Source organism: Bufo bufo, chromosome 5, assembly GCF_905171765.1.
Source record: "Bufo bufo chromosome 5, aBufBuf1.1, whole genome shotgun sequence".
NCBI lineage: Eukaryota > Metazoa > Chordata > Amphibia > Anura > Bufonidae > Bufo > Bufo bufo.
Window position 1 is genome coordinate 542,600,153 of NC_053393.1, and position 144,179 is coordinate 542,744,331.

At 44.8% G+C, this 144,179-nt stretch overlaps 4 protein-coding genes across 14 annotated transcripts; 2 read left to right on the top strand and 2 right to left on the bottom strand.

The window, feature by feature from the left end:
- Window positions 1–15,518: 15,518 nt before the first annotated feature.
- NKTR (natural killer cell triggering receptor) lies at window positions 15,519–58,088 on the bottom strand. 7 transcript variants are annotated; one of them, XM_040431334.1, is made up of 17 exons: window positions 57,964–58,088; window positions 48,903–48,979; window positions 44,797–44,871; window positions 44,511–44,618; window positions 42,342–42,386; window positions 35,697–35,784; window positions 34,796–34,825; window positions 32,093–32,238; window positions 30,907–31,129; window positions 30,678–30,824; window positions 30,249–30,339; window positions 29,152–29,300; window positions 26,347–28,980; window positions 24,345–24,440; window positions 23,546–23,608; window positions 16,927–17,013; window positions 15,519–16,845 (listed from the first exon to the last, which is right to left on the bottom strand). In XM_040431334.1, exons 2-17 carry the CDS (start codon window positions 48,958–48,960, stop codon window positions 16,773–16,775), a joined length of 4,113 nt encoding a protein of 1,370 aa, XP_040287268.1. In that variant the 5' UTR covers window positions 48,961–48,979; window positions 57,964–58,088; the 3' UTR covers window positions 15,519–16,772. The 7 variants fall into 7 exon arrangements, with proteins under 7 accessions (XP_040287268.1, XP_040287271.1, XP_040287269.1 ...); XM_040431337.1 differs by lacking the exon at window positions 57,964–58,088 and adding an exon at window positions 52,477–52,540 and having other exon boundaries at window positions 16,933–17,013; window positions 23,546–23,605; XM_040431335.1 differs by lacking the exon at window positions 57,964–58,088 and adding an exon at window positions 52,477–52,540 and having other exon boundaries at window positions 23,546–23,605.
- Window positions 18,305–19,652, bottom strand: LOC121000726 (rRNA 2'-O-methyltransferase fibrillarin-like). The gene has a single exon (XM_040431341.1). The coding sequence runs from the start codon at window positions 19,288–19,290 to the stop codon at window positions 18,484–18,486; it is 807 nt and encodes a 268-aa protein (XP_040287275.1). The 5' UTR covers window positions 19,291–19,652; the 3' UTR covers window positions 18,305–18,483.
- Window positions 58,089–73,206: 15,118 nt separating the features above from the next.
- On the top strand, window positions 73,207–91,456 carry SEC22C (SEC22 homolog C, vesicle trafficking protein). 5 transcript variants are annotated; one of them, XM_040431343.1, is made up of 8 exons: window positions 73,226–73,341; window positions 80,186–80,297; window positions 82,620–82,831; window positions 83,303–83,466; window positions 85,387–85,542; window positions 88,078–88,193; window positions 88,733–88,798; window positions 90,915–91,451. In XM_040431343.1, the coding sequence occupies exons 3-8, from the start codon at window positions 82,656–82,658 to the stop codon at window positions 91,113–91,115; spliced, it is 879 nt and encodes a 292-aa protein (XP_040287277.1). In that variant the 5' UTR covers window positions 73,226–73,341; window positions 80,186–80,297; window positions 82,620–82,655; the 3' UTR covers window positions 91,116–91,451. The 5 variants fall into 5 exon arrangements, with proteins under 5 accessions (XP_040287280.1, XP_040287277.1, XP_040287279.1 ...); XM_040431342.1 differs by lacking the exon at window positions 73,226–73,341 and adding an exon at window positions 73,870–74,007; XM_040431346.1 differs by lacking the exon at window positions 82,620–82,831 and having other exon boundaries at window positions 73,207–73,341; window positions 90,915–91,456.
- Window positions 91,457–101,280: 9,824 nt separating this feature from the next.
- On the top strand, window positions 101,281–106,813 carry LOC121000728 (uridine 5'-monophosphate synthase-like). The gene is made up of 6 exons (XM_040431348.1): window positions 101,281–101,504; window positions 104,599–104,752; window positions 104,838–105,485; window positions 105,560–105,735; window positions 105,946–106,060; window positions 106,330–106,813. The coding sequence occupies exons 1-6, from the start codon at window positions 101,370–101,372 to the stop codon at window positions 106,500–106,502; spliced, it is 1,401 nt and encodes a 466-aa protein (XP_040287282.1). The 5' UTR covers window positions 101,281–101,369; the 3' UTR covers window positions 106,503–106,813.
- The last annotated feature ends 37,366 nt before the right edge of the window (window positions 106,814–144,179 follow it).

The window sequence follows — 144,179 nt, forward strand, 5'->3', positions numbered from 1 at the left end:
AAAGTGAAGTTTTAATATAAAAAGGACAGTGCGTACAAACAATGGGGTTATCATAGAAAATATAACATAAAATACACAGACCTATACATACAGTGCAAAATAACTGTGGAAAACAAAAAGGATAAAAACAGAACTTTATACGTGACGGTTCGGTTCGGTTGCCCGGTGAAGCAGAAATATCTGTCAGTCCATCACCTAGGGATCCCCGAAGAAATTACAGTTTTCTATCCTGCACATGTGTTAAAAAGGATCTGCAGACTCCCCCCCAAAACCCCCGGCCTGTGATGCGAGAGGAGGCCAGGGAGTATGGTAACGACCAGTGTTTACATCTTCTGTACAGCAGGTCTGCCTCAAAATCTTTGTCTTAAAATATTTTTCGGCCATGCATCCTGGCAACTTTGTATTACCTCCATCCATCCGTCCTAATGTCTGTACTAACCATGGCGGAGGTAATGGCAGGATGGCTGGAGTTATCTAATTGCTCCCTGTTACTGAGATGGGATCGATTTGACTTTGATACCATAGAAGCATATACATGGCCGGAGTTCTCAGGAGGAAGCACCTGGACCAAAGATGGATTAGGACACGTATTTCTTTGATGTATATCGCAAGGTAGGGGTTTCATGTGACCTCGGCTGAAGAGGACACTAGCCTTTTCCTGGTCCCTCTAACGGTTCTTGTCGATGAAAGATTTGTGTCGGACCCTAAGGCCCCATTCACACGAGCTTGACGAATTAGGTCCGGATGCGTTCAGGGAGCGTTCTGTGAAACTCGCACCATTTTGCGAGCAAGTTCAATCAGTTTTGACTGCGATTGCGTTCAGTTTTTTCAGCACGGGTGCAATGCGTTTTGATGCGTTTTTCACGCGCATGATAAAAAGCTGAAGGTTTACAAACAACATCTCTTAGCAACAGTCAGTGAAAAACGCATTGCATCCGCACTTGCTTGCGGATGCGATGCGTTTTTCACGCAGCCCCATTCACTTCTGTGGGGCCAGGGCTGCGTGAAAAACGCAGAATATAGAGCATGCTGCGATTTTCACGCAACGCATAAATAATGTGTGAAAAACAACGCTCATGTACACAGATCCATTGAAATAAATGGGTCAGGATTCAGTGCGGGTGTGGCAGGCGGAACACTATGAAGTGCCTTTTGCGCTGTGGCATTAGAAGAATTCTGATATCTCTGACTTTTTTAGTCTAACCAGACTGTCCATTACTCTGTAATATGGAAACAGTAGGTTTAAAGAGCACATCAAATGCTTGAAATAACTTGTTTATTAACTTCAACTTTTCTTCCTATATAACACTGCCGCCTCCGCAGCAGATAGTCCATGTACATAACACGTGTTAAAAAAATAACACAAAATGGCGGTATGCATAAGAAGGTGGTTCAACTGTTCAATCTTGTCATTCAACATAAAATGGTGGATATATTTCTCTCTTCAGTATCTGAATTCTCACTTTAAGTTATTTAAGCACTTTATGATCTCTCTGAGAGGTATATCTGGGGTTAACTAATAGTTCACTTGCTGAATTTGGTCGCAATTTGCAGTATGCAGTTAGCAGTAACTATTTGCAGATTGGTTGAGTATGATCTGGTAATTTGAATTTGGATTGTGACCTTTGTAGTTTGCAATTGGTGGAACTGTAAGTAAACACACATATAACTGGTTCAGTATACAGTTCTAATCATTATATTAACAGTAGGAACATTATATAACTGTTATAAATACCTATTTTGGCCTCTCTGCTTCCATAAAACACAGCTCTTAGCGGAGTGAATGTCTGTTCAGCTTCTCTCCTCTGGTGTAATGATTCTAGCAGCTCCTGCTAGGGGAATTTCCCACACAGACTGTGTGTGAGGCTGGCTGTAATTGGTCAAAACTCTTGCTGTGTGTGAGGCTGGCTGGGATTGGTCAAAACTCCTGCCCAGCAAAAACTGTTTAACTCTGTGCTTTCTGTTGTTTCAGCTGTGTCATTGAGCTTACCTTACATTATATAATAAATCTTAAAGGCATATTATCATTTCTGCTTCTGTAAACACAATATATAACAGTTTTATGACATCCAAACATAAAGTCACTGTAAATAACTCTGCTTTTGTCTTTAACACACAAACATAGGAACTGTATTAAGGTTATTGGCAGGTCTAACTGTATAAACATATAAGCTGTATTAGCAACGTAGGACAGGTCTTAGCTGGCGAGCTACATTCTATGCGTCCACGTCACGCATTGCACCTGCGCGGAAAACTCACTCGTGTGAAAGGGGCCTTACACTATCTTCAGGTTTTATGATAGGGGTCTCTGTGAAGTGGTTCCATCTTACTGATTTTATAGCTACAATATCCTGACCTGGATTTGGGAAGGGGACACAGAAGGTAATATTGTGTAAAACGTAACCCCTTTAGGACCCTGCCATTTTTCACCTTAAGGACCAGGCCATTTTTTGCAAATCTGACATGTGTCACTTTATGTGGTGATAACTTTAAAACGCTTTTACTTATCCAAGCCATTCTGAGACTGTTTTCTCGTCACATATTGTACTTCATGAGAGTGGTAAATTTGAGTCAAAATATTTCATTTTTATTTATAAAAAAAATACCCAAATTTACCAAAAATTTAGAAAAATTCACAATTTTCAAAATTTACATTTCTCTACTTTTAAAACAAGATAGTGATACCTCCTAAAATAGTTACTTTACATTTCCCATATGTCTACTTCATGTTTGGATCATTTTGTAAATGCCATTTAATTTTTTGGGGACGTTAGAAGGCTGAGAAGTTTAGAAGCAAATCTTGAAATATTTCAGAAAATTTCCAAAACCTACTTTTTAAGGACCAGTTCAGGTCTGAAGTCACTTTGTGAGGCTTACATAATAGAAACCACCCAAAAATGGCACCATTTTAGAAACTACACCCCCTCAAGGTATTCAAAACTGATTTTACAAACTTTCTTAACCCTTTAGGTGTTCCACAAGAATTAAAGGAAAATGTAGATGAAATTTCAGAATTTCACTGTTTTGGCAGATTTTCCATATTAATTCATTTTTTCCAGTAACAAAGCAAGGGTTCACAGCCAAACAAAACTCAATATTTATTGCCCTGATTCTGTAGTTTACAGAAACACTGCATATGTGGTTGTAAACTGCTGTACGGGCACATGGCAGGGGCGCAGAAGGAAATAAACGCCATATGGTTTTTGGAAGGCAGATTTCACTGGGATAAATAAGTTGCCATGTCACATTTGAAGATCCCCTGATGCACCCCTATAGTAGAAACTCCATAAAAAGACCCCATTTTGGAAACTACGGGATAAGTTGGCAGATTTGTTGGTACTATTTTAGGGTACATATGATTTTTGGTTGCTCTATATTACACTTTTTGTGAGGCAAGGTAAAAAATGTTTTGGCACCGTTTTTATTTTTTGTTATTTACAATGTTAATCTGACAGGTTAGATCATGTGCTATTTTTATAGAGCAGGTTGTTATGGACGAGACAATACCAATTTTTTTTGCTGGTTTGTTTCAGTTTTACATAATAAAGCATTTTTGAATTTTTTTTTTTTTTTGTGTCTCCATATTCCGAAAGCCATATTTTATGGGCGACTGTCTTATGTAGGGGTTCATTTGTGACGGTTTGATTGGTACTATTTTAGGGTGCATATGACTTTTTGATCGCTTGGTATTACACTTTTTGTGATGTAAGGTGACAAAAAAAATGGCTTGACACCGTTTTTATATATATATTTTTTTTACGGCGTTCACCTGAGGGGTTAGGTCATGTGATATCTTAATAGAGCCGGTCGTTACGGACACGGCGATACCTGATATGTCTACTTTTCTTTTTACAACTTTGTTTTTTTTACTTTATTTCGGAAAAAGGACGGCTTTTTTTTTTTTTTTTTTTTTTTACTTTAAACTTAATTTTTTTTGTAAAACTTACATTTTTGTAACTTTTTTTTTTACTTTATTTTTTGTCCCACTCTGGGGTCTGACCCCCTTTACAATGCATTACAATACTTCTGTATTGTGATGCATTGGCTGTAAGTGTATTACCAGTGTAATACAGGGGGCTGAATCTCACAGGCTATCATTGACTGCCGGACCTCTGCCGCTGATCCGGTGGGCGCAGCTCCAGCACCCGCCCGGTCAGCCCGCCGTACAAGTATGACACTGGTCCTTAAGTCACGTCCACCAGCGCCGTACATTTACGGCGCGGGTCCTTAACCGCCTCCGGACCGCTTAACGCAGGATCGCGTTCCGGAGGCGGCAGCTCCAGGCACAGTCACGCATATATGCGTCATCTCGCGAGACGCGAGATTTCCTGTGAACGCGCGCACACAGGCGCGCGCGCGTTCACAGGATCGGAAGGTAAGCGAGTGGATCTCCAGCCTGCCAGCGGCGATCGTTCGCTGGCAGGCTGGAGATGCGATTTTTGAAACCCCTAACAGGTATATTAGACGCTGTTTTGATAACAGCGTCTAATATACCTGCTACCTGGTCCTCTGGTGGTCCCTTTTGCTTGGATCGACCACCAGAGGACACAGGCAGCTCTGTGATAAGTAGCACCAAACACCACTACACTACACCCCCCCTGTCACTTATTAACCCCTTATTCACCCCTGATCACCCCATATAGACTCCCTGATCACCCCCCTGTCATTGATCACCCCCTTGTAAGGCTCCATTCAGACGACTGTATGTTTTTTACGGATCCACGGATACATGGATCGGATCCGCAAAACACATACGGACGTCTGAATAGAGCCTTACAGGGGGGTTATCAATGACAGGGGGGTGATCACCCCATATAGACTCCTTGATCACCCCCCTGTCATTGATCACCCCCCTGTAAGGCTCCATTCAGACATTTTTTTGGCCCAAGTTAGCGGAAATTTTTTTTTTTTTTTTTTTCTTACAAAGTCTCATATTCCACTAACTTGTGTCAAAAAATAAAATCTCACATGAACTCCCCATACCCCTCACGGAATCCAAATGCGTAATTTTTTTTAGACATTTATATTCCAGACTTCTTCTCACGCTTTAGGGCCCCTAAAATGCCAGGGCAGTATAAATACCCCACATGTGACCCCATTTCAGAAAGAAGACACCCCAAGGTATTCCGTGAGGGGCATATTGAGTCCATGAAAGATTGCAATTTTTGTCCCAAGTTAGCGGAAAGGGAGACTTTGTGAGAAAAAAATAAAATAAATCAATTTCCGCTAACTTGAGCCAAAAAAAAAAAAATATTCTATGAACTCGCCATGCCCCACATTGAATACCTTGGGGTGTCTTCTTTCCAAAATGGGGTCACATGTGGGGTATTTATACTGCCCTGGCATTTTAGGGGCCCTAAAGCGTGAGAAGAAGTCTGGGATCCAAATGTCTAAAAATGCCCTCATAAAAGGAATTTGGGCCCCTTTGCGCATCTAGGCTGCAAAAAAGTATCACACATCTGGTATTGCCGTACTCAGGAGAAGTTGGGCAATGTGTTTTGGGGTGTCATTTTACATATACCCATGCTGGGTGAGAAAAATATCTCGGTCAAATGCCAACTTTGTATAAAAAAAATGGGAAAAGTTGTCTTTTGCCGAGATATTTCTCTCACCCAGCATGGGTATATGTAAAATGACACCCCAAAACACATTGCCCTACTTCTCCTGAGTACGGCGATACCAGATGTGTGACACTTTTTTGCAGCCTAGGTGGGCAAAGGGGCCCACATTCCAAAGAGCACCTTTAGGATTTCACTGGTCATTTTTTACACATTTTGATTTCAAACTACTTACCACACATTAGGGCCCCTAGAATGCCAGGGCAGTATAACTACCCCACAAGTGACCCCATTTTGGAAAGAAGACACCCCAAGGTATTTCGTGATGGGCATAGTGAGTTAATGGAAGTTTTTATTTTTTGTCACAAGTTAGTGGAATATGAGACTTTGCAAGAAAAAAATAAAATAAAAATCATTTTCCGCTAACTTGTGACAAAAAATAAAAAGTTCTATGAACTCACTATGCCCATCAGCGAATACCTTAGGGTGTCTACTTTCCGAAATGGGGTCATTTGTGGGGTGTTTGTACTGTCTGGGCATTGTAGAACCTCAGGAAACATGACAGGTGCTCAGAAAGTCAGAGCTGCTTCAAAAAGCGGAAATTCACATTTTTGTACCATAGTTTGTAAACGCTATAACTTTTACCCAAACCATTTTTCTTTTTACCCAAGCATTTTTTTTTAATCAAAGACATGTAGAACAATAAATTTAGAGAAAAATTTATATATGAATGTCGTTTTTTTAAAAAAAATTTACAACTGAAAGTGAAAAATGTCATTTTTTTGCAAAAATTTTGTTAAATTTCAATTAATAACAAAAAAAGTTAAAATGTCAGCAGCAATGAAATACCACCAAATGAAAGATCTATTAGTGAGAAGAAAAGGAGGTAAAATTCATTTGGGTGGTAAGTTGCATGACCGAGCAATAAACGGTGAAAGTAGTGTAGGTCAGAAGTGTAAAAAGTGGTCTGGTCATTAAGGGTGTTTAACCACCTCCGGACCGCTGTACGCAGATTCGCGTTCCGGAGGTGGCAGCCCTGCGATCAGCGACGCATATACGCGTCATCTCGCGTGAGCCGGGATTTCCTGTGAACGCGCGCACACAGGCGCGCGCGCTCACAGGAACGGAAGGTAAGAGAGTTGATCTCCAGCCTGCCAGCGGCGATCGTTCGCTGGCAGGCTGGAGATGTGTTTTTTTTAACCCCTAACAGGTATACTAGACGCTGTTTTGATAACAGCGTCTAATATACCTGCTACCTGGTCCTCTGGTGGTCCCTTTTGCTTGGATCGACCACCAGAGGACACAGGCAGCTCTGTGATAAGTAGCACCAAACACCACTACACTACACCCCCCCTGTCACTTATTAACCCCTTATTCACCCCTGATCACCCCATATAGACTCCCTGATCACCCCCCTGTCATTGATCACCCCCTTGTAAGGCTCCATTCAGACGACTGTATGTTTTTTACGGATCCACGGATACATGGATCGGATCCGCAAAACACATACGGACGTCTGAATAGAGCCTTACAGGGGGGTTATCAATGACAGGGGGGTGATCACCCCATATAGACTCCTTGATCACCCCCCTGTCATTGATCACCCCCCTGTAAGGCTCCATTCAGACATTTTTTTGGCCCAAGTTAGCGGAAATTTTTTTTTTTTTTTTTTTTTCTTACAAAGTCTCATATTCCACTAACTTGTGTCAAAAAATAAAATCTCACATGAACTCCCCATACCCCTCACGGAATCCAAATGCGTAATTTTTTTTAGACATTTATATTCCAGACTTCTTCTCACGCTTTAGGGCCCCTAAAATGCCAGGGCAGTATAAATACCCCACATGTGACCCCATTTCAGAAAGAAGACACCCCAAGGTATTCCGTGAGGGGCATATTGAGTCCATGAAAGATTGCAATTTTTGTCCCAAGTTAGCGGAAAGGGAGACTTTGTGAGAAAAAAATAAAATAAATCAATTTCCGCTAACTTGAGCCAAAAAAAAAAATTATTCTATGAACTCGCCATGCCCCACATTGAATACCTTGGGGTGTCTTCTTTCCAAAATGGGGTCACATGTGGGGTATTTATACTGCCCTGGCATTTTAGGGGCCCTAAAGCGTGAGAAGAAGTCTGGGATCCAAATGTCTAAAAATGCCCTCATAAAAGGAATTTGGGCCCCTTTGCGCATCTAGGCTGCAAAAAAGTGTCACACATCTGGTATTGCCGTACTCAGGAGAAGTTGGGCAATGTGTTTTGGGGTGTCATTTTACATATACCCATGCTGGGTGAGAAAAATATCTCGGTCAAATGCCAACTTTGTATAAAAAAAATGGGAAAAGTTGTCTTTTGCCGAGATATTTCTCTCACCCAGCATGGGTATATGTAAAATGACACCCCAAAACACATTGCCCTACTTCTCCTGGTCCTCTGGTGGTCCCCTTTGTTTGGATCGACCACCAGAGGACACAGGTAGCTCAGTAAAGTAGCACCAAGCACCACTACACTACACTACACCCCCCCCCCCGTCACTTATTAACCCCTTATTAGCCCCTGATCACCCCTGATCACCCCATATAGACTCCCTGATCACCCCCCTTTCATTGATTACCCCCCCTGTCATTGATTACCCCCCTGTCATTGATCAACCCCCTGTAAAGCTCCATTCAGACGTCCGCATGATTTTTACGGATGCACTGATAGATGGATCGGATCCGCAAAACGCATCCGGACGTCTGAATGAAGCCTTACAGGGGCGTGATCAATGACTGTGGTGATCACCCCATATAGACTCCCTGATCACCCCCCTGTCATTGATCACCCCCCTGTCATTGATCAACCCCCTGTAAAGCTCCATTCAGACGTCCGCATGATTTTTACGGATCCACTGATAGATGGATCGGATCCGCAAAACGCATCCGGACGTCTGAATGAAGCCTTACAGGGGCATGATCAATGACTGTGGTGATCACCCCATATAGACTCCCTGATCAACCCCTGTAAAGCTCCATTCAGATGTCCGCATGATTTTTACGGATGCACTGATAGATGGATCGGATCCGCAAAACGCATCCGGACGTCTGAATGAAGCCTTACAGGGGCATGATCAATGACTGTGGTGATCACCCCATATAGACTCTCTGATCACCCCCCTGTCATTGATTACCCCCCTGTCATTGATCACCCCCCTGTAAAGCTCCATTCAGACGTCCGCATGATTTTACGGATCCACTGATAGATGGATCGGATCTGCAAAACGCATCCGGACGTCTGAATGAAGCCTTACAGGGGCATGATCAATGACTGTGGTGATCACCCCATATAGACTCCCTGATCACCCCCCTGTCATTGATTACCCCCCTGTCATTGATCACCCCCCTGTAAAGCTCCATTCAGACGTCCGCATGATTTTTACGGATCCACTGATAGATGGATCGGATCCGCAAAACGCATCCGGACGTCTGAATGAAGCCTTACAGGGGCATGATCAATGACTGTGGTGATCACCCCATATAGACTCCCTGATCACCCCCCTGTCATTGATTACCCCCCTGTCATTGATCACCCCCCTGTAAAGCTCCATTCAGACGTCCGCATGATTTTACGGATCCACTGATAGATGGATCGGATCTGCAAAACGCATCCGGACGTCTGAATGAAGCCTTACAGGGGCATGATCAATGACTGTGGTGATCACCCCATATAGACTCCCTGATCACCCCCCTGTCATTGATCACCCCCCTGTCATTGATCACCCCCCCTGTCATTGATCACCCCCCTGTCATTGATCACCCCCCTGTCATTGATCACCCCTCTGTAAGGCTCCATTCAGACATTTTTTTGGCCCAAGTTAGCGGAATTATTATTTTTTTTTCTTACAAAGTCTCATATTCCACTAACTTGTGACAAAAAATAAAATCTCACATGAACTCACCATACCCCTCACGGAATCCAAATGCGTAAAATTTTTTAGACATTTATATTCCAGACTTCTTCTCACGCTTTAGGGCCCCTAGAATGCCAGGGCAGTATAAATACCCCACATGTGACCCCATTTCGGAAAGAAGACACCCCAAGGTATTCCGTGAGGGGCATATTGAGTCCATGAAAGATTGAAATTTTTGTCCCAAGTTAGCGGAACGGGAGACTTTGTGAGAAAAAAATAAAAAATATCAATTTCCGCTAACTTGTGCCAAAAAAAAAATATTTCTATGAACTCGCCATGCCCCTCATTGAATACCTTGGGGTGTCTTCTTTCCAAAATGGGGTCACATGTGGGGTATTTATACTGCCCTGGCATTCTAGGGGCCCCAAAGCGTGAGAAGAAGTCTGGTATCCAAATGTCTAAAAATGCCCTCCTAAAAGGAATTTGGGCCCCTTTGCCCACCTAGGCTGCAAAAAAGTGTCACACATCTGGTATCTCCGTATTCAGCAGAAGTTGGGGAATATGTTTTGGGGTGTCATTTTACATTTACCCATGCTGGGTGAGATAAATATCTTGGTCAAATGCCAACTTTGTATAAAAAAATGGGAAAAGTTGTCTTTTGCCAAGATATTTCTCTCACCCAGCATGGGTATATGTAAAAAGACACCCCAAAACACATTCCCCAACTTCTGCTGAATACGGCGATACCACATGTGTGACACTTTTTTGCAGCCTAGGTGGGCAAAGGGGCCCACATTCCAAAGAGCACCTTTCGGATTTCACTGGTCATTTACCTACTTACCACACATTAGGGCCCCTGGAAAATGCCAGGGCAGTATAACTACCCCACAAGTGACCCCATTTTGGAAAGAAGACACCCCAAGGTATTCCGTGAGGGGCATGGCGAGTTCCTAGAATTTTTTATTTTTTGTCACAAGTTAGTGGAAAATGATGATTTTTTTTTTTTTTTTTTTTTCATACAAAGTCTCATATTCCACTAACTTGTGACAAAAAATAAAAACTTCCATGAACTCACTTTGCCCATCAGCGAATACCTTGGGGTCTCTTCTTTCCAAAATGGGGTCACTTGTGGGGTAGTTATACTGCCCTGGCATTCTAGGGGCCCAAATGTGTGGTAAGGAGTTTGAAATAAAATTCTGTAAAAAATGACGAGTGAAATCCGAAAGGTGCTCTTTGGAATATGGGCCCCTTTGCCCACCTAGGCTGCAAAAAAGTGTCACACATCTGGTATCTCCGTACTCAGGAGAAGTTGGGGAATGTGTTTTGGGGTGTCATTTTACATATACCCATGCTGGGTGAGAGAAATATCTTGGCAAAAGACAACTTTTCCCATTTTTTTATACAAAGTTGGCATTTGACCAAGATATTTATCTCACCCAGCATGGGTATATGTAAAATGACACCCCAAAACACATTCCCCAACTTCTACTGAATACGGAGATACCAGATGTGTGACACTTTTTTGCAGCCTAGGTGGGCAAAGGGGCCCATATTCCAAAGAGCACCTTTCGGATTTCACTCGTCATTTTTTACAGAATTTGATTTCAAACTCCTTACCACACATTTGGGCCCCTAGAATGCCAGGGCAGTATAACTACCCCACAAGTGACCCCATTTTGGAAAGAAGAGACCCCAAGGTATTCGCTGATGGACATAGTGAGTTCATGGAAGTTTTTATTTTTTGTCACAAGTTAGTGGAAAATGAGACTTTGTATGAAAAAAAAAAAAAAAAAAAAATCATCATTTTCCACTAACTTGCGACAAAAAATAAAAAATTCTAGGAACTCGCCATGCCCCTCACGGAATACCTTGGGGTGTCTTCTTTCCAAAATGGGGTCACTTGTGGGGTAGGTATAATGCCCTGGTATTTTAGGGGCCCAAATGTGTGGTAAGGAGTTTGAAATCAAATTCTGTAAAAAATGACGAGTGAAATCCGAAAGGTGCTCTTTGGAATATGGGCCCCTTTGCCCACCTAGGCTGCAAAAAAGTGTCACACATCTGGTATCTCCGTATTCAGGAGAAGTTGAGGAATGTGTTTTGGGGTGTCTTTTTACATATACCCATGCTGGGTGAGATAAATATCTTGGTCAAATGCCAACTTTGTATAAAAAAATGGGAAAAGTTGTCTTTTGCCAAGATATTTCTCTCACCCAGCATGGGTATATGTAAAATGACACCCCAAAACACATTCCCCACCTTCTCCTGAGTACGGAGATACCAGATGTGTGACACTTTTTTGCAGCCTAGGTGGGCAAAGGGGCCCATATTCCAAAGAGCACCTTTCGGATTTCACAGGTCATTTTTTACAGAATTTGATTTCAAACTCCTTACCACACATTAGGGCCCCTAGAATGCCAGGGCAGTATAACTACCCCACAAGTGACCCCATTTTGGAAAGAAGAGACCCCAAGGTATTTCGTGATGGGCATAGTGAGTTCATGGAAGTTTTTATTTTTTGTCACAAGTTAGTGGAATATGAGACTTTGTAAGAAAAAAAAAAAAAAAAAATCATAATTTTCCGCTAACTTGTGACAAAAAATAAAAAGTTCTATGAACTCACTATGCCCATCAGCGAATACCTTAGGGTGTGTACTTTCCGAAATGGGGTCATTTGTGGGGGTTTTCTACTGTCTGGGCATTGTAGAACCTCAGGAAACATGACAGGTGCTCAGAAAGTCAGAGCTGCTTCAAAAAGCGGAAATTCACATTTTTGTACCATAGTTTGTAAACGCTATAACTTTTACCCAAACCATTTTTTTTTTACCCAAACATTTTTTTTTTATCAAAGACATGTAGAACTATAAATTTAGAGCAAAATTTCTATATGGATCTCGTTTTTTTTGCAAAATTTTACAACTGAAAGTGAAAAATGTCATTTTTTTGCAAAAAAATCGTTAAATTTCGATTAATAACAAAAAAAGTAAAAATGTCAGCAGCAATGAAATACCACCAAATGAAAGCTCTATTAGTGAGAAGAAAAGGAGGTAAAATTCATTTGGGTGGTAAGTTGCATGACCGAGCAATAAACGGTGAAAGTAGTGTAGGTCAGAAGTGTAAAAAGTGGCCTGGTCTTTCAGGGTGTTTAAGCACTGGGGGCTGAAGTGGTTAAGGGGTTAAATAAATAAGGAAAAAGTATACATATTAGGTATTGCAACGTCCGTAACAACCTGCTCTATAAAAATATCACATGACCTAACCCCTCAGGTAAACGCCATAAAAATAAATAAAAACTGTGCCAAAAAAAACAATTTTTCGGTCACCTTACCCTATAAAGTGTAATAATGAATCATCTTACTGATTTTTTAGCTACAATCTCCTGGCCTAGCTTTGGGAAGGGGACACAGACAAGGCGATGACCTCCTACAGGAATGTCAAGGGAGGGGTGCCTACTCCTAACAATAATTTTAATAGCTGGATCCCTCTATCACCACACCTCCTTCTTTTAGACTTGGCATGGGATTATTGATACATCCATCAATACCCCAAGCCAGTTTCAATCATTTCTTCCTGGCGGAACAAGCCATTGGCATTGCCATGATTGCTCCCTTTCTTGTGCCGAGTTGTGAATTCATATTTTAGAGTTGCCAGATATTGTTCACAGTCTGGAGTCCAATTGACTGTTTGTGACAATTTCTTTTTCGTGAGGTTCGTTAGTGGTGTTGCAAGGGTGCTATAATTAGGAATTAACTTTCAAACGTCATAACCAACCACCCTTGGATCCACTGCTGGCATGTTGTGCTCAGGCCATCTACTACATCTTTTGCGATACACCTCTGGGGGGAGGTTATACTTCTGGGGTTTTGCCATCACAGACAATGGGGTCATATCACTAGGATATGCCCCTATTGTCTAATAGGTGCAGGTCCCACCTCTGGGACCCGCACCTACATGGAGAGCGGAGCAGGGAAAGTAGTGGAGGGCGCACATGTGCAGCCGCCCTCCATTCATTGCTATGGGGCCGCCGAAAATAGCCAAGTGTCGGCCCCATAGAAATAAATGAGAGCAGGGGCCGTGCATGCACGGTGCGCTCCCATTCACTTGTATGGGAACAGCGCTTGGTGGTGTCCAGACCCCGGGGTCCACCAACCACAACTCTCCCCACTCCGTTCTCATTGTAGGCACAGGTCCCAGAGGTGGGACCTGCACCTATCAGACAGGGGGGGCATATCCTAGCCATATGCCCCCATTGTCTGTGATGGGAATACCCCTTTAATGGCCTTGTAACCCCCCCATCTTTGTCTCGGGGAAGAGCTGTAAACACTTCCAGGGCTTTGCCTCTTAGCCCTGATGTTAAGTACCGCGCCCATTGCTCACAAGGCAGCTGCTACTGTCTGCAAATTTTCTCAAATCCTCTGAGAAAGGTGTCCACGTCCCCATCACCGGGAAGTGATCCAAACGGGGTTTAAAGGGCACTGTCTAACTGGACTCACGGTTTGATGGTGTCAAACTGGACATCTGGATTCGTGCCTGCTGCTCTGAAAATTCACGCTCAGCCTAGCGTTGTTTAAATACGAACTCCACATTCGCAGGTTAGGGTCACATCCGCCCGTCACAGTTAGAGAATCAACGGTAGAGGAGACTCCATACCATTCTAGAAACTGGACTCTCTGCTGAATCTGATGGCGGTGTGGTTACCAAAGACCATTATTGCTGGGCATCCTCTTCCACCAGTGCTTGGATCCGCTCCTCTTTCATTTGGCTCCCTCCATCAAGCTCTCTGAGCTCACATAGGCTGAGTAGCTCGGCTCTCTTTTGACTCCAGTATGCATCTGCCATCTGAGCAGGTGCTTGCCAAATAAAAAATTGAAAAGAAGAACAGAGAGGGGAACGGGACAAACTGTTTGCACATATTTATACACTATTCACTAAAAGTTAAGGATATTTGGCTTTTGGGTGAAAATGTCAGGATGAACCTAAAATGCCCTCTAACCTTTAGAGGTGAACTTAATGTGACCTTCTCTAAACTCTTGAATGCACATGTCCAGCTGTTCAGTGTTTCAGTACTTTTTGCACAACTTGCTGTTCTCTAACAAGGAACTTAACGGAAAAATTCACAACAGGCGTTTGGTCCATGAATCGCCCAATAAATTTCCAGGTTCAATAAGAATTGGTATTAAAAACAGTCCTCCTCATCATGCTGTTCACATTTTGACATCATGAGACCAAGACGACACCTAACAATTAATCAACAGTACCTTGCCATTGCGAGGCTTCAAGCAGGATGTTCCCAGACAGAAGTGGCCACTGAGCTTAGAGTGTCATCAGCAGGTTGTATCAGAGAGACTGGAAGAGTCACAGAAAGGCAGAGGAGTGGACGTCCTTTGGCCACATCCCACGCTGATGACCGCTTCATTGTGAACAATGCCCTGCAGAACCAGATGATGAAGCCACACAACTCCAGGCACATTGAAGGGAGGTGAGAAGCACCAAGTGTCAGGTCAGACTATTGGAAACCGATTACATCAATGTGGTCTGCTTGCTAGATGACCTGCAAGGGTACCTGACCACCTGTCATCGCCTTGCATGGGCCAGGGAGCATCTAGGCTGAATGAGGGACCAGTGGGCCACAGTGATTTTCACTGATGAAAGTCGATTCACGCTGAGCAGAAATAATGGCCACTAATGATGGTGGAGATGTCAAGGATAGCGCTATGCTTTAGGTGGTGGTGTTACAGTGCGGGCAGGTGTGTCTAGTCCATACAGAACTGCCCTACACTGTGTGAATGGTCCAGTGACAAGCCCATACTACCTGAAGAACATCATGAATCCAGTCATTGTGCCTCTGCAGGGACAACACAGGCGTGATGTCATCTTCATAGAGGACAATGTGCCGGCTCATCGAGGTCACATCATTAGGGAACGGCTGCTGGAGACTGGGGGACCTCAGATGGACTGCCATACTGTGTAAGTAAATGTCAAAACCCTTCATGGCACTGATGATTTTTATCTCTATACAATGAATATGAAACATAAGGGAGGGTGGACAACCCCTTTAAATAAAAACAAACCACTCAGCTCCGTCTTTAATACCATTTTAATTACAAGTATTTTTCCAACGCATAAAATTAATATAAAGATGAAAACGTATTTACAAGAAAGGTACAGTTTATATTTTTTTCCCTTCATATGGAGCCCAACTCGATAGCAGTAAAGGTCCCCTCCGCACGGGTATTTAAAACCATCGTCGCTCTTAACCAGTTTAACACTAAAGGAAGTTCAAAGAGATTTCCTGACAACACTTCACATGACACTGGGGACACATTATGGAGCTGGGGGTCCCCGCTGATCATGTAATTTATTGTGCGGCTGTAATACACCGTAAACCGCATGAAGTTCATCGCATGCTGCAAAGTGGACGTATAAAACCGCCGCTACTGACACGCGGTGAGAATACAGAGGGATGGACACATAGTAACCGAAAGGAATGAAAGGCAAAATGCTCAATGCTTTGGCACTTGTAACATGTGGTAAGTGAGGCGGCATTAAAGGGGCACTAACCCTGTGCGGTTTATAATAGTGCGGGAGCATTATGAAAAGGTTATATGACGAGTATATAAATGTCTCTGGGGATTCAATGCAGTGTACAATGGATAAACAACCTGAGGTGTCTGAATGTTGGGGGTCCGACCACTTACTATGAGATGGAGGGGGACACACCGAATGGAGCAGTGGTGCAGCACTCCAAACTCCATGAGAACTCTACTCCGTAGTCCCATAGACTCTGAATGGAGCAACACTACGCGTGCTCTACTGCTGCTCCATACAAAAGGGGGGCATGGGACCCCCACGTTCTCATGATGGTGTGGGGAAAAAAAAAAAGCAAAAGAAAGTCAATTATTTTTTAGGGCAGTTTTGCCGTTTCTACCTACTGCATGAAAATCTGTGCGTCACTACCCATTTCTTCATGGATCCGAGACGTATTTATAGGGTTAAATGTATAGCACACCCCACAAACTGGTATAATCTGCAAATTAAATATACCAAGCCCTTCTTGGCCAATCAGATGTGCCGGAGACATCATGTAACAGATCCCACCGCGCCTCATTCTGGCGAAGTGCTTAACACCGACCGGTAGACGAAATTATTGCTGCCAACGCGGTAAGTACTGTTACACGACCCCCCTCCAATACTGCCATGTACACTGCCCGCAGCTTTAAGTGATCCAGCCGCCATTTTCACAGTAAGGATGCTAAAAAAAAATAATAAAAAGATAGATGCCATTCCGGTGTAGGTGTCCTCCGATGCCGTAATAGGAAAAAAAATAAAAGTCTTAGCTCCTCCCACTGTGCCGCCGGCGATAACTGTAACTGCGATCGCTGCCGCTGTTTGAGGACCTCCGACTTCTGTAAAAGGCAGAATACAAGTTCTTGTCAGAAAAATAAGGATTTGTAACTACAGATAAACTTTATTATTACAGAATGTACCTGGACCTGCGGTTGTAGCTGCGTGATCTGTAGGGGCTCCTGCTGCGACTCCGACTGTTATAGCTGTCGTATGTGTGTGACCGGCTCCTGGAAAGAAAGCACAAGCTTTATACAGTACATGGATCCGAAAATGGGTTCCCCCCAGGACAACAACTTATCCTCATCCCCCCAATCACTAGAATGTTCCCCAGTTTTAAAGGAGCAGCAACTTGTACATAGGAGCAGTATTATAGTAGTTATATTCTTGTACATAGGAGCAGTATTATAGTAGTTATATTCTTGTACATAGGAGCAGTATTATAGTAGTTATATTCTTTTATATAGGAGCAGTATTATAGTAGTTATATTCTTGTACATAGGAGCAGTATTATAGTAGTTATATTCTTGTACATAGGAGGCAGTATTATAGTAGTTATATTCTTGTATATAGGAGCAGTATTATAGTAGTTATATTCTTGTACATAAGAGCAGTATTATAATAGTTATATTATTGTACATAGGGGCAGTATTATAGTAGTTATATTCTTGTACATAGGGGCAGTATTATAGTAGTTATATTCTTGTACATAGGAGGCAGTATTATAGTAGTTATATTCTTGTACATAGGAGCAGTATTATAGTAATTATATTCTTGTACATAGGAGGCAGTATTATAGCAGTTATATTCTTGTACATAGGAGCAGTATTATAGTAGTGATATTCTTGTACATAGGAGCAGTATTATAGTAGTTATATCCTTGTACATAGGAGGCAGTATTATAGTAGTTATATTCTTATACATAGGAGTTAGCATTACAGTAGTTATATTCTTGTACATAGGAGGCAGTATTATAGTAGTTATATTCTTGTACATAGGAGCAGTATTATAGTAGTTATATTCTTATACATAGGAGTTAGCATTACAGTAGTTATATTCTTGTACATTGGAGGCAGTATTATAGTAGTTATATTATTGTACATAGGAGCAGTATTATAGTAGTTATATTCTTGTACATGGGAGGCAGTATTATAGTAGTTATGTTCTTGTACATTGGAGGCAGTATTATAGTAGTTATATTCTTGTATATAGGAGCAGTATTATAGTAGTTATATTCTTGTATATAGGAGCAGTATTATAGTAGTCATATTCTTGTACATAGGAGCAGTATTATAGTAGTTATATTCTTGTACATAGGAGGAGTATTATAGTAGTTATATTCTTCTACATAGGAGGAGTATTATAGTAGTTATATTCTTGTACATAAGAGCAGTATTATAGTAGTTATATTCTTGTATAGAGGAGGCAGTATTATAGTAGTTATATTCTTTTTTTTTTTTTTGAAGATAAAAGGTTTATATCACTTCTCCCTAAAACGGTTCATTTATATCCAATGCAAAATACAGCAGAACTGGGGTAACAAAAAACAACAACCACCCCTTCCCCATACAAATCATTATAGGTCAATGTCTCCAGAGACCATTTAATAAAAGGAATGACAAATACTCGTCGTGATCAGGCTCCATCCCCTAGTTAGGGCAGTAGAGCCCTTAAAGGAACAACTATAAGAACATACAACATTAGTAGCGCCCCCTGCAGGTCACCACAGCAATCGAGTCAATGCTGTATGAAACGGGGAGTGCTATAAGCCCCCAATCCTGGCAGATCGGTCCCTCTGCAGGAGCTCCCATAGGGTTCTGCACTGGCAGTAGGGGGTGGTGTGGTTCGGTGGGATTCTTTATATATAAAAATAAAGTCTCAAAGAAAAAAAAAAAGTAAGCAGGAGGATCATTTCTTCTCATTGGCGGAGGTCTGTACACGCCGACCACCACCGCGTGGTCTCTCTCGTACGGCTCGAGCGTCAACTGTTCTTGAGGTTTCATGTTTTCTGGCTGCATTTTCTTTACTTCTGACGCAAACACGGCCTCGGGAGCTGCCGTGGAGTCAATACAATTGGCCTTTATAGATATGACAAAATGGCCTCCATTCTTCAGAAAGTTGTGGGCGTTGAGAGCAACAATTCTTGTCTGGTCAGGCTGAGCTACATCCGCGAAAATGACATCAACCATTCCTAGCAACATGCGGTACTTGTGCGGGTGCCTGGCGTCCTCGATCACAGGGATGATGTTCGTTCGTTTCTTGGCTACATTAATGAGATCCCGTCCGGAGCGGTGTGAGAACTCCACAGCGTAGACCAGTCCTTCCGGCCCGACCAAGTCAGACACATGGGACACGGTTGTCCCAGAGGCAGCACCGAGGTATAGGACTTTGGATCCAGGTTTTATGTAAATCTGGTCAACACCACCCAAAATGGCTGCCGCGAGCTTCGATCTGAAGGGGTTCCAGGCTCTGTATTCGGTTTTGATTTCTCCATCCTCCACAGACATCCTCTTCTCTCCATAGACAGATTCTCCAAAGACCAGGTTCTTGGTCACCAGCGCGTCCTCCTTGCCTCTGCAGATGAAGACTCCTTCATGTCTGTGCGGCTCCACAATCACCTTCCTTCCCGCTCCGAATCAACCTCTTCCCCCGCGACCTCCACCACCTCGAGACCTGAATCCACCTGTTCCTCCACGATCTCCGAATCCTCTTCCTCCGCGGTCACCAAATCCTCCTCTTCCTCCACGGTCACCGAATCCTCCTCTTCCTCGGCCTCCAAATCCTCCTCTGCCACCTCGGTCACCAAATCCTCCTCTGCCGCCACCGAATCCTCCTCTGCTGCCGAATCCGCCTCCTCTGGGACTGAACCGCAGATCTGGTGCAGCCGCCAAGACCACGAGGTACAGCGGCTCTCAGCTTCCTCCACGTCCTGCTGCCGCCTCTCCTCCCCGGTCCCCATAGTAGTTATATTCTTGTACATAGGAGCAGTATTATAGTAGTTATATTCTTGTACATAGGAGGCAGTATTATAGTAGTTATATTCTTGTACATAGGAGCAGTATTATAGTAGTTATATTCTTGTACATAGGAGCAGTATTATAGTAGTTATATTCTTGTACATGGAAGGCAGTATTATAGTAGTTATATTCTTGTACATAGGAGGCAGTATTATAGTAGTTATATTCCTGTACATAGGAGCAGTATTATAGTAGTTATATTCTTGTACATAGAAGCAGTATTATAGTAGTTATATTCTTGTACATAGGAGGCAGTATTATAGTAGTTATATTCTTGTACATAGGAGCAGTATTATAGTAGTTATATTCTTGTACATAGGAGCAGTAATATAGTAGTTATATTCTTGTACATAGGAGCAGTATTATAGTAGTTATATTCTTGTACATAGGAGGCAGTATTATAGTAGTTATATTCTTGTACATAGGAGCAGTATTATAGTAGTTATATTCTTGTACATAGGAGCAGTATTATAGTAGTTATATTCTTGTACATAGGAGCAGTATTATAGTAGTTATATTCTTGTACATAGGAGCAGTATTATAGTAGTTATATTCTTGTACATAGGAGGCAGTATTATAGTAGTTATACTCTTGTACATAGGAGGCAGTATTATAGTAGTTATATTCCTGTACATAGGAGGCAGTATTATAGTAGTTATATTCCTGTACATAGGAGGCAGTATTATAGTAGTTATATTCTTGTACATAGGAGCAGTATTATAGTAGTTATATTCTTGTACATAGGAGCAGTATTATAGTAGTTATATTCTTGTACATAGGAGCAGTATTATAGTAGTTATATTCTTGTACATAGGAGCAGTATTATAGTAGTTATATTCCTGTACATAGGAGGCAGTATTATAGAAGTTATATTCCTGTACATAGGAGGCAGTATTATAGTAGTTATATTCTTGTACATAGGAGCAGTATTATAGTAGTTATATTCTTGTACATAGGAGCAGTATTATAGTAGTTATATTCTTGTACATAGGAGCAGTATTATAGTAGTTATATTCTTGTACATAGGAGCAGTAATATAGTAGTTATATTCTTGTACATAGGAGGCAGTAATATAGTAGTTATATTCTTGTACATAGGAGCAGTATTATAGTAGTTATATTCTTGTACATAGGAGCAGTATTATAGTAGTTATATTCTTGTACATAGGGGCAGTATTATAGTTATATTCTTGTACATAGGAGGTATTATAGTAGTTATATTCTTGTACATAGAAGGCAGTATTATAGTAGTTATATTCTTGTACATAGGAGCAGTATTATAGTAGTTATATTCTTGTACATAGGAGCAGTATTATAGTAGTTATATTCTTGTACATAGGAGCAGTATTATAGTAGTTATATTCTTGTACATAGGAGCAGTATTATAGTAGTTATATTCTTGTACATAGGAGCAGTATTATAGTAGTTATATTCTTGTACATAGGATGCAGTATTATAGTAGTTATATTCTTGTACATAGGAGCAGTATTATAGTGGTTATATTCTTGTACATAGGGGCAGTATTATAGTAGTTATATTCTTGTACATAGGAGCAGTATTATAGTAGTTATATTCTTGTACATAGGAGGCAGTATTATAGTAGTTATATTCTTGTACATAGGAGCAGTATTATAGTAGTTATATTCTTGTACATAGGAGCAGTATTATAGTAGTTATATTCTTGTACATAGGAGCAGTATTATAGTAGTTATATTCTTGTACATAGGAGCAGTATTATAGTAGTTATATTCTTGTATATAGGAGCAGTATTATAGTAGTTATATTCTTGTATATAGGAGCAGTATTATAGTAGTTATATTCTTGTATATAGGAGCAGTATTATAGTAGTTATATTCCTGTACATAGGAGCAGTATTATAGTAGTAATATTCTTGTACATAGGAGGCAGTATTATAGTTTATATATTCTTGTACATAGGAGCAGTATTATAGTAGTTATATTCTTGTACATAGGAGCAGTATTATAGTAGTTATATTCTTGTACATAGGAGCAGTATTATAGTAGTTATATTCTTGTACATAGGAGGCAGTATTATAGTTTATATATTCTTGTACATAGGAGCAGTATTATAGTAGTTATATTCTTGTACATAGGAGCAGTATTATAGTAGTTATATTCTTGTACATAGGAGCAGTATTATAGTAGTTATATTCTTGTACATAGGAGCATTATTATAGTAGTTATATTCTTGTACATAGGAGCAGTATTATAGTAGTTATATTCTTGTACATAGGGGCAGTATTATAGTAGTTATATTCTTGTACACAGGAGTAGTATTATAATAGTTATATTCTTGTACATGGGGCAGTATTACAGTAGTTATATTCTTGTACATAGGGGCAGTATTATAGTAGTTATATTCTTGTACATAGGGGCAGTATTATAGTAGTTATATTCTTGTACACAGGAGTAGTATTATAATAGTTATATTCTTGTACATGGGGCAGTATTACAGTAGTTATATTCTTGTACATAGGGGCAGTATTATAGTAGTTATATTCTTGTACATAGGAGCAGTATTATAGTAGTTATATTCTTGTATATAGGAGCAGTATTATAGTAGTTATATTCTTGTATATAGGAGCAGTATTATAGTAGTTATATTCTTGTATATAGGAGCAGTATTATAGTAGTTATATTCTTGTATATAGGAGCAGTATTATAGTAGTTATATTCCTGTACATAGGAGCAGTATTATAGTAGTAATATTCTTGTAAATAGGAGGCAGTATTATAGTAGTTATATTCTTGTACATAGGAGCAGTATTATAGTAGTTATATTCTTGTACATAGGAGGCAGTATTATAGTAGTTATATTCTTGTACATAGGAGCAGTATTATTGTAGTTATATTCTTGTACATAGGAGGCAGTATTATAGTAGTTATATTCTTGTACATAGGAGCAGTATTATAGTAGTTATATTCTTGTACATAGGGGCAGTATTATAGTAGTTATATTCTTGTACATAGGTGGCAGTATTATAATAGTTATATTCTTGTACATAGGAGGCAGTATTATAGTAGTTATATTCTTGTACATAGGAGCAGTATTATAGTAGTTATATTCTTGTACATAGGAGCAGTATTATAGTAGTTATATTCTTGTACATAGGAGCAGTATTATAGTAGTTATATTCTTGTACATAGGAGCAGTATTATAGTAGTTATATTCTGGTATATAGGAGCAGTATTATAGTAGTTATATTCTTGTATATAGGAGCAGTATTATAGTAGTTATATTCTTGTATATAGGAGCAGTATTATAGTAGTTATATTCCTGTACATAGGAGCAGTATTATAGTAGTAATATTCTTGTACATAGGAGGCAGTATTATAGTTTATATATTCTTGTACATAGGAGCAGTATTATAGTAGTTATATTCTTGTACATAGGATGCAGTATTATAGTAGTTATATTCTTGTACATAGGAGCAGTATTATAGTGGTTATATTCTTGTACATAGGGGCAGTATTATAGTAGTTATATTCTTGTACATAGGAGCAGTATTATAGTAGTTATATTCTTGTACATAGGAGCAGTATTATAGTAGTTATATTCCTGTACATAGGAGCAGTATTATAGTAGTTATATTCTTGTACATAAGAGCAGTATTATAGTAGTTATATTCTTGTACATAAGAGCAATATTAAATGTGATGATGAGAGGGCACAATGAATTGCTAGAACCTCTCTGTATGTAAAAGACATATAAATCTAAGTAATTTACCTTGATCTTCTACGGTGACGTTCGTAAGAGACACTTCTAGAGCGGCTCCTGCTGTTTGTTCTGCTGTAATTAGTACAGATTAAATTAATTGAACTTTTGCATATTGACATAAAAACAACACAATGCTGCACTTACATTTTTACTATAAAATGACACAAATTTATTGGCAAAGAAACGAGCATAAAGGACTATAACTAGAAGCAAAGAAAAACTTAACACTTGTCTATTTGCCTTTCTGCAGGGGCTTCAAGCTCTGTAATGGGTGGGTTTTCAGAAAATTTAATAATTCTGCTTCTTTGTGCATCCTGGTTGTAGAAATGCTTGCAGCTCTGGTAAATACATGAAGCACAATGCCTTGCCGAAGCATCAACATAGGGATGTTTGGCACCTACAGTTATATAGATCTAAGGCACATGAGAGGCTGGAGACTGTGTCCTGTGCAGCAGCGTGCAGCATGCCACAGGCTGTGTGCACACCACAGTCCACTGCAGGGAGGGACAGAGATAACTGACCGGCTATAGCTTTATACTATCTACAGAAAGTAGAAGAGATTTGTTGACAACAGCTGAAAACACAGAGCTAATCAGATTCCCAGTTGTCACCCAGTGAATTCCTAGGCTGTCGGTATGCAATGGCTTGGGCGCAGACTGCAAGGGAGGCTCCGTACACTTAACAGTCTCATGTTTCAATAGACAGTGAGTCAATGGCATTTCACAATCCGCACCGCAGGTATTACCATTCAGTCACCGGTCCCTTTAGTCACGGTTATATTCTCGTCTAAAAGCCAAACGTATCTTACCTGTAACTTCGGTAACTGCCATATGATCTGCTCCGCGTCCGCGATCTGTAGTCCTTGTATCGTCTCCTGCTACGACTTCTGGTGTAACTTCTCGACCTGCAATAGAAGACGACACTTATTGAGTCCATCTCAGCCCCGCTCATCCAGGGACTACTACAATCAGGAGAAGACTTCCATCAATCCTATCTGCCCACAGCTTCTCCCTGTGCAAACCACGAGTGGCATGGGAATGCAGAGTGGAGGAGGGGTGCACATTATATAGCTGCACCCTATTCGGATTGCTGTATTATTCAATCTTGGATTTAAAGGGGACAATAAGATGATGACGTGGTGCTCCACTGCCATGGACTTCCTTGAGATACTATTAATAATAGTACTGTGACCATGGGATCATTTAACGCCTTTATAGCCAGGCTACTTTGGGCCTTTAAAGGGTTACTCCCAACTTAGACATTGGTAGCATTTTGCTAGGATATGCCATAAATGTTAGATAAGAGCGGATCTCAGAGGTGGGACCCGCACCTCTCTCCAGAACAGCGAACCTGAAGTGAAGGAGAGTACACTGCGCATGCGCAGCTTGCTCTCCGAGTTTTAAAAATAACCAAGCGAACGGGTATTTGTGGATGTCCCACCTCTCCATTCACTGCTATGGAAATAACCGACCCAGTGCCTGGCTACTTTCAGAACCCCCATAGCAGTGAACGGAGGCTGGCTGTGCACGTGGCGCTGCAATCTGTTCACTCTGGAGATAGGTGTGGGTCCCTGACTAGCAATATGCCACTAATGAGATAACAAAAAAAACTTTAAGATGCAAAGAAGCCCGGCCATTAAAGGGCATCTGTCAGCAGTTTTGTACCTATGACACTGGATGACCTGTTACACTTGGCAGCTGAAGGCATCTGTGTTGGTCCCATGTTCATATGTGCCCGCACTGCTGAGAAAAATGATGTTTTAATACATGGAAATGAGCCTCTAGGAGCAACGAGGGCGTTGCCATTACACCTAGAGGCTCTGCTCTCTCTGCAACTGCCACACCCTCTGCACTTTGATTGACAGGGCCAGGTGTGATGACGTTTTCACTGATTGGCCCTGTCAAAGTGCAGAGGGCGTGACAGTTGCAGAGAGAGCAGAGCCTCTAGGTGTAATGGCAACACCCCCGTTGCTCCTAGAGGCTCATTTGCATATAATAAAACAGCATTTTTCTCAGCAATGCGGGCACATATGAACATGGGGCCAACACAGATGTCTTCAGCTGCCAAGCGCTCATGTAACAGGTCAGCCAGTGTCATAGGGACAGATCTGCTGACAGATGCCCTTTAAGTAGTTAAATGATCCAATGGTCATCGTTTTTCTGTCACTGTTGGGAAGGGGGGGACATATATATATATATTTTTTTCTGTGTATTGTATATAAGCTGTACCTTTGATGTAAATATAGTAAACAGCTATTGTTGTCTTTATTTTTTTATACTGTTCTCACTGAATAACCCAGTAAATGAATTGTTTTAGGTTATTACACTCGTTCGGATGGCAGTAAGTGCACTGTTTTTTTTACTCAATATATGCTCAAGAAAATATATTTTATGCTACATAATCGTGGTTTTTGTATTTTTTTTTTTGCTGAATTTTTACATTGTTTTAAACACTTTTTTTTTTTTAAAATCCCTCTAAATAAAGTGTTTGCACCAAGATGAATCAGCATTTGTTACGTGTGTGGGTCCGACGATGGAGACCTCCACTGATCCCAAGAACAAAGGTGCCGAGTTCCCTGAATTAATGAAGCGGCAGTCGGGCATGCTGCACTATCCTCTGGGCCACCATGACACAGGCTGTGGTTAGGGTAACACTTGCAGGCTGACCATTTCTAGGTCCCCAGGGCCGACTGCAAAAGGGTCCCCAAATCCTAGATTAATGTTTCCAGAAAAACCTGTGACCCGACTGAAGGGGACAGCCCTGGTTATACTGCAGTCACTCTTGAAGGTTCCCCTGATCCCAATTCTTACCTGGAGGAAGAGCTGTGGCGAGGAGATCGACTCCTGGACCTGCTCGAAGATCGTGTTCTTGATCGGTGACTTGAAGGTGTTTGAGATTTGCTCCTGGCCTTACCACTCGATCGGCTTTTATCCTCATGGCTAGAAGACCTTTCCTCGCTGGAACTCTCCTGGTTCCTGGGACGCTGATTAAGACGCGCCGTCTTCCGGACTTCATCGAAAAGTGATCCTGGTTTCACTTTGTTTTTACTTTTAATCTCAATTCTCAGGCCTTGGGTCTTCTTCTCCGGTTCAGTGGCAGAAACCACTGGCGCAAGAGCCGGCTTCACGGTCTGCAGGATGGTAGGACCTTGGACCGGCTTCCATTTATTATCGACGACTGCAGTCTCAGAAGTGGCAGCCTCCACCTTTTCTACTGACGTTGCGTCATTTGATGCAGGTTGAGCATCCTGTGGTTTTTCTTCTTTGACCTGTACGCTTTCTCCTGGAGTGGCGCTTACGGATGGAGAGGACATTTTTTCAGAGTTTCCAGTGGTGGTGCCTGCTGGAGTGCCAGCGGTAGCATTTGTCCCCAGTTTAATTTGCGGCAATGATCGATGAGACGTGAAAGCTTTTATACTGTCAGATGTAGGCTCGGCATTGGCAGGTGTAAGTGGACTTTTTGTCACTTTTGACAAGGGCTCCACCTCTTCTGTCTTCACAGCAGATATTAGAGACGCGATCTTTGGCTCGGCGCTAATTTTGTCGATCAACAGAGGCGCGTCAGCTGCGGTCCTGCTCTCTGCAGAGGGTGGCTTATCTAGAAGCAAGTCTTTCAGGTTGTTTTCTTTCACTTGCACTGCAGATTGTCCACCTGTTATCTCTTCCTCCTCCTCTTCCTCTCCGAACTCCATCGGCGGCTGCCAGTGGAAAGTCTGCTTCTTCTTTTGAGCTTTTTGTTTCTTTTCTTTACTTTTTTTGGATTTGTCCTTCGTTTTGCTTTTCGATCGGCTCTTTTTCACGCTCTTCTTACTGGATCGCCGCTTATGTTTCTTTGATTTGCTTTTTGGTTCCAGGCTTGAGGGTGGACTTTTGGAACGTTTTTCGGAAGCCTGCTGTGACGCTTCGGATGGCGGTGTTTTGGAGCGATTTACTTCCTCAGAGTCTGACTCTGAACTAGCCTCGCCTTCCTCCTTCCCAGAAGATGCCACTTCTTCGGTCGCATTTGTAATCTGAGAATTGCAAATGGAGTCATCATCCAGAAGCTTCCCCACAGTTTCCTTTAACGAGTCACTTTCCGGTACTTTGTCTATGTTCGATATAACCTCTTGAGTACCATCGTTATCATTTTTGGAGTTTTGTCCATCCGTGTTAGACTCTTCTACTACAGACTTATCTACTTCCTCTTTGCTGCTGTTGGAGTTATGATTCTCAAGTAATGCCTTGGTGGTCTTCAGCAGTCTTTTGGTGAACTCCTCTCCTTCCGAGACAGACAAAGAGTTGGAATTTGAGGGGCTTCCCATACTTTTTGGAGAAACTAAATTCTCTGTTTCACCTTTCGCTTTGTGGTGTTTATCCTTTATTTTCAATTTGGTCTTTCTTTTTCGTTCCTCTTCATCATTGGATGCACTGGATGAGGAACTATCATATGATGAGGACACAGCTCTCTCAGCATGAGAAGACGAGCTGCTTCCACTCCGAGATCGAGTGTAAGATCTACTCAAAGATCTAGAAGAGGATCGATCTTTCGATTTATGACGATAGCTTGAACTTCTGGCAGAATAATCGCTGCGTTCACTCTCTGAACTCGAGCGCCTCTTTCGGCGGGAATTACTTTTGACCTTGCGCGAACCATACTTGCTTTGTACTGGAAGGACATTAGAGGTCCTGGCTTTCAGATCTTGAATTCGTTCATATGAAGGCTTCCAAGGCTTTTGACCAGGCTTCCACCGAGAAGGAGGAGGACTGTCACTAAGTGAAATCACATGAACGTTCTCATTCGCCACAAAGGCCGTAAGAGATTTATCGGTTGACTTACTGTTTGACTTTACAACAGACTTTCCGGTCTGAGCACTTGCACCAGATTTGCTTGCAGTCAAATCCTTCTTTAGAGGAGATGCTGAGGAAGCTTTTGTCTGTTTGGAAGAGTGAGAGTACGAGTTGGAGTGGGAGCCGGACGCATTTCTGTTTCTGGATCTTGATTCCGTATGGGATCTACTTCTTGTGCGGCTTCTAGAAATAGACCTGGAAGCAGTTCTAGATCTTGCGCTTCCCCTTGAATAGGATCTCGATCTAGATCGGGTATTGCTGGAATGACGTGAGGATTTCTGCTCTTTACCTAATTGAGACCAGCTCTTTTTAGAAGAATCTCTAGAGGACCTTGACGAAGATCTTTGTGTTTGTTCCTGGGAATATTTTTTCCTCCTGCTTGAAGATTCTTCTCGATGAGATCCTGACAATTCTTCCTTCTTCTTGTGCTTTTTTGAATTCTTTACCTTCTTGGATTTCTTTTTATGCTTCACCTTTTTATCTTTCTTCCGTGTTTTTGAGGATGAAGCGCGTTCCTTGCTCGAGTCTGAATGATAACCGTCATGTGACCAGGAATTCGATCTCGATCTTGGAGACAAGCTTCCTTCATCCCAACGACTGGGCAGACGTTCATTCAGTCTAAAGAAAAGATGTTGGGGTTAGCTTTGAGTTACTTTGTGCAGACATTTCCCAAATTCAGATTATCAGGGAGGCCTTATGTGAGGATGCATCACTAGCCCACCCTTTAATTTTGAGTCCAAATAGTCCTGAGGCATGCAGTTCAATACACACATGAGTTCATTCTCTTACTTGTCTCCTTTGCTCCATTTTTCTCCAGTAGGGGGTTTGTAGGACTTCAATCTTTGCATCTCTTCCTTCCAATGCGGAGGGGTTTCGCTGCTTTCCCTGTCGCCACTGGACTCTGACTGAGATCTGGACCGCGGAGGTGTGTGATATCGCTGGAAAGTTGCACAATAGTGGGTTAATTAAGCTGTGAAGTAAACCTACTCGCCTTGTGGACAATGGGAAATAGTGAATTATTAGAAACCAAGGGATTCTCTGGGATTATCATATTGATAAATCATCAAGATGAGATCGGTGGGGGTCAGCTGTTTGAGGACACACAGCATAGCGCCATTCTTGATAGCTGCTGTGCTCGGTATAACAGCTCAGCCCAATCACTGAGCTGCACCTAGGCCATGTGACCGATGAACGTGACGCCACATGGCCTAAGAAGAGGCCTAAGCGCTCACCGAGCGTTGCGGCCTCATCACACAGCTGATCGTCCTGCGAATAAGTCATCAATATGATAATCCCAGTGAACCCCTTTAATATCTACCTTAACAATTGTTTAAAGGGTTTCTGTCACCTTAAAAATGGGTACTAAGCTGGCGGACATTAGCGATGTGCTGAACATAACTATATTAGTGCCATCTCACTGTCTAAAGCCTTTATTGAGAAAAACAAACTTGTATAATATGCTAATTAGCCTCTAGGAGTGGGGGGGCGTGATGCTCCTGGCCACTCTGCTATGTAGGGAACTGCACAAAGGTCGGACCCCCACCATGTCGTATCCCACTGATATGCCATCACATTTTCACGTGGGAGTACCCCTTTAATTAAACAGATGAAAAGCATAGGGTGCAATATTTTTGCATCTTCTAATGAAAGTCACCTCATTTAAACTTGTTTCTCTTCCCATTTTTATGACATTATCACAACTAGGGACGAGCCAATCGACTTTGGATGAAACATCCGAAGTCGATTCGCATAAAACTTCGTTCCAATACTGTACGGAGCAGGAGCTTAGAATGTATTGGCTCCGATGAGCCGAAGTTATTGCTTCGTGAAGTCGATTCGCTCATCAATAATCATAACCAGCAATTTATCGCCTATCCAGCACTTACTATTGTGCCTCGGCCTCGGATCTTGCGACCGGATTTTGTAATGGAGCCTTTGGCCTGCTCGGTGGTTTCGGCGGTCGCAGGAGGAGGTTTCCTAGATTGAATTTTACAAAATTATCAAAAATAAAACCTTTTTTTTTTTTTTTTGCAATTTAAACTTTTTAAGGTTTATAATTTCAATGATTACAGTTTGAGCAAAGATCTCCGCTTGCTTTTTTTCAACAGAAACCTTTATTGGTTACTTCCAGCTAACAGAAATGAGTCTTGGTCATGTGATGGGCTCGCTGGTGTACGGCCCCGATTACCGTAACGAGCTTCGCACCCGTGGGTCCATCACCAGGAAGCAAACAATGAGGGATCCTTGTGTGGATCCAGGCGACTATGACAATTATCTACATGCTAAATGGGTTAAAAAGTGAGGAGGTGTCTTACTGCTCCGGGATGCTCATCGGAGCGTCCTTTCTAAGCAGAAAGCGGTTCTCAGGGATTGGAGGGATTTCCTCCGGCCGCACCACAGGTTTATCCCTCTTTGTGCCGGAGTCTTTATCTTCCGCTGTGCTGTTCTTTTCCAAATGGGCGCTGAAAGAGAAGAGGAGAAGATTGTGTACTAACCCAAAGTCATCGCTCAGAGAACCCTCCTGCTGCAGATATGAACGCGCACCTGTGGTGACTCTGCGCCTTCTCCGCCTTGACCTCCCGCCGGCCGTCCTTGCGCCTTCTCTTGGCATGCTTCGCTTTGGTTTTCCTTTTCCGCTTTCGCTTCTTGCTTTTTTCCAGTTCCTCCTCACTCTCTGAGGATGACGACTCTGATGATGAAGACGGAGAGGACGACTTGGAACTACAATCCGATTCCTCAGACTCAGAGGCCGCTGCCTTAGGTTTCTCTGTGACATTTACAAAATCAAGCATTTTAACCATTTGACTGATTTGCTAAATAACTGATTCTGTATCAGACAGAGGTAATACACAAACAGGTCAGCACACCTATGCTCTGAAATACTCTGTGCTGTTGGACCCCCTGCTCCTTTCACTACGCAACTCTCAGCCTCTGACCACTCAGAGGATCTGCATGCTGCTCTCCCGAAATACTCTGTGCTGCTGGGGACCCTGCTCCTTCCACTATGCAACTCTCAACCTCTGACTTTGCACAAGATCTGCACACCCTTCTCCGGAAATACTCTGTGCAGCTGTTCCACTGTAAACCTCTCAGTCTGTGACCTCCCACTGGATCTGCACACCCTTCTCCTGAAATACTCTGTGCAGCTGTTCCATTGTAAACCTCTCAGTCTGTGACGTCCCACTGGATCTGCACACCCTTCTCCTGAAATACTCTGTGCAGCTGTTCCATTGTAAACCTCTCAGTCTGTGACGTCCCAATGGATCTGCACACCCTTCTTGTTGGGGCCCGTTTTCTCTAGCACATACATTTCAGTCTGTGATCGCCTCCGATTTAATGATCCTTCCACTATGTAACGCAGACTATGATGTCCAGCAAGTTAAACCCGCAGACGTGATGCTCAGTCTGTGACCTCCCACCAGGACACTGTCCCTTTTTCACATGCAGCTCTGTCCTCATAAATATCAATGGTGGATAGGCCACTGCCCCCCAAAAAGACCAGCAGAATCGCGTGACGGCAACTCCCAGACACTTCATAGCGTGCCAGTAATAAGAATAATTTTGGGGAAAAAAAAAAAAGAGATTTTGTGATATAAATCATATATTTCCATTTTGAATTTTCTCTGAATGTAGCCTGCAGTGTAAAGCATGGGGGGAGGGGTCTTCACCCCGGTTGTCCTGGCTATGTTCATAGACTTGCTTTATGAAGGCATTGGTGTAATCCGCTCACCATCTTTGGTGGATTTCGCTCCCAGGATTCCACAGTCTATGACTCTGACGTCGGCATAGGGTCGGCTGGCGGCGTCCGACTTCAGGCTCTCGATCTGTTCGATCACTTCGAAACCAGAAATGACGAGGCCAAACACCACGTGAACACTGACGAGAGAGCGGTGAGAGATAAAGAGGTGCACAGAGGCAGAACGATAGAAACAGCCCACTCCGCACGGCCTCTGTGCTCCGGCAGGCGGGTTTTTCACATTTCTTCCTGCCTGACTTATATTATACATTTCCCTTTCATCTTTTCGTAGGAAGCTGCTGAGATCGGGACACACTGAATTTTTTTTAAATTTATATCCTAAATGTGCTAAATTTGAAAAACCATTGGTTTTTGTCCCATGGTAATATACAGAAGCTGCCGCTAAACTTGGGTCCCTTTAGTGCAATATGAACCCTTTAATGGGCATCAGTCAGCAGGATCAACCCTATTAAACCAGTACAATATCTGCTAGGGCTGACACTGCCGATTAAAAACATAGATTATTTATTTTAACCTGATCTGTTGCTTCCTTTAGGAGAAATGTTTTTAAAATTAAAGGGGTTTGTTCACTCTTTGTGACCATTTCTTCAGACTCCCCCCAGCACGCGAGGCCGCCCTCCATTCATTCCTATGGGAGAGCCGAAAATAGATATTTTTGGTAGTCTCATTGAAATGAATAGGAAGCGGACCGCACAAGCGCAGCCACCGCTCAGTTCTATGGGGCTGACTGAAATAGCCGAGCCATTACTTGAGGGCGGCCACTCATGCGCGGTGCCCACTCTGGAGCTTTGAGAGACCCCATTCTGAAGATAGGTGTAGATCCTAGCGCTATGCCCCCAATGTCTGAGGTGAGACAACCCCTTTAACCCCTTGGATATCTGAGTTTTTTTTGTTTTCATTTTTCTTCCCTATCTTCCTTGAGCCATAACTTTTTTATTTTTCCGATCACATAGCTGTATGAGGGCTTATTTTTTGAGGGACAAGTTGTACGATCTAATGCCACCATTTAATATGGCATACAATGTAGAAGGAAGCAGGGAAAATATTCCAAATGGGGTGGAATTGGAAAAAAAAATAATAATAAAATCCTCCAGCATTTTACAGGTTTTGCCCTACGGCGTTCCCTTTGTGGTAAAACTGACCTTTGCCCTTCGTTCTTTGGATCAGTACGATTACAACGATACCACATATGTAAGTCTTTTTAAAAATGTCTAAATAGTGTAGAAATAAATAAAAACTTGGACTTTCTTTTTCCTTCTTTTTAACATCACCATATTCTGACCCCCATAACATTTTTGTATAGTTATATCTACTGTGTGGGGGCTCTTTTTTTGCAGGACAATCTGTAGATTTTATTGATATCATTTTGGAGAGTGTCTGACTTTTTGATCACATTTTATTGGGTAAGAGAAGCGATGAAAAAATGGCCATTAGTACGGGTGTTTTCAGACGCGGTGATGCCCATGACGTTTATATTTTTTTGTTTTTGTTTCTTTATTCTACGGATAGGGGTTGATTTAAATTTTTTCTCACTTTTTTATGGTTTTGTAGCTTGTGTTTGAAGCTAGAAGACTTTTATTTTTTTTTTGATTCTGTACCATTATCTTTCTTATATATCCATATTGATACTAGAATTGCTAATTTCTTATGCTGGCCTGCCACCTGCTGGCCAAAATAAGAATTGCAGCTCCAATACCCTGGGTCTCTTCAGAGAGACCCAGCGTATTGAAACCAATTATCTGCATCCTTATTGGCCGCAGAGATGCTTCCGCTTTTTTCTTTTTTTTTAACATTTAGAGGTCGTGATCACAGCATATAAAGGCTTTAAAACAGCGGAGACCCGCCAGCCATGGCGCCCTCTGCACACGCGAGCGGGTGCCATGTTTACCCATCGCCGTACATGTAGCGAAAGGGTTATTAATTTGTATTGCAAAATAAAACATATTTCCCTACCTCATTAAAGGGCATCTGTGAGTAGGATCAACCACATTAAACTAATCAACATGCTTTGCGGGCTCTGTTTTCCGGAGTACAGTTATAATTTTCGCCAGTTTTCTGGCATAAATTAAAGTAAATGTGCTGGGCTGTGGTAGTCCCGCCCTTTCCCCTAAGCCCTGCCCACTTTTTTTTTTTTTCTAATTACAGAAGTCGCAAAACTTTTACATATTCCCTATGCAAAAAAATCAGCTTTTTTTTTAGGACAAAAAGCTTTGGTAAATGACCCCCACTGACTAAAACACTATTGAACAATGTTCCTATGGTCTCCATACTGACGTTGCTGTATCTCCCATAGCTCTGGCACCATAACTTTACATCATATAAGTGAGATTGGTCATGTGACTGCTACTCCTGGTGTCAGTATGAACATAACTGAACCCTGCGCCGGGGTTTCCATGGTGTGCCGACCCATCGCGTGGCGGCATGTAATCGATGAACCCATGTGATCGTTACAATGCGACAACTATATGAACTCAAACAACCTACAGCAGGGATATCAGCCCTCCAGCTGCTGCAAAACTACAACTTCCATCGTGCAGCTAACAGGACATGCTGGGAGTTCTGCAACAGCTGGAGGGCCACGGGTTCGATATCCCTTCCCTAGAGCAAGGGACAAGCGTGCTGCCCTCTTGTGGCCAAACTATAGAAAGAAAAAAAATCATCCAGCAGCTGTCTTACCCATCGAGGTGTGGCGCTGGCTTGGTTGTTCTGTTTGGACAAATGAAGGGAAAGAAAAGAAAAGATTTTTAGAATTAAACTGTAAAGGTAAAACTCCTAAAACATGTGATATTCGATGGACACCCTGGTGGAATTTGCTTAGACATTTACCGGTCCAGCAAAGCAGATACGAGGCGAGAGAAGTGCTCACATGTCGAGCTCTCCCTCCTCGCGGCAGAGGACGGAATTGAGAAGGGCCCATAGCCTTTCCCGTCTCAACTCCGTCCTCTGCAGCGAGGAGAGAGAGCGCGCGATATGTGAACGCTTCCCTCTCCTCATTCTAGTGATCAGTGGGGGTCCCAGCGCTCAGACCCCCAGGGATCAAAACTTTTGAAATGTCTCTATGACATATGAAAAAGTTTTATCCCGGTCGTGTGAATGGGGCCTTAAAGAACAAATCGACTGGCTCATCTCTAATCCTGAGGGTAGGTCAATATCATGAAAACTAAGCCACCCCTTTGATCTCATGCACCCCAGAGCGAGAAAAGCCTGATTGGGGCGGCCAGTCATTGGTTTTATTGGTTTACTATAAAGTTCTAAAAAACAATTACATTTGGATATGAGAAAAAAAATAATACAAACGGCCAACTCATATAAAATTCAATTCTAAGAAATTCCAAACCTGGCATGACTTTTGTAAGATATACCAAATGATTAAATACCGCCGGACACACATCCATAGAGCGGACATATCTGCGCCCCAGCAGCTTCTGCAGACGGGTAAATCTCCCTGGCATCCAATCATCCGAGCAGGACTTTACCGTCATCTTTACTGCTGGACTATCAAGCACCTCCCTGTTAATCTGGCATGGGACTATTTCTGATGCATGCCAGAGCCGAGGAGCAGGATGGAAGGACTTACATGAAGAACTGTGACCCGTTGGTATGCTTCCCTCGGTTTGCCATAGACAAAAGAAACGCACGGTCATGTTTGAGAATAAAGTTTTCATCTGTGATATCAGGAAAAAAAAAACAAGAAGAAAAACAAAAAGACAAAATGTTTAGTGGATTTAATGAGAGATCTTAAGAGTCAAGAAGCTTCCACGGTCCATAAATGTGTGTGAAGAAGCCGAGAGCTGCGGTGACGTGTACAGAATGGAGGGCCGAGCCTCGCCCATTATTAGTGCATTCATAATGGACCCCGACAGCAACAGCAGAAGAAGCTGAGCCCCTCCTCCCCCTACAGGAATGTCAAAGGCACTGCAACTCTTCCCAGCCAAACCAGATATTAGAACAGTCCAAATGTAGCAGAAACACACGACCTACATCAACCTCCTACTACATGGTCTGAAAAGGGATTCTTCATATTCACCCTTATCTACGGCAGGAGAGACACTGCCGAGAGCTCCTACTGCTTAATAAATGCAACCACTAATGGCAAGACCCAGGTTATATCACAGACGAGCCTGAAGACACAAGCTGGTGCCGCTGGGTTATCAGACATAAAGGGTATGTGTCTAATTTCATCCCAGAGCTGCACTCACTATTCTGCTGGTGCAGTCACTGTGTACATACATTACATTACTTATCCTGTACTGATCCTGAGTTACATCCTGTATTATACTCCAGAGCTGCACTCACTATTCTGCTGGTGGAGTCACTGTGTACATACATTACTGATCCTGAGTTACATCCTATATTATACTCCAGAGCTGCACTCACTATTCTGCTGGTGCAGTCACTATGTACATACATTACTTATCCTGCACTGACCCTGAGTTACATCCTGTATTATACTCCAGAGCTGCACTCACTATTCTGCTGTTGGAGTCACTGTGTACATACATTACATTACTTATCCTGTACTGATCCTGAGTTACATCCTGTATTATACTCCAGAGCTGCACTCACTATTCTGCTGGTGCAGTCACTGTGTACATACATTACTTATCCTGTACTGATCCTGAGTTACATCCTGTATTATACTCCAGAGCTGCACTCACTATTCTGCTGGTGCAGTCACTGTGTACATACATTACTTATCCTGCACTGAGCCTGAGTTACATCCTGTATAATACTCCAGAGCTGCACTCACTATACTGCTGATGGAGTCACTGTGTTTATCCTGTACTAAGTCTTCAGCCCCTTTTTATTTGGGACATAAGTCTTCAGCCCCTATACTCAGGACTCAGTTGAAGCCCCTTTGGCAGCGATTACAGCCTCGGTCTTCTTGGAGATGATGCCATAAGGTTTGCACCTGGATTTGGGGATTTTCTGCCATTCTTCTCTCCAGCTCTGTCATGTTGGATGTGGTCCGTCGGTGGACAGCCATCTTCAGGTCTCTACAGAGATGTTCCATTGGGTTCAGGGCTCTGGCGGGGCCCCTGAAGGACATTCACAGAGTTGTCCCTCAGCCGCTCCTGTGTTGTCTTGTCTATGTGCTTAGGGCCATTGTCTTGTTGGAAGGTGAAGCTTCGGCCCAGTCGGTGGTCCAGAGCTCTGGATCAGGTTCTTATGAAGAATATCTCTGTACTTTGCTCCATTCAGCTTTCCCTCCACCCTCACCGGTCTCCCGTCACACCCAGCATGATGCTGCCACCACCATGCTTCACTATAGGGATGGTATTGGGTGGGTGATGGGCAGAGCCTGGTTTCCTCCAGACATGGAGATTTCAAGTCAAAAAGTTCCATCTTGGTTTCATCAGAACAGAGAATCTTGTTTCTCACAGTCAAGAGTCCAAGCAAACTGCAAGCGGCTTTTGGCCCCATTCATACGAACATCCGTAAAACACGGCCCGTGTGAACTCCGTGCTGCAGTGCGGACCCATTGACTTAAATGGGTCCGCAATCCGCAACATATGGCAGAAGACAGAACATGTCCTATCTTTTATGGCGCAGATGTTCACATGACCGTTGCCCATGTATTGCGGGAAACGTTGTTTGCGGTCTGCAACACGGGCACGGAGGCCATACGTTCATCTGAATGGGACCTTCATGTGACTTTCTCTGAGGAGATTTTTCTTTCTGGCCGCTCCGCCATAAAGCCCAGATTGGTGGAGGCTGCAGTGAAGGTTGACCTTCTGGAATTTTCTCCCATCTGCACACAGGATCTTTGGAGCTCAGCCAGACTGACCATTGGGTTCTCGGTCATTTCTCTAACCAAGGCCCTTCTCCCTCGATTACTCATAGTTTGGTGGGGCAACAGCTCTAGGAGGAGTCCTGGTTGTTCCAATCTTCTTCCATGTAAGCATTAAGGAGGCCACTGTGCTCTGGGAAACTTTCAGTACAAAGGGAATTTGTTTGTCCCCTTCTCCAGATCTGAGCCTCCACACAACCCTGTCTCTGAGCTCTACAGGCAGTGCTATCCTCCTCATGGCTTGGTCGTTGCTCTGATATTCATTGGCAGCTGTGAGATCTTTGTCTTTCCAAATCATGTCCAGTCATCTGAATTTACCACAGGGGACTCCAATCAAGGCGGAGAAACATCTGAAAGATGATCCAGAGAAATGGGAGGCCCCAGAGCAAAGTGTCAGGTGTCAGAGCAAAGGGGCTGAGGACTCATGTCCAGGCCAAATTCTACCATTCTGTTCTCACTTTCTCGTTATGGGGGGACTGCGCAGTATAACAGAAAGTGAAAGGATCTGAAGATTTTCCGAATGCCCTGTAGATTCATTGTATATGTAAGCCATGGTTAACCCCTTAGTGACCAGCCTGTTTTGGGCCTTCATGACCAAGCCTTTTTCTTCCTTTTTTCATCGTACCGTTCCAAGAGCTATAACTTTTTTATTTTTTCGTCTATATAGCTTTATGAGGGCTTGTTTTTTGCAGGACAAGTTGTAGTTTTTAATGGCGCACAACTTTCTGATTAACTTTTATTACGGTAACTCTTTCTGGGAGGGAGATGGAAAAACAGCAATACTGCCACTGCGTTTTTACGTAAAAAAATGTATGGCATTAATTTTTTGGTATAAATAACATAATATCTTTATTATCTGGGTCACTACGATTACAGTGATACGAAATACATATATATTTTTTTCCGTGTTACTACTTTTTTTTTAAAATAAAACCCTTTTTTATTTTATTTTTTCAAGAAAAAAATGTTTTTGCATTGCCGCTTCCCAAGACCCATAACTTTTTTTTATTTTTATTTCTATGGAGTTGTGTGAGGGCTTGATTTTTGTAGGATGACTTGTATTTTTCATTGGTATCATTTTGGAGTAAATGGTGCTTTTTGATTACTTGTTATAACCTTTTTTTCGGTGGCAACTAAGAATAAATGAGCAATTCTGTCTCCTTTTTTTACGGCGTACACCGTAGGGGTGATATTTATGTAGTCCAGGTCGTTACGGACGGGCAATACCAAACATATGGGGGAGATTTTGTTTTTGCAATTTTTTTAATGGGATTTTTTTTATTGAATAAATGTTTTTTTAATTTTTTACTTTTTTTTAACACCTACTAGTCCCACAAGATGACTATAACAGACAACATTCTGATTGATTTTCAAAAGCAATGTATTATCCCTATAGTGCTATTCTGACAATGACCAGCAGGCTGCAACAGAGAGGCGCAGCCTGTAGGAAATTACTCAAGGCTGGTCTGGGGCCTACACGAGACCCCCATCCAGCCTTCACACACATCGGCACCCCGCGATCGCATTTGCGGGGTGCCGATGGGAGACTGAGGGAGTCCGCTCCCTCTGTTAGCACTTTACATGTGGCGGGCACCATTGCCCGCAGCATGTAAAGTGTTAAACAGCCCGGATCGGCACTCCTGCTGGTCCGGGCTGTTAGAGCATGGCAGCGGCTCTCATGTGAGAGCCGGGCCCCCGCTCCCCACAGGACCCATGAAGCTCTTAGAGTGGGCCGCTGTAAAAAAGCGCCTAACGCCCCTTAGCTGTAAAAAGGCGTATGGGTGATCACTAAGAGGTGAATATTGACTTAAAGCCCACTATACCCTGATGCTGAAAGCTAAAAATTAAAGCAACAAACTTTGTTCTCCTGTACTGCATTGTGGGAGATGAAGGGTTAAAGTGGTGGGTGACTACTACAGGTAGGTCCAGCTGCAGGACGTGCACTCCATAATGTTGTGAGTAGCATTGGGTGTTCCAAAGCTACAGCTACTCCGCGTAATGACCTCAGCTGTGGGGGGACAGATCGGACCCCCTGATTGTGCAAACTGATGGGGGTTGGAGTCCCACAACAGGTGGACTAAAGAGCAGTGTGTTACAGGAGCTCAGCAAGGCTACTGGGGGCACTTGTGCTGCTATATTCCAGGTGACAAACAGAAGAATTGCAAATGCAGCTCTAGAAGTGACTGGAGTATAAACCGTGATGTGAACCAAATTTAGAATATGCAAAGCTACTCATGATTATGGGCAGACATCACTAAGTGGATAGCCTATCTTCAGGTACCAGATCTGTGGGGTCCGACACCCGGCACCCCCCCCCACTGATCAGCTCTTACCTTGTAGCTCTGGCGCCGGACGTCCGTTGTGCAGTGAACGGAGCTGGTTACCATTCAGTCCAATGGGGGCCTCGCTGCAGTTACCAGCTGCGTCCACTACACAATGGATGGAGCTGTGTGGCTCCAGCGCCAGCTTTAGGTACCAGCTGATCGGCAGAGGGGTGCAGGGTGCTGGACCACCGCCGATCTGATATTGATCGCCTATCGATCGGTCATCAGTATGAAAATCCTGGACTCTGCTTCACATCAGCTACACACACAATACATAGTCCCAGAGAAAAAACACACATGGACATTAAAAATAAAAATCACAGTATCTGGAAACCAAAATGGAAAGAAGTGTGAGGAGCGGCGGCGGCAGGCCGTGCACACTTACCTATGTCAGTACACTGTTTAAAGAAAACAAAAAGAAAGCCTTCAGTGGATACAGACCTCGCCACATGGCAGAGCAGAAGTACAGAAGACCCACACAGCTGTCAGCTATTCCTCCTGACCCCCCCCCATACACATGCGCAGTGGGCTTGGCGTGAACGTGTTCTCAGATGAGGGGAATGAGCACTGCCTTGAGAACAAAGGATCGGACATGCTAAGATTCATCATGCCCGATCCTTGCGCTAGTGCAAAGCCCGGCCCCCCCCCCCCCCCCCACCATACACATCAGAGATTGGCGGGTTCTCTCGACATTCATCTAAATGTGTACGGGCGCCTTTAACCTCCTAACAGATCGACCACATAATCGAAGCTTCCTCCTCATATGACAGAAGTTCTGCAGTCCCTCAGCGCTTTCAAGATCGCCGCTTGCTGTCAGTGACTTGACACTTTATTGTTCTCATTCAGCCGTAATAGCTCTGACGGCAGAGCGTTTGCATCCAGCTTCTCTGATACACTGTAACAAACAGGCCAGGAGAAAGTGATGTGCGCCGCTTTAGGTTTGTCTGGAATAGAAACAACTGTCACAAACCCGCAGCTGAGAGAAGTGCTGAGTTTTCCACCAACACTGCTCCTATTCACTGACTGCATGCAGAGGCCTTGAACGCGAGGAGGAATTCAAACACAATTCACATCAGAAATCTGCAGGGCTTCTCAGGATTATACAAAAATGACACTTTATTAACGTACGACTGGACGAGCACTTAAAGGGATATTCTCATCTCAGACATTTATGGCATAGCCGAAGGGACACGTAGAACGGGTATCCCCCGACCCTGTCCCGGCAGCTGAGCTCTGCTGTTCCGTACACCGGCTACCTCTCGCAGCCTGGATGCAAATGCCAGCGGGATGGGGTGAGGCAATACCGAACCTGCATCTATCGGCCATTTACATGAAGAGCACACCCCTTTAAGGAAACCCAGCGAGTTACCTATGGCCATCTACCCTCTACAGACGCAAACCCTGGGAAAGCAATGCCTCTCTTCCCAGACCTATAGGTAGACCCCAGCGGCTGCCAGAATCTGCCGAGACCCTGAGCTGACTCCGCACCCGTACCACAGAACAGGGGCCGCTGCACATTCAGGGGCCGCCTCGCCACCTCCTCTACAGGAGATGAGTGACTGAAAACAATGTGACAGTAAAACAACAGCGATGGACAGAATGACCGGTAAGAAGATTCATGTTCATTCCTCCCAAATTTGGATTTTTTTAAAATGATGAAGGGCGTCCACTGACTGCGGGGAGGAGGGTGCGGGGGGGAGGAGTGAATTTATCGAGTTACTGAGCTTGCGTTTTTCTTACCTTAGGATTTTGCAATAGATCACATTCTCTATAAATAAAAGAATATGTTGACAGTTTTAGGCAGGAAGATAGGAGTTGTCATTGAAAAAAGTTGCCTAACCTCCATGCTGAGAATGAGATTGAATCTAACCACATGAACAGTAAGAGAGTCCCTGTCTACGCCTAGGAAAATGAGAAAATCTCAACACACGCAGGTCCGAGATCATGCACATGGAAAGGACATGCAAACATTAGTCATGCAAGAAAGGCTAACGCTGGATTGTACAGAACATTTATTTTTTTTTCTAACCCTCTTCAAATGGAGAGCGGGAGCAAAAATAAAAAACAAGAATAAATCAATAACGGGGAAACGCGACGGTGAGCTTACCTTTAAAATAACCGCCAAAAACTGACTCGCCGCCTTTTCCGTTACCTGAAATGCAAAACAATGCAGCCGTCAGGACAGAAAGCGTTAACACAGACTGATACGTTGCGGCAGAACGCCGTGCCCATTCATTTTATTGTGTTTTTTTAGGTCAGAGATTGGATTTCAGACACAGAGCTCCGGATCCCCTCTTGACAAACATCCTGATTAAATGCAGGTGCGACTGTGTGTGCAATCGGTATATGTGCAGCTCATCTTCTCACTCTTAGGCTACACGGTCGTATTGCGCGCCCGCATACAGTGGGTCGGCAATACACGGGCACCGGCCGTGTGCATTCCGCATCACGGATCGCAGACCCACTTCAATGGGTCCGCAATCACAGAGATGCGGCACGGAGGCACGGATCGGAACCCCACGGAGTGCTTCCGTGGTGTTTCTGGCCGTGCCTTCGCACCGCAAAGAAGTAGCATGCGCTACTTTTTTGCGGTGCGGACTGTCGGATGCGGATCCGCATGTGGCTGCCCCACGCAGCACGGGCCCCTAACGTTCGTGTGCATGTAGCCTTAGAGGGCAATCGTCAGCAGATCTGTACCTATGACACTGGCTGACCTGTTACATGTGCGCTTGGCAGCTGAAGGCGTCTGTGTTGGTCCCATGTTCATATGTGCTCGCATTGCTGAGAAAAATTAGGTTTTAATATATGCAAATGAGCCTCTAGGAGCAACGGGGGCGTTACCGTTACACCTAAAGGCTATGCTCTCTGCAACTGCACTTTAATTAACAGGGTCAAGCAGTGAAAATATCATCACACCTGGCCCTGTCAATCAAAGTGCAGAGGGCGTGGCAGTTTCAGAGAGAGCTGAGCCGCTAGGTGTAACAGCAACGCCCCCGTTGCTCCTAGAGGCTCATTTGCATATATGAAAACTTCATTTTTCTCAGCAATGCGGGCACATAGGAACATGGGACCAACACAGATGTCTTCAGCTGCCAGGCACACATATAACAGGTCAGCCAGTGTCATAGGGACAGATCAGATTCTCTATAAGTAGAACCCTCCTTAAAGGGGTTGTTCCATGTAGAATATTCAACATTTTTCAAACCCTGCAGATGGATCTGAATCCTTTAAAAACTGCATGTAATTAAGGGGGTTATCAGGAATATTTATTTCCTCTAATCTCACCCATAGTGGCAGGTCCTACAAGAATAGGGTGTTGCTAATTCTTATATCCTGCACTCCCGGTATACTTCTGTAGCGTGCACTTCAAGGATCACATGCTGTATATTTTAAATATAACCGGATAACCCCTTTAAAAATGTAGTATAGCCACTGAGTTATTTAATAAAATCTGTATGTATATTGCCACCTGCTGTTTGCTCTTTTCCGTATTTCTCAGTCCACCTCACTAAGGTGGTCACACATACTCCGTTTGAGTCTTCAACTTCCCCCAACTGTATCTACTGCTAGAAGTTGTAACAATTCCAGGGAGAGAACGGCAGCAGAAAGGACATGCCCCTTAAAAAAGGACACAAACCCCTGAGCTGTGATAGGGAGACAGCTTCAGTAGAAATTGAGCTGCGATAGGGAGACAGCTTCAGTAGAAAAGACACGCCCCCTGAGCTGTGATAGGGAGACAGCTTCAGTAGAACAGACACACCCCCTGAGCTGTGATAGGGAGACAGCATCAGTAGAACAGACACGCCCCCTGAGCTGTGATAGGGAGGCAGCTTCAGTAGAAAAGACACGCCCCCTGAGCTGTGATAGGGAGACAGCCTCAGTAGAAGAGACACGCACCCTGAGCTGTGATAGGGAGACAGCCTCAGTAGAAAAGACACACCCCCTGAGCTGTGATAGGGAGACAGCTTCAGTTGAAAAGACACACCCCCTGAGCTGTGAGGAGCCCGGTTGACAGACCCCCCCCATGTACATGCATGCTCAGCTCGGTCGAGCATGAGTGTGCTGTAAATGGAAAAGGGAAGAAAGCTGCTGTCACACACTTCTGGATGGTGACATATCTCCCTGAGAACAAAAGAATCAGGCATGTTGAAATCCAATATGCCCAACCCTCCGCCCCGACATACATCTGATGTGTATGGTCAGCGTTACGTACCCCCCTGCAAGTAAAAGCTCTGATGCTACTCGATGAGGCGTGTCCTGCCCTCGTCCTCCTTACCTTCACTGAAGTCGCCACCTTGGATCATAAAGTTTTTCACCACTCGATGGAAGGTGGAACCCTTATACCACAGCTTTTTCCCTGTTACTTTTCCAATTCCTTTTTCACCTAGGAGAAAAGAGGGAAATCCCATCAGACACGGCCTGGAATTCGGGGATGGTGCACAGAATGTTACTTTGCTTCCATACATACGGATCTTGGTTTCTAATTCTAAGATCTGAGGGGGAAAAAAAAGAAAACTGCACATGTCCAAAGCGCAAGGGGGGGAAAGCCGGCGTCCACCTACCCGTACATAAGCACAGGAAATTTGTGCAGGTTGTTGGGCAGACATCCGAAAACAGCTGAAATACAATTCGTCCAACTGTGGAGAGAAAAGAAAAGGAAGTCATAAGATTATATCCTCAGGCTGTTGATATACTCTGCCCTCTTGCTTTACACTGCAGCTCTCCTTGCATCAGAAACATGGCAATGCAAAACAGTGCAGAAGTTTGGTAATGACAAGTGACTACCACCGTGGGTGCTGTAATGTCGGCTTTGACGGTCCTTGGTCTACTGAGCCAAGGCTGATAACAGAGCGCAATCGATTGCATCAAGAAACATGGGGTGCTATTCACTAACAGAAATACATCTATATTAGGGCTCATGCACATGACTGTATGTACTTTGTTGTCTGAAAAAAACGGATCCGCAAAAAATATGGATGACTCCTGTCTGCATTCCACGGAACAGATGGGCCCTAAGAGAAGACTTCTATTCTTGTCCGTAATGCAGACATTGATAGGGCATGTTCTATTTTTTTTTGCAGAACGGACATACGGACACACAGAAATGGAATGCACATGGAGTCATTTCCGTTTTTTTGCAGCCCCACTGAAGTGAATGGTTCTGCATACAGGCCACAAAAAAAAAAAACTGAACGGACATGGAAACAAAATACGTTTGTGTGTATGAGCCCTTAGGCAAAGGTTCTTTGTGCTGCAATCTGCGACTTTTTCCTGCTCACGCCAGGTCTAAAAAAAGTGGCAGTGGCGTGGGCAGGCATGTATCATTCATCATTTTCTACGCCTGTTTTAGGCTTAGAAAATGGTCTAAATCTACGCCTGCAAGGAAGCTGGTGTAGATTTAGAAGCGGCGGGGCGGGCGCATAACGTCGACGGATCCTCCACCAGCATAGTTGCAGTGTCGCTTTAAGCCAGGAACCAGTGTCTGCAGGTTCCTACGTGTCATTCATCATCTCAGCCGAGTGCGACAAGAAGCCGCTTGTTCAGCCGAGAGCCGCCCGTCCTGGACGTGTAAGTGACACAGATACGGCCATGTCTGCTTCACACGTCATCATGACCACGGTATTCAGAGGGAGCTGTCATGGCAGCCACATTGTCTGTACATGGTCGTCTGATCTGCCATATGGACAGGAGAACATTGTATGGCAGGGATCAGCAACCTCCGGCTGTTTTGAAACTACAACTCCCAGAATCCTCCCTTCACTTTTATGGGAGTTGCAAGAACAGCCAAGCGCGAATGCTGGGAGTTGTAGTTTTCCAGCACCTGGAGTCCCGAAGTTTGCTGAGCCCTGTTGCAGCAATGGTAACATATGAAGTCACACAGCGGTACAAAAATACTATTACTGCCATATCACGGCTCTGAATCTGGGACACAGCCATATGGAAACGCTCCCCTGGCTGCGTTTGGTGCATGTCTGTTTAACCCCTTAACGACCGCTAACTGTCTTTTGATGGCGAGTGGTGCAGGTCCTCAGTACGCAGCGACTTTAGCTGTTAGCTCCTGAAGGGCTCCGGGGCCAAGAACCGACTGCTACGAACGGCTCCGATCCCAGCTGTTGTTAACCTTTGGATTGCCATGGTCCATATTGCGGCAGGATTAAAGGGGACTCAGCCCTACGATTGGGTTTCCCAGTTATCTGATCAGAGACTGGGGGAGCCATGTGCAGTCAGCAATCCCTGAGGACCTACAAGGGACTGTCTGCTCAGTAAGACTGCTGCTGTCCGAGACCGAGCACAATGTATTAGCATACAGAATAGTAATGCCATAATGAAAGAAAAACAACCAATAAATAATGTAATAAAAAAAAATTTAAAACTGCACAAAAAACTACCAAAAATAAATAAATCTCTTATTTAGTATAAAATATTTTTACTGTGCACACATTAAATAAAATTTCAAAAGACACATATTAGTTATCCTCACAACCATCTGGCAGGATATTTGGTGTGATACTTGAACAGCATTAAAAACACAAAAAAAAAAAGAAGCTGAAAATCACTCTTTTTTATATGTCCACGGCAAAAAAACAAACAAAAAAAACAAACAACTTACACAGTACTAACAAATAATAAAAGTTCTCCAGCACAAAACAAGGCCTCAGACAGTCACTGTCAATGAAAAAATAAAAAGTTATGGCTGCTGAAACATAGAGCGTCAAAAACTAAAAAAATAAAAAATGTTGCTGGACATAAAAGGGTTAAAAAAAACTAGCACTGAGAGCAGAGGGTTAAATGTAACATGAGGTTTTTCCTGGGGGGGTTGGGGTGACCTGAAAAGCCTTGCAGTCCTAAATAAAAGGACTGCTGTCTCGTCTGTAAGGCCCTTTCACACTTCAGTGTTTGATCAGTGATTGTCAGCCAAAGCCAAACAGGATCAAAGCTTTCCCTTAGGGCTCATGCACACGACCGTATGCCCTCCAAGACATGCGGTCCGTGAGCGTGCCATATGTCCCGGAGCGGCATACCTCGTGCGCACAGCATCATAGATTCCTATGTTATATGGTCATATGAGTGCAGGACAATAGTCCCGCGGGCGGCCAGATGCGCACAGTATCATAGTACCCTATGATACTGTGCGCACGATGTATGCCGCTCTGGGACATATGGCACGCTCACGGACCGCATGTCTTAGAGGGCATACGGTCGTGTGCATGAGCCCTTAGGCCTCTTTCACACGAGCGAGACGGATTGGTTCAGTGAAACTCGCACCATTTTGCAAGCAAGTTCAGTCAGTTTTGTCTGCGATTGCGTTCAGTTTTTCCGCACGGGTGCAATGTGTTTTGATGCGTTTTTCATGCACGTGATAAAAAAACTGAAGGCAACCGTCAGTGAAAAACGCATCGCATCCGCACTTGCTTCCGGATGATTATAAGGGCTGCGTGAAAACGCAGAATATAGAACATGCTGCATTTTTCACGCAACGCAGAAGTGATGAAATTAATGGGTCCGGATTCAGTGCGGGTGCTATGCCATTCATCACGTATTGCACCCGCGCGGAAAACTCGCTCGTGTGAAAGGGGCCTAACACCTGTGGAGGCTTCACAATCACTGACCAAACACTGATGTGTGAAAGCATCCTAAGGGCTCATGCACATGACCGTATGTATTTTGCTGTCCGCCAAAAATACGGATGACGTCCGTGTGCATTCCGTATTTTGCAGAACGGAACAGCTGGCCCCTAATAGAACAGTACTATCCTTGTCCGTAATGCGTACAATAATAGGAAATGTTTTTCTTTTTTTCCTAACGGACATACGGAAAAGGAGTAACTTCCGTTTTCTTTTGCGGATCCATTGAAATGAATGGTTCCACATACGGTCTGCAAAAAAAACTGAACGGACACGTAAAGAAAATACGTTCGTGTGCATGAGCCCTAAGTCAGAGCTGTCCGTCTCATGCATCTTCAGGGGACATCCTCCTCAGTTGGGTCGGGTCTCCTGTTCATCTGATCAGCACAACTCGCCGCCCGCTACACCCGTGGGCCAGGAACGTACTGTCTTCTCTCTCTACCCGGTTCAGCCATTTCCTTGTAATAAAGGGGACGCAAGACTGGGAAACAGACCCCACTGCACCTCCTGAAACCAACGAGAAGCCTCCCTAGCACTGGGGGCCACTACCCCTAAGCCCTCTTTCACACGGTCAGTATTTTGCATCAGTATTTGTAAGCCGAAACCTGGGGCGGAACCTACAGAAAAAATATATGCGTTCTTCTGTGTTTCGGACCCGGTCCTGGTTTTGGCTTACGAATACTGACCAAATACGGATGCAAAATCCTGACCAAATACTGACCGTGTGAAAGAAGCCTAACAATTATAAAATGGCAGCGAACAAATGAAATGGCCACACGGACGAGTCCAGAAAATACCTTAAGAAACACGTAACATCTGGCAAAAAAAAAAAATCTAAATTGCTCTAAAATGTACTGATCGTGGTGACATATGCAGGGATCGGGGCGACTATCACAGCGGTCACCAACATGTGGGTTTCCATCTACTGCACGGAGGCTGGGAGTTGTAGTTGTGCAGCAGCTGGAGAGTCGCAGCTCTGAGGTGAGGACTAAAGACCTGGCAGAGATCCCACTTTGCACATAACACCAGCGGCTCGTACTTACTGGGTTCCCTGTTAATTTCCACGTCGAAGAAGCACTGGGGGCGCGTCTTTTCTGCCATCGCACGGCTCAGACACGACCTTCATAGAAGAAGAAGAGAGGAGATGATCAGGACCCGGTCTGTAACACGTCCTCCTCTGATCGCAGCAGTCACATCACACAGGAGAGATCAGACTCCGCCCCCCAAACACCAGGAGGCGGAGTCATCACCTCACGGGTAAAAGAGCTCAGCAGCGAAGCACTTAAAGGGACTGTCCATTACTACATCTATAAAGCTGTATAAAGTCCTGCAACATCCCTGGCATTTGAATTCCTCACAATTTTCAAGAGCTCTGCTTGCGGACAGTGAATGAGAACATTGACTTCTCACACCTGGGGGTTTGTTACAGTTTTTTTTCCAGTCTTGGCAATCTTCTGTGGACTCCAACCCGATAAATTGTATCAGTGCAGGTAAAATGTAACAAACCATCAGGACAGGAGAGAGATTTTGTTGATAAACAGTAACAATTGTTACAAACCCTCAGCTGTGTGAAATATCAGTATTCAGCCTCTGAATGTAAACAAACAGGCTCCTGCTCATTGACAGCAAGCAGAGATCACAAAGTCCATTAGAAAGTTGCAGGACTTTTGGGTCTCTGCTCTCTCATGGAGAAGTTTTGGACCCATGTGTCCCTCCAGGTCATCTGGTCCAACTAGGGGAGTATGGCGGTCGGGGATCCGGGGGTCAGGGAGACAACGGCTATTCACAGATTTTCTGAAACTACATATCCGCTGCCTCCCTGCAGAGACCACACCTGGAGGTTTATAGGGCTGTATACTGTATATGAGGGATTATAGGGCTGTATACTGTATATATGGGGGATTATAGGGCTGTATAGTGTATACATGGGGGATTATAGGGCTGTATACTGTATATATGGGGGATTATAGGGCTGTATAGTGTATATATGGAGGTTTATAGGACTGTATAGTGTATATATGGGGATTATAGGGCTGTAAAGTGTATATATGGGGGATTATAGGGCTGTATACTGTATATATGGGGGATTATAGGACTGTATAGTGTATATATGGAGGTTTATAGGACTGTATAGTGTATATATGGGGGATTATAGGGCTGTATACATAGGGGATTATAGGGCTGTATACTGTATATATGGGGGATTATAGGGCTGTATACTGTATATATGGGGGATTATAGGGCTGTATACTGTATATATGGGGGATTATAGGACTGTATACTGTATATATGGGGGATTATAGGACTGTATAGTGTATATATGGGGGATTATAGGGCTGTATACATAGGGGATTATAGGGCTGTATACTGTATATATGGGGGATTATAGGGCTGTATAGTGTATATATGGGGGATTATAGGACTGTATAGTGTATATATGGGGGATTATAGGGCTGTATACATAGGGGATTATAGGGCTGTATACTGTATATATGGGGGATTATAGGGCTGTATACTGTATATATGGGGATTATAGGGCTGTATACTGTATATATGGAGGATTATAGGGCTGTATAGTGTATATATGGGGGATTATAGGGCTGTATAGTATATATATGGAGGATTATAGGGCTGTATACTGTACATGGGGGATTATAGAGCTGTATACTGTATATATGGGGGATTATAGGGCTGTATACTGTATATATGGGGGATTATAGGGCTGTATACTGTATATATGGGGGATTATAGGACTGTATAGTGTATATATGGGGGATTATAGGACTGTATAGTGTATATATGGAGGACTATAGGGCTGTATAGTGTATATATGGAGGACTATAGGGCTGTATATATGGAGGTGTATAGGGCTGTGTAGTGTATATTTGGGGGATTATAGGGCTGTATACTGTATATATGGGGGATTATAGGGCTGTATACTGTATATATGAGGGATTATAGGGCTGTATAGTGTATATATGGGGGATTATAGGGCTGTATAGTGTATATATGGGGGATTATAGGGCTGTATACTGTATATATGGGGGATTATAGGGCTGTATAGTGTATATATGGGGGATTATAGGGCTGTATACTGTATATATGGGGGATTATAGGGCTGTATACTGTATATATGGGGGATTATAGGGCTGTATACTGTATATATGGGGGATTATAGGGCTGTATACTGTATATATGGGGGATTATAGGGCTGTATAGTGTATATATGGGGGATTATAGGACTGTATAGTGTATATATGGGGGATTATAGGGCTGTATACTGTATATATAGGGGATTATAGGGCTGTATATGTGGGGGATTATAGGGCTGTATACTGTATATATGGGGGATTATAGGGCTGTATACATGCTGGATTATAGGGCTGTATACTGTATATATGGGGGATTATAGGGCTGTATACTGTATATATGGGGGATTATAGGGCTGTATAGTGTATATATGGAGGATTATAGGACTGTATAGTGTATATGTGGGGGATTATAGGGCTGTATACTGTATATATGGGGGATTATAGGGCTGTATACTGTATATATGGGGGATTATAGGGCTGTATACTGTATATATGGGGGATTATAGGGCTGTATACTGTATATATGGGGGATTATAGGGCTGTATAGTGTATAAATGGGGGATTATAGGGCTGTATACTGTATATATGGGGGATTATAGGGCTGTATACTGTATATATGGAGGATTATAGGACTGTATAGTGTATATATGGGGGATTATAGGGCTGTATACTGTATATATAGGGGATTATAGAGCTGTATATGTGGGGGATTATAGGGCTGTATACTGTATATATGGGGGATTATAGGGCTGTATACTGTATATATGGAGGATTATAGGGCTGTATACTGTATATATGGGGGATTATAGGACTGTATAGTGTATATATGGGGGATTATAGGGCTGTATACTGTATATATGGGGGATTATAGGACTGTATAGTGTATATATGGGGGATTATAGGGCTGTATACTGTATATATGGGGGATTATAGGACTGTATAGTGTATATATGGGGGATTATAGGGCTTTATACTGTATATATGGGGGATTATAGGACTGTATAGTGTGTATATGGGGATTATAGGGCTGTATACTGTATATATGGAGGATTATAGGGCTGTATAGTGTATATATGGGGGATTATAGGGCTGTATAGTGTGTATATGGGGGATTATAGGGCTGTATAGTGTATATATGGGGGATTATAGGGCTGTATAGTGTATATATGGGGGATTATAGGGCTGTATAGTGTATATATGGGGGATTATAGGGCTGTATAGTGTATATATGGGGGATTATAGGGCTGTATACTGTATATATGGGGGATTATAGGACTGTATAGTGTATATATGGGGGATTATAGGACTGTATAGTGTATATATGGGGGATTATAGGGCTGTATACTGTATATATGGGGGATTATAGGGCTGTATACTGTATTTATACGGCTGTCTAGTGTATATGGCGGATATGTGGATGTGTCGGGTACTACAGGACTACACATAGAGACCTGAGAGTATATAGTGTAGTATGACGTAGGCTGGGGCCCCTCCCTGGCAGTCCGGGGCCCCTCAGTGTAATTACCCGTCAGCGTTTCTTTCACCGTCCGCTCTTCCTCCTCTTCGACGTCCTATCTCCGCGGAGGGGGGCGGGGCTTCAGGGGGCCTCAGCGGCGCTGACATCCGGGACTAGAGCCTGAGAGGGGCTGTCCTTGGTGAACGCCTGCGTGAATTTCTGCGCTGTGTGCTGTCAATGTGATGCCTGTGAGAGGCTGGAGCTGGGGATAACACTGTGTGGAGGGGGAATGTGTGACAATGAGGAGGACTACAACCCCCAGCATGCCCCCTAGCTGTAGTACCTGCACAAATGGGCTGAGGAGGAGTCTTAAAATACCAATTCTAGAGCATCTTGTCTCTGCATTATGTGGCCCCTCTGTTAGGGCTCTGCATTATGTGGCCCCTCCGTTAGGGCTCATGCACCCTGTTTTTGTGTCCGCATCCGATTTGCATTTTTTGCGGATCCGCTTGCTTCAACGGGGCCACAACAGATGCGGAAAGCCACCGTGTGCTGCCTGCCTCTGTATGTCCGTTCCCCGGCCCCGCGTAAAAGAGACAGAACATGTCCTATCCGTGCGGACAAGGAAAGGACAATGGTGGCGAGCTCTCGGCCAAAAACGGCAACGGCCCTGCGCATGATTGGGGGCAATCGCTAATTTGTTGATACATTTCCAGGAGGAACAGCAGAGGAACAACGCGGTGTAAAGTTCTAAGAAGAGCTGGGAATAAAACAGACTAGGAGGCGTTCTTAACCCCTTAGGCCTCTTTCACACGAACGATACGGATAAGGTCCGGATGCGTTCAGTGAAACTCGCACCGTTTTGCAAGCAGGTTCAGTCAGTTTTGTCTGCGATTGCGTTCAGTTTTTTCCCACGCAGATGTAATGCGTTTTTCACGCGGCCCCATTCACATCTATGGGGCCAGGGCTGCGTGAAAAACGCAGAATATAGAACGTGCTGCGATTTTCAACTGATGCGTGAAAAAAAAAACGCTCATGTACCGAGACCCATTGAAATGAATGGGTCAGAATTCAGTGCGGGTGCTATGCGTTCACGTCACGCAACGCTCCTGTGAGAGGGGCCTTGGTGTCCGGCCTAATTTGGGCAAGTGGTTTTCTTTTTCTCTTCATTTTTCCTTTGTCGCCTTCCACGAGCTGTAACTTTGTTATTTTTCCGTCTATGTAGCTTGTTGTTTGCCGGACAAGTTGTCGTTTTTAATGGCGCCATTTTTGGGTAACTTACTGATGAACTTTTATTAACTCTGGGAAGGAAGATGGGAAATCCTGAGAGCGCTGAACTGATTGCTACCTCCGTTCAGCGCTCTCAGGATGACTATGCATTAGGCCTCTTGCACACGAACATTGTGCATCCGTGCGGCGGCCGGGAACGGATCGAGACCCATTCAACTTGAATGGGTCCGTGATCCGTCCGCAAGTTCTATTTTTTATTTCTATTTTTTGCGGTGCGGAGGCACGGACAGAAACACCACTGAAGCGCTCCGTGGGGTTCCGATCCGTGCTTCCGTTCTCTGCATCTCTGTGATCCGTAATGTGGAGTGCACACGGGCGGCCGGTGCCCTTGTATTGCGGACCCGCCGTATGCAGGCCGCACAGCTATCATGTCCAAGAGGCCTTATGGTAATTTATTTATATGAAAAATAAAAGGAATGAAAAAATACGAGCGAGTATTATTTATATCTCACGAATAACCTTTTAAACAAGACTAAGGCTACGTCTACATGACGACATTTTGTTGCACCAATATCGCGCGACAATTTTTATAATGGCAGTCTATGGTGTCGCACTGCAACATGCGACATGCTGCGACTGCGATGCAACAGTCACAGAAAATCCATTTGAGTCGCAGCATGTCACATGTTGCAGTGCGACACCATAGACTGCCATTATAAAAATTGTCGCGCGACAAATGTCATTGTGTAGACCTAGCCTAATACGACTGTGTGGCTAGAACTGCGGAGCCTGAGTCAGGTGGGGGTGTACTACAGGCGGAGCAACAGTCGATGATTGAAGGAAGATGGGAAAGAACAGCAATACTGCCACTGAGTCTTTATGTTATCAATTTTGCGATGTTCATTTTTTGGCATAAATAACACAAAAACTTTATTCTCTGGGTCTGTGCAATTACAGCAATACCAAATACATATATATATTTTTACTTTATACTACTTTTGCACAATAAAAACCTTTAAAGGGTTATTCCCATCTTGCTACTTCATCCTCCCCTGCAGCTGCTCTGCTGGTCACCTCCTGGTTTCCTGCTTCTAAGGCTGGGTGGGGCTTAGGCAGTTTGAGTGAAGGCCGGCCACGCCTCCTTATGATATCACACTGCTGATTCATGTGGATAGTATGAGTCATCAGTCTGGCAGCCTGCAGTGTCTGTGAGGCCCCTCCCTCCTGCTCGGGAATCATCGCTCAGAGAGCTGAGGGATGTGAGCTAATTAGACAGTAACACGTGGCTGTCCTGCATTCTAAGGGGCACTTTCACACTAGCGTTTTTCTTTTCCGGCGCTGAGTTCCGTCCCAGGGGCTGAATACCGGAAACGAACTGATCAGTTTTATCCTAATGCATTCTGAATTTAGAGCAATCTGTTCAGGATGTCTTCAGTTCAGTCTTTTTACCTTTTTGCTGCAGTTTTATTTCCATCTAAAAAGACTGAACACTTGCCAGATGCAGCATTTAGGGGACTTTCACACTTGCGTTGTTTGATTCCGGCAGGCGGTTCCGTTGCCTGAACTGCCTGCCTGATCAGGCAAACTGTATGCAAACGCATGTCATTTTTTCTGACTGATCAGGAATTTTTCAGACTTATCAGGATCCTGATCAGTCAGAAAAATGCATTGCAAAACCGGATCCGTTTTTCCGGGGTCATCCGGCAAAACAGATCCGGTATTTATTTTTTTCACATTTTTAAAGGTCTGCGCATGCCGGATCCGTCAATGCGGCAATTTGAATGCACTAATACATTCCTATGGAAAAAAAATGCAGTGTGATGGACCATGTGATGACCGGAGTGACGTCACCAAAGGTCCTTTACCTGTAATGCTCACCACAGGTCCTGTTCAGCAAAGGAGACAGAAGAGATGCCGGGCATCGCGATCAAGTGGACTAAGGTGAGTTAAATTATTATTTATTTATTTTTAACCCCTCCAGCGCTATTGTACTATGCATTCTGTATTCAGAATGCTATTATTTTCCCTTATAACCATGTTATAAGGGAAAATAATAATGATCGGGTCTCCATCCCGATCGTCTCCTAGCAACCGTGCGTGAAAATCGCACCGCATACGCACTTGCTTGCGGATGCTTGCGATTTTCACGCAGCCCCATTCACATCCGGATCCGTCTGACAAATGCCATCAGTTTGCATACGTTTTGCGACGGAACTGCCTGCAGGAATCCTCTGCCGCAAGTGTGAAAGTACCCTAATACAGTTTTACACACAAAACCCATTCTGAGCATCAAAACAATAATTCACTACTATACATCAGCCCAAAAGCATGTCAGCTAGTAGCTAAATGATCTGTGCTTTTGCCTCCCCTAAAATATTACCATCCCCCACCGACCAGCACTGATGGAGATTTGTTTCCATTATAGCTCTACTACAGCTGTGTATAAACCTTAGACCATGTATCTGTATAGGTGCATTTACAGCTCTGCTACATCTGTCTTTCCCTGTCGTCCTAACCAGCAGCACAAGTGGGGATTCCTCCCCTGTGAAGCCGGTCAGGACAGGAGGAATTTTTGTTGAAAAAGAAAATAACTCCCAAGTATAAATAATTAACTAATTAAACCCACCCCTACAGGGAGTGCAGAATTATTAGGCAAGTTGTATTTTTGAGGATTAATTTTATTATTGAACAACAACCATGTTCTCAATGAACCCAAAAAACTCATTAATATCAAAGCTGAATATTTTTGGAAGTAGTTTTTAGTTTGTTTTTAGTTTTAGCTATTTTAGGGGGATATCTGTGTGTGCAGGTGACTATTACTGTGCATAATTATTAGGCAACTTAACAAAAAACAAATATATACCCATTTCAATTATTTATTTTTACCAGTGAAACCAATATAACATCTCAACATTCACAAATATACATTTCTGACATTCAAAAACAAAACAAAAACAAATCAGTGACCAATATAGCCACCTTTCTTTGCAAGGACACTCAAAAGCCTGCCATCCATGGATTCTGTCAGTGTTTTGATCTGTTCACCATCAACATTGCGTGCAGCAGCAACCACAGCCTCCCAGACACTGTTCAGAGAGGTGTACTGTTTTCCCTCCTTGTAAATCTCACATTTGATGATGGACCACAGGTTCTCAATGGGGTTCAGATCAGGTGAACAAGGAGGCCATGTCATTAGATTTTCTTCTTTTATACCCTTTCTTGCCAGCCACACTGTGGAGTACTTGGACGCGTGTGATGGAGCATTGTCCTGCATGAAAATCATGTTTTTCTTGAAGGATGCAGACTTCTTCCTGTACCACTGCTTGAAGAAGGTGTCTTCCAGAAACTGGCAGTAGGACTGGGAGTTGAGCTTGACTCCATCCTCAACCCGAAAAGGCCCCACAAGCTCATCTTTGATGATACCAGCCCAAACCAGTACTCCACCTCCACCTTGCTGGCGTCTGAGTCGGACTGGAGCTCTCTGCCCTTTACCAATCCAGCCACGGGCCCATCCATCTGGCCCATCAAGACTCACTCTCATTTCATCAGTCCATAAAACCTTAGAAAAATCAGTCTTGAGATATTTCTTGGCCCAGTCTTGACGTTTCAGCTTGTGTGTCTTGTTCAGTGGTGGTCGTCTTTCAGCCTTTCTTACCTTGGCCATGTCTCTGAGTATTGCACACCTTGTGCTTTTGGGCACTCTAGTAATGTTGCAGCTCTGAAATATGGCCAAACTGGTGGCAAGTGGCATCTTGGCAGCTGCACGCTTGACTTTTCTCAGTTCATGGGCAGTTATTTTGCGCCTTGGTTTTTCCACACGCTTCTTGCGACCCTGTTGACTATTTTGAATGAAACGCTTGATTGTTCGATGATCACGCTTCAGAAGCTTTGCAATTTTAAGAGTGCTGCATCCCTCTGCAAGATATCTCACTATTTTTGACTTTTCTGAGCCTGTCAAGTCCTTCTTTTGACCCATTTTGCCAAAGGAAAGGAAGTTGCCTAATAATTATGCACACCTAATATAGGGTGTTGATGTCATTAGACCACACCCCTTCTCATTACAGAGATGCACATCACCTAATATGCTTAATTGGTAGTAGGCTTTCGAGCCTATACAGCTTGGAGTAAGACAACATGCATAAAGAGGATGATGTGGTCAAAATACTCATTTGCCTAATAATTCTGCACGCAGTGTATATAGGATTCCCCACCCTGGCAGGAGGTGCTTTTTTCTGTCCTGTGAACCTAGGACAGGTTAGACTCCCAAGCTAGAGTCTCTTTATATCTTAAATTTACTGCTTCTTTTTTCATTTTTTTTTAGGGTACCTGCTGTGATGCCCTTGGGCATCCCCTCCTGAGTCCAGGTGGCTTGTCCATCCTTTGTGCCTCTGTGATCGTGGGGTGCCATGACGGCGTTGCGGTCTTTCCTCCGCTCCGGAGTTCTAGCTTCGGGCAGCCAGCGCTCCTGCCGCGCCCCAGAAGTGCGTCATCTGACGACTTCCGGGCGGGCGCGCGGTGCTTGCGGCCGCTAGTATAGTATAGTATTTTCTTCACCTCCTGTCCTCTCTGCGTGTCTGAGGAGAGGAGGCAGGGGCCAGGTATATTGGTATTATACTTTTATGTATAGTTTTTTCTAGTGTGCCACCTCAGCTGAGTCGCTTCTGACCTCACTTCCGGGTAGGAGGTTATCTCTCTGCCCTCTGGCTAGCTCAGGGTGGCAGGAGTAAGGATTCTACTCCAGTCACATTCAGAGCTGCACTTCAGGTGGTCAGTTTGAGATCCTGCTAGTGTACTATACTTTGCCTCAATATGACATCTCCAGGTTCCGGACATGGGAAATCTACGCAAAAACAGAGGCATCTTGTGTGTTCTAATTGTGGCACTCCATTGCCAGATTCGTATAAATTCCACCGTTGCCCTGGGTGTCGGCCCATACCTCCTAATACGGAGCCTGCAGTCTGTGAGATATTTTCCTGAATTTAGGAATTTATGGACACTTCCATTTCGGAGATAAAGAATGCGGTCTCTGGTAAGAGACCTAGACAGGCCTCTCCTGGTCCTGTCTCTATGTCCGAAGAGGTTATTTCGGGCGAGGATGATTCCCCTTCTGAGGATGAGGGTTTGGCTTTTCTTTTTCCGTCCGAAAAGACTCAACGTCGAGTGAGGTAGCGAATTTTATCCGCACCCGCGTCCTTTGGATCCAATCTGATTTAGAATCTGGTATGGCCAGAAATGATGTCCTGGACCAGTTCAAGACCCTCCTCCTTGGTATCGATTTCCCATGCGATTCTGCACCCCAACATCTTAAAGGGTTTCTATCACTTCGTTTCACCTATTTAGCTTTCAGACACTAGCGATCCGCTAGTGTCTGCTTTATCTAACCATCCTAATATAAGAGCTTATTGTCCTGCCGTTTAGCTAAAAAAATAACTTATATAGATATGCAAATGAGCCTCTAGGTGCTATGGGGGCGTGATTAGCACCTAGAGGCTCCGTCTACCTTAACAAACTGCCGCCGCCCAGCGCGTCCCTCCAGCCCGCCCATCTCCTCCGGAATGCGATGCTCCTCGTATTCGGCGCATGCGCAGTGAATGTCTGATCGCTTCCCTGCTCAGACATCTCCACTGCGCCTGCGCGGATGACGTCATAGTGCTCCGAGGAACAGGCGCAGTGGAGATGTCTGAGCAGGGAAACGATCAGACATTCACTGCGCATGCGCCGAATACGAGGAGCATCGCATTCCGGAGGAGATGGGCGGGCTGGAGGGACGCGCTGGGCGGCGGCAGTTTGTTAAGGTAGACGGAGCCTCTAGGTGCTAATCACGCCCCCATAGCACCTAGAGGCTCATTTGCATATCTATATAAGTTATTTTTTTAGCTAAACGGCAGGACAATAAGCTCTTATATTAGGATGGTTAGATAAAGCAGACACTAGCGGATCGCTAGTGTCTGAAAGCTAAATAGGTGAAACGAAGTGATAGAAACCCTTTAAGCTAGCAGCCAAGACGATGGCTCTTCAGCCAGTAGACGCCCCCTTTGGTTCAGACCATGGGTGGCAGACAACACCTCAAAGTTCAACCTTTGTGGTCTCCCCTATGAGCCCGGAAGATTGTTTGGGTCTGAGCTTGATCGCTTGATGGAGAGCTTGGCTGACAAGAAGGGGAAGTCCCTTCCACAACAGACCTTTCGAGGCAGAGGAACAGCTAGAGGAGGGAGATATCAGAGTTCGTCCAGGTCCCAGAAACCCTCTGAGAGCCGCAGACTCGGTAGAGGTCGAGGTCGTGGGAAGGACCGCAAGGCTGACCCATGACTCTCATCAGCCTTCTACAAGCCATCCTCCCCTATCCCCTCCAGTTCCGCTGCACGTGGCGCTATCCCCCAATCCTCCTCCAGTCGGAGCACGTTTAAGTTTGTTCAGGAATTTTTGGCTTCAAGAAATTCCGGATCCCTGGGTTTTGGATGTAATGACATCCGGGTACAAGATCGAGTTTATCCCCCCCCCCCCCCCTCAGGAGAAGTTTATCCTGACAAAACCCCTTGCCCACGACAAGCAGCTAGTCTTGGAGAACTCCGTTCTTCAGTACGTCCAAAAGAGTGCTCTAGAGGAGGTCCCCCCTCGCAAACGGGGTCGAGGAGTCTATTCCCCTATTTTTCTTGTCCCAAAGCCGTCAGGCGATTGGCGGATGATTATGAACCTACGCTATCTAAATCGCTTTATCAAGCGAAAGCGCTTCCGGATGGAGACCATACGCTCAGTAATGGTCCCCATAGATCTGAAGGACGCGTACATTCATGTTCCCATCCATCCAGCACACAAAAAGTATCTGAGAGTTGCTGTATCCATAAAAGGTGTGGTGAAGCGCTACCAGTTTGCTGTACTGCCTTTTGGCATCTCCTCCACCCCCCACACCTTCACCAAGGTTGTGGCTCCGGTTGTCGCTCAGCTCAGGCTTCAAGGACTAGAGATCGTCCCATACTTAGACGACTGGCTGTTAAAAGCCGCCACTCTAGACGTCTTGCAATCTCATCTTCAGCTGGCTCTTCAAACTCTTCAACACCTAAATTCCGATCACATGACTCATTCTCCGGAGAGGAAAGATCGTGTAATAAGAGCAGCGGAGTTCCTTCTGGTACCCAGGCAAGTTTCCATCAGAACTGTTATGAAGATATTAGGCCACATGTCAGCGTCTGCAGAGGCAGTTCCTTGGGCTTTGTGGCATCTACGTCCCCTCCAAGAGGAAGTGTTATCGGTTTGGAATCGCAATTCCAGGGGTTTGAACAAAACACACCCCCTGTCCACCGAAGTCCGTTCTTCACTCAGGTGGTGGAAGAACCTATCAGATGGAAGGACCTTGATTCAACCTCGTTGGATCATGTTGACGACGGATGCCTCCCTTCTAGGTTGGGGAGCCCATCTGGAGGAGAATCCAGTACAAGGTACTTGGAGTCCTCAAGAGAAACTTCTCTCATCCAATATGAGGGAGTTGAGAGCAGTCCGTCTAGCTCTCAATCACTTTGCTCCTATCATCCGCAACAGGGCGGTGAGAGTTCGTACCGACAATACGACAGTAGTCGCCTACATCAACAGACGGAGGCACAAGATCCAAACTACTCCTCAGAGAAGTGAGTTGAATTTTTTCCTGGGCAGAGACCAACCTATCCCACCTAACGGTGGTTCATATCGGGGGAGCTCTCAACATAGCTGCAGATCGCCTGAGTCGAGGCCTTTCAGTTCAAGGTGAGTGGTCACTGAACAAGGGCATCTTCATTTAGATAACCCAGCGCTGGGGAACTCCAGAGATCGATTTGGTGGCAACTCCACTAAACTCCAAAGGTTCCTGCTCCCTTTACAAGGAGGACAATCCTGTAGCGATAGATGCTCTGTCCATAACATGGAGGTTCAGGCTGGCTTATTTATTCCCTCCAATTTCCATGATACCAAGGGTATTGATGAAAATCAAGCAAGACCAGACCTCAGTGATCGCCATCATTCCATTCTGGCCAAAGAGGTCTTGGTTCACCCAGCTCATGCAGATGAGTCAGGGTGTATATTGGAGACTTCCCCTAACGCAAGACCTAGTGTATCAGGACACAGGTTCCTGCCTAGATCTGAGGATACTCAGTCTGACAGCCTGGAGATTGACAGGTCCCTAGTAGAAGCTAGATGGCTTTCAGCGGAGGTCTTGAGAACAATTTCACACTCCGGAGCGGAGTCTACAAATAAGAAATATTCCAGGATAAATAAGATCTTCCTTCAATGGTGTGCTGATAAAGAGGTAGTAGCCTCAGATCTTCTTCTTTCAACTATTTTACAGTTTCTTCAAGATGGTTTGGACAAGGGACTAAGCCCATCTACACTATGAGTCCATATCTTTGCTTTATCTGCCTGTCTTGGCAGTTCTCTTTTTTAAGACCCCCTAATCATGAAGTTCCTTAAAGGAGCTGAGAGACTTAAACCTAGCATCCTGAGACTAATCCCTGAGTGGGATTTATCTGTTGTTCTAAAGGGGCTATGTTCTTCCCCATTTGAACCTTTGGAAAGTGTTGACCTTAGGTTTTTGTCCCTAAAGGTCACCTTTTTGTTGGCCATTACCTCGGCCAAGAAGATTAGAGAACTTCAGGCCCTGGGGGCCTCTGAGCCATATATATTGTTTCTTCAGGACAAGGTCCTGCTAAGATTCCTTCTGACCTTTGTACCAAAAGTTCTGTCTTTCAGGAATACCAACCAGACAATATCTTTACTAGTCTTCTGTTCTTCCACATCATCTCCAGAAGAAAAAATGTTGCATACCTTGGACATCCCTAGAGTCCTAAGAATTTATCTGGACAGAACTGTGGGCTTCAGAAGATCTGAAAATCTCCTGTTATCATATGCTGGTAAAAACAAGGGTCTTAAAGCGTCTAAACCTTCTTTGAGCAGGTGGGTAAAGGTAGCTTTCCTATCTCACGATTTGGGTCCTCCATCCTTTGTGATTGCCCATTCCACCAGGGCAGACTCAGCTTCCTATGACGAAAAGAAGCTGATTCCGCTAGACTAGATCTGTGCTGCCGCTTCCTGGAGCTCCCAGAGCACTTTTATTAGACATTATCGTCTAGATTCTAGGCGGTCTGAGGGAGTGGCCTTTCAACAGTCTATTCTAAGTGCCCCTGTCTCTTAAAAAAAAAGAAATGGGGTCCCTCCCAATTTGTGTGTTGTACTCCTTGCTAGGTCCCCACTTGTGCTGCTGGTTAGGACAACAGGGAAACGTAAATTTTTAACGTAAATTTGTTTTCCCTTAGTCCTAACAGCAGCACACAAATTTCCCACCCTATCTTGATTATTATTTCTACTTGCTTAAAAGCACCTCCTGCCAGGGTGGGGAATCCTATATAGGGGTGGGTTTAATTAGTTAATTATTTATACTTGTCAGTTATTTTCTTTTTCAACAAAAATTCCGCCTGTCCTGACCGGCATCACAGGGGAGGAATCCCCACTTGTGCTGCTGTTAGGACTAAGGGAAAACAAATTTACATTAAAAATTAACGTTTCCCAGTCCCCTCTAGCACTGTGGCTGACCAGTTTACTATACAGCTCTTCTACATCTGCCTATTTCCCTCTCCCACCAGCACTGTGACTGAACAGCTTCTTATACAGCTCTGCTACATCTGTCTTGTCCTCCCCCGCCAGCTCTATGGCTTTGTAGGGGAGGGGAAGACACATATGTAGTAGTGACATCCACAGTGCTGGTGGGGGAGGGGCTGACATTTCGAAAAGTTGTATTTACAGCCAGTCAATCCCACTGCTGATATAAGATTGTACGGAACTTTCTTCCATCAAGAAAAACAGCTATGTCTGGCAATACAGCTGGATAGCATCTGCCAGACTAATAATTATTCTATTTGACAAACCATCCCCATGAACAATCAGTTTCATAATATATATATATGTGAATATTTTATTTTTCTAATAGACATCAGAAACAACGACAGGTTTTTGATTTGTAAATTTTGAAATTACAAAAAAATCAAAGTTAGTCATTTGAATAATTCTAAATATTCCATTTCCTTGCATATTGTTGTCCCCAGCGCCCATTTCACTGCATATTGTTGTCCCCAGGGTCCATTTTCCAGAATATTATTGTCCCCAGGGTCCATTTCCCTGCACTCTATAGAGTTCTCCCCCTTTGATTGTTATAACATATAAAATCATTGGTGGTTTAGTGGATGAGGGAATTATGTGCTGCAGCCACTTACCTAAGCTGTTGGTCCTCCGGGTCTCCAGGTCACGTCCTCCCTCTGCTGCTTGCTCCTGCGCGCTCAGCTCCTCTCTCCCCCCCCCACTCGCTCCTACGTCCGTGCTGCATACAGAGCATGCGCGGCTCTGTATCAGACGCGGCCGTGAAGAAAGAAGAAATGCGCATGCGCTGCACCGCGTGCCCTCTTGTGGGAATGACCGGCCGCCTGGGTGAAAAGTAAGTGCAGTCTGCGCGAGCGCGGCCCATAGATACGGCAGTGGAGCGGTGGCCGTATCTATGGGTTGCCACATGTCAACAATGGGGTAAGAGGGAAGGGAATTTATCTAAATATGTGCATTTTAAATAATTTAAGCAAATTGCAAAAATTATCTATGGCATTAGTGTAAACTTCTCAAATATGATCTTGCAGGTGGGAATACCCCTTTAAATGCATCACTACCATAACTTTTTTTTTTTTCTTTCTACTCGAGCTGTGTGAGGGCATTTCGTTTTCATTGGTATCATTTTGGATTTTAATTGCTTTTTATTTATTAGAAAGCAGGAATTCTGTCAATTTTTTTTACGACGTTCACCATACGGCACAATTTACATGACAGTTGTGTAGTGCGGGTCGTTACAGACGCAGCGGTACCAAACAAATGGGGGAAATTTTATTTTTGAAATATTTTCTATCGAAAAGCGGTTTTCCAATGGAAATCTTTTGATCGCTCCCAAAAGACAATACACTATTCCTGCAGTGCATTGTATTTTAATGTCAGTGCTATACTGACATTGACCAGCAGGCTGCGCCAAAGAGGTGCAGCCTGCTGGGGAACAGTGGCGACAGGCTTGGGGCCTATAGTAGGTCCATGCCTGCCTATAGTCACATGAGCCCCCGCAGTGTCATTTGGGAGACAGAGGGAGTCCGCTCCCTCTGTAACTGCTGACATGCAGCGGGCGCCATTGCCTGCGGCATGCAAGGAGTTAAACAGCCCAGATCGGAGCTCCTGTTGGTCCAGGCTGTTAGAGCAGGAACCCTGCACTCCGCTGCATCGGAGACCCGTGCGGTGCTTAGACCGGGCTGCCGTAAAAAGGCAGCGGCCCAGCCTAAGGCCCCGTAAAAAAGAAGTACTGGTGGTCACTAAGGGGTTAAAGGGAGTGGGGTCCAATTTTATGTAAATTAATCTGTCACTTTCAAAATCTCTGCTTCCTGACAATGAACGGTAAACAGACCAATACGGCCAGCAACACTTCTCACAGCTGAGGGTTTGTTAGCAGGGAATCCTCTGATACATGTTACCTGAACTGATACATTGTAACAAACTAACCTGGACAGGAGAAAGATTTGTGCTGCTTTACAGAGGACTGTACGGACTAGGTGTGACTGTAACAAACCCCCAGCCATGAAAAAAGTAATAGTTCACAATGGGTATTCAACCTCTGGATGTAAGCAATAGTGTTTTAACACATTGACAGCAAGCAGAGATCTTGGCGAGTCACTGGAATACAGTGGGAGATACGGCGGTGGCCGTTTTTTTGTTGTCACCTAGCTCTTCCAGAAACAAATGAATCTCCCTCATTGTAGAAGGTTTTGTCCGGGACGCGGCTCTTGGCAGAACTCACACAGTCTCCAGACAAGGATGTGGGTCCATCATGGAGCCGCCAGCATCCGGGATCCCGTCAGGAACGTACACCTAATTATACCGCGCCCCGGAGCACTTTATACCTGACTTAAAGGGCCACACCGCCTAAATCCATCCATCCTGGTTGCCCTACCCAAAGCCGCGGGGGGCCTGCCATGCTCGCGTCAGTGGAAGAGTTGGACCCCGGATGCACAGACATTGACCCTCTGTAATGCAGCTTTTTTATGCTGTTTTTATCACGCTGCATAAAAGGTCCAGTGTGAACGCGCTCCTGGACGGTGTTCACATGGTGGATTTGTTTGGCAGAAACGGATGCGTTTTTTTCCGTTTTAATGCCGCTAAACCACAAGCAGACTCCAGCTCCATTCTTGGAGCGGTCTGGAAAAACCACCGTGTGAAAGGCGACATACTCTCCCATTGAAAACAATGGCAGGCGGAGGCCACACTGTTTTTGCAGACGAGATCTGTGGCAAAGATCCATAAAAGGGGTTATGTCACCGTGCACATTGGTGGCATAGGAGCGGCCCCCCGGCTATATCTCTAGAACAGTGCCTCCAAAGTGAACAGGAGCGCACCACCGCACACGCGGGCCGCCCTCCGTAAATTTCTATGCGTCTTCCGAATAAAGCTCGGCTATTTTTGGAATTCCCATAGAAGTGAATGGAGAGCAGTCCACATATGTGCGGCGTGCTCTTGTTCATGTCGGGGGCCTCGTTCTAGAGGTAGGCGGGAGCCGCTCCTATCCGACATTCGTGGCATCTCCTAGCAATATGTCTTAGTTTTAGCAATTAAATGTCGCATATTGGCCCTAAAAGAGTCGCACGTTCGAAATCAGTTGAGCGCAGATGCATTGTCGCAAATACAATTATACGTCGCTTTTCAAGACTTGAGCGTAAAAAAAATATTGCATTTGTTTATAAAATGACGGATTATTAGAATTATAATCGCCAAAGACACTTTTTAAAAATAGCGGGAGCCTTTTGATAAATGAGCTGAAATAAATCGCCACTTTCGATTTTTCTGGTGTAAAATGCACCGTTATTGATAAATGGCCCCCATTTTGTCCGTCTTTTTTTCTTCCACAAAATAAACGCCATCAGAACTGCTTGCAGAGTTCTGCGTACCGCCTGCAGATTTTACAGCATTTTTTAAGCTTTTTTCTTATAGACTTTTTTTTTTTCTAAACAACCATGAAGCTGTTTTCACAGGGAGGTGTTTTTTTAGTGGAGGTTTTCTGCACTTTGTGGTGTTTTTTTTTTGCTCCTGATGTTTTTGTTCATTTGCAGGCATTTTTTTTACGTGAGCTCTTGGCGTTTGTCAAATGTTTTCACGTCAGCTTTAGGGCTCATGCACACAGCTGTTGCCGTTTTTGCGTTCCGAAAATTGTGAATCTGCAAAACCACGGATACCGCCCGTGTGCATTCCGCATTTTGCTGAATTGCCGGCCCCTAATAGAACCGTCCTGTCCTTGTCTGTAATGCGGACATTAATAGGACATGTTCTATTTTTTTTTCCGGACACATGGACACGGAATGCGCGCGGAGTCATTTCCATTTCTTCTGCGGCCCCATTGAAGTGAATGGTTCCGCATACGGGCTGCAAAAAGAAAAACAGAAATTACACCAAAAAAAAAAATGTGTGCATAAGCTCTTATATGGCGCCGTTCAATGCCTCAGTCCATGCAGTTACCTAGCGATTCTATGCTACCAACTAATTCCGCCTTACAAGCTGTCGTATTTGTACAGAGCGGCATCTGCGGGAATACGGTCAAATAGATCACATCTAAAGCCGCATTCACACGTCTGTGTCCGCGATCAAATAAAATGGGGACGTGTGCTGTCCGTGGAGAACACTGATGTGTGAATGAGGCTTAGGCCTAGTTCACACGAACGTTTTTTTTTTTGCGAGTGTATGGGCCGCTTTTTTGTGTTCCGTATATGGTCCGTATATGGAACCATTTATTTCAATGGTTCCGCATTAAAAACGGAATGTGTTCCGTAAGCATTCCGTTTCCGTATTTCCGTTTTTCCGTTCCGTACAAATATACAGCTTGTCCTATATTTGGTCGTAAATCACGGGTCGTGGCTCCATTAAAGTCAATGAGTCTGCAAAAAAAACGGAATGCATACGGAAATGCATCCGTATGTCTTCCGTATCCGTTCAGTTTTTTGCGGAACCATCTATTGAAAATGTTATGCCCAGCCCAATTTGTTCTATGTAATTACTGTATACTGTATATGCCATACGGAAAAAACGGAATGGAAAAACGGAACAGAAACGGAAACACATCGGAAACAAAAAACGGAACAACGGATCTGTGAAAAACGGCCCGCAGAACACTGAAAAAGACATACGGTCGTGTGAACTAGGCCTTAACTTGTAAATCACCTCTTTAAGCGGAGTCTGTATTTTACTGGAGCAGATTTCAGATCTCTGAACTGTGCACCTTTTAACCCCTTCCTGACGCAGCAATTTTCCCTTTTTTTTTTTCACTCCCTGCTTTCCCAGAGCAATAGCTTTATTTTTGTTTTCTGTTCACGTAGCCGTATGAGGGCTTGTTTTTGTTTATGGGGCAAGTTGTAGTTTCTAATGGCGCCTTTTAATATTCCATACGATGTAGTGGGAAGCTGGAAAAAAATTTCCGAATGAGGTGAAATTGGGAGAAAAAAATAATTCCATTTTACGGCGTTTCCTATGAGGTAAAACTCATCCGTTACCTTCATTCTCTGGGTCAGTACGATTACAACGATACGCCATATGTATAGGTTTTTCATGTCTAAATAGTGTAAAAATGAATTTAAACTTTTAAAAAAATTACCATATTCTGACACCCAGAACTTTTTTATATTTATGTCTACTAAGCTGTTTAGGGGCTCATTTTTTGCAGAACAATCTGTACTTTTTATTGATACCATTTTGGAGTGTGCGTGACTTTTTGATCATATTTTATTAAATTTTTTTGGGGCAAGAGAAGCAATGAAAAAAATGGCAAATCGGCCATTTTGACCCTTTTTCCCATTAAGCCATTCGCTGTATTGGATTTTTTTCTATTTTAATAATATGGGCGTTTTCGGTCGCGGTGATACCCATGATAATTATATTTATTGTTATTTAGGTATTTATTTTTTTATTATACGGAAAGGGGTGTGATTTAAACTTTTATATATTTAAACTTTTTTTTAATTTTTTTTATTTGTGATCATTTTGTGCCTCATATATGGGTTTATTAATTATATATATTTTTTGGGTTTATCAGGGATTTTATATTTGCCATTTACAGTCAATTTTGCTAATTTATTATCCTGGCCTGCCATCTGGTGGCCAAAATAAGAATTGCAGCCTGAACACTTTCAGCCTCATCAGCGATGCTAAAGGTGTTCAGCACAAGTACTGATGCCCCATTTGGCCATGCATTTAGATGACATGACCTCACTTGGTCACGGCATCTAAAGCATTAAATTACCGCGATCGGCATTAATGCCGGTCCTGGTAATTAGCCGCAGGTCTCTGCTGTATGAAACAGCAGAGATCTGCCGGCCATGACGCCCGCTGCATGTGCGAGCGGGCGCCATGTTCGCACATTGCTCCAGCGCCGTACATGTACGGCGCTGGTAGCGAAAGGGTTTAGTGTTTTCTTTCCCTTTTGTATTTTGTTTGGGTTATTTTATTTTATGTGTTGTATTTCCCTGTCATCTGTTTTAAGGCCTGAGGGAGACTCCTGTTCGTCCTTCCTTTTGGAGGAACAGGTTGTCTCAGTCCTGACATTAGTACCAGGGTCCTATAGGGAGAGTTAGGACACTAGGTATTCCTGTGTATGAACTCACCTACCTCTGGGGTCTGTTCATACTGGTAGTTAGTCAGGACTTTGATTAGGGTTTTCTAGGAGGTGTCCATCTCCTTTCCCTAGTTTCCCAGCCTTATTCCCTCACCCCTTTCCCTCCTATGTTCGGTGTGGTGTTTCCCTCCCACACCCGAACGTGACAGCTGCCTTGGAGTGACCTTGTATTCTGCCCTCTCCTTCTGACCGCACATCCAAGCCCTTTCCACCACCTGCCGCCTTCAACTCAAAAACATCTCCCGTATCCGCACTTTCCTCAACTTTGAGTCTGCAAAAACGCTTGTACATGCCCTCATCATCTCCCGCCTAGACTACTGCAACATCCTCCTCTGTGGCCTTCCATCTAGCACTCTCGCACCCCTACAATCTATCCTCAACTCTGCTGCCCGACTAATCCACCTCTCACCCTGTTACTCCTCTGCCTCTCCCCTCTGCCAATCCCGTCACCGGCTCCCCATTGCCCAGCGAATTCAGTTCAAAATACTAACAAATACATACAAGGCCGTCCACAACCTGTCCCCTCCCTACATCTCTGAGCTACTTTCCCGATACATCCCCACACGCACTCTCCGATCCTCACAAGACCTCCTTCTCTCCTCTCCTCTTATTGCCTCTTCCCACAATCGCCTCCAAGATTTCTCCCGTGCTTCCCCCAGACTCTGGAACTCGCTGCCCCAACATATCAGACTCTCACCTACAGTGGAATCCTTCAAAAGAAACCTGAAAACCCACCTCTTCAGACAAGCCTCCAACCAGTGACCCTGCTGCCTCTATACCGCCATGACCAGCTTCACCCGCACCTACTGTGTCCTTCTCCCATACCATGTAGATTGTAAGCCTCGCGGGCAGGGCCCTCTCTCCTTCTGTACCAGTCTGTAACTCGTCTTCTTCATGCTTAGTGCACTTGTCTGTATTATGTATGTATACCTCTTATCATACAGTCATGTGAAAAAATTAGGACACCCTTTGAAAGCATGTGGTTTTTTGTAACATTTTTAATAAATGGTTATTTCATCTCCGTTTCAACAATACAGAGAGATTAAAGTAATCCGACTAAACAAAGAAAACTGAAGAAAAGTCTTTTCAAGATCTTCTGTAAATGTCATTCTACAAAAATGCCTATTCTAACTGAGGAAAAAGATAGGACACCCTTGCCCCTAATAGCGAGTGTTACCTCCTTTGGCTGAAATAACTGCAGTGAGACGGTTCTTGTAGCCATCTACCAGTCTTCGACATCGGTCTGAGGAAATTTTACCCCACTCCTCAATGCAGAACTTTTTCAGCTGTGAGATGTTTGAGGGGTTTCTTGCACGTACAGCCCTTTTCAAGTCACCCCACAGCATCTCAATGGGATTCAAATCTGGACTTTGACTTGGCCATTCCAGGACTCTCCATTTCTTCTTTTTCAGCCAATCTTTGGTTGATTTACTAGTATGTTTTGGGTCATTGTCATGTTGCATGGTCCAGTTCCGCTTCAGCTTTAATTTTCTAACTGATGGTCTCACATGTTCTTCAAGCACCTTCTGATACACAGTAGAATTCATCGTGGATTCTATGATGGTGAGCTGACCAGGTCCTGCTGCAGCAAAGCAGCCCCAAACCATGACACTTCCACCTCCATGCTTCACAGTTGGTATGAGGTTCTTTTCTTGGAATGCTGTGTTTGGTTTACGCCAAACATGTCCTCTGCTGTTGTGTCCAAATAATTCAATTTTGGACTCATCTGTCCAAAGAACATTATTCCAGAAGTCCTGGTCTTTGTCAACTTTATCGCTGGCAAATGTCAGTCTGGCCTCGATGTTTCTCTTGGAAAGCAAAGGTTTCCTCCTTGCACACCTCCCATGCAAGTTAAACTTGTACAGTCTCTTTCTGATTGTAGAGGCATGTACTTCTACATCAACAGTAGCCAGAGCCTGCTGTAGTTCTCGAGATGACACTTTAGGGTTTTTGGATACCTCTTTTAGCATCTTGCGGTCTGCTCTTGGGGTGAACTTGCTGGGGCGACCAGTCCTGGGCATGTTGGCAGTTGTTTTGAAAGCCCTCCACTTGTAGACTATCTTCCGGACAGTGGAATGGCTGATTTCAAAATCTTTTGAGATCTTTTTAAATCCCTTCCCAGACTCATAGGCTGCTACAATCTTTTTTCTGAAGTCCTCTGACAGCTCTTTTGCTCTCACCATGGTGCTCACTCTCACTTCAACAGTCAGGAGCACACCAAACTAAATGTCTGAGGTTTAAATAGGGCAAGCCTCATTCAACATGCAGAGTAACGATCTACTAATTATGTGCACCTGGTGTGATATACCTGTGTGAGATCTGAGCCAATTTAAGAGGGAATACATGTGAGGGTGTCCTATCTTTTTCCTCAGTTAGAATAGGCATTTTTGTAGAATGACATTTACAGAAGATCTTGAAAAGACTTTTCTTCAGTTTTCTTTGTTTAGTTGGATTACTTTAATCTCTCTGTATTGTTGAAACGGAGATGAAATAATCATTTATTAAAAATGTTACAAAAAACCACATGCTTTCAAAGGGTGTCCTAATTTTTTCACATGACTGTATGTCCAGCGCTATGGAATGAATGGTGCTTTAATAATAAATGATAACAATAATAATAATACGGCGTTCCCTCTGAGATAAAACTGACCTGTTCCCTTTATTCTCCAGATCAGTACGATTACAGCGATACCACATTTATATAGTTTTTTTGTGTTTTAATACTTAAAAAATTGAAAACAATAAATTTTTTCTTCTCATCATTATATTCTGACTCCCATAACTCTTTGTATTTTTATCTGTGAAGCTGTGTAAGGGCTTATTTTTTGCGGGACAATCTGTATTTTCCATTGATAACACTTTGCAGTATTTAGGACTTTTTGATCACGTTTTTATTTAATTTTTTTGGGGAGGTGAAATGACCAAAAAAAAGGCAAAACGGCCATTTTGATTTTTTTCCCATTATGGAGTTCACAGGATATTTTTATATTTTAATAGTTACCTTTTATTTATTTTTGAAACAGAGAGTGTGAGTGATTAGAATTTTTATATCCTTTTTGTGTTTTTTTTTAAATATATTGTTTAAAAACTTTTTCTTTTAATTTTCCATTTATTTGTAGCACTCAGTCCTTTCACCCCCTTCCCCTGGGAACTTTAACACACAATCATCTGATCACATCTCCCATAGACTGCAATAATTTACAATAGCAGTCTATGTGACAATTGCTGTCACGGGCAGGGCTCGATAGGTACTTCGCTATGGCAGGTGTCGGAGCCTTCAGAAGCCTTGGTGCGCCCCGTCCTGTGGTCACACATAGAAGGGTCCAGGGTGATATAGGACAGGTGCACGGTCACCCACAATAACTCTACCATAACTAGGAGACGTGGTGGATTAACCCTTTAGAGCCTTTTGGTCACTAAGAGTGTAGCGCTACCAGTAAAGGATTCCATGGTCGCAATTGACCACGGGGTTAAAAGTCCATGATCGGTGTCTGTCTGCTGTCGTACAGCAGATGTATGGAAGGGGTTAAAAAATCTGCCAGATTTTTCTGCAATTAGTTTTTGCTAAAACTGGCTCGTTAAACACCAAGCTTTAGTAAATGACCCAACAACGTGAAAAATAAAAATTCTGAAAAGCACCACAAAATACGTATGTGTGTGAAAGTACCCTGAGGGGTTAAACCTCCACGTCTCCTAGTTACTGTGACCGCGCTCCTGTCCTATATGACCTTGGACCCTTCCATGTGTGACCACAGGACGGGCGTACTACACCCGGTAGGCACACTTTGCACCCTGCTGATAAGAGGGTGAATTCTGGACCCGCTCTGTGAAGTTGCAGGGTGTTCACCACCAAGACGTCAGACTGGATTTCGTCATCAGTCTGCCGCCTGTGAAGCCACCATAACCTTCAATGAATTCCAGGATCTGCTGGGAGTTATAATCCAACCTGCGGAGAACCGACAGGACAGTCAGCGAGCTCGGCTCTGCTACATGGCCGCGTCGTTGTTCCTGGGGTATGTGACCGGACGCCCGTTATCGCTTTGTATTGTGAAATGGAAAAGGGGCGGTAAACCTGACAACTGTCGTGTTATGGTTTGTTATACAGGAGAAGCTAAGCTGCTGCTCCCTGTTGTCGGAGGCTGTGGAGAAGCTGACGGCCGGACAGGTGACTACGGTCTATTGTTCTCCGTTATCAGCCACTTCTCGGGAGATTTATCAAAACCGGTGTAAAGGAAAACTTGCCTAGTTGCAACCAATCAGATTCAACCTTTCATCTTCCAAAGGAGCTCTGAAAAGTGAAAAGTGGAATCTGATTGGCTGTTACGGGAAACTAAGCCACTTCTACTTTACACCAGTTTGATAAATCTCCCCCTATGGGTCCATGTAAAACCACGGACACCACGCAGAGGAGATCCATGTCCTGCCCGTTGGCAGCAGACGCACTTTAGGGCTCATGCACACGGCCGTTCCGTGCATTGGGGACCGCAATTTGCTTGAGCAACTGTGTACAGCTTCAGCTCATGTGTCGCCCTTTTAAGGGGAACAGTTTGCGTTGCTCCTTTAAGAGTGGACCCTCCCATCTGCACATGCCCAGTGAGTAGCTGCGGCCTGGACGGGGCACTGGCGATTGTCTGCACAGCTGTCACACCTGGATCATCCTGTAACCCCTGCACTGACAGGTAGGGGGAGCTTTAGTCACGTCACACTGCACCAGCTGCAGTATATACCACTACTGTGTGTATACAGTGTATATATATATCAGTGCTGTGTGTATACAGTGTATATATATATCAGTGCTGTGTGTATACAGTGTATATATATATATCAGTGCTGTATGTATACAGTGTATATATATATATACCAGTGCTGTGTGTATACAGTGTATATATATATATCAGTGCTGTATGTATACAGTGTATATATATATATACCAGTGCTGTGTGTATACAGTGTATATATATATATCAGTGCTGTGTGTATACAGTGTATATATATATCAGTGCTGTGTGTATACAGTGTATATATATATATATATCAGTGCTGTGTGTATACAGTGTATATATATATATCAGTGCTGTGTGTATACAGTGTATATATATATCAGTGCTGTGTGTATACAGTGTATATATATATCAGTGCTGTGTGTATACAGTGTATATATATATATATATATATATCAGTGCTGTGTGTATACAGTGTATATATATATCACTGCTGTGTGTATACAGTGTATATATATATATCACTGCTGTGTGTATACAGTGTATATATATATATATCAGTGCTGTGTCTATACAGTGTATATATATATATACCACTGCTGTGTGTATACAGTGTATATACAGGGAGTGCAGAATTATTAGGCAAGTTGTATTTTTGAGGATTAATTTTATTATTGAACAACAACCGTTCTCAATGAACCCAAAAAACTCATTAATATCAAAGCTGAATATTTTTGGAAGTAGTTTTTAGTTTGTTTTTAGTTTTAGCTATTTTAGGGGGATATCTGTGTGTGCAGGTGACTATTACTGTGCATAATTATTAGGCAACTTAACAAAAAACAAATATATACCCATTTCAATTATTTATTTTTACCAGTGAAACCAATATAACATCTCAACATTCACAAATATACATTTCTGACATTCAAAAACAAAACAAAAACAAATCAGTGACCAATATAGCCACCTTTCTTTGCAAGGACACTCAAAAGCCTGCCATCCATGGATTCTGTCAGTGTTTTGATCTGTTCACCATCAACATTGTGTGCAGCAGCAACCACAGCCTCCCAGACACTGTTCAGAGAGGTGTACTGTTTTCCCTCCTTGTAAATCTCACATTTGATGATGGACCACAGGTTCTCAATGGGGTTCAGATCAGGTGAACAAGGAGGCTATGTCATTAGATTTTCTTCTTTTATACCCTTTCTTGCCAGCCACGCTGTGGAGTACTTGGACGCGTGTGATGGAGCATTGTCCTGCATGAAAATCATGTTTTTCTTGAAGGATGCAGACTTCTTCCTGTACCACTGCTTGAAGAAGGTGTCTTCCAGAAACTGGCAGTAGGACTGGGAGTTGAGCTTGACTCCATCCTCAACCCGAAAAGGCCCCACAAGCTCATCTTTGATGATACCAGCCCAAACCAGTACTCCACCTCCACCTTGCTGGCGTCTGAGTCGGACTGGAGCTCTCTGCCCTTTACCAATCCAGCCACGGGCCCATCCATCTGGCCCATCAAGACTCACTCTCATTTCATCAGTCCATAAAACCTTAGAAAAATCAGTCTTGAGATATTTCTTGGCCCAGTCTTGACGTTTCAGCTTGTGTGTCTTGTTCAGTGGTGGTCGTCTTTCAGCCTTTCTTACCTTGGCCATGTCTCTGAGTATTGCACACCTTGTGCTTTTGGGCACTCCAGTGATGTTGCAGCTCTGAAATATGGCCAAACTGGTGGCAAGTGGCATCTTGGCAGCTGCACGCTTGACTTTTCTCAGTTCATGGGCAGTTATTTTGCGCCTTGGTTTTTCCACACGCTTCTTGCGACCCTGTTGACTATTTTGAATGAAACGCTTGATTGTTCGATGATCACGCTTCAGAAGCTTTGCAATTTTAAGTGTGCTGCATCCCTCTGCAAGATATCTCACTATTTTTGACTTTTCTGAGCCTGTCAAGTCCTTCTTTTGACCCATTTTGCCAAAGGAAAGGAAATTGCCTAATAATTATGCACACCTAATATAGGGTGTTGATGTCATTAGACCACACCCCTTCTCATTACAGAGATGCACATCACCTAATATGCTTAATTGGTAGTAGGCTTTCGAGCCTATACAGCTTGGAGTAAGACAACATGCATAAAGAGGATGATGTGGTCAAAATACTCATTTGCCTAATAATTCTGCACGCAGTGTATATATCAGTGCTGTGTGTATACAGTGTATATATATATACCACTGCTGTGTGTATACAGTGTATATATATATCAGTGCTGTGTGTATACAGTGTATATATATATATATATACCACTGCTGTGTGTATACAGTGTATATATATATCAGTGCTGTGTGTATACAGTATATATATATATCAGTGCTGTGTGTATACAGTATATATATATATCAGTGCTGTGTGTATACAGTGTATATATATCTACCACTGCTGTGTGTATACAGTGTATATATATATATCAGTGCTGTGTCTATACAGTGTATATATATATATATCAGTGCTGTCTATACAGTGTATATATATATATCAGTGCTGTGTCTATACAGTGTATATATATCTACCACTGCTGTGTGTATACAGTGTATATATATATCAGTGCTGTGTGTATACAGTGTGTATATATATATCAGTGCTGTGTGTATACAGTGTGTATATATATATCAGTGCTGTGTGTATACAGTGTATATATATATACCACTGCTGTGTGTATACAGTGTATATATATATATCAGTGCTGTGTGTATACAGTGTATATATATATATCAGTGCTGTGTGTATACAGTGTATATATATATATCAGTGCTGTCTATACAGTGTATATATATCTACCACTGCTGTGTGTATACAGTGTATATATATATCAGTGCTGTGTGTATACAGTGTGTATATATATATATCAGTGCTGTGTGTATACAGTGTGTATATATATATCAGTGCTGTGTGTATACAGTGTATATATATATCAGTGCTGTGTGTATACAGTGTATATATATATCAGTGCTGTGTGTATACAGTGTATATATATATATATATATATATATATATACATACAGTACAGACCAAAAGTTTGGACACACCTCATTCAAAGAGTTTTCTTTATTTTCATGACTATGAAAATTGTAGATTCACACTGAAGGCATCAAAACTATGAATTAACACATGTGGAATTATATACATAACAAACAAGTGTGAAACAACTGAAAATATGTCATATTCTAGGTTCTTCAAAGTAGCCACCTTTTGCTTTGATTACTGCTTTGCACACTCTTGGCATTCTCTTGACGAGCTTCAAGAGGTAGTCCCCTGAAATAGTTTTCACTTCACAGGTGTGCCCTGTCAGGTTTAATAAGTGGGATTTCTTGCCTTATAAATGGGGTTGGGACCATCAGTGGCGTTGAGGAGAAGTCAGGTGGATACACAGCTGATAGTCCTACTGAATAGACTGTTAGAATTTGTATTATGGCAAGAAAAAAGCAGCTAAGTAAAGAAAAACGAGTGGCCATCATTACTTTAAGAAATGAAGGTCAGTCAGTCAGCCGAAAAATTGGGAAAACTTTGAAAGTAAGGGCTATTTGACCATGAAGGAGAGTGATGGGGTGCTGCGCCAGATGACCTGGCCTCCACAGTCACCGGACCTGAACCCAATCGAGATGGTTTGGGGTGAGCTGGACCGCAGAGTGAAGGCAAAAGGGCCAACAAGTGCTAAGCATCTCTGGGAACTCCTTCAAGACTGTTGGAAGACCATTTCAGGGGACGACCTCTTGAATCTCATCAAGAGAATGCCAAGAGTGTGCAAAGCAGTAATCAAAGCAAAAGGTGGCTACTTTGAAGAACCTAGAATATGACATATTTTCAGTTGTTTCACACTTGTTTTATGTATATAATTCCACATGTGTTAATTCATAGTTTTGATGCCTTCATAGTCATGAAAATAAAGAAAACTCTTTGAATCAGAAGGTGTGTCCAAACTTTTGGTCTGTACTGTATATATATATATATATATATATATATACCACTGCTGTGTGTATACAGTGTATATATATATATATATATATCAGTGCTGTGTCTATACAGTGTATATATATATATATATCAGTGCTGTGTCTATACAGTATATATATATAGTATATATATATATATATATATATGTGTGTATACATACAGAAGTGGTATATATATATATATACACTGTAAAGACACAGCACTGATATATATATATATACACTGTATACACACAGCACTGATATATATATACACTGTATACACACAGCACTGATATATATATATACACTGTATACACACAGCACTGGTATATATATATATATATATACACTGTATACACACAGCACTGATATATATATACACTGTATACACACAGCACTGATATATATATACACTGTATACACACAGAACTGATTGTATATATATATACACTGTATAGACACAGCACTGATATATATATATATGTGTGTATACACACAGAAGTGGTATATATATATATCAGTGCTGTGTGTATACAGTGTATATATATCAGTGCTGTGTGTATACAGTGTATATATATATCAGTGCTGTGTGTATACAGTGTATATATATATATATATCAGTGCTGTGTGTATACAGTGTATATATATATATCAGTGCTGTGTGTATACAGTGTATATATATATCAGTGCTGTGTGTATACAGTGTATATATATCAGTGCTATGTGTATACAGTGTATATATATCAGTGCTGTGTGTATGCAGTGTATATATATATCAGTGCTGTGTGTATACAGTGTATATATATCAGTGCTATGTGTATACAGTGTATATATATCAGTGCTGTGTGTATACAGTGTATATATATATATATATATATATATAATCAGTGCTGTGTCTATACAGTGTATATATATATATATATATATCAGTGCTGTGTGTATACAGTGTATATACAGTATATATCAGTGCTGTGTGTATGCAGTGTATATATATATCAGTGCTGTGTGTATACAGTGTATATATATCAGTGCTATGTGTATACAGTGTATATATATCAGTGCTGTGTGTATACAGTGTGTATATATATATATACAATCAGTGCTGTGTGTATACAGTGTATATATATATATATATAATCAGTGCTGTGTCTATACAGTGTATATATATATATATATATATAATCAGTTCTGTGTCTATACAGTGTATATATATATATATATATATAATCAGTTCTGTGTGTATACAGTGTATATATATATCAGTGCTGTGTGTATACAGTGTATATATATATCAGTGCTGTGTGTATACAGTGTATATATATATATATATCAGTGCTGTGTGTATACAGTGTATATATATATCAGTGCTGTGTGTATACAGTGTATATATATCAGTGCTATGTGTATACAGTGTATATATATCAGTGCTGTGTGTATGCAGTGTATATATATATCAGTGCTGTGTGTATACAGTGTATATATATCAGTGCTATGTGTATACAGTGTATATATATCAGTGCTGTGTGTATACAGTGTATATATATATATATATATATATAATCAGTGCTGTGTCTATACAGTGTATATATATATATATATATCAGTGCTGTGTCTATGCAGTGTATATATATATCAGTGCTGTGTGTATACAGTGTATATATATCAGTGCTATGTGTATACAGTGTATATATATCAGTGCTATGTGTATACAGTGTATATATATCAGTGCTGTGTGTATACAGTGTGTATATATATATATACAATCAGTGCTGTGTGTATACAGTGTATATATATATATATAATCAGTGCTGTGTCTATACAGTGTATATATATATATATATATAATCAGTTCTGTGTGTATACAGTGTATATATATATATATATATATATATTAGTGCTGTGTGTATACATTTTATATATTCACACCTCTCTTGGCACCTCTTGTTTTCTACCCGCATTCCTCATGTAATGTCAATTCTGGAGCATCTATTCTCATGACTCTATCTTGTACCATTCCTCTGTTATTCCTACTAGAAGTATATAAATTATTTGCAAGCTATGTGTAACTGTCACTGGTGGCAGTAACTGATTGGCGTCAGTCGCTTTTTTTCTTATTGTAATATAAGAAAAAATAATCAGTTTTATAATCCTAGCTCTACAAACAGGGTAAAGCTCGTCACTGCGCTGGGTCGGACTGTTGATGTTTGAACCCCACCCACTGGAAGACCCCCACTCTGGACCGGCTGTGTGGCCTGGGTGCCACAGGTAAATATACAGTAACTAATTACTTAAAGTTGTTCAGTGCTGATGGATTCCAAGAGGTAACCAGAACTGTAAATGCAGCTCTGGTTGTGAGTGGAGCATCCTCCATGATGTGCTTACAGGCTCCCTCTTACTAAAGCTTATTGAGTCAATGATGGCCTGTATTGTAATCTAGAGCTGCAGTCAAAATTCTGCTGTTACTGGAAACAGTCAGCAAGAAAAAATATTGAGCTCTGAGAATAGTGAGTGCAGATCTGGAAAATATATTACGGAATATATGTACACAATGGCCACACCAGCAGAATAGTGAGTGCAGCTCTGGAGTATAATACAGGATGTAACTCAGGATCAGTACAGGATAAGTAATGTAATGTAAGTACACAGTGTCTACACCAGCAGAATAGTGAGTGCAGCTCTGGAGTATAATACAGGATGTAACTCAGGATCAGTTCAGGATAAGTAATGTATGTACACAGTGACTGCACCAGCAGAATAGTGAGTGCAGCTCTGGAGAATAATACAGGATGTAACTCAGGATCAGTACAGGATAAGTAATGTATGTACACAGTGACTGCACCAGCAGAATAGTGAGTGCAGCTCTGGAGTATAATACAGGATGTAACTCAGGATCAGTACAGGATAAGTTATGTAATGTATGTACACAGTGACTGCACCAGCAGAATAGTGAGTGCAGCTCTGGAGTATAATACAGGAAGTAACTCAGGATCAGTACAGGATAAGTAATGTATGTATACAGTGACTGCACCAGCAGAATAGTGAGTGCAGCTCTGGAGTATAATACAGGATGTAACTCAGGATCAGTACAGGATAAGTAATGTAATGTATGTACACAGTGACTGCACCAGCAGAATAGTGAGTGCAGCTCTGGAGTATAATACAGGATGTAACTCAGGATCAGTACAGGATAAGTAATGTAATGTATGTACACAGTCACTGCACCAGCAGAATAGTGAGTGCAGCTCTGGAGTATAATACAGGATGTAACTCAGGATCAGTACAGGATAAGTAATGTATGTACACAGTGACTGCACTAGCAGAATAGTGAGTGCAGCTCTGGAGTATAATACAGGATGTATCTCAGGATCAGTACAGGATAAGTAATGTATGTACACAGTGACTGCACCAGCAGAATAGTGAGTGCAGCTCTGGAGTATAATACAGGATGTAACTCAGGATCAGTACAGGATAAGTAATGTATGTACACAGCGACTGCACCAGCAGAATAGTGAGTGCAGCTCTGGAATATAATACAGGATGTAACTCAGGATCAGTACAGGATAAGTAATGTATGTACACAGCGACTCCACCAGCAGAATAGTGAGTGCAGCTCTGGAGTATAATACAGGATGTTACTCAGGATCAGTACAGGATAAGTAATGTATGTACACGGTGACTGCACCTGCAGAATAATGAGTGCAGCTCTGGAGTATAATGCAGGATGTAACTCAGGATCAGTACAGGATAAGTAATGTAATGTATGTACACAGTGACTGCACCAGCAGAATAGTGAGTGCAGCTCTGGAGTATAATACAGGATGTAACTCAGGATCAGTACAGGATAAGTAATGTAATGTATGTACACAGTCACTGCACCAGCAGAATAGTGAGTGCAGCTCTGGAGTATAATACAGGATGTAACTCAGGATCAGTACAGGATAAGTAATGTATGTACACAGTGACTGCACTAGCAGAATAGTGAGTGCAGCTCTGGAGTATAATACAGGATGTATCTCAGGATCAGTACAGGATAAGTAATGTATGTACACAGTGACTGCACCAGCAGAATAGTGAGTGCAGCTCTGGAGTATAATACAGGATGTAACTCAGGATCAGTACAGGATAAGTAATGTATGTACACAGCGACTGCACCAGCAGAATAGTGAGTGCAGCTCTGGAATATAATACAGGATGTAACTCAGGATCAGTACAGGATAAGTAATGTATGTACACAGCGACTCCACCAGCAGAATAGTGAGTGCAGCTCTGGAGTATAATACAGGATGTTACTCAGGATCAGTACAGGATAAGTAATGTATGTACACGGTGACTGCACCTGCAGAATAATGAGTGCAGCTCTGGAGTATAATGCAGGATGTAACTCAGGATCAGTACAGGATAAGTAATGTAATGTATGTACACAGTGACTGCACCAGCAGAATAGTGAGTGCAGCTCTGGAGTATAATACAGGATGTAACTCCGGATCAGTACAGGATAAGTAATGTATGTACACAGTGACTGCACTTTGTATCTAGATTCATTCTATATGTCGTTAGTAATTGCTTTTACTGGTATCTTTTGTTCAGATGGTGACTTCATGAGTCGGACAGCAGTGGCTACCTATGATCCTGTACGCCTGCATCGTGAGGCTGCAGGATGGTCTCCCGCTCTCGGCTTCCACAGATTTCCACCCGAACAAACAAGTGTTGGAGTGCAAGAGATGGCTGAGGAGGTTATGTGTGAACCTGTGCCAGCGGCCGGCCAGGGGCACTGCTATGGTGTGCGACCACAGTATCCAGTGAGTCCAGTGACCCCCCCCCCCCCCGGGAGGTTATTCCGTTATTCCTAGTGATCTCGGCTCATGTTTGTGCCTGTTTTTCGGATATATGCCGTGTATGGCCTCCCCCACCAGAAATACTCAATTTTCTGACTCCCCCATTCTGTAGATCTTGAGGGGTGAGAAGACTCGTGGCAGCATGTTCTCAAAGTGTCATGCACCCGTCCCCCAGAAGGGGGCACCAGATGACACGATTGGTGTACAGAGCACCAAGGGCAGGAGGAGTCCTCTCAGGAACAGCAAAGCTTCTCACCCTTTAACATGTCCCAAGGATGGAGATAAAAGGGGGATTTAAAAAAAAATAATACTATTATGGAATTGCCATATATTCTGGGTCCACCTGTGATACATACATAAATCCATGCTTTATACTGCATCTGCATATATTTACACCCCGTTTCTTCTCGCTCACATGTTTGGCGTCTCCCCCAGTTTCCGCTCGGCAGGTGACGTTTCCTCTCTGACCATCTGCTCCAGCAGTTTCCCATCGGCCGCGGCGTTCTCATTCCTGGAGGAGCTCATCTGGGAGTTCTCATCCTCCTACAATAGCACCGCCATCGCTCTGGCATCCAGACCCTACACCTTCCTGGAGTTCGGTGAGTTACGGACAGCCACGGTTCGATCCTAGTAATCTAGAAGGGTCAGTGCAGAAAATTCCTTTAATCTGGCATCAATAGGATCTGATCACTCTGGACGCCCTAAACACTGTGGATACACAGTTCTATTCAAGTCGCAGGGTGGCGCCATGTCACGTCCAGAGGACACAGGCAGCTTAGCACCCTCTGGTCCAGGTGGGCAGCGGTATGGCCAAGAGTTCCCGAAGCAGGGTGCGATATTCCCATGTTTTTTTTTTTTGTGTGCTATTAGTCACATATATTGTGACTGATGAACTTCTTTAGGCCTCATGCACAAGACCATATTTTTTTTTTCTCTTCCAATACGCAATTTCTTGAGAAGAATAGGCATTTTGACTATAGGCCCCCAGAAATTGCAGTATGCACATGACCAGCAGCGATGTGATTGATTCGCTCCTGCTTGTAGAGGAGTAATTGAAGTAGATTAGATAAAAATTCAATTTCTAATAGGTAAAAGAAGGTTCCCCAAAGGTTGAACTCATTACATTAGGAGATTGAGTGTATTGCAGTGTGTCTCCACCAGAGGGCGCTGTGCTCTTATATTGCACCGCAGCTGTAATTACACCTAAGCCGTTCCAATCACTTCTACGGGAGCAGTACCATATAAGTGAATGGGGCGCCATAGTTGTTATTACTACTGCGGTTGCGACGGCGAGCAGGTAAACAATGAAAAGTAGAAAGCACTTGTACGGTGTCGGACCCCCGCCAATCGGATATTGATGACCTATCCTGAGGATCAATATAAATAATACGGACAACCTCTACTCCGTAAGTAAATTTTCGCTCATCCCTACTCCCTAAGTAAATGTAGACCTCAGACCACACTCTATAAATAAATAAATACAGAACGTAGATCGGACCCCCTAAATAAATGCAAACCCCCAAAGCAAATGCAAACCCAAGACTAGAACCACTAAATAAAAACAAATGCAGACCCCAGACCAGACCACTAAATATATGCAGACCCCAGACCAGACCACTAAAAATATGCAGACCCCAGACCAGACCACTAAAAATATGCAGAGACCAGACCACAAAATATATGCAGACCCCAGACCAGACCACTAAAAATATGCAGACCACAGACCAGACCACTAAATATATGCAGACCCCAGACCAGACCACTAAATATATGCAGACCCCAGACCAGACCACTAAATATATGCAGACCCCAGACCAGACCACTAAATATATGCAGACCCCAGACCAGACCACTAAAAATATGCAGACCCCAGACCAGACCACTAAATATATGCAGACCCCAGACCAGACCACTAAATATATGCAGACCCCAGACCAGACCACTAAAAATATGCAGACCCCAGACCAGACCACTAAAAATATGCAGAGACCAGACCACTAAAAATATGCAGACCCCAGACCAGACCACTAAAAATATGCAGACCCCAGACCAGACCACTAAATATATGCAGACCCCAGACCAGACCACTAAATATATGCAGACCCCAGACCAGACCACTAAAAATATGCAGACCCCAGACCAGACCACTAAAAATATGCAGAGACCAGACCACAAAATATATGCAGACCCCAGACCACTAAAAATATGCAGACCCCAGACCAGACCACTAAATATATGCAGACCCCAGACCAGACCACTAAAAATATGCAGACCCCAGACCAGACCACTAAATATATGCAGACCCCAGACCAGACCACTAAATATATGCAGACCCCAGACCAGACTCTGCAGACCTCCCTCTTTGCTCCTGGGCACCTCTGTAGGCGCTGACCCCGGGACCAGGACGTTGTCTGCGGGGGTTCCTGAAAGGAGGACTGTGGTAACGAGGAGAGGGGGCTCGGTTCCTGGTGAAACCACTTGACTGCATTTTCTCATTTTCTTCCCCTTGTCTCTTGCAGATTGTGTCATACAACGTGTGAAACACAATTATAACGATGGCGCTAGCCCGCCAATCCACCCGGACCGCGGCACCACGCCTGTCACTGTCCAGTTTGAGGAGGTAGCGGAGCTCAATGGCGTTGCAAATGGGCACACAGCTGCACAAGTGAGCCCAGGTGGGAGGGACTTAAAGGGCTGGTCCTGTATATGTCATTTACAAACAGAAACTGTGACTTCTTCACCGCTCACGCCGGGTCTAAAAAAAGGGGGGCGTGGAGTGAGCGGGGAAGGGGCTGGCAGGCACGTCTTATTTACCATTTTCTACGCCTGGTTTAGGGGTAGAAAATGGTCTAAATGTAAGACAGCTAGAAAGCTGTCTAACATTTAGAATAGGCAGTGGATATGCCAAAGTTAAAGCGAGGCCAGAGCCTCTACATATCTTTGGCGATACACCGCCAGCACAGGGGCTTATTAAGACCGGCGTCTAAAATGCCCCATAATGTTTAATTTCTTAATATGGATGCTGTATATACCCATATATAAGTTCCCTCTAGTGTCAGCTGTATAATCTTTATGTAGTGAGCTCCCTCTAGTGGTGGCTGTATAATCTGTATGTAGTGAGCTCCCTCTAGTGGTGGCTGTATATTCTGTATGTAGTGAGCTCCCCCTAGTGGTGGCTGTATAATCTGTATGTAGTGAGCTCCCCCTAGTGGTGGCTGTATATTCTGTATGTAGTGAGCTCCCTCTAGTGGTGGCTGTATAATCTGTATGTAGTGAGCTCCCCCTAGTGGTGGCTGTATAATCTGTATGTAGTGAGCTCCCCCTAGTGGTGGCTGTATATTCTGTATGTAGTGAGCTCCTCCTAGTGGTGGCTGTGTAATCTGTATGTAGTGAGCTCCCTCTAGTGGTGGATGTATAATCTGTATGTAGTGAGCTCCCTCTAGTGGTGGCTGTATATTCTGTATGTATTGAGCTCCCCCTAGTGGTGGCTGTATATTCTGTATGTAGTGAGCTCCCTCTAGTGGTGGCTGTATATTCTGTATGTAGTGAGCTCCCCCTAGTGGTGGCTGTATAATCTGTATGTAGTGAGCTCCCCCTAGTGGTGGCTGTATATTCTGTATGTAGTGAGCTCCTCCTAGTGGTGGCTGTGTAATCTGTATGTAGTGAGCTCCCTCTAGTGGTGGATGTATAATCTGTATGTAGTGAGCTCCCTCTAGTGGTGGCTGTATAATCTGTATGTAGTGAGCTCCCTCTAGTGGTGGCTGTATAATCTGTATGTAGTGGGCTCCCCCTAGTGTTGGCTGTATATTCTGTATGTAGTGAGCTCCCTCTAGTGGTGACTGTATAATCTGTATGTAGTGAGCTCCCCCTTGTGGTGGCTGTATAATCTGTATGTAGTGAGCTCCCCCTAGTGGTGGCTGTATAATCTGTATGTAGTGAGCTCCCCCTAGTGGTGGCTGTATAATCTGCATGTAGTGAGCTCCCTCTAGTGGTGGCTGTATATTCTGTATGTAGTGAGCTCCCTCTAGTGGTGGCTATATAATCTGTATGTAGTGAGCTCCCTCTAGTGGTGGCTGTATATTCTGCATGTAGTGAGCTCCCTCTAGTGGTGGATGTATAATCTGTATGTAGCGAGCTCCCTCTAGTGGTGGATGTATAATCTGTATGTAGTGAGCTCCCCCTAGTGGTGGCTGTATAATCTGTATGAAGTGCGCTCCCTCTAGTGGTGGCTGTATAATCTGTATGTAGTGGGCTCCCCCTAGTGTTGGCTGTATATTCTGTATGTAGTGAGCTCCCTCTAGTGGTGACTGTATAATCTGTATGTAGTGAGCTCCCCCTTGTGGTGGCTGTATAATCTGTATGTAGTGAGCTCCCCCTAGTGGTGGCTGTATAATCTGTATGTAGTGAGCTCCCCCTAGTGGTGGCTGTATAATCTGCATGTAGTGAGCTCCCTCTAGTGGTGGCTGTATATTCTGTATGTAGTGAGCTCCCTCTAGTGGTGGCTATATAATCTGTATGTAGTGAGCTCCCTCTAGTGGTGGCTGTATATTCTGCATGTAGTGAGCTCCCTCTAGTGGTGGATGTATAATCTGTATGTAGCGAGCTCCCTCTAGTGGTGGATGTATAATCTGTATGTAGTGAGCTCCCCCTAGTGGTGGCTGTATAATCTGTATGTAGTGCGCTCCCTCTAGTGGTGGCTGTATAATCTGTATGTAGTGAGCTCCCTCTAGTGGTGGCTGTATAATCTGTATGTAGTGAGCTCCCCCTAGTGGTGACTGTATAATCTGTATGTAGTGAGCTCCCTCTAGTGGTGGCTGTATAATCTGTATGTAGTGAGCTCCCCCTTGTGGTGGCTGTATAATCTGTATGTAGTGAGCTCCCTCTAGTGGTGGCTGTATAATCTGTATGTAGTGAGCTCCCTCTAGTGGTGGCTGTATATTCTGTATGTAGTGAGCTCCCTCTAGTGGTGGCTGTGTAATCTGTATGTAGTGAGCTCCCTCTAGTGGTTATTTGTAGACAGAATTTTATTATTTATTTTATAATCTGGAGAAAACTTTAGCTCCGATCCCTAAAAATATTTATTAGGAAAAAAGCACAAAATCCAAGGTTTCGGGCCAGAAGCAGTGAGCAGACGTGTACGGGTCACTAATGATTCTTTTGGGTGATAATTGCAGCATTTTTCTGATTTCCTTGTTACTCCTCCTCGGCAGCCAATCACAGAATGGGTCCGGTGAGCCTCCTGGGTATCCTGTCGCTGACGCTGAACATCATGTGCGCTGCGCTGAACCTCATCCGAGGAGTTCACCTGGCTGAGAACTCATTCCAGGTAATCGCTGGGAGGACACAGTGGTGGGGCGAGGGTACGGACTCTGTACTGGTGATATGACTGCTCTGACATTACTGTATTACTGCTGTCCTACTGAAGTGCAGAGTATGCTGATTGTAGGTACTGGTGGCGGCCCCAGTATGGAGACGCTCCACCTTCTGTTTGGTTTTTCAGGCAGGGTGGGGCTGCAGAAGGATTACCCGTGAAGTCGGCCGCACTATGGCCTTCTCTGCTTCCATCACTGAGGCTCCTAACCTGCAGTGCCATGTCATACCTAGAGCGGACACTAGAGGGAGTGCGGGATCTGAGATGTCTGAAGTGACATCATCCACGATGTCATCGCTCCTTGTCCTCACAGGTGGACATACTATATGCTCAGCTTATTCACCAGCACAGGGGGCCCTGGAGGCATAGGGGCCCACCGCCACATAAAACGAATGATTCTGATAACTCGCAGGTCATTTTTTTGCGTCTGACCGGTTCCCTCACATAAAGTGCTTATTATGGAGTCACAGGATGCTTTCTTCTCCTCTGTACAGGACGGATATGACAATGCAGGAAGAGTTCTGGCTTTTCTCATGGCTTTTTCTGCGTCTATATTACAGGTGAGGAGAAGATACGGAAATTTACTGGAGTCTAAGGTCTCTTTCACACGAGCGTGTCCGGATAAGGTCCGGATGCGTTGCGGCAAACCCGCGCGAGTAGGTACGCAATTGCAGTCAGTTTTGACTGCGGTTGCGTTCCGTTGTTCAGTTTTTATCGCGCAGGTGCAATGCGTTTTGCACGCGCGTGATAAAAAACTGAATGTGGTACCCAGACCCGAACTTGTTCACAGAAGTTCAGGTTTGGGTTCAAGGTTGTGTAGATTGTATTATTTCCCCTGATAACATGTTTATAAGGCAAAATATTATCATCCTGAATACAGAATGCTTAGTAAAATAGCGCTGGAGGGGTTAATTATTATTTTTTTAACTCACCTTAATCCACTTGTTCGCGCACCCCGGCTTCTCTTCTGTCTTCATCTGTGAGGAATAGGACCTTTGATGACGTCACTACGCTCATCACATGGTCCATCACCATGGTGATGGACCATGTGACGGACCATGTGATGAACTTAGTGACGTCATCAAAGGTCCTATTCCTCACAGAATAAGACAGAAGAGAAGCCGGGGTGCGCGAACAAGTGGATTAAGGCGAGTTAAAAAAAAAATTTTTTAACCCCTCCAGCGCTATTTTACTATGCATTCTGTATTCAGAAGGCTATTATTTTCCCTTATAACCATGTTATAAGGGGAAATAATAATGATCGGGTCCCCATCCCGATCGTCACCTAGCAACCGTGTGTGAAAATCGCACCGCATCCGCACTTGCTTGCGATTTTCACGCAGCCCCATTCACTTCTATGGGGCCTGCGTTGCGTGGAAAATGCACAAAGAGGAGCATGCTGCGATTTTCACGCAACGCACAAGTGATGCGTGAAAATCACCGCTCGTGTGCACAGCCCCATAGAAATGAATGGGTCCGGATTCAGTGCGGGTGCAATGCGTTCATCTCACACATCGTACCCGCGCGGAGAACTCGCCCGTGTGAAAGGGGCCTAAGATGAAGGGAGAGGATGGGGAGAGTTGTCCCTGACTTTTCTGACGTGTCTCCGGGCACAAGGGAGGTCAGAAGCCTCGCTCACTGTATAACGAAAAGTTCTGCAACTTTGTAATAGATGTTTCTTATTCTTTTCAAGATCTCTGCTTGCTTGCAGTGTATAGAACTACTGCTTCTTACAGCTGAGGGTTTGGTACAGTTGTATCCAGTTTAGACAAGCCTCTGTGAGTTAGGGCTCATGCACGCGAACATATTTTATTTCCGCTTCCGTTCAGTTTTTTTGGCGGACCGTATGTGGACCCATTAAAGTGAATAGTTCCGCATACGGAAGGTACTCCGTGTGCCTTCCGTTTCCATAATTCTGTTCCGCAAAAAAGTAGTGCACGTCCTATTATTGTCCGCAAATAACGGTCCGAGGCCACATTCAAGTCAAAGGGTCCGCAAAAAATACGGAATGCACAGGGAACACATCCATATTTTGCGGATCCGTACTGTAGAAATGCTATGCCCAGCCCACGTCGCTCATGTGTTTGGTGATTAATAAGTTACTGTTTCCGATCCGCAACAAACGAATCGCATACGGATGTTTTGTGGAATAACGGAACGGAAGAGGACTTAAATCAGAGAAAAAAAAAAATCTCAGATACAGAAAAACGGATCCGTGAAAAACGGACCGCAAAACAACAACGGTCGTGTGCACGAGCCCTTAGTTTGGACTCCAGCCCGGATAGCGCGAGAGAGATCAGAGGATTGTGTAGAGTGGATACAACTGTAACAAACCCTCAGCTGAGAGAAGTATTCAGTCTTTGCAGGTTTTTCAGAATAAGTCTTTTTCCATACACTGACAGAAAGCAGAGATGGCGTTAATGTAGATACATTCGAATTCTCTCAGCCTCAGAAATATGTGCAGTATCTGAGAAGACATGTGCTGACCCCTCCAGGGCACTGGGGGCGCCAATTAAAGGGTCACCGACCCTCATGTCTTCTTCTTATAATAGTCGTCATTGGGGGCCGGGAGGTCTCTGCACACCGCAGCGAGTGGAGGACAGACAGATTCAGGACTGCTGCTGACCCTTTGATACAATCCTTGGCTCCTCACCCCCCAATCTTCTCTTCTTCCAGTGTTACCTCTACCTTTTCTACTGTCCGTCCCGCACCTTGAAATCCTGGGGACTGCTCCTCGGCATCGGCCTGTGTAACCTGCACTTGTACGGACTGCGCAGCCTGTGGCAGATCGGCTTCCATGTCTTTGTGGCGTTCCTGTCTGCGGTGCAGATCGTGACCCGGAGACCTCTGGACAGACACAGTGACTGTGGGGTGTGACGACGGGCGATGGACGCCTCTTATTTATATGACTATTATTTAATCTTTTTTATAAATGAACATACAAGAACCTTCCTGACAATTACTATGCTCCTGCACTCAATCGTTATAAATCAGGCCACTAGGTGGCGCTGTTCTGTGGCCACTAGATGGCGCTGTTCTATCCCGCACTTCATCATTATAAATAGGACCACTAGAGGGCGCTGTTTTGTGTGTCCATTAGAATTTTATTTTGTGTTTTATCTAATGGCCACTGGGGGGCAGTATGCCTCTTTAGCAGGGATGCCCAACCTGCGGCCCTCCAGCTGTTGCAAAACTACAACTCCCAGCATGCCCGAACAGCCTACAGGTATCAGCCTACAGCAGGGCATGGTGGGAGTTGTAGTTTTACAACAGCTGGAGGGCCGCAGTTTGAGGGTGCCTGCTCTACTAGATCACCACCGATGGTACCACTGCTCCCATACTGAGCCTGTACTTTCCTCTGCTGACATCTAGTGGCCAATATAAAAACTGCAATATTTAATCATTTACATTTCTACTTTATTTCCAAATGGATCCAAATTACAAACCTACAATTTTCAAATAGCTTTTCTAAGAAATAAAAATTAAGTTTCCCTTTAATTCGGAATCTCGGCTGCTCTGTAATGTTCCAGGTCATGAAGCAGCAGGGAAAACTTGCAGGAATGTCGGATCCTCAGCAGAAGGCTCTAGAAATCCTTTGGAGGAGTTCAGAGGATCTGTGAGAACCCCCGGGATCTCCCTGGAGCCACAAATCTTAATAATCAGTAATTAGTGATCACTTCCGATAGTCTGGAGCCTCCTCTCATGTTCCCTGGTTCCCAGTGCCGGATTATTGGAAGTTCATTGTTCTGTCTGCCCGAGAATAATATCCGTGATGAGATTCTCCAGCTCGGATTCTATAGAAACGAGGGGGCCACGGACATTGTGATGAGGACCCCTGGATCTCTGTCTATGGAGGCAGCGACTCAGTACGGCTACAGCCTGTACATGTGATGGTTTCTTCTCTGGTCACATCCAAAGCTGAACTCAGTGAGCAGTGCATTGTGGGTGTTCAGGTGAAAAGAAGACTTGTTGTCAGAGCCTCATTTTCTATATAACCCGCCCTATGGGCCTTCTTCATATACTTTATATGGTGGGGGGGGGGGGGGGGGCTCTAGAAGGGGCCCTAATTTGCTTTGGAGCCCTCACACTGTAGCAGTGACACCCCATCTGTAGAGAACTCGGGTCCTGTGGGGGCAGGGCGACCGTCTCATTGCTCGGGGCCCTTCCTCTCTTGGTAGACGCGCCTACAGGGAATGTGTCTTATTGTTTAACCCTTTAACGTCCACTCACTCCCAGCGGCGGGATGTAATTCTCCACAGTGTCCTAAGAGACCCATGTCCACACGATCACCAGCAGTGATTGACTACTACACCCAACGTACAGGACTGGAGAAAAGTCCGGCTGCTTAAAGGGGTCGTGTCACCATTAAATGTCACTTTAATATAATTCATCATAAAAAAAAAAACCCAGTTACTTTTGTAATTTACTTTCTGTTGCAAAAATGCTCCAGTTGTTGCGAGATATTCTCTTCGCTTCATTATATTGACGCCCCCTGGCGGCCCTCTGTATAGTAATGTGGACATCCACCTACAGAGGTGGATGCATATGCTCAGTTCCATCCTTCAGCTGCTACCAGCCATATCTAATGATAGCTACAGGAGGAGAGCTGCAGTAGAAAGGACACCCCCCCCTGAGCTCTGATAGGGTGAGAGCTGCAGCAGAAAGGACGCGCCCCCTGAGCTCTGATAGGGTGAGAGCTGCAGCAGAAAGGACGCGCCCCCTGAGCTCTGATTGGGAGAGAGCTGCAGCAGAAAGGACACCCCCCCCCCTCTGAGCTGGGATAGGAAGAGAGCTTCAACAGAAAGGACACCCCCCCTGAGCTCTGATAGGGTGAGAGCTGCAGCAGAAAGGACACCCCCCCTGAGCTCTGATAGGGTGAGAGCTGCAGCAGAAAGGACGCGCCCCCTGAGCTCTGATTGGGAGAGAGCTGCAGCAGAAAGGACACCCCCCCCCCCTGAGCTGGGATAGGAAGAGAGCTTCAACAGAAAGGACACACACCCTGAGCTGTGATAGGGAGAGAGCTGCAGCAGAAAGGACATGCCACCTGAACTGTCATAAGGAGAGAGCTGCAGTAGAAAGGGCATGCCGCCTAAGATCTGAAAGGGAGAGAGCTGCAGCAGAAAGGACATGCCCCCTAAAACCTGAAAGGGCGAGAGCTGCGGCAGAAAGGACATGACCCCTGAGATCTGAAAGGGTGAGAGCTGCGGCAGAAAGGACATGACCCCTGAGATATGAAAGGGTGAGAGCTTCAGCAGAAAGGACACACCCCCTGAGCTCTGATAGGGAGAGAGCTGCAGCAGAAAGGACCCACCACCTTAGCTGTGATAGGGAGAGAGCTGCAGCAGAAAGGACATGCCACCTGACCTGTCATAAAGAGAGAGCGGCAGTAGAAAGGGCATGACCCCTGAGACCTGAAAGGGTGAGAGCTGCAGCAGAAAGGACATGACCCCTGAGACCTGAAAGGGTGAGAGCTGCAGCAGAAAGGACATGACCCCTGAGACCTGAAAGGGAGAGAGCTGCAGCAGAAAGGACATGCCCCCTAAAACCTGAAAGGGTAAGAGCTGCGGCAGAAAGGACATGACCCCTGAGATCTGAAAGGGTGAGAGCTGCGGCAGAAAGAACACACCCCATGGGCTCTGATAGGGAGAGAGCTGCAGCAGAAAGGACACGCCACCTTAGCTGTGATAGCGAGATAGCTGCAGCAGAAAGGTCATGACCCCTGAGACCTGAAAGGGTGAGAGCTGCGGCAGACAGGACATGACCCCTGAGCTGTGGAACTGCTCATATCATTGGGGGACACAGGAGACCATGGGACGTTCTAAAGCAATACCATGGGGAGGGAATAAAAGACCAGAACAAATGTAAGGCTGAGATCTGACCGGATAAACAGGGAGAGCGTGAGCAGGACGGCCAGAGAGCAGAGAACACCCAGGGAGGAACACTGGGCAAAGGGCAGGAGATATCAGGAGAAGTGGACAGCAGCAGAGAATAGCCACAAGGAGAATCATTTGTGACAACTGAAAGTGATGTCTGGAAGGTACCGATGGATATCGAGGAGGACAGAACTGGAGGGGAAGCCAGGACGCCTTGTACGACAATAGCCCAAAGGAAATCAGAGGGAGGTCGACCCAATAGAAATGGGTCTGTAGAATCTGGGTACACGGAGACCAGGCCGACAGCAACAGGAGAGGAAACCCAACCCAATATGTACCAGGAGGAGATCCATGGTAAACTGGGCAGACGGCAGAGGACCAGTCCTGGAGAGACCCCCAGGTAGATGAGGGGACATCTGTCCTTTGTGAAAAATCCAGCACAAGAAGAGAGAGAAAAAAATATATACAGGAATCTCAAGTCTCCCGGCCGTTCAGGGAGTCTCCCGCTATTAGATAGCGGCCCCCTGACACTCGCATGTGAGACAATATATCCCCGAAAGGTTCCCTGATAGCAGAGCAGAGATAAGAGAAGTGACAGGACACAGAGTTTACATTACAGGTTGAATTAACCCTTTAGGGTCAAATTGGCTTCTCAAGGAGATCTATATGTTAAAGGCATCCCTTCTTCTGTCTCATTCAGTAGCTATAGAACTATTGAGAGAGATGTATTTTTTTTTAATACATTTACACATTTAACCCTCCATTTTAATTATATTATTTACCCCAGTGTTAAATTCACCCCCCCCCCCCCCCCGGATGCTTGTCTTTTTCCTACAGTGGGGTAGATAATTACACACAGGGTTTTAAAGAATAAACTTCCTGACTCAGACCAAGAGCCGACCCAGTGACTCAGCAAGTGAATCGAAGCATCCGCGCATGCGCATTCTAAGCTTCGGTTCACTTGCTTCTTGTCAGCTCAGCGAATGAACCGAAGATTCGATTCATGATTCGGTTCATGTGAAAGATCCGAACTTCCCATCTCTAGTTTACTCCCAGTAAACCTTTCCGGCAACCTGTAGCAGCGTCCCCTTCTCGGCGCGTGCGCACAGTGCAAGAAGAAGCCGATGCCAGCAGTCCGCAACGGCGCATCAGGCTGAGCCTGTGCGCACGCGCGGGATCTCAAAGCGGGAGGAGGGAGGGAGAGGCGGCACTGAGGAGTAGAAGGCGGCGCTGCGTGCGGCCGGGCACCATGCATCCACAGACCTCCCCTGCTTGGGCACCTTAATTCAATGATTTTTCCGCAGAATAAAGCCACAAATAGCTTTTATAAGGCCACCTTAGAAATCAGAATGCTACCTGGACATGAGCAGATGTTTAGCTCACAGGGCTTCTAGGTGGGGACAGAATCCCTTTAATCATATACATAAATAGGATAATTTGGGGCAGGGTAATGAGCCCCGTCCTCCACATCATAGAGCAAAGTGTGCAGATACTGCATATGTCTGGAAAATGTAATAAAAAGTTTGTGAAAGAAAAAAAAAGAAAACCTCCCTGAAATGAGTTTTTGCAGGTTGGGATGTCTAAATATATGGAATCTGGTCACTGATCAAGACGATAATGTATATGTTCTCTGTGTATGTTGAAAAAAACAAACAAAAAAAAAAACAACCTTACGTGGCCCGTCCAGAACTTCCGTTATTTTTGTTGTTCTGCTCATCTAAAGGAGCAGAAATAAATAGCGGTGGTGTGAACATGGCCTAAGAGGTGAGCAGGAAACGGGTCTGATAACATGAGGCAGTTATAGGGAAGTGATAAAGTCCGGTCTAATATGGCGGATCCACCCTGTACTTTACCATCTGGCTTTAATAACCTGCATTCACTACATGCATCTCACACACATCAGTGCGAGGTGCGCGAGGTGCAGTGTGTGATGTATGAGGTGTACGTGGTGCAGTGTGTGATGTATGAGGTGCATGTGGTGCAGTGTGTGATGTGCGAGGTGCAGTGTGTGATGTATGAGGTGCATGTGGTGCAGTGTGTGATGTGCGAGGTGCAGTGTGTGATGTATGAGGTGCATGTGGTGCAGTGTGTGATGTATCAGGTGCATGTGGTGCAGTGTGTGATGTATGAGGTGCAGTGTGTGATGTATGAGGTGCAGTGTGTGATGTATCAGGTGCATGTGGTGCAGTGTGTGATGTATCAGGTGCAGTGTGTGATGTATGAGGTGCATGTGGTGCAGTGTGTGATGTATCAGGTGCATGTGGTGCAGTGTGTGATGTATGAGGTGCATGTGGTGCAGTGTGTGATGTATGAGGTGCATGTGGTGCAGTGTGTGATGTATGAGGTGCATGTGGTGCAGTGTGTGATGTGCAGTGTGTGATGTATGAGGTGCATGTGGTGCAGTGTGTGATGATCACACAGTGCACCACATACATGGATAGATTACACACTGCTGTCACCTTGTGCTGCGCATCCATTTTGATGTCTGGGATGTCGTCTTCAGCTCCACCGCTGCCATATTTGCCGGGGTCCTTGAGAAGCGTTCCCGACTCTCCTTACTATAGCAACCCCGGGAGCACACCCCTCCTCCTTACAGCTCCTGCCAGCTAGCCCCTCCTCCTTACAGCCCCCGGGAGCACACCCCTCCTCCTTACCGCTCCTGCCAGCTAACCCCTCCTCCTTACAGCTCCTGCCAGCCCTGGGAGTACGCCCCTCCTCCTTACAGCTCCCGCCAGCTAGCCCCTCCTCCTTACAGCTCCCGCCAGCTAGCCCCTCCTCCTTACAGCTCCCGCCAGCTAGCCCCTCCTCCTTACAGCTCCCGCCAGCTAACCCCTCCTCCTTACAGCTCCTGCCAGCCCTGGGAGTACGCCCCTCCTCCTTACAGCTCCCGCCAGCTACCCCCTCCTCCTTACAGCTCCCGGGAGTACGCCCCTCCTCCTTTCAGCTCCCGCCAGCTAGCCCCTCCTCCTTACAGCTCCCGCCAGCTAGCCCCTCCTCCTTACAGCTCCCAGGAGTACGCCCCTCCTCCTTACAGCTCCCAGGAGTACGCCCTCCTCCTTACATCTCCTGCCAGCTAGCCGCTCCTCCTAAGGCTCCATTCACACGTCCGCAATGTGTTTTGCGGATCCACAAAACAGGGACAGCGGCAATGTGGGTTCCGCATTTTGCGGACCGCACTTCGCCAGCACTATAGAATATGCCTATTCTTGTCCGCAATTTTTTTCGGGAACAGAATTGCAGACCGGGAACAAAATTGCTGACGTGTGAATGGACCTTACAGCTCCCGCCAGCTAGCCCCTCCTCCTTACAGCTCCCGGGAGTACGCCCCTCCTCCTTACAGCTCCAGCCAGCTAGCCCCTCCTCCTTACAGCTCCCGCCAGCTAGCCCTTCCTCCTTATAGCTCCCGCCAGCTAGCCCTTCCTCCTTATAGCTCCCGCCAGCTAGCCCTTCCTCCTTATAGCTCCCGCCAGCTAGCCCTTTCTCCTTACAGCTCCCGCCAGCTAGCCCTTTCTCCTTACAGCTCCCGCCAGCTAGCCCCTCCTCTTTACAGCTCCCGCCAGCTAGCCCCTCCTCCTTACAGCTCCCGCCAGCTAGCCCCTCCTCTTTACAGCTCCCGCCAGCTTTCTCGGCTGCAGGACACTGTACCACCCAAACTAACCAATAACAAAGCTCCTTATTGCAGGCACAGGCAGCACTGATGTACTTCCAGGACGTTCAGAGCGCCTGCGCTGATGAATGGCATGGAAAAGTCTACGGCGTATTGGTACACCTTAAACGTTTTTCAGAGAGAAGAACAGCCTGAACAGGCATCTCTGGCGCTTGTACAGACGTTACTGCGACCTCTGGTCTGAAGTCATCCCCACATTCCCATATCAGCAGTCCAGTGTAATACCGCCGGTAATTACCAGATGATCGTGCAGATTACAGCGTGGAGACAAACAATGGAATAACGACCGCCCCCCCCCCCCCCATACTGTGGAGAAGATGGCTGCATGTAATGGGAGCGGTCCCCTCAGCAGGCGAGTCCTTCCTTATCGCCTGGAAAATCTGCCTCTGTAATAATACAGCCTCTACACACACTACCAACAACATACAATCCCACACAGCCCCCCCCATCACACACAAACCACAGGCAGCACCCTCCAACACAGCCCCCATATACAACCCAAACACCTCCCTCCAACACAGCCCCCCACATACAACCCAAACACCTCCCTCCAACACAGCCCCCCATCTCAGCATACAATCCAACACAGCCCCCCTATACCACCAGATCCCCCTTCATCAGCATCCACCCCCCACCATCTCAGTGTACAATCCCTCACATACAACCGGCAGACATCACCCTACTACATCGCCCCCCAGATACCCCCTCCCTCTGCATCCACACAGCGGTCTCCCAGTGTACAATCCCACACAGCACATCCCCAGCACCTTCACAGCATAAAATCACACGTCTGCTACACAGCCGCCATTTTCCTAACCACTAGCATCACACAGCAGCCCCCCCCCCAGTATATAATATCACACAGCAGCCCCCCCCCCAGTATATAATATCACACAGCAGCCCCTCCCCCAGTATATAATATCACACAGCAGCCCCTCCCCCAGTATATAATATCACACAGCAGCCCCCCCCCCAGTATATAATATCACACAGCAGCCCCTCCCCCAGTATATAATCTCACACAGCAGCCCCTCCCCCAGTATATAATCTCACACAGCAGCCCCTCCCCCAGTATATAATCTCACACAGCAGCCCCCCAGTATATAATATCACACAGCAGCCCCTCCCCCAGTATATAATCTCACACAGCAGCCCCTCCCCCAGTATATAATCTCACACAGCAGCCCCCCCCCCCCAGTATATAATATCACACAGCAGCCCCTCCCCCAGTATATAATCTCACACAGCAGCCCCTCCCCCAGTATATAATCTCACACAGCAGCCCCCCAGTATATAATATCACACAGCAGCCCCTCCCCCAGTATATAATATCACACAGCAGCCCCTCCCCCAGTATATAATATCACACAGCAGCCCCTCCCCCAGTATATAATATCACACAGCAGCCCCTCCCCCAGTATATAATATCACACAGCAGCCCCTCCCCCAGTATATAATATCACACAGCAGCCCCTCCCCCAGTATATAATATCACACAGCAGCCCCTCCCCCAGTATATAATATCACACAGCAGCCCCCCCCAGTATATAATATCACACAGCAGCCCCTCCCCCAGTATATAATATCACACAGCAGCCCCTCCCCCAGTATATAATCTCACACAGCAGCCCCTCCCCCAGTATATAATCTCACACAGCAGCCCCCACAGCTCAGTGTACAGTCCCTCAGTACATTAGTAGGTTCCGCGCACTTCTCCCGCGCTGCTGACACTCGCCAGCTCCATGATCCATGTGAAAAAGCGGGCGGCTCTCCTGGCACCGATCCACGTGATCAAGGAGTGCCACGTGAGGTTGTGACATCAGCAGGTCCTTACCAAATATAGTATCTAGTATATAATATCACACAGCCCCCCCAGTATATTATTTCACACAGCAGCCCCCCCAGTATATAATATCACACAGCAGCCCCTCCCCCAGTATATAATATCACACAGCAGCCCCCCCAGTATAATATAATATCACGCAGCAGCCCCCCCCAGTATATAATCTCACACAGCAGCCCCTCCCCCAGTATAATATAATATCACGCAGCAGCCCCCCCAGTATATAATATCACACAGCAGCCCCCCCCCCCAGTATATAATATCACACAGCAGCCCCCCCCAGTATATAATATCACACAGCAGCCCCCCCAGTATAATATAATATCACACAGCAGCCCCCCCCAGTATATAATCTCACACAGCAGCCCCTCCCCCAGTATAATATAATATCACGCAGCAGCCCCCCCAGTATATTATTTCACACAGCAGCCCCCCCAGTATATAATATCACACAGCAGCCCCCCCAGTATATAATATCACACAGCAGCCCCCCCAGTATATATCACACAGCAGCCCCCCAGTATATATCACACAGCAGCCCCCCAGTATATATCACACAGCCGCCCCCCAGTATATAATATCACACAGCCCCCCCAGTATATAATAGCACACAGCCGCCCCCCAGTATATAATAGCACACAGCCGCCCCCCCAGTATATAATAGCACACACCCCCCCCCCAGTATATAATACTACACAGCAGCCCCCCCAGTATATAATACTACACAGCAGCCCCCCCCAGTATATAATAGCACACAGCAGCCCCCCCCCTGTATATAATAGCACACAGCAGCCTCCCCCCTGTATATAATAGCACACAGCAGCCTCCCCCCCCAGTATATAATAGCACACAGCCCCCCCCCAGTATATAATAGCACACAGCAGCCCCCCCCAGTATATAATAGCACACAGCAGGCCCCCCCAGTATATAATAGCACACAGCCCCCCCCCCCCCGTATATAATAGCACACAGCCGCCCCCCCAGTATATAATACTACACAGCAGCCCCCCCATTATATAATAGCACACAGCCCCCCCATTATATAATAGCACACAGCCCCCCCAGTATATAATATCACACAGCCCCCCCCGTATATAATAGCACACAGCCGCCCCCCCCCAGTATATAATATCACACAGCCCCCCCCGTATATAATAGCACACAGCCCCCCCAGTATATAATATCACACAGCCCCCCCCGTATATAATAGCACACAGCCGCCCCCCCCCAGTATATAATAGCACACAGCCGCCCCCCCCCAGTATATAATAGCACACAGCCGCCCCCCCAGTATATAATACTACACAGCCCCCCCCCCAGTATATAATACTACACAGCAGCCCCCTCCTGTATATAATAGCACACAGCCCCCCCCCCCCAGTATATAATAGCACACAGCCGCCCCCCCCCCAGTATATAATAGCACACAGCCCCCCCCCCCCCCCCAGTATATAATAGCACACAGCCCCCCCCCCCCCCCTGTATATAATAGCACACAGCCGGCCCCCCAGTATATAATAGCACACAGCCGCCCCCCCAGTATATAATAGCACACAGCCGCCCCCCCAGTATATAATACTACACAGCACTCCCCCCCGTATTTAATACTACAGACGCCGCCATCCCTGAGTCCTTCCCACTCTGCAAACAATCAGCCTGTGCTGGTCACGTGATGTTGTGACGTCAGCAGGTCCTTTCGTTACCCTGGTGTTTGCGCTGAGGCCGAAAGTGCGGCGCACGTGGGGAAGATGGAGCGTCTGGCGGCGGAGCTTCACCGGGTGCAGGCGCTGAAGTTCGGCAGCTTCACCCTGAAGAGTGGGGTCCTGTCCCCCGTCTACTTCGACCTGAGGGTGATCGTGTCCTACCCGGCGCTGCTCAACCAGGTGCGTGGATGGCGGGGGGCAGTGAGTGTGGGGGCAAAGGAGGGAGAAGTCACAGGGGGAGGGGGCAGTGAGTGTGGGGGCAAAGGAGGGAGAAGTCACAGGAGGAGGAGGGGCAGTGAGTGTGGGGGCAAAGGAGGGAGAAGTCACAGGAGGAGGGGGCAGTGAGTGTAGGGGCAAAGGAGGGAGAAGTCACAGGAGGAGGGGCAGTGAGTGTGGGGGCAAAGGAGGGAGAAGTCACAGGAGGAGGGGGCAGTAAGTGTAGGGGCAAAGGAGGGAGAAGTCACAGGAGGAGGGGGCAGTGAGTGTAGGGGCAAAGGAGGGAGAAGTCACAGGGGGAGGGGGGGCAGTGAGTGTAGGGGCAAAGGAGGGAGAAGTCACAGGGGGAGGGGGCAGTGAGTGTAGGGGCAAAGGAGGGAGAAGTCACAGGAGGAGGGGGCAGTGAGTGTAGGGGCAAAGGAGGGAGAAGTCACAGGGGGAGGGGGCAGTGAGTGTAGGGGCAAAGGAGGGAGAAGTCACAGGAGGAGGGGGCAGTGAGTGTAGGGGCAAAGGAGGGAGAAGTCACAGGAGGAGGGGGCAGTGAGTGTAGGGGCAAAGGAGGGAGAAGTCACAGGAGGAGGGGGCAGTGAGTGTAGGGGCAAAGGAGGGAGAAGTCACAGGGGGAGGGGGCAGTGAGTGTAGGGGCAAAGGAGGGAGAAGTCACAGGAGGAGGGGCAGTGAGTGTAGGGGCAAAGGGGGGAGAAGTCACAGGAGGAGGGGGCAGTGAGTGTGGGGGCAAAGGAGGGAGAAGTCACAGGAGGAGGAGGGGGCAGTGAGTGTGGGGGCAAAGGAGGGAGAAGTCACAGGAGGAGGAGGGGGCAGTGAGTGTGGGGGCAAAGGAGGGAGAAGTCACAGGAGGAGGAGGGGGCAGTGAGTGTGGGGGCAAAGGAGGGAGAAGTCACAGGAGGAGGAGGGGGCAGTGAGGGTAGGGGCAAAGGAGGGAGAAGTCACAGGAGGAGGAGGGGGCAGTGAGGGTAGGGGCAAAGGAGGGAGAAGTCACAGGGGGAGGGGGGGCAGTGAGTGTAGGGGCAAAGGGGGGAGAAGTCACAGGAGGAGGGGGCAGTGAGTGTAGGGGCAAAGGGGGGAGAAGTCACAGGAGGAGGGGGCAGTGAGGGTAGGGGCAAAGGAGGGAGAAGTCACAGGAGGAGGAGGGGGCAGTGAGTGTGGGGGCAAAGGAGGGAGAAGTCACAGGAGGAGGGGGGGCAGTGAGTGTGGGGGCAAAGGAGGGAGAAGTCACAGGGGGAGGGGGGGCAGTGAGTGTGGGGGCAAAGGAGGGAGAAGTCACAGGGGGAGGGGGGGCAGTGAGTGTAGGGGCAAAGGGGGGAGAAGTCACAGGAGGAGGAGGGGCAAAGGAGGGAGAAGTCACAGGAGGAGGAGGGGCAAAGGAGGGAGAAGTCACAGGAGGAGGGCGCAGTGAGTGTAGGGGCAAAGGAGGGAGAAGTCACAGGAGGAGGGGGGCAGTGAGTGTGGGGGCAAAGGAGGGAGAAGTCACAGGGGGAGGGGGGGCAGTGAGTGTAGGGGCAAAGGGGGGAGAAGTCACAGGAGGAGGGCGCAGTGAGTGTAGGGGCAAAGGGGGGAGAAGTCACAGGAGGAGGGGGCAGTGAGTGTAGGGGCAAAGGGGGGAGAAGTCACAGGAGGAGGGGGCAGTGAGTGTGGGGGCAAAGGAGGGAGAAGTCACAGGAGGAGGAGGGGGCAGTGAGTGTGGGGGCAAAGGAGGGAGAAGTCACAGGAGGAGGAGGGGGCAGTGAGTGTGGGGGCAAAGGAGGGAGAAGTCACAGGAGGAGGAGGGGGCAGTGAGTGTGGGGGCAAAGGAGGGAGAAGTCACAGGAGGAGGAGGGGGCAGTGAGGGTAGGGGCAAAGGAGGGAGAAGTCACAGGAGGAGGAGGGGGCAGTGAGGGTAGGGGCAAAGGAGGGAGAAGTCACAGGGGGAGGGGGGGCAGTGAGTGTAGGGGCAAAGGGGGGAGAAGTCACAGGAGGAGGGCGCAGTGAGTGTAGGGGCAAAGGGGGGAGAAGTCACAGGAGGAGGGGGCAGTGAGTGTAGGGGCAAAGGGGGGAGAAGTCACAGGAGGAGGGGGCAGTGAGGGTAGGGGCAAAGGAGGGAGAAGTCACAGGAGGAGGGGGCGGTGAGTGTAGGGGCAAAGGAGGGAGAAGTCACAGGAGGAGGGGGCGGTGAGTGTAGGGGCAAAGGAGGGAGAAGTCACAGGAGGAGGGGGCGGTGAGTGTAGGGGCAAAGGAGGGAGAAGTCACAGGAGGAGGGGGCGGTGAGTGTAGGGGCAAAGGGGGGAGAAGTCACAGGAGGAGGGGGCGGTGAGTGTAGGGGCAAAGGAGGGAGAAGTCACAGGAGGAGGGGGCGGTGAGTGTAGGGGCAAAGGAGGGAGAAGTCACAGGAGGAGGGGGCGGTGAGTGTAGGGGCAAAGGAGGGAGAAGTCACAGGAGGAGGGGGCGGTGAGTGTAGGGGCAAAGGAGGGAGAAGTCACAGGAGGAGGGGGCGGTGAGTGTAGGGGCAAAGGAGGGAGAAGTCACAGGAGGAGGAGGGGGCAGTGAGTGTAGGGGCAAAGGGGGGAGAAGTCACAGGAGGGGGGGGCAGTGAGTGTAGGGGCAAAGGAGGGAGAAGTCACAGGAGGAGGGGGGCAGTGAGTGTAGGGGCAAAGGAGGGAGAAGTCACAGGAGGAGGAGGCAGTGAGTGTGGGGGCAAAGGAGGGAGAAGTCACAGGAGGAGGGGGCAGTGAGTGTGGGGGCAAAGGAGGGAGAAGTCACAGGAGGAGGAGGGGGCAGTGAGTGTGGGGGCAAAGGAGGGAGAAGTCACAGGAGGAGGAGGAGGCAGTGAGTGTAGGGGCAAAGGGGGGAGAAGTCACAGGAGGAGGGGGCAGTGAGTGTAGGGGCAAAGGAGGGAGAAGTCACAGGAGGAGGGGGGCAGTGAGTGTAGGGGCAAAGGGGGGAGGAAAAGGGCAGGCTGATATATAGGGTAATGTGGGGGCAGGATAGACAGAGGCCCTACTGTCTGACCCTAGGGATGATGCACTTGGTGGGTCGTGTTTTTGACCTCTGGCTCACGCAGGTCGCGGATCGCCTCTACCGGACGGCTCAGGATGCGGGGGTGCAGTATCACACGGTCTGCGGCGTTCCGTACACTGCCCTCCCCCTCGCCACCATTATTTGCGTGACTCACCAGTTACCGATGCTGATCCGCAGGAAAGAGGCCAAAGGCTACGGTGAGTGGGTCATGTGATTGGCGGTTCTGGACGGTGTCCAGCTGGGTGGGGAGGTCGGATCCTTCATCCTCGTCTTCTGTTCCAGGAACCAAGCGTCTGGTGGAGGGCGCCATCACCCCCGGGGACACCTGCCTGATCATTGAGGACGTGGTGACGAGCGGCTCCAGCGTCCTGGAGACAGCGGAGGTGCTCCGACGGGAGGGGCTGCAGGTGACGGACGCCATTGTGCTGGTGGACAGAGAGCAGGGCGGCCGGGAGAAGCTGGCGGAGAGCGGCATCACGCTGCACGCCATCTGCACCCTCAGCCAGCTCATGGACGTCCTGCAGCAGCTTGGGAAGGTGGACGCAGAGACGGTGGAGAACGTCCGGAGGTTTATAGCGGGGAGTAAGGTGAGCGCACCAGTCCAGGCCCCCTGCAGCGCCCTCAGCTACTCCACCCGCGCCGCCCTCCCCGACACTCACCCTATGGCTCAGCGGCTGCTCCGCCTGATGGAGAAGAAGCAGAGTAACCTGTGCGTGTCAGCCGACCTTACGGACTGTGCGGAGCTGCTCCTGCTGGCTGAGGAGCTGGGACCCTCCATCTGTATGCTGAAGACCCACGTGGACATCCTGAGTGACTTCACCCCCGATGTCTCCTCCCGTCTCCGAACGCTCGCTGATCAGCACGACTTTCTCATCTTCGAAGATCGCAAGTTTGCAGACATTGGGAACACGGTGAAGCACCAGTATGAGGGTGAGGACTCGCCCGCACCCACACCCTCTGGTCTCCAGGGGGCACGGTGACCCGACTTTTGATCTTTTCTGCAGGTGGCGTTTTCAGAATCTCATCGTGGGCTGATGTGGTAAACGTCCATGCTGTGCCAGGCCCCGGGGTGGTACAAGGTCTGCAGGAGGTGGGGGAGGAGCTGGGCAGGGGCTGCCTCGTGATCGCCGAGATGAGCTCCAAGGGGTCACTGGCTACTGGAGAGTACACCAAGGCGGCTGTGAGTAGTCTGATAGCGGCCTATAATCACCAGGCAGATCTCGTAAGGGGTATCCCTCAGCTGTGGTGGCTTCTGGTGGGAGGGGCCTGCGGTGGGGTCTGGCAGGAGGGGTTTGCGGTGGGGTCTGGCAGCGATCTGTCTCCCTCACGCTTACGTATACCTGCCCTTCTGTATATGGCGGGGTCTGATTGTTCTCCTCTGTCCCCCCAGGTGCGGCTGGCGGAGGAGTACCCCACTTTTGTGTTCGGCTTTATCTCTGGAGGTAAAGTGAGTGAGCGGCCGCAGTTTCTGCACCTGACGCCGGGGGTCCAGATGCAGCCGGGAGGTGAGTGGTATCACAGGACACCCGCACCTCACATCATGCAGAAACCAGGCGCCTCGTGGCGTCTCCTGCCCACACTGAGGGTGACCCAGAACCAACTACAGGTGGTAGCGCAGGGAGGGGCATGCTGAGACCCTGCTGGTCCAGAAGATGGGATCCGGTGACCCCTTCACTACTGATCTGTGTGTAGGATGTAGTGAGCAGCTGGAAGACCCCCATAAGATCCACTCCGTTTATGGGGTCACTCACTGACGTGTCTTTGTCTCCCACAGGAGATTCTCTGGGGCAGCAGTACCAGACGCCACATGAGGTCATGAACAAGGGCTGTGATGTCATAATCGTGGGCCGCGGTATCCTTTCATCTAACAAGCGGCTGGTGGCGGCGGAGATGTACCGGCGGGCCGGCTGGGAGGCTTACGTGGCCAGGACTGGCGGGCGACCATGAGTCCCTGCCGATGGTCGCTATCACGGATGAGCGAATCGACTTCGGATGAAACATCCGAAGTCTATTCGCATAAATCTTTGTTCCAATACTGTACGGAGCAGGAGATCCGCACAGTATTAGAATGTATTGGCTCCGATGAGCCGAAATTATTGCTTCACTTCATGCAATGACTTCATAAATTAATTTGTATTGTAAAAAAAAACATTTCCCAAACTCTGGTTCGGTTCTGAGGTACCACTTGGAACCCAAACCTGAGTTCGGTAATTATTTTTGTATTTTTTTTTATTATTTTTTAATGAAGTTCTATAGTATTTAATTCATGGCCGACTCTGTACAATATACACTGGCGATCAAAATTAGAGAACAACTTATGAACACTTGATTTTTTTTTTTTCCAGAAATAATGTAATCTACATTGATTATCATCTGAAGGATTTTTTGTAAGAGGTGCACCATGCCGTAAGAACAGGGTTTTCCAAAATAACCAAAGTATATCAAAATAAAACCTTTTTATTATTATTTTTAAACGTGATGATGATAATTAGAGAACAGCAATGACTGTAGCACAGAGACAGATTCTGACTACATTTTCTGCAGATTGTCACCGATCAGTAAGTCCCTCGGGCCCTCGGCTTTGAAGGACTTCAGCAGATCTGCGGCCACCGGACATCACTCGTCTCTCACACGGCTCTGGGGGATTTTATCTCCACTCTTCTTCCAGTAACGGTTCTGTGACTGTTGTGGGTTTCTTAACCGTGACTTTGTCACCAAGGATTTTCCAGTTCCGTGGCCCCGCAATAAAAAATATAGCATGTCCTATTCTTGTCCATTTTGGGGACAAGAATAGGCATTTCTACAATGGGAGGGCCGCCCGTTCCGTTCCGCAAATTGAGGAAGGCACACGGGCGGCTTCCGTGTTTTGCGGACCGCAAAAAAACGGAACTGTCGTGTGCATGAGGCCAAAGCCTACCTTGTAATTGATAGACCAAGGGTGAAGCCGGGGGTCAATTGAAATCCCTTACTTGCAGATAGCCCGTCAGTGGTATGGGACTAATTCATGGGCCGATCAAGAGTAAATAATAGACCCCATAATCGGCAGGGGGAGTCTGGTCCAGGAAGCCAGTGAACGGCATCTGACGCTGGAATTTAAAGGCCGCTACGCACGCGCCATCTAACTCAAGGCCCGCCTAAATAGGAACATGTGACCCGTCACGCGAACCCGGAAGAGACGCGGCGCCTGTGAAGCGCAGCGCCAATTACGGTGGAACGCGGCGTCGGGTCACGTGAGACGGAAACATAGGAGGAGGAATCGCGCGGTGCCTAACAACATAGGACGCTCCAGATGGGGAACGCACATGTTGCTGCGAGGGCCGTAAGTGTAAACAGACCCAACTATCGAGGTGGTTGTTGGCAGGAGCACAGGGAAAAGATAATGGTTGGAGGATTATATAGCAAGGAGGGGAAGGAGTGGGGCTCAGAGGGGAGCATGGAAGTGAAGGCAGTGGGCTCCATATGGAATCAATAGGCTACAGTTTGATAAATAGATAATAGATTTTTTTTTTTTTATATATATCTATATTTTAATAGTTTGGACTTTTCAGACGTGGCGATATGTGATATGTTTATTTATTGTTTATATATTTTATATGTAAAATTGGGAAAGGGGGTGATTTATACTTAATAATTTAAACTTTTTATTTAATAACTATTTCCCCCCCCCCTTAGGGGCTAGAACCTGGGATCTTTTAATCCCTTGTCCTATTTAGGCTACATGTACACGGCACTTGTTTTTTGCGGTCCGCAAATAGCAGATCTGTGTTCCTGTGTTTTTTTTATTTATTTTTTTATTTTTATTTATTTTTTACATCCACATCCATTCCGTTTGTCCGCAAATTTTGTAGGTTGCGTTTCCGTGTGTCTTCAGTTTTTTTTTTTTTTTTTTTTTGCCGTCGGCATAAAAAACCCCTGAAGGCTGTAATTCTTATTTAATATATACAGGTTTCCCAGCAACCATCCGCAAAAAAAAACTGATGCGGATGACATACGGATGGCTTCCATTGGTCATCCGCGTTTTTGTGCGGACCTATTGACTTCAATGGGTCCGCAAAACGTTTATTGCGGACAAGAATAGGACATGCAATACTTTTTTTGCGGACGGGAAACGCAATGGGTGAGTCCACCACATTTTTAATGGATCTATAGAAATGAATGGGAAACAATTCGATCCGCAAAAAACCACTGCCGTGTGCATGTAGCCTCACCCTGATAGATCTCACACTGTCCCTGCTGCACTGTGCACAGTACACACAGCAGCAGGGAGGTTACCATGGCAGCCAGGGCTTCAGTAGCGTCCTGGCTGCCATGGTAACAGATTGGAGCCTCAGCAGTGTAAGGGGCTCCTATCAGAAGCTGCCACTGCACCACCAATGAGGAGGAGAGGGGGACCCTGTGGCCACTGCCACCAATGATTTTAATGTTGAGGGGGGCGGACGCACTGCGCCACCAATGATATTTAACCTTTTAATACAGAAGGCGGGTGCCGGCAGCAGATCAGCTGCAGTTAACCCCTCAGGTGCCACACCTGAGGGGTTAACTGCCGCTGATCGCAGCTCCTTGTCATAGGCAGGGTACCGGCTATGTGATTCTGCTGCCGGCACCTGCCTCCTGTATTAAACGTTAAAGATGACCTTTCATGGGCCTAGACTTTGTTAAGTAGCAGACTACATAGAGCGGTGCCCAGGGATCTTCCTGCACTTACTATTATTCCTGGGCGCCGCTCTGTTCGCCCGCTGTGGCCCCCATTACCGTCTCCTGCTACGTATGCTAATTACTACTATTGGAGCAATGGGGAGGAGACATCAGCTTCTCTCCTGGGCGTTCCTTCTCGTGATTGGACAGCACATGGAGAAGGAACGCCCAGGAGAGAAGCTGATGTCTCCTGCCCATTGCTCCGATAGTAGTAATTAGCATACAGAGCAGGTAACGGGGGGCCACAGCGGGTGAACGGAGCGGCGCCCAGGAATAATAGTAAGTGCAGGGAGATCCCTGACCGCCGCTCTATGTAGCCTGCTACTTAACAAAGTCCAGGCCCGTGAAAGGTCGGCCTATCATTGGTGGCGCAGTGCGCCCGACCCTCTCTATTGGCAGCGCGGCACAGGGTGGGGGAGACTGCTTCCTTCTCCCCTGTGCTGCTGAGGGAACAGGAGCGCGCTGACAGCAGCGCGCACATGTTCTGTGATACTAGACTGCGCAGCCCAGTATCAAAAAATGGAAATCCCGCTATCGTATCGATATCGGGACAAAAGTATCGATTGGGTATCGAAATTTCGATACCCGCAACGACCCTAGTTTATTAAGTCCTAACAGAGCCACAGTTTTTAGATCGTAAATCCAGCGAGCTTCCCTTTTGCAAGATGCCTCTGTCCCAATCGCCTCCCCTCAATGGTGGGTGCATCTTATCAATGCCCACGAATGTGATTTGGGCATTGCCATTATGCAGAGTATGGACATGTTTTGCGACCGGTCTGTCTCTTTGATTAACAATATCATTTAGGTGCTCGCCCACCCGTCTCCGAAATTCACAAATTGTCTTTCCGATATACTCCTTGCCACATTCGCATGCAAGTCCGTATATATGATCCCACGAGATCTGCAATTAATAAAATGATGGATGGTATACCTCTTCCCAGTCACATTACTCCAGAACGCCTTACCAGTTTGGATATACTTGCGTATATATTACATCCGTAGCATCCCTGAATGTTACTACGGATCCATGTACTACCGGACATGGGCACGGGAGTGAACTGGCTGTGCACGAGTCTGTCCTGCAGATTCCTGCCTCGCCGATAGGTGGGTAATCTCCTACAACTTCCTTAAGATCAGGATCCGCCAGTATTTCCCCACAACATCGCGTATCGGCTTGGCCGCTTCATCATAGGTCGTTATGAGACGAATGGTTCGATTCGTTTGTGCACATTTAGGTTTTGGTGTAAGCAGAGAAGTACGGTCAGCCTGCAAGGCTGACCTAAAGGCCGTTCTGAGGACCTTATCAGGATAACCTCTCTGTTGAAACCTTAATCGTAGGTCTGCCGCCTGAGAAAGGAAATTATTTTTGGAGGAACAACTCCTTCTGAGGCGCAGATACTGCCCTTTAGGAATACCTCTTCTGGGTGGGAGTGGATGTCCACTCTCCCACCTCAGAAGGGAATTGGGTTTCCTATATACAGTAGTATCCAGTTCACCCATCTCATTTTTAGTAATAGAGACACCCAGAAAGGGTATAGATATGGAGTCAGACTCTCAAGTGAAACGTAGACCTATCTGGTTGTGATTGAGCCCCTTCACAAATGTTTCAAAAGTATTCTTGGTCCCATACCAGATGGTGATGATGTCATCAATGGACCGTGCCCACAGCCCAATCAAATCAAGAGGACCCATGCAGTCATCACCAAAAACATGTGCAGCCTCCCACCAGCTCAGGAACAGATTTGCGTACGATGGGGCACGGGCCCCCCATCGCCGTGCCCCTGACTGTGGTAAAGCTGGTTATTAAACATAAAGACGTTCCTGGTTAGAGTGAAGTAATGCCGAGGCCTTCTCATTGTTTACCGCAGGCCCAGTGACGTCACGACTAGGATCAATGGCCTGGGTTCACTTGAACAGAGCTTAGCCGCGCCCAGGCCATTGATACTAGTCGTGACGTCACTGGGTAAACAGTTAGAAGGCCGCGGCGCTGCTGCCTTCTCAAACAGCTGATCGGCGGGGGTCCCGGTTGTCGGACCCCCGCCGATCAGATGCTGATGATCTATCCAGAGGATAGATCATCAGTTTAAACAAACTGCAGAACCCCTTTAAGGAAATTAGCACCAGTTGCCAGATTAACACCAATAACTTGCAGGTATCTGAAAGTGTTCTCTAATTTTGATCGGTGTTCTTTTTCAATTATCTCATTTACATTTTTATTCTGTGCTTTTTTAGAATAAATTTTTTTTTTGAAATGAGCTTAAAATGCTGCTATTTTACTCATGTTAGGATATATTCACATAGGACTACGCTATGACCTTGACATTTCAGAAAATTGTATGTTGTTCTCTAATTTTGATCGCCACTGTATATCTACCTTTTTTTTTTTCAAGCAACATCTTATACATAAAATGACAATTGTACAATTCATATAATAAAAATAAAAATTTTGCATGTGCTGTATATTACTTGATGGTATGTAATATAACCAATTGTGGTCTCAGTCCGTCTATCGGTTCCTGTTGTGGAGCTGACGCAATTTGCTGGAACTTATGTTAATAGTACAATAGTCCTCTAATTAGTGTCTTTCTCCACGCTGTGTTAATTCGTATTTGTACGTTGCAATCCTATTGCCACTTTTTGTCACAATCTCCACGTGCTGCGCGCTTTCTGCGCTTTTAGATTTAATACAGTATACCGGTAGTGATTTATACATATATGGGGAGAAGCCACGTGTTGCTTTTTCTATTGAATCAATTTAAAACGTGGACTGAAGCGTGTTAGGTCTGTATATTTGCTGAAACCATGGACCGGACCCCATGTTTCTATAGTCTCTTGTTCACATTTGTTTGCTTTCTTGCAACACTGTTCTTGTCACTAATACAGGGAGTGCAGAATTATTAGGCAAGTTGTATTTTTGAGGATTAATTTTATTATTGAACAACAACCATGTTCTCAATGAACCCAAAAAACTCATTAATATCAAAGCTGAATATTTTTGGAAGTAGTTTTTAGTTTGTTTTTAGTTTTAGCTATTTTAGGGGGATATCTGTGTGTGCAGGTGACTATTACTGTGCATAATTATTAGGCAACTTAACAAAAAACAAATATATACCCATTTCAATTATTTATTTTTACCAGTGAAACCAATATAACATCTCAACATTCACAAATATACATTTCTGACATTCAAAAACAAATCAGTGACCAATATAGCCACCTTTCTTTGCAAGGACACTCAAAAGCCTGCCATCCATGGATTCTGTCAGTGTTTTGATCTGTTCACCATCAACATTGCGTGCAGCAGCAACCACAGCCTCCCAGACACTGTTCAGAGAGGTGTACTGTTTTCCCTCCTTGTAAATCTCACATTTGATGATGGACCACAGGTTCTCAATGGGGTTCAGATCAGGTGAACAAGGAGGCCATGTCATTAGATTTTCTTCTTTTATACCCTTTCTTGCCAGCCACTCTGTGGAGTACTTGGACGCGTGTGATGGAGCATTGTCCTGCATGAAAATCATGTTTTTCTTGAAGGATGCAGACTTCTTCCTGTACAACTGCTTGAAGAAGGTGTCTTCCAGAAACTGGCAGTAGGACTGGGAGTTGAGCTTGACTCCATCCTCAACCCGAAAAGGCCCCACAAGCTCATCTTTGATGATACCAGCCCAAACCAGTACTCCACCTCCACCTTGCTGGCGTCTGAGTCGGACTGGAGCTCTCTGCCCTTTACCAATCCAGCCACGGGCCCATCCATCTGGCCCATCAAGACTCACTCTCATTTCATCAGTCCATAAAACCTTAGAAAAATCAGTCTTGAGATATTTCTTGGCCCAGTCTTGACGTTTCAGCTTGTGTGTCTTGTTCAGTGGTGGTCGTCTTTCAGCCTTTCTTACCTTGGCCATGTCTCTGAGTATTGCACACCTTGTGCTTTTGGGCACTCCAGTGATGTTGCAGCTCTGAAATATGGCCAAACTGGTGGCAAGTGGCATCTTGGCAGCTGCACGCTTGACTTTTCTCAGTTCATGGGCAGTTATTTTGCGCCTTGGTTTTTCCACACGCTTCTTGCGACCCTGTTGACTATTTTGAATGAAACGCTTGATTGTTCGATGGTCACGCTTCAGAAGCTTTGCAATTTTAAGAGTGCTGCATCCCTCTGCAAGATATCCCACTATTTTTGACTTTTCTGAGCCTGTCAAGTCCTTCTTTTGACCCATTTTGCCAAAGGAAAGGAAGTTGCCTAATAATTATGCACACCTGATATAGGGTGTTGATGTCATTAGACCACACCCCTTCTCATTACAGAGATGCACATCACCTAATATGCTTAATTGGTAGTAGGCTTTCGAGCCTATACAGCTTGGAGTAAGACAACATGCATAAAGAGGATGATGTGGTCAAAATACTCATTTGCCTAATAATTCTGTACAGGGTGTAGATAATCAAACCCATTGATGTACAGGCATATATTGTGCAAAACTGTTATATAAAAAAAAATAATAATAAAATATAAAAAAAAAGGGTACAAATGCAAAAGATCTAATCTAACAGTGTTCCCCCAGATGTTATAGGGGCGGTGGGATGATGCAGGTCATGTTAATGCGCTGGAAAACATTCGGGCATCAACATGTCGGGTAAATCTTTATAGGAAACAAAAAATTTCCAGTTCTGTATTGAGTCCCAGGGGCCCAAAGCTTCACTGCTGCTGTTCAGCTGAACGTCCGTGGAAGCAAATGACGGACAGCTGAAAAGCTGCACGTTCAATGCAGTGTAAGGCCCCCTCCCTGTACACATAACAAGTCATTGCTGCTCTGCAAACTGACAGCTCTGGACACCAGCAACACTCTTCTACGGGAGCTGTAGGACCTGCCATGATGTCACGTGCAGGAGGCGGAGCTCAGCAGAGAAGAGTGAAGGACCTACGATGACCTCACCATCATGTGACCAGAACAGGAGGTGGAGCTATGCAGTAAGGTAATGAAGAAGATGACATGAAGTGATGCATGGGAAGAAGTGAAGGATTCAATGGAATTGCTGGGACTTGTAGTCCTCTCCTCTTATACCTCTTGTTATGTAATATCAGAGTACATTACAAGATGAGGTTTGAGGAGAGGACTACAACTCTCAGCATGTCCAGGCCATTATTATGTAATATCAGGGTACATTACAACACCCTGGATATGCTGAAAGTTGTAGTCCTCTCTTATAATGTACTCTATCACATAATAACGGAGTTGTTCTCTTACACGTTCCCCTGTAATGTGCTCTGATTAAATAATAATGGCTTAGACTAGGGCTGAAATGATTACTCGATTGAATTGAGTAAATCGACAGCAAAAAATCCTCGATGCAAATTTTTTGCATCTGGGATTTGTTTGTGCCTTGTACCCACGGAGTTGGGAGTGAGGCGCTTGCTATTACTCACCGCTCCGTGGTCACGTGACCCGCCTCCCTTCCCTCACATCCCCATAATTTGTGCCACACCCTCTCAGGCAAATCTGCAGCCAACTCTGCCTGGGGTCCTGGCGCTCCAGATTGTGATTGGTTACTGGCAGCTCCGCTTGACAAGTGCAACCTGAGAGAAAAGAGACGCAGCCACAGGACGGTGCGGCCTGCGCACGGGGGGCTTGTACTGGGAGGGACGCGGTCCACAACGGAGCCCACCGTTGGCAGGCGAGACAACAAAGCCGGCTGGGATTGTGGGAGACTGGAAACCAGGTACCGGCCATGGAGGGAGGCTGCGTCCTCCTCCCTGCACATTGCCGGAGGTCCGGGTCTGACATGTTGATGGCTCCTCAGATCCTCCTGATTAAAGGGGGGCTCCGGCCTGAGCGACCTTCTCGCATAGATGTGTGCGGGGTCACAGGGCTCCAGTGTGACAACCTGACTTACAGAATGAATGGAGCTTATGGTGTGGCTCCAGGCCATCGCTGCATGATCGTTCCCCTTTAAACCTGTTTGGCCCTGTCTATAGGTTGCCTGAAACCTCAGCCCTATGGAGACAGTTAGGTTCGTATATATTTGGACAGAGACAACATTTTTCTAATCTCTGTTCTGTCCGTCACCACAATGGATTCAGACGCAGTTGAAGTTCAGACTTTCAGCTTTAATTCAGTCGGTTGAACAAAATGATTGCATAAAAATGTGAGGAACTAAAGCATTTTTTAACCTCAATCCCTTAATTTCAGGGGCTCAAAAGTAATTGGACAAATTAAATAATTGTAAATACAATGTTAATTTCTAACACTTGGTTGAAAACCCCTTGTTGGCAATGACGGCCTGAAGTCTTGACTTCATGGACATCACCAGACGCTGTGTTGCCTCCTTTTAATGCTCGGCCTTTACTGCCGCGGTTTTCAGTTGCTGTTTGTGGCCTTTCTGTCTGAAGTTTAGCAGTGAAATGCTCTATTGGGTTCAGATCCGGTCACTCGGCCATTCAAGAATATTCCACTTATTTGCTGTAATAAACTCCTCGGTTGCTTTGGCTTTATGTTTTGGGTCATTGTCCATCTGTATTATGAAACGCCGACCAATCAGTTTGGCTGGATCTGAGCGCACAGTCTGTCTGAACCCCAGGATTCATCCGGCTGCTTCTGTCCTGTGTCACATCATCAATAAACACTAGGGCCCCGGGGCCACCGGCAGCCATGCAGGCCCGAGCCATCACTCAGCCTCTGCCGTGTTCTACAGATGATGTGGTATGCTTTGGATCATGAGCTGTACCGAGCCTTCACCATACTTTTTTCTTTCCATCATTCTGGTAGAAGTTGATCTTGGTTTCATCTGTCCACAGAACGTTCTTCCAGAAGTCTGCTGGTTTTTAAGATGTTTTTTTTTAGCAAAGTCCAATCTAGCCTTCTTATTCTGGAAGCTGATGAGTGGCTGCACCGCGCAGTGAACCCTCTGTATTACTTTCATGCAGTCTCCTCTTTATGGTAGATTTGGATATTGATACGCCTATAACCTGGAGAGCGTTGGTCACTTGGTCGGCTGTTGTGAAGGGGCTTCTCTTCACCATGGTAATTATTCTGCCATCATCCACCACTGTTGTCTTCCGTGGGCGTCCAGGTCTTTTTGCATTGTTGAGGTCACCAGAGCTTTCTTTGTTTCTCAGGATGGACCAAACTGTAGATTTTGCTACTCCTAAGGGTCCATTCACACTTCTGTGTGTGTGTGTTTTGCGGTCCACAAAACACGGACACTGGCAATGTGCCTTCCGCACATCGCCGGCACTCAAATAGAAAATGTTGACTGGTTATTAAGACCAATATTAAGTAGTGCCCCAGCCTACATCAGGGACACTAATGATTTCCTCCTCTCTTTGAAGCAATTTCATTGGCAGGAGGGTTATCAACTAGTATCCCCGGATGTGGAGCGTTTATACACACGCACACCACACACTGAAGGGGTTACAGCAGTGATTGAGGTTCTACAACAAGCAGGAAAGAGCCCTCTTTACTGTGACTTTGTGCAGGAAGCTTTGCTGTTTATTCTAGAGAACAATGTCTTTAGGTTTGGAATGGACTGGTATAGACAAAAAATCGGTACTGCAATGGGGACTCCTGTCTCCTGTACTTTTTGCGAATATGTACCTTGCTAGATTGGAAAGATAAGTGTATTTTCAATACCAGTAATCCTTACCTACAGTACATTAAATTGTTCCTATGGTTTGTGGAAGATGTTTTTATAGTTTGGTCCGGGACAGAGAACATGTGTAGGGAATTTGTACAGCACCTCAATGAAGAGAATTGTATGGCGATGAAATTCACGATGAATTTCGGGGGTCCACGTTTGGAATTTTAATTGTATGGCGATGAAATTCACGATGAATTTCGGGGGTCCACGTTTTGGAATTTTTGGATGTGTCTGTCGCGGTTTGTGGCGGAGAGTTGGTCACTGCCACCGCCAGTTCTGTGAGAAGGTCTGTTAGACATTCTTCTCTACCTCTTGCATGACGTTCTTTGTTTTGGTTTCACTTTGTCATCTCCTTTCCTTCTCCCAGCTGTCACCTATTTACACTGATTGTCTCCCTTTTATATTCCCTCCCATACTGCCTCACTTTGCGGTTTATACTTCTTCCTGGATGAGTTGTTCACTGCTGGAGGCTGCTACTGCTGATTCCTCAGATAAGTCGTTTTCCTTTATTTGTGTTTCCTTGCTGGCTTGATTCTATGTGACCCTGACTCCGTCCGTATTAAGTGCAGGGAGCCGGTGGTCGTGTCCCCTCACTATTATAGGGTTTTCAGGTGTCACACAGTATTAGGTACGTGGGCATGCAATCGTCTACCATAAAGACCTTTGCATGGGCATAGCAGTCAGGGAGAGCTCTAGGGGTTTTATAGGGCTCACCCATATGCTCCTTAGTTTGGGATCAAGCCAGTCGGATGTTTATTTATAAGATCCAGCTTTCTGCAAAACCATCCGTGACAGTCACGGAGGGCTATCGCAAGGCCACGGCGACCAACTCTCTGCTACACCACGACAGTTTCCATCCATATCCTGTCAAACAATCGGTGCCTTATGGGCAATTTATCAGGTTGAGGCGCATAAATAGCAAAGATGAAGGATATATAAAACAAGCACTGCATTTGAAAGAACGGTTATCGCAGAGAGGCTATCCTGAACATTGGATGAGAACATAAAAGAGGTTGAGAAATTGTCCCAAGATGAGTTATTAGCAGGAAAAAGAGGGATTGGTAGGAATGGGCAACAGGAAAATAAAAACAAAAAGAAATGGCTAATTCTATACGCACAGCAATATTTAAACACTGGGATATCCTGAAAATAGATGGGAGGCATAGTGGATGATAAACCGTTAGTCACGTATAGACGCAGTCACACAATAAAAGATAGGATTGTGAGAAGCAGATTTTTGGGAGAAATAAAGATTAATTGGTTGCAGGAGAGGTTGCCGGCCGGTAACTATAAATACACCTGTAGTGGCCTGAGGAAGCGCGATCACTCGTGTGCGAAACGGCCGTCGCCACTGGTATGTGAATCTGGCCAACTGCTACCTTGCCGCATGAAGCCCTTGTCTGCTTGAAATAAAGAAGCAAATGAACCATTGGCGAGTGCTGCCTATTTTTTCTTCATCTCAGTTTGCAACACTCAAATAGAAAATGCCTTTTCTTGTCCGCAATTGCAGACAAGAATAGGACATGTTCTATATTTTTCGGGGGCCAGAAATGCGGATGCGGACAGCACATAGTGTGAATGGACCCTAATAGTGCAGCAATTTCTCGGATGTTTTTTTTTTTTCTGTTTCCGCAGATGAAGGATGGCTTGTTTCACCTGCATGGGGAGCTCCTGTGACCGCATGTTTACTTCTCAGCTAAATCTTCAAAATGCAAGCACCGCACCTCAAGTCAACTCCAGGCCTTTTATGTGCTTAATTGAGAATGAAATAATGAAGGAATTGCCCACGAAACAGACTTTGAGTCAATTGTCCAATTACTTTTGGTCCCTATAAAAACAGGGAGCAACATGTAAAGGAGCTGAAACTCCTAAAGCCTTCATCCAATTTTGATGTCGATACCCTCAAATGAAAGCTAAAAGTCTGGACTTTATGTCCATTATATAACTATAACTTGTTTTAGTAAACAGGTAATAAAAACAAATTTGTGTCGTCAGTGTCCAAATATATATGGACCTAACTGTATGCCAGGAATGGTGTCGGCAATCCCTGAGTCGTACCAAAGGGCTGAGGATGCTTTCTAGATCCTCTGCATTCTGGAGATTTGTCCGCAGACTTCTCTGACCTGATTTTTCATCTGATAAAAGTTTTAGTTTTAGCTGGTGGCACTGAGGGGGCAGCTGGGGGATAGTGGAGCTTATGGCACTGGGGGAAACTAATGCACTTGGGCTGATCACACGGGGGCGGAATGGAGGGTGTTGGGGACTGATGGTAGGGGGTCTGATGAGTTTTTATAAAGGAAAAGTCTATTAATTCATTTTTTCTTATTAGAATACTCGATTAATCGTAAATAATAATCGGTAGAATACTCGATTACTAAAATAATAGTTTACTGCAGCCCTATCTTAGACATGCTGGGAGTTATAGTCCTCTCCTGTTATACCGGCTGCGGTAATGTGCTCTGCATTAGGGCTGGGATGATGGCTAGGCGAGGGTTGTCACCCACCTAGGGCACCACTTCGCTACCCATAAAGGGGGGCGCACTCATGGCCGTCCAACTTCACAAGCCTCAGGCCCGTAGGGCTCAAGCCTGTGAGGCATTAGAACAGCGCAAGAAGCCGCAATGACATCAACGCAGCCTCCTGCACTAGGTCTCGCGTGATGACGTCATCACGTGAGACCCAGAGCAGGAGTGTTGATGTCATTGGGACCACATGCATCAGGACACAGATAAAATTGTGGTCTGCATCGCAGATCGGCGGGGGGACGGGAATGAGGTATTTTTTTTAATTTTTTTTATACCAAATGTCCACACTGCTGGGGTCACCAGGAAAGGAGGGGGGGGGGGAATCATTATATATACTTGGAGGAATGGAGGAGCATTATATACTGGCACTACGGGGGAACATCATATATATATACTGGCACTATGGGGGGAGCATTATATATTGGAACTATATATTGGAACTAGTGGGGGGCACTACAGGGGGACATTATGGTTATATTATTACTACTAGGGTACTGTAGGGGCACCCAGCACCCCCAGTGCTCCAGACTAAAAAAAAAATAACCAGGAGCCATTGGCTCCTAAACGAAAAAATTTAGGAGCCAAATTACATTTTTTTAGTCGCCAAATTTTAAATGCATATAATAAAAAAAAAAAAGGACTTGGAGAAAACATATAGGAGAATATAGCACTACATACCTCTCACATCCAGTGATATCTTCTGGGGGACAAGGTGACTAAAAATGGCGAATTGCCGGGTTTTGATTTTTTTTTTTTCTGTTACGGCCTTCACCGAGCGGAAATATTTTTTTATATTTTAATAGCTCACACTTTTTCGGACGTGGCGATATGTAATATGTTTATTCTTTATTGTTTGTAAATTTTATATGTAAAATTGGGAAAGGGGGCGATTTAAACTTTTAGCATTTTGGTGGGTTTTTTTAAAACTTTTTTTTTAAAAACTTTTTATTTAATAACTATTTTCCCCCTTAGGGACTATAACCTGGATCTTTTCATCCCTTGTGCTATTCACCCTGATAGATCTCTATCAGGGTGAATAGGATCTCTCACATCTCCCTGCTGTCCTGGGCTCTGTGCACACAGCAGCAGGGAGGTTACTATGGCAGCCAGGACTTCAGTAGTGTCCTGGCTGCCATGGTAATGATCTGAGCCCCAGCAGTGTAATCTGCCACTGCCACCAATGGAGGGGATGGGACCCTGTGGCCACCATATAACAATGAGGGGGGGCTTGTGGCCAGTGTGATAATGGCGAGGGGGCTTTGGGAGGGCGCACTGCGCCACCAATGAATGTAATTAAAGAGGACCTTTCATGGGTCCAAAGAATATGAACTTAGTAGCAGGCTGCATAGAGCGGCGCCCAGGGATCTAAGTGCACTTACTATTATTCCTGGGCGCCGCTCCGTTCGCCAACTGTGGCCCCTGGTAATTTCTCAACATTCAGAGGAAGGAGGAGACGCCAGTGTCTCTCTTTCTCCCTGACAACAGCGCTGTCCAATCGCAGCTCAGAGCCAGGGAGTTATTTTTTTCTCCCTGGCTCTGAGCTGCGATTGGACAGCGCTGTTGTCAGGGAGAAGGAGAGACACTGGCGTCTCCTCCTTGCTCTGAATGTTGAGAAATTACCGGGGGCCACAGTTGGCGAACGGAGCGGCGCCCAGGAATAATAGTAAGTGCACTTAGATCCCTGGGCGCCGCTCTATGCAGCCTGCTACTAAGTTCATATTCTTTGGACCCATGAAAGGTCCTCTTTAACTCATTTATACAAGTGTCGACAGTGGTATAACAGAACCGGCCTCAATAACAGGGCATGCGATCTTCGGCAATTAACCCCTCAGATGTGGCACCTGAGGGGTTAATTGCCGCGGATCGCATGCCCTGTCATTGAGACCGGGTTTGGGTCTGTGATACCACTGCCGACACTTGTATTAATATGGTTTACATTCATTGGTGGCGCAGTGGCCACAGCTCCTCCCTGCTATCTCCCCATTGGTGGTAGTGGAGGTCACGTCACAGTAGAGAGGGAGGGACTCCCTCCTTCTCCACTGTGCTAGTGAAGAGAACGTAGGCTGCGCAGGAGCGCGGCGGTACAGTCGCAAGTCGCCATCTGCAGATTTTAAGGCGCATTGGCGACCGTTTTGGTCGCCATCTGGAGCCCTGACCCCATGCCGATCACCTGTTTGAGGAGACGGCGTGCTCACGTGCCGTCTCCCTTCTCTCTTCCTGCTCACCGCTGTATGTCTATGGGACAGCAGCAGTGAACAGCACGCGCCGTCTGCTCAAACAGTTTATCGGCGGGGGTGTCGGACTACACATTATTACAAGATTTGGGGCCCCACTTTTGATTTTGCCTAGGGCCACATTTTGTCTAAAACCGGCCCTGGCCACATCTGTAAAATCCTTTTAGATCTGCCCAGGGTGTGATTATGTTTTTTTCCTTTAATCTTCTTATAGTTGGGGCTACATGCAGTCCTAGATTGGGAGCTTTTGTATACACTATGGGCGTTTTTGGGGGGAGAACTGGTGCTGTAGTGGTGACTGTATATACATCTGTCTGTAAGGAGCTCCCCCTAGCGGTCACTGTATATACATCTGTATGTGAAGAGCTCCCTCTAGTGGTGACTGTATATACATCTGTATGTGAGGAGCTCCCTCTAGTGGTGACTGTATATACATCTGTATGTGAAGAGCTCCCTCTAGTGGTGGCTGTATATATATCTGTATGTGAGGAGCTCCCTCTAGTGGTGACTGTATATACATCTGTATGTGAAGAGCTCCCTCTAGTGGTGGCTGTATATATATCTGTATGTGAGGAGCTCCCTCTAGTGGTGACTGTATATACATCTGTATGTGAGGAGCTCCCTCTAGTGGTGACTGTATATACATCTGTATGTGAGGAGCTCCCTCTAGTGGTGACTGTATATACATCTGGATGTGAAGAGCTTCCTCTAGTGGTGGCTGTATATACATCTGTATGTGAGGAGCTCCTCCTAGCGGTGGCTGTATATACATCTGTATGTGAGGAGCTCCCTCTAGTGGTGACTGTATATACAGTTGCAAGAAAAAGTATGTGAACCCTTTGGAATGATATGGATTTCTGCACAAATTGGTCATAAAATGTGATCTGATCTTCATCTAAGTCACAACAATAGACAATCACAGTCTGCTTAAACCAATAACACACAAACAATTAAATGTTACCATGTTTTTATTGAACACACCATGTAAACATTCACAGTGCAGGTGGAAAAAGTATGTGAACCCTTGGATTTAATAACTGGTTGAACATCCTTTGGCAGCAATAACTTCAACTAAACTTTTCCTGTAGTTGCAGATCAGACGTGCACAACGTTCAGGAGTAATTCTTGGCCATTCCTCTTTACAGAACTGTTTCAGTTCAGCAATATTCTTGGGATGTCTGGTGTGAATCGCTTTCTTGAGGTCATGCCACAGCATCTCAATCGGGTTGAGGTCAGGACTCTGACTGGGCCACTCCAGAAGGCCTATTTTCTTCTGTTTAAGCTAATCTGTTGTTGATTTACTTCTATGCTTTGGGTCGTTGTCCTGTTGCAACACCCATCTTCTGTTGAGCTTCAGCTGGTGGACAGATGGCCTTAAGTTCTCCGGCAAAATGTCTTGATAAACTTGGGAATTCTTTTTTCCTTCGATGATAGCAATCCGCCCAGGCCCTGACGCAGCAAAGCAGCCCCAAACCATGATGCCCCCACCACCATACTTCACAGTTGGGATGAGGTTTTGATGTTGGTGTGCTGTGCCTCTTTTTCTCCGCAAATAGTGTTGTGTTTTTCTTCCAAACAACTCAACTTTGGTTTCATCTGTCCACAGAATATTTTGCCAGTACTGCTGTGGAACATCCAGGTGCTCTTGTGTAAACTGTAAACGTGCAGCAATGTTTTTTTGGACAGCAATGGCTTCCTCTATGGTATCCTCCCATGAAATCCATTCTTGTTTAGTGTTTTACGTATCGTAGATTCACTAACAGGGATATTAGCATATGCCAGAAACTTTTGTAAGTCTTTAGCTGACACTCTAGGATTCTTCTTCACCTCATTGAGCAGTCTGCGCTGTGCTCTTGCAGTCCTCTTTACAGGACGGCCACTCCTAGGGAGAGTAGCAGCAGTGCTGAACTTTCTCCATTTATAGACAATTTGTCTTACCGTGGACTGATGAACAGCAAGGCTTTTGGAGATACTTTTATAACCCTTTCGAGCTTTAAGTCAACAATTCTTAATCGTAGGTCTTCTGAGAGCTCTTTTGTGCGAGGCATCATTCACATCAGGCAAAGCTTCTTGTGAAAAACAAAAAACCCAGAACTGGTGTGTTTTTTTTTTATAGGGCAGGTCAGCTGTAACCAACACCTCCAATCTCATCTCATTGATTGGACTCCAGTTGGCTGACACCTCACTCCAATTAGCTCTTGGAGACGTCATTAGTCTAGGGGTTCACATACTTTTTCCACCTGCACTGTGAATGTTTACATGGTGTGTTCAATAAAAACATGGTAACATTCAATTCTTTGTGTGTTATTAGTTTAAGCAGACTGTGATTGTCTATTGTTGTGACTTAGATGAAGATCAGATCACATTTTAGGACCAATTTGTGCAGAAATCCATATCATTCCAAAAGGTTCACATACTTTTTCTTGCAACTGTACTTCTGTATGTGAAGAGCTCCTTCTAGTGATGGATGTATATACATCTGTATGTGAAGAGCTCCCTCTAGTGGTGGCTGTATATACATCTGTATCTGTGGAGCTCCCTCTAGCGGTGACTGTAAATACATCTGTATGTGAGGAGCTCCCCCTAGCGGTGACTGTATATACATCTGTATGTGAGGAGCTCCCCCTAGCGGTGACTGTATATACATCTGTATGTGAGGAGCTCCCCCTAGCGGTGACTGTATATACATCTGTATGTGAGGAGCTCCTCCTAGTGGTGACTGTATATGCATCTGTATGTGAAGAGCTCTCTCTAGTGGTGGCTGTATATACATCTGTATGTGAAGAGCTCTCTCTAGTGGTGGCTATATATGCATCTGTATGTGAGGAGCTCCCTCTAGTGGTGGCTATATATGCATCTGTATGTGAGGAGCTCCCTCTAGCGGTGACTGTATATACATCTGTATGTGAAGAGCTCTCTCTAGTGGTGGCTATATATGCATCTGTATGTGAGGAGCTCCCTCTAGTGATGGATGTATATACATCTGTATGTGAAGAGCTCCCTCTAGTGGTGACTGTATATACATCTGTATCTGAGGAGCTCCCTCTAGTGGTGACTGTATATACATCTGTATGTGAAAAGCTCTCTCTAGTGGTGGCTGTATATACATCTGTATGTGAAGAGCTCCCTCTAGTGGTGGCTGTATATACATCTGTATGTGAGGAGCTCTCTCTAGTGGTGGCTATATATGCATCTGTATGTGAAGAGCTCCCTCTAGTGGTGGCTATATATGCATCTGTATGTGAGGAGCTCCTCCTAGTGGTTGTGCGTTTCTCGTTATTAAACTCTTGTGTCTTTTATTTCACAATATATTTGGGGGGGGGGGGGGGGACGCTTTGTGTTCACCAGTTTCATCTCGTTCAGGATGGAGGATGGGCGGCTGGATTATCTCATGAACCACGATGAGTTAATAAAGGAGAAGGTGGCTTTTTATATTCAGGAGATCATGGGCACCCTCCAGTACCTGCACAGCTGCCGCGGGGAGTTGTGTGGGTTGCACCATCTCTGTTCCTGGGGGGGGGGGGCTCCTGCAGAAACTAATGCTTCCTAGGAAAATTGAGTCACCCCCTATATGGCCCCACCTCTGCCCGCTCTCTCCGTCACCCAGCTTTCCATAGCCGGAGAATCTGATGATCGACCTTCGGATCCCGGTTCTGCGGGTGAAAATTATTGACCTGGAGGATACCGCGCAGATCACCAGCCATTATTACACATACCACCTGCTGGGGAATCCCGAATTTGCTGCTCCAGAGATTATTAAAGGGGCGCCGGTCTCCCTGGTGATGGATATTTGGAGTCTGGGGGTGCTGACATACTGTCACAGTGGGGAGTGGGGGAAACCCCCCACCGTACAATGTAAAAAGGATAAGGGTAGCAGCTAGACCAGGCTGCCAAGAAAAGAGAGCTGGTCACCTCCTATAGCATCCCTAAATCTGACCCTGTAGCTCTATAGCCCAGTGGTTAAGGTTCTTGCCTTTAATGTAGAAGGCTGTGAGTTTGAATCCCTGCATAATATCCAAATCTACCATAAAGAGTAGACGGCATGAAAGTAAGTACAGAGGGTTCACTGCACGGTGCAGCCACTCATCAGCCTCAAGAATAAGAAGGCTAGATTGGACTTTGCTACAAAAAAAAACATGTTAAAAAACCAGCAGACTTCTGGAAGAACATTCTTTGGACAGATGAAACCAAGATCAACCTCTACCAGAATGATGGAAAGAAAACAGTATGGTGAAGGCTCGGTACAGCTCATGATCCAATGCATACAACATCATCTGTAGAACACGGCGGAGGCAGTGTGATGCTCGGGCATGCATGGCTGCCGGTGGCCCCGGGGCCCTAGAGTTTATTGATGATGTGACACAGGACAGAAGCAGCCGGATAAATCCTGGGGTTTTCAGAGACGTACTGTGCGCTCAGATCCAGCCAAACTGATTGGTCGGCGTTTCATAATACAGATGGACAATGACCCGAAACATAAAGCCAAAGCAACCGAGGAGTTTATTACAGCAAAGAAGTGGAATATTCTTGAATGGCCGAGTCACCGGGTCTGAACCCAATAGAGCATTTCACTTGTTACCTACTAAACTTTAGACAGAAAGGCCACAAACAGCAACTGAAAACCGCGGCAGTAAAGGCCGAGCATTAAAAAGGAGGCAACACAGCGTCTGGTGATGTCCATGAGGTCAAGACTTCAGGCAGTCATTGCCAACAAGGGGTTTTCAGAAATTAACATTGTATTTACAATTATTTAATTTGTCCAATTACTTTTGACTCTTTTCTTTTCCTCTTAACACTTAAGTGGGGAGGGGGCAGGAGTTAAAGGCTGTACTAATGAACGCTCGACAATGGAAGCCTCATTAGTAACAGTACTTAGAGAAAAAAAATAATTGCCGGTAGATAAAAATTACCATCACCGGCAGGGACACTAAATCCACGGCCTGGCTAGTGAGATACCAGCAACCCAAGAGCAGAGACTGCAAGCCCAGCCCTGTCCTCCAACATCAGGGTCTGACCTCACACATATTCTGTCACGCTTCGGTGTGGGAGGGAAGCACCATACCGAGCATAGGAGGGAAGGGGAAAACAGGGAATCAGGCCTGAGAACTAGGGAAGGAAGACAGACACCTCCTAGTGAAAACCCTGACCAAAATCCTGACTGACTACCAGTATGAACAGACCCCCAAAGGTAGGTGAGTTCATACGCAGGAATACCTAGAGTTCTATCTAGACCTATAGGACCCTGGTACTAATGTCAGAGACGAGACTAACTGTTCCTCCAAAAGGAAGGACGAACATTAGTCTCCTTCAGGCCTATTACAAACAATAGGGAAAAGCAACACACAGAACCCAAACAAAATACAAAAGGGAAAGGAAAGACTTAACTACAACTACAATCTAATCAAAGGTCCAAACAGAAGCTATAAACTGCACAGCATTGTGGGAGAAGCAACTATAAATAGAGAAGGTTATATGACCCTAATAGCCACACCTGAGGAGAGAAGATGTGGCAAGCACCAGAAACAACACAGACGTCATTTGATCCAAATGGAAAACATGTCAGATCAAACTACATGTTGCCAGTCTCACCGATCTCCTACCACCTGTCGTAGGAACGTCCGTGACATATTCTGGACGAAGGTGCAAAAATTCTCACAGACACCCTCCAAAAATCTTGTAAAAAATATTCTCAAAAGAGCAAAGGAGGAATAACTGCATATTATTGCCTATGATGTAGAATGGGAGGTCATAGAAGCTCCTGGAGGTGGAACATGGAGGTGACCCCATACTTTTCTCCAGATAGATAGATCTAGTAACACATGTCACACATTACTTGGCTTGTCTCTTATCTAACAAAAATCAGTACACCCCTCACATTTTTGTAAATATTTTAATATATCTTTTCATGGGACAACACTGAAGATCTGACACTTTGATACAATGTACAGTAATCAGTGTACGGCTTGTATAACGGTGTAAATTGGGCGTGCTCTCAAAATAACTCAACACACAGCCGTTAATGTCTAAACAGCTGGCAGCAAAAGTGAGGACACCCCTAAGTGAAAATGGCCAAATTGTGCCCAAAGTCTCAATATTTTGTGTGGCCGCCATTATTTTCCAGCAATGCCTTAACCCTCTTGGGCATGGGGTTCACTAGAGCTTCACTGCCACTGGAATCCTCTTCCATCCTCTATGATGACATCATGAAGCTGGTGGATTTTAGAGACCTTGCTCTCTCACCTTCCATTTGAGGATGCCCCACAGATTCTCAATAAGGATTAGGTCTGGGCACATGCTTGGCCAGTCCAGCACCTTTACCCTCAGTTTCTTTGCATGGCAGTGGTCGTCTTGGAGGTGTTTGGGGGCGTTATCATGTTGGAATACTGCCCTGCGGCCCAGTTTCCGAAGGGGAGAAGATCATACTCTGCTTCAGTATGTTCCACTACATATTGGCATTCATGGTTTACTCAATGACCTGTAGCTCCCCACAGCCGGCAGCATTCATTCAGCCCCAAACCATGACACTTCCACCACCATGCTTGATGGTAGGCAAGACACACTTGTATTTTTACTCCTCACCTGATTGCCGCCACACACGCTTGACACCATCTGAACCAAATAAGTTTATCTTGGTCTCATCAGACCACAGGACGTGGTTCCAGTAATCCGTGTCCTTAGTGCTTTTCTTCAGCAAACTGTTTGCAGATTTCTTGTGCATCATCTTTAACCGCCTCCGGACCGCCTAACGCAGGATCGCGTTCCGGAGGCGGCAGCCCTGCGCACAGTCACGCATCTACGCGTCATCTCGTGAGACGCGAGATTTCCTGTGAACGCGCACACACAGGCGAGTGGATCTCCAGCCTGCCAGCGGCGATCGTTCGCTGGCAGGCTGGAGATGTGATTTTTTTAACCCCTAACAGGTATATTAGACGCTGTTTTGATAACAGCGTCTAATATACCTGCTACCTGGTCCTCTGGTGGTCCCTTTTGTTTGGATCGACCACCAGAGGACACAGGTAGCTCAGTAAAGTAGCACCAAACACCACTACACTACACTACACCCCCCCCCTGTCACTTATTAACCCCTTATGAACCCCCTGATCACCCCATATAGACTCCCTGATCACCCCCCTGTAAGGCTCCATTCAGATGTCCGTATGATTTTTACGGATCCACTGATACATGGATTGGATCCGCAAAGCGCATACGGACGTCTGAATGGAGCCTTACAGGGGGTGATCAATGACGGGGGTGATCACCCCATATAGACTCCCTAATCACCCCCCTGTCATTGATCACCCCCCTGTCATTGATCACCCCCCTATAAGGCTGCATTCAGATGTCCGTATGTTTTTTACGGATCCACGGATACATGGATCGGATCCGCAAAACACATACAGGCGTCTGAATGGAGCCTTACAGGGGGGTGATCACCCCATATAGACTCCCTGATCACCCCCTTGTCATTGATCACCCCCTTGTAAGGCTCCATTCAGACGTCCGTATGATTTTTACGGATCCACTGATACATTGATCGGATCCGCAAAACACATACGGACATCTGAATGGAGCCTTATAGGGGGGTGATCAATGACAGGGGGGTGATCACCCCATATAGACTCCCTGATCACCCCCCTGTCATTGATCACCCCCCTGTCATTGATCACCCCCCTGTAAGGCTGCATTCAGATGTCCGTATGATTTTTACGGATCCACTGATACATGGATCGGATCCGCAAAACACATACGGACATCTGAATGGAGCCTTACAGAGGGGTGATCACCCCATATAGACTCCCTGATCACCCCCCTGTCATTGATCACCCCCCTGTCATTGATCACCCCCCTGTAAGGCTGCATTCAGATGTCCGTATGATTTTTACGGATCCACTGATACATGGATCGGATCCGCAAAACACATACGGACATCTGAATGGAGCCTTACAGGGGGGTGATCAATGACAGGGGGGTGATCACCCCATATAGACTCCCTGATCCCCCCCCTGTCATTGATCACCCCCCTGTCATTGATCACCCCCCTGTAAGGCTCCATTCAGACATTTTTTTGGCCCAAGTTAGCGGAATTTATTTTTTTTTTCTTACAAAGTCTCATATTCCACTAACTTGTGTCAAAAACTAAAATCTCACATGAACTCACCATACCCCTCACGGAATCCAAATGCGTAAAATTTTTTAGACATTTATATTCCAGACTTCTTCTCACGCTTTAGGGCCCCTAGAATGCCAGGGCAGTATAAATATCCCACATGTGACCCCATTTCGGAAAGTAGACACCCCAAGGTATTCCGTGAGGGGCATATTGAGTCCATGAAAGATTGAAATTTTTGTCCCAAGTTAGCGGAAAGGGAGACTTTGTGAGAAAAATAAATAAATATCAATTTCCGCTAACTTGTGCCAAAAAAAAATAATTTCTATGAACTCACCATGCCCCTCATTGAATACCTTGGGGTGTCTTCTTTCCAAAATGGGGTCACATGTGGGGTATTTATACTGCCCTGGCATTCTAGGGGCCCTAAAGCGTGAGAAGAAGTCTGGGATCCAAATGTCTAAAAATGCCCTCATAAAAGGAATGTGGGCCCCTTTGCGCATCTAGGCTGCAAAAAAGTGTCACACATCTGGTATCCCCGTACTCAGGAGAAGTTAGGCAATGTGTTTTGGGGTGTCATTTTACATATACCCATGCTGGGTGAGATAAATATCTTGGTCAAATGCCAACTTTGTATAAAAAAATGGGAAAAGTTGTCTTTTGCCGAGATATTTCTCTCACCCAGCATGAGTATATGTAAAAAGACACCCCAAAACACATTGCCCAACTTCTCCTGAATACGGCGATACCACATGTGTGACACTTTTTTGCAGCCTAGGTGGGCAAAGGGGCCCACATTCCAAAGAGCACCTTTCGGATTTCACGCTATAACTTTTACCCAAACCATTTTTTTTTTACCCAAACATTTTTTTTTTATCAAAGACATGTAGAACAATAAATTTAGAGAAAAATTTATATATGGATGTCGTTTTTTTTGCAAAATTTTACAACTGAAAGTGAAAAATGTCATTTTTTTGCAAAAAAAATCGTTAAATTTCGATTAATAACAAAAAAAGTAAAAATGTCAGCAGCAATGAAATACCACCAAATGAAAGCTCTATTAGTGAGAAGAAAAGGAGGTAAAATTCATTTGGGTGGAGTTGCATGACCGAGCAATAAACGGTTAAAGTAGTGTAGGTCAGAAGTGTAAAAAGTGGCCTGGTCATTAAAGGGCTTCTGTCACCCCACAAAAGTCATATTTTTTTTTTTGGATAGTTACATTCCTTATAGCGCGATATAGGAGAATATAATCTTGTCACTTACTTTCATTCGGCCGTTTCTTTAGAAAACGAAGTTTTATAATATGTAAATCCGGTCTCTACCAGCAAGTAGGGCGTCTACTTGCTGGTAGCCGCAGCAGAAAACCGCCCCCTCGCCGTGTTGATTGACAGGGCCAGCCGTGATCTCCTCCTCCGGCCGGCCCTGTTAGTATTTCAAAAATCGCGCGCCTCTGTTCCTTCGGCGCAGGCGCTCTGAGATGAGGAGGCTCGTCTCCTCAGCACTCCCTCAGTGCGCCTGCGCCGATGACGTCTTCTCTTTCGATGATGTCATCGGCGCAGGCGCACTGAGGGAGTTCTGAGGAGACGCGCCTCCTCATCTCAGAGCGCCTGCGCCGAATGACCAGAGGCGCGCGATTTTTGAAATACTGACAGGGCCGGCCGGAGGAGGAGATCACGGCTGGCCCTGTCAATCAACACGGCGAGGGGGCGGTTTTCTGCTGCGGCTACCAGCAAGTAGACGCCCTACTTGCTGGTAGAGACCGGATTTACATATTATAAAACTTCGTTTTCTAAAGAAACGGCAGCATGAAAGTAAGTGACAAGATTATATTCTCCTATATCGCGCTATAAGGAATGTAACTATCCAAAAAAAAAAAAAAAGACTTTTGTGGGGTGACAGAAGCCCTTTAAGGGTGTTTAAGCTAAGGGGGCTGAGGTGGTTAAAAGAGGCTTCCTTCTGGGACAACAGCCATGCAGACCAATGTGATGCAGTGTGTGGTGTATGGTCTGAGCACTGACAGGCTGATCCCCCACCCCTGTAACCTCTGCAGCAATGCTGGCAGCACTCACACAACCTCTGGATATGACGCTGAGCACTGACAGGCTGATCCCCCACCCCTGTAACCTCTGCAGCAATGCTGGCAGCACTCACACAACCTCTGGATATGACGCTGAGCACTGACAGTCGGACCTCCCACCCCTGTAACCTCTGCAGCAATGCTGGCAGCACTCACACAACCTCTGGATATGACGCTGAGCACTGACATGCTGACCCCCCACCCCTGTAACCTCTGCAGCAATGCTGGCAGCACTCACACAACCTCTGGATATGACGCTGAGCACTGACAGGCTGATCCCCCACCCCTGTAACCTCTGCAGCAATGCTGGCAGCACTCACACAACCTCTGGATATGACGCTGAGCACTGACAGTCGGACCTCCCACCCCTGTCACCTCTGCAGCAATGCTGGCAGCACTCATACAACCTCTGGATATGACGCTGAGCACTGACAGACTGACCTCCCACCCCTGTAACCTCTGCAGCAATGCTGGCAGCACTCACACAACCTCTGGATATGACGCTGAGCACTGACATGCTGACCCCCCACCCCTGTAACCTCTGCAGCAATGCTGACAGCACTCATACAACCTCTGGATATGATGCTGAGCACTGACAGTCCTGGTTGCCATGGTTACTTAGCAATAGTAGAAGCATCATACTTACCTGCTGGCTGCTGCGATGTCTGTGTCCGGCCGGGAGCTCCTCCTACTGGTAAGTGACAGCAATGAGCCGCACACTGCCACCAATGTTATTAATGCAATAGAGGGAGGGTGGGGGGAAGCCGCACTGGCCACCAATGAAATTTAAACTGGGGAGGGAGGGGGGTCTGCCCCCTGCTGCCTGGCAGCCCCGGATCTCTTACTGGGGGCTATGATACGCACAATTAACCCCTTCAGGTGCGGCACCTGAGGGGTTAATTGTGCTGATCACGGCCCCCTGTAAGAGATCCGGGACTGCCAGACAGCAGGGGGCAGTCATGTACACAGTTTGTAGTATATTCTAACTAGAAGCGTCCCCATCACCATGGGAACGCCTCTGTGTTAGAATATACTGTCGGATATGAGTTTTTACGATGTAACTCATATCCGACAGTATATTCTAACATAGAGGCGTTCCCATGGTGATGGGGACGCTTCAAGTTAAAATATACCATCGGATTGGAGAAAACTCTGATCCGATGGTATAAAAGAGACTCCAGACTTTACATTGAAAGTCAATGGGGGACGGATCCGTTTGCAATTGCACCATATTGTGTCAACGTCAAACGGATCCGTCCCCATTGACTTGCATTGTAATTCAGGACGGATCCGTTTGGCTCCGCACGGCCAGGCGGACACCAAAACGACTTTTTTTTCATGTCCGTGGATCCTCCAAAAATCAAGGAAGACCCACGGACGAAAAAACGGTCACGGATCACGGACCCCGTTTTTGCGGACCGTAAAAAAAAAACGGTCGTGTGCATGAGGCCTAAAACTGAAATAAATTTTAAAAAAGTAGACATATTATTTATCCTTACGTCCGTAATGACTTGCTCTATAAAAATATTATATGACTTACCCCCTAAGGTGAACAACATAAAAAATAAAAATAAAAACTGTTCAAAAAATTAATTTTTTTGTCACCTTTCATCACAAAAAGTGGAATACCAAGCAACCAAAAAGTCATATGCAACCCAAAATAATACCTTCAAACCGTCATCTCTTCCATCAAAAAATAAGCCCCTACATAGGACAATCGCCCAAAAAAATGGCCTTCAGATAATGGAGATGCTAAAACATGATTTTTTTTTTCAAAAATGCTTTTATCGTGTAAAACTAAAATACATAAAAAGTAGACATATTAGGTATCGCCGCATTCGTAAAAACCTGTTCTATAAAAATACCACATGATCTACCACCTCAGTTGAACGCTGTTAAGAAAAATAAATAAAAACTGTGCCAAAATAGCAATTTTTTTGTCACCTTGCCCCAAAAAAGTGTCATATTGAATTATCAAAAAATCATATTTACCCAAAAATGATGCCAATAAAAATGTCAGCTCTTCCTGCAAAAAAAAAGAGAGGACCGGCAGGAAAATTAACCCCTTAAGGACTTTAAATCGTGATTGCGGCGCGGCGGGGGTTAATCGCAACAGAACAGGATGTCTGCTGAAATCATTCAGCGGGCATCCTGTCACAACGCCGGGGGGGTTTCGTGACCCCCCAGTGTCGGCGATCGCCGCAAACCGCAGGTCAATTCAGACCTGCGGTTTGCGTCTTTTACCTTATCCGGCGGGCAGTGGGTGGCGGTGCCATCGGGTCCCCATGTGGCTGTAGGGGGGACCCGATGGCATGGAAGGCAGCGCGATGTCTAAGGAAGGCATCGGCGCTGCCTTCCGGTGACGAGCCTGTGAGATCCAGCCCCCTGGATCTCACAGGCCGGAAGCTGTATGGGTAATACACACAGTATTACTCATACAGCCAATGCATTCCAATACAGAGGTATTGGAATGCATTGTAAAGGGATTAGACCCCCAAAAGTTGAAGTCCCAAAGTGGGACAAAAAATAAAGTTTCCCCCCCAAAAAATTAAAAGTTTCAAGTAAAAATAAACAAAAACTTCATTTTGCCCATATAAAGTAAAAAATAGGAAAAAAAATAAAAGTATACATATTAGGTATCGCCGCGTGCGTATCGACCGCCTATATAAACATATCACATGACCTAACCCCTCAGATGAACACCGTAAAAAATAAAAAATAAAAACTGTGCTAAATAAACCATTTTTTTGTCACCTTACATCACAAAAAGTACAACAGCAAGCGATCAAAAAGGCGTTTGCCCACCAAAATAGTACCAATCTAACCGTCACCTCATCCCGCAAAAAATGAGCCTGAGACAATCGCCCAAAAAATTAAAAAACTATGGCTCAGAATATGGAGACACTAAAACATCATTTTTTTTGTTTCAAAAATGATATTATTGTGTAAAACTTACATAAATAAAAAAAAGTATACATATTAGGTATCGCCACGTCCGTATCGACCGGCTCTATAAAAATATCACATGACCTAACCCCTCAGATAAACACCATAAAAAAATTCAAATAAAAACTGTGCTAAATAAACCATTTTTTGTCACCTTACATCACAAAAAGTGTAATAGCAAGCGATCAAAAAGTCATATGCACCCCAAAATAGTACCAATCAAACCGTCATCTCATCCCGCAAAAAATGAGACCCTACCTAAGATAATAGCCGAAAAACTGAAAAAACTATGTCTCTCAGAATATGGAGACACTAAAACATGATTTTTTTTTTGTTTCAAAAATGATATTATTGTGTAAAATTTACATAAATAAAAAAAGCATACATATTAGGTTTCGCCGCGTCCGTATCGACCGGCTCTATAAAAATATCACATGACCTAACCTGTCAGATGAACTCCGTAAAAAATAAAAAAATAAAAACTGTGCTAAATAAACCATTTTTTGTCACCTTACATCACAAAAAGTGTAATAGCAAGCGATCAAAAAGTCATATGCACCCCAAAATAGTGCCAATAAAACCATCATCTCATCCCGCAAAAATCATACCCTACCTACTCAAAGTAATCGCCCAAAAACTGAAAGAATTTTGGCTCTCAGAATATGGAAACACTAAAACATGATTGTTTTTGCTTCAAAAATGCAATCATTGTGTAAAACTTACATAAATAAAAAAGAAGTATACATATTAGGTATCGCAGCATCCGTAATAACTTGCTCTATAAAAATATCACATGACCTAACCCTTCAGGTGAATACCGTAAAAAATAAAAATAAAAACGGTGTGAAAAAAGCCATTTTTTGTCACCTTACATCACAAAAAGTGTAATAGCAAGCGATCAAAAAGTCACACGCACCCCAAAATAGTGCCAATAAAACCGTCATCTCCTCCCGCAAAAATCATACCCTACCCAAGGTAATCACCCAAAAACTGAAAAAATTATGGCTCTCAGACTATAGAAACACTAAAACATGATTTTTTTTGTTTAAAAAAAGAAATCATTGTGTAAAACTTACATAAATAAATAAAAAAGAATACATATTAGGTATCGCAGGGTCCGTGACAACCTGCTCTATAAAAATACCACATGATCTAACCTGTCAGATGAATGTTGCAAATAACAATAAATAAAAACGGTGCCAAAACAGCTATTTCTTGTTACCTTGCCTCACAAAAAGTGTAATATAGAGCAACCAAAAATCATATGTACCCTAAACTAGTACCAACAAAACTGCCACCCTATCCCGTAGTTTCTAAAATGGGGTCACTTTTTTGGAGTTTCTACTCTAGAGGTGCATCAGGGGGGCTTCAAATGGGACATGGTGTCAAAAAAAAGTCCAGCAAAATCTGCCTTCCAAAAACCGTATGGCGTTCCTTTCCTTCTGCGCCCTGCCGTGTGCCCGTACAGCGGTTTACGACCACATATGGGGTGTTTTTGTAAACTACAGAATCAGGGCCATAAATATTGAGTTTTGTTTGGCTGTTAACCCTTGCTTTGTAACTGGAAAAAAAGTATTAAAATGGAAAATCTGCCAAAAAAGTGAAAATTTTAAATTGTATCTCTATTTTCCATTATTTCTTGTGGAACACCTAAAGGGTTAACGACGTTGTAAAATCAGTTTTGAATACCTTGAGGGGTGTAGTTTCTTAGATGGGGTCACTTTTATGGAGTTTCTACTCTAGGGGTGCATCAGGGGGGCTTCAAATGGGACACGGTGTAAAAAAAAACAGTCCAGCAAAACCTGCCTTCCAAAAACCGTATGGCATTCCTTTCCTTCTGCGCCCTGCCGTGTGCCCGTACAGCGGTTTACGACCACATATGGGGTGTTTCTGTAAACTACAGAATCAGGGCCATAAATATTGAGTTTGGTTTGGCTGTTAACCCTTGCTTTGTAACTGGAAAAAAATTATTAAAATGGAAAATCTGCCAAAAAAGGGAAATTTTGAAATTGTATCTCTATTTTCCATTAATTCTTGTGGAACACCTAAAGGGTTAATGACGTTTGTAAAATCCATTTTTAATACCTTGAGGGGTGTAGTTTCTTAGATGGGGTCACTTTTATGGAGTTTCTACTCTAGGGATGCATCAGGGGGGCTTCAAATGGGACATGGTGTCAAAAAAACCAGTCCAGCAAAATCTGCCTTCCAGAAACCGTATGGCATTCCTTTCCTTCTGCGCCCTGCCGTGTGCCCGTACAGCAGTTTACGACCACATATGGGGTGTTTCTGTAAACTGCAGAATCAGGGTAATAAATATTGAGTTTTGTTTGGCTGTTAAACCTTGCTGTGTTACAGGGAAAAATATATTAAAATGGGAAATCTTCAAAAAAAGTGAAATTTACAAATTTCACCTCCATTTTCCTTTAATTCTTGTGGAACACCTAAAGGGTTAACAAAGTTTGTAAAATCAGTTTTGAATAACTTGAAGGGTGTAGTTTCTAAAATGGGGTCATTTATGGGTGGTTTCTACTATGTAAGCCCCACAAAGTGACTTCATAACTGAAGTGGTCCTTTAAAAAGTGTGTTTCGGAAATTTTCTCAAAAAGTTTAAGAATTGCTTCTAAAATTCTAAGTCTTCTAACGTCCAAAAAAAATAAAATGAAGATTACAAAATGATGCCACCATGAAGTAGACATTTGGGAAATGTACAGTAACAACTATTTTATGAGGTATCACAATCTGCTTTAAAAGCAGAGACATTCAAATTACACAAATTGTGAATTTTTCAAAATTTTCTGTAAATTGTGAAATTTTTTATAAATAAAGGCGAAACATGGGACATGGTGTAAAAAAAAACAGTCCAGCAAAACCTGCCTTCCAAAAACCGTATGGCATTCCTTTCCTTCTGCGCCCTGCCGTGTGCCCGTACAGCGGTTTACGACCACATATGGGGTGTTTCTGTAAACTACAGAATCAGGGCCATAAATATTGAGTTTGGTTTGGCTGTTAACCCTTGCTTTGTAACTGGAAAAAAATTATTAAAATGGAAAATCTGCCAAAAAAGGGAAATTTTGAAATTGTATCTCTTTTTTCCATTAATTCTTGTGGAACACCTAAAGGGTTAATGACGTTTGTAAAATCCATTTTTAATACCTTGAGGGGTGTAGTTTCTTAGATGGGGTCACTTTTATGGAGTTTCTACTCTAGGGATGCATCAGGGGGGCTTCAAATGGGACATGGTGTCAAAAAAACCAGTCCAGAAAAATCTGCCTTCCAGAAACCGTATGGCATTCCTTTCCTTCTGCGCCCTGCCGTGTGCCCGTACAGCAGTTTACGACCACATATGGGGTGTTTCTGTAAACTGCAGAATCAGGGTAATAAATATTGAGTTTTGTTTGGCTGTTAAACCTTGCTGTGTTACAGGGAAAAATATATTAAAATGGGAAATCTTCAAAAAAAGTGAAATTTACAAATTTCACCTCCATTTTCCTTTAATTCTTGTGGAACACCTAAAGGGTTAACAAAGTTTGTAAAATCAGTTTTGAATAACTTGAAGGGTGTAGTTTCTAAAATGGGGTCATTTATGGGTGGTTTCTACTATGTAAGCCCCACAAAGTGACTTCATAACTGAAGTGGTCCTTTAAAAAGTGTGTTTTGGAAATTTTCTCAAAAAGTTTAAGAATTGCTTCTAAAATTCTAAGTCTTCTAACGTCCAAAAAAAATAAAATGAAGATTACAAAATGATGCCACCATGAAGTAGACATTTGGGAAATGTACAGTAACAACTATTTTATGAGGTATCACAATCTGCTTTAAAAGCAGAGACATTCAAATTACACAAATTGTGAATTTTTCAAAATTTTCTGTAAATTGTGAAATTTTTTATAAATAAAGGCGAAACATATTGACTCAAATTTACCACTAGCCTGAAGTATAATATGTCACTTACTTATATAAGCAATCTCAGAATTGCTTATATAAGTAAAACCGTTTCAGAGTTATTACCACATAAAGTAAAACATGTCAGATTTGCAAAATGTGGCTTGGTCCTTATGGTAAAAACTGGCTTGGTCTTGAAGGGGTTAAAGACCAGCACCGTACATGTACGGCGGGCTGATCGGGCGGGTGAAGGAGCTGCGCCCGCCCGATCAGCAGTACGGACCCGGCAGTCACTGACATTCGAGCCCCTGCTGCATACACCGGCATATTAACCCCTTGTATGCCGCGGTCAAAGCTGACTGTGGCATGCAGAGGGTTTGCGGAGGGTACGGGTGCCCTTCGCATCTCCATCTGGTCCCCGCACTGCAGTGGCGGGGACCCGATGACAAAGAAGGCAAGCCCGATGCCTTCCCTTCTACGGAAGCCTGTAAGATCCAGCCCTTAGGCTGGGTCTCACATGCAGGCTGTCAGCATAAAAGCTGACATGCAATGTATTACATTGCAAAGGGGATCAAACCCCAGAAGTTGAAGTCCCAGAGTGGAAAAAAAAACAAAACGTTTTTCATAATAAAAAAAAGTTTCAAGTAAAAAAAAAGGCCCTTTCCCAAAATAAAACACATAAAATTGTAAAAAGAAATTGCTGAATAACTAAAAAATATTGGGTATTGCCGTGTCCGTAACAACCAGCTCTATAAAATATCTATAAAAATATCACACGATTCACCCCCTCACCAATCATTAGTAACAGGAGTCGTCCCGGAAGATTGGAAATTGGCAAATGTCGTGCCCATTCACAAGAAAGGTAGTAGGGAGGAATTGAGCAACTATAGACCAGTGAGTCTGACATCAATAGTAGGCAAATTAATGGAAACCCTATTAAAGGATAGGATTGTGGAACATCTAAAATCCCATGGATTGGAAGATGAAAAACAGCATGGGTTTACTTCAGGGAGATCATGTCAAACAAATCTTATAGATTTTTTTTGACTGGGTGACTAAAATAATAGACGGTGGAGGTGCAGTAGACATCGCATATCTAGATTTTAGTAAGGCTTTTGACACTGTCCCACATAGAAGACTTATCAATAAACTGCAGTCATTGAGCATGGACTCCCATATTGTTGAGTGGATTAGGCAGTGGCTGAGTGACAGACAGCAGAGGGTTGTAGTCAATGGAGAACATTCAAAACAAGGTCATGTTACCAGTAGGGTTCCACAGGGATCTGTACTGGGACCAATTTTCTTTAATATCTTCATAAGTAATATTGCAAAAGGCCTCGATGGTAAGGTTTGTCTTTTTGCTGATGACACAAAGATATGTAACAGGGTTGATGTTCCTGGAGGGAAACGCCAAATGGAAAAGGATTTAGGAAAACTAGAAGAATGGTCAGAACTCTGGCAACTGAAATTTAATGTGGATAAGTGCAAGATAATGCACCTGTGGCGTAAAAACCCAAGGGCAGAATATAGAATATTTGACACAGTCCTGACCTCAGTATCTGAGGAAAGGGATTTAGGAGTAATTATTTCAGAAGACTTAAAGGTGGGAAGACAATGTAATAGGGCAGCACGAAATGCCAGCAGAATGCTTGGATGTATAGGGAGAGGTATAAGCAGTAGAAAGAGTGAAGTGCTTATGCCGCTGTACAGAACACTGGTGAGACCTCACTTGGAGTATTGTGCGCAGTACTGGAGGCCATATCTCCAGAAGGATATAGATACTCTAGAGAGAGTTCAGAGAAGAGCTACTAAACTAGTACATGGATTGCAGGATAAAACTTACCAGGAAAGGTTAAAGGACCTTAATATGTATAACTTGGAAGAAAGACGAGACAGAGGGGATATGATAGAAACTTTTAAATACATAAAGGGAATCAACTCGGTAAAGGAGGAGAGCATATTTAAAAGAAGAAAAACTACCACAAAAGGACACAGTTTTAAATTAGAGGGGCAAAGGTTTAAAAGTAATATAAGGAAGTATTACTTTATTGAGAGAGTAGTGGATGCATGGAATAGCCTTCCTGCAGAAGTGGTAGCTGCAAATACAGTGAAGGAGTTTAAGCATGCATGGGATAGGCATAAGGCTATCCTTCATATAAGATAGGGCCAGGGACTATTCATAGGATTCAGATATATTGGGCAGACTAGATGGGCCAAATGGTTCTTATCTGCCGACACATTCTATGTTCTATGTTCTATGTTTCATGAATGCTGTAAAAAAAATTAAATAAAAACTGTGCTAAAACAACAATTTTTTGTCACCTTTCATCACAAAAAGTGCAACAAGTGATCAAAAGGCGTATGCCCCCCAAAATAGTACCATTCAAACCGTCACCTCGTCCTGCAAAAAATGAGACCCTACCTAAGACAATCGCCCAAAAAATAAAAAAAATATGGCTCTCAGACTATGGAGACACTAAAACATGATTTTCTTTTGTTTCCAAAATGCTTTTATTGTGTTAAAAGTCATATTAGGTATTGCCGTGTCTGTAACAACAATATCTATTAAAATATCACATGAACTAACCCCTCAGGTGAACAACGTAAAAAAATTGTAATAAAAACTGTGTAAAAAAAGCAATTTTTTAATAAAAAAAAGCAATTTTTTAATAAAAAAAGCAATTTTTTAATAAAAAAAGCAATTTTTTAATAAAAAAAGCAATTTTTTAATAAAAAAAATTCTTACATCACAAAAAGTGATCAAAAAGTCATATGCACCCTAAAATAGTACCAATTAAACCGTCATCTCATACCGAAAAAATTAGCCCCTACATAAGACAGTCGCCCAAAAAAAACCCAAAAAACTGTGGCTTTCAGAAAATGAAAACACTAAAAAATAATTTTTTTCAAAGATGCTTAAATTATTTAAAACTGTAACAAATAACCAAAAAATGAGAACCTAAGACAATCGCCCAAAAAATAAAAAAACTATGACTCTCAGACTATGGAGACACTAAAACATGATTTATTTGGTATTGTCGTGTCTGTAACAACCTACTCTATAAAAATAGCACATGATCTAACCTGTCAGATTAACATTGTAAAAAGCAAAAAATAAAAACTGTGCCAAAACAGCTGTTTTTTGTCACCTTGCCTCACAAAAAGTGTAATATAGAGCAACCAAAAATCATATGTACCCTAAAATAGTACCAACCAACCTGCCACCTTATCCCGTAGTTTCCAAAATGGGGTCACTTATTTGGAGTTTCTACTCTAGGGGTGCAATCAGGGGGTCTTCAAATGTGACATGGCAACTTAAAATTATCCCAGTGAAATCTGCCTTCCAAAAACCATATGGCATTCCTTTCCCTCTACGCTCTGCCATGTGCCCGTACAGCAGTTTACGACCACATATGGGGTGTTTCTGTAAACTACAGAATCAGGGCCATAAATATTGAGTTTTGTTTGGCTGTTAACCCTTGCTTTATTACTGGAAAAAATTGATTAATATGGAAAATCTGCCAAAAAAATTCAATTCTGAAATTTCCTCTACATTTTCCTTTAATTCTTGTGGAACGTTAACAAAGTTTGTAAAATCAGTTTTGAATACCTTGAGGGGTGTAGTTTCTAAAATTGGGCTATTTATGCGTGGTTTCTATTATGTAAGCCCCAGAAAGTGACTTCAGACCTGAACTGGTCCTTAAAAATGGGGTTTTGGAAATTGTCTTAAAGATTTTATAATTTGCTTCTAAACTTCTAAGCCTTCTAACATCCCAAAAAAAGAAAATGTAATTTACAAAATGATTCAAACATGAAGTAGACTGTCACACCGGTGACAGGTTTTAGAAGGTCTGAAAGATGATCTGCTCATTAGTGATCTGACAGCCTCTTTTGGTTTCACTTTGTCTGTGTGTTGCTGGTATGTCCACACCTCCTGTTCAAGTGTGGATCATGTGACCTTTACCTCCCGCTATTTAGTTTGACTTCACCCATCACTCCTTGCTCTGGATAGCTTCATTTGGTGTTGGAAGAGCTGGAGTGTGGTTCTAGTTGAAGTCTTGATCATCCATCATCCTTAGAAGTTAAGTGTTCTGCTTGTTGTGTTTTGCATTCCCCCCCCCTCTGTTGTTTACTAGGCCTCAGTGAGACGCTGGTTCCTTCACCAGGGAAGGAGCGGGTTGTCTCTGCCCTATCATTAAGTCTAGGGCATCCGAGGGCCACCAGGGTTTTCTAGGTTCCTGTGTATGGGCATTTCTACCATCGAGAGGTGCCCATACGGATAGAAGTTAGGGCCAGGAGCAGGGTTTTATAGGTGGTGACCGTTTTCCTTCCCTAGCGGTAAGGCCTAGTGTCTTTTCCCTTCCGTCTTGTTGTCTTTTGATGTTCTCCCCTACTACATCCGTGACATAGACATATGGGAAATGTAAAATGTAAAGTAATAACTATTTTCGGAGGTATCACTATCTGTTTTAAAAGCAGAGAAATTTTTGGTAAATTTGGTATTTTTTTATAAATAAAAATGAAATATTTTGACTCAAATTTACCACTGTCATGAAGTACAATATGTGACGAGAAAACAATCTCAGAATGTCCTGGATAAGTAAAAGCGTTTTAAAGTTATCACCACATAAAGTGACACATGTCAGATTTGCAAAAAATGGCCTGGTCCTTAAGGTGAAAAATGGCAGGGTCCTGAAGGGAGAGGGCTGCTGTGGAGGTCACTGTGAAGAGGTGGACCACAGTGAATGTCACTGTTAAGGGGGTGCGCCTCTGTGGATGTCACTGTTAAGGGGCGGACTGCTGTGAAACTTTCTATTATGTAAGCCCCAGATAGTGACTTCATAACTGAACTGGTCCTGAAAAGATTGGGGTTTGGAAATTTTCTTAAAAATTTTAAGATTTGCTTCTAAACTCCTAAGCCTTCTAACGTCCCAAAAAAAGAAAATGTCATTTTCAAAATGATCCAAACATGAAGTAGACATTTGGGGAATGTAAAGTAATTACTATTTTTGAAGGTATTACTATCTATTATACAGTAGAAGTAGAGAAATTGAAATTTGCTAATTTTTCTAAATTTTTGGTACATTTTGTATTTTTTATAAATAAAAATGAACTTATTTGACAAAATTTTACCACTGTCATGAAATTCAATATGTGACGAGAAAACAATCTCAGAATGGCCTGGATAAGTAAAAGCGTTTTAAAGTTATTACCACATAAAAATGGCCTGAGCAGAAAGGTGAAAAATGGCCCAGTCCTGAAAGGGTTGATGATGATGATGATGTATAGTCTTGTGTACACGCAGTCTTACCCTTAGGGCCTCCATGCGCTTAGCTGGCTGAGAAGAAGGCATGACACTTTACCATGGACCGCAAAGGCCTAGAGGATAAGGCACCTATTCCAGAGACCAATTTCCTAGCACTTATCAAAATGGATAATCAAGAAAGAGGGAGGGAAGGTAGGGGGATCTCAAGGTTAAAAGGGTTCGGACGAGATATAGAGAATGTGAAGAGAACAAAATTAATAAAT

Coding starts and splice junctions, on each gene's coding strand:
- LOC121000726 (XM_040431341.1), bottom strand. CDS start 19,290: ATGTCTGTGGAGGATGGAGAAATCAAAACCGAATACAGAGCCTGGAAC.
- NKTR (XM_040431334.1), bottom strand. CDS start 48,960: ATGGCAGAAAAGACGCGCCCCCAGTGCTTCTTCGACGTGGAAATTAAC. Junction 44,619..44,796: donor TTTCCTGTGCTTATGTACGG/GTAGGTGGACGC, acceptor CTTTTCTCCTAG/GTGAAAAAGGAATTGGAAAA. Junction 30,825..30,906: donor AAGGCGCAGAGTCACCACAG/GTGCGCGTTCAT, acceptor CTTCTCTTTCAG/CGCCCATTTGGAAAAGAACA.
- SEC22C (XM_040431343.1), top strand. CDS start 82,656: ATGATCCTGTACGCCTGCATCGTGAGGCTGCAGGATGGTCTCCCGCTC. Junction 82,832..83,302: donor GTGTGCGACCACAGTATCCA/GTGAGTCCAGTG, acceptor CGTCTCCCCCAG/TTTCCGCTCGGCAGGTGACG. Junction 85,543..88,077: donor AGCTGCACAAGTGAGCCCAG/GTGGGAGGGACT, acceptor CCTCCTCGGCAG/CCAATCACAGAATGGGTCCG.
- LOC121000728 (XM_040431348.1), top strand. CDS start 101,370: ATGGAGCGTCTGGCGGCGGAGCTTCACCGGGTGCAGGCGCTGAAGTTC. Junction 105,486..105,559: donor GGTGAAGCACCAGTATGAGG/GTGAGGACTCGC, acceptor TCTTTTCTGCAG/GTGGCGTTTTCAGAATCTCA. Junction 105,736..105,945: donor GAGAGTACACCAAGGCGGCT/GTGAGTAGTCTG, acceptor CTGTCCCCCCAG/GTGCGGCTGGCGGAGGAGTA.